Raw genomic sequence first — 144,179 nt, forward strand, 5'->3', positions numbered from 1 at the left:
CATAACATTGCACATTTGTTTACCTTATCTTTTTAGATATATTTAGTTAGAAATAAACATGGTCAATTTTACAAATATAGTATTTGTCCTTGATTTACCTTAGATGTGCAACAGAGAACGTGAACAGTGAGCACAAACTGGAGGGCAGCAGTTGTAAGGGCACATTTCATCTGTTAATCAGAGCCTTTCTCGGGTTACATCAAGGTCAGACACCAGTGCTGTTCCCACAGGGTGACGTTTGAGTCATGGGAAACCAAACACTCTGACACACACAACCTTTGCTGGAAAAATAAAACAAAAACAAGAAGAAATACACACATAATCCATCTATTAAATTAAGATATTTTTAAAAAATAAGATAAATCAAATTTAGGCTTTTATTTACATATAAACATTAATCGGTGAAACAAAAGCTCAGCTGTAGGCCTATGTTGATGTGTAAGAACAAACCTCATGGGTTCTTGGGAAAGCTCGAATGAACCTCATTGGTTCTTGGGAAAGCTCGAACAAACCTCATTGGTTCTTGCAGAAGCTCAAACGTGCTGCGTAACACGACAATTAACCTCATTTGGTTCTTGCACAGTCCATTGGACTAAACCTCATGTGGATTCATTTTAATTTTTAAAATCTCTTTATGACCTTTTTGAAGCGTTAACGTGGTAGCTTCATGGACTGTCAATGGAGGGACAGAAATCTCTCGTATACACTAACATAAAGTTGATTTGATGTTGGACGTTCCACATTCACAAATTTAGAGACCATCTCTGAAGTTAGATATAACACGTTTCAATAGCATTTAAAGAGAATGACTTACAGTCACAAAACCAGTTTAACCAACTGTAAGTGTTCATGGTATCAGCTATACAGTAATGCTCATTGCACACCTTTTAGATTTTTGATATTTAATAAAATAATTGTCAAATCATGTGTAAAAATGGATATTTATTTCATTTTCAAATGGGCTCAAACACAAAATAGTTTAAAGCACAATAGCATTTGAGGAGAATGACTTACCCTACTAATAAACTAAGTCTTATAAAACATAAGTCTTCATGTAGGTGTCTGGTGTCAAATGCACTTGCACACTTTTAAGTTTTTTATTAACGTAAATTCTTATTAAATGCTATTAAGCTTTCAAAAGGCCAAGCCTTTTGGTAGCCTATAGTGAAATAAATAAATAACAAAATTTACACATGATTTGACGGTTTATTTTAATAAATACCAAAAATCTAAAGTGTGTATCACACCTGAAACCTACAGGAACACTTTACATTTGGTTTTATGATGGTAAGTCATCCTCTACTATGCTATTTAAGTTAGAATCGTGCGTTTTCCCTCCGGTCTGGTGTGTAAACTAACTGCCATTTAATGTGCTTAATTTAACCCTTTATTTAATTATGTTATCAACTAGGGTGATAAGCGGGCACAACAACACGGGGCTGGCAAGTGGTAACACACATGGTTTGAAACTTTCCACACATGCCAGTATGACGAAACAGTAAGGCTATCAACACCAAGAATTGTGCCAAAATTAAACTTTGGAAGATATCACTGAACATTTATTTAATAGCAAAAGTAGGCTACATTTCTGACTTAAGTAAATTTTTCATCTCTGTTTTATGTTTATTTAAGATTAGACAAATCTGATATTATTTTAATCTTATATGTGTTAAGTTGAGATAATGCTGATGCTATTACTTTTATGAATCCCAGATAGCACAAGTCTATTTGATGTGATGTTTACATCTAGAAGACGTATTTTAAGAGTGTTTGCTCATCTGCGATAGGACATTTCCTGTCTGATGTCAAATAGACGTTTAGAAGATAGTGTGTAGTGGATAGTAGTGACTCCCGGACGAAGGCTTGTATGCCGTTGCCGCGTCGGAGTGTTTTTATAGTGATTATGACCAAGCCATAGAAATGCAGGCTTTTTAACTTTTCTAAAGAGAGTGCCTTGGATGTTCCTGTTGATTGCCAGACGTTTAGAAGATGTCTTTAAGATGTAATGATTTCGAATACATGTTAAACTGACATCTTCTAAACGTCTTTGACACCTGACAAGAAACGTCCTATAGACGTATTGCAGATGAGCAAACACTATAAAGATATGTCTTCCAGATGTAAACATCGCATCAAATAGACTTATGCTATCTGGGATTCTATTGAGAAACCATTAGAAAAAAGTGATTAAAAACCTATAAGTCAAAGACCTATATCAATGTCCAGAAATTATTAGTTATGAGTGTTTTGAGGAGTGTTTTTGTTGTCAAACTCAAAAATTATTTTTAAATTATTTAAAAAATGCCATTATTTTAAATGAAAAGTTAATAATTGTAATTCATTTGCAAAACATTTTAGTTTCTCGTGTATATATATATATATTTTTTTTTTTGGATCAGATCAGATAACATTTTAATTAATGTGGGAAAAAATAAATTCTCTCATCCCCACGTGAATTTACACAAACCGAGAAAGTCACAAAGTGTTGGCTGTCCGCCGCTCTCACCCTTCTCCAAATGTTGCTAAATTTGGATCTACTTATCTTATCTTTCTTAACAGTCATGGCATGGGGAGTAAAAAAATATAAAGGAGAGCTCTGTTATAAGACGAGCCATCTGTAGTCAGCCTCCCCTGTTACATTATGGAGGTTTCTTTCATTCTGTGTATCCTCACTGCCATGTCCTTGGGTCCAGCAGATGGACATGTGGTGGCTAATTTCTGGGATTCACCTGATTGCATCAAGTTCTTCTACGAGGAGAAAGTTCCAGACCTGGGAGCTTCCCAGCCGAATGTCGTCCGTTTATGTCAGCGCTTTCTAAACACATATCACTTTACCACACTTTACGACACATACTACCGCATCGCTGTCTATTCTGCATACATCTTTCAGCCAAGTGATGGCGGAGGCAGAGAGAAACGCTGGTTTGTAGAGCCACAGGTGAGTAACCTTCAGAAAGTGATGATTATTTTTTGTGTTTAGTTCCTGCATCATCCAGTTTGTTTCTAACGATAAGAAATTCAATATCAATAAGAAATTCAACTTATGAATACAAAAATACTTATATTCCTATTTTTAATTTTTACACTGTAAAAAAACATGATTAATAGTGACCATTTGTTTTTACATGGCAATTGTAAGCAATATTCAACTTTCTTTATGTTACAAGATTCAACTCATTTTTAAAAGTCAGTTATGTAATTTAAGTTGAAATGACTTAAACATCCATGTTGATTTTACTTAAAAATTTTAAGGCAGCGACTCTTTTTTACAGTGTACTTGTTACTTTGTTTTTTTTTATTTTATTTTTTTTATAAATGTCAGATGTTGTTGTTAGTTATTGTTTAAGTTCTGTTTTACTCTTTAAATGTAGTTGAAATGTAATAAAATGCTGTTTAATGGCAGGTTTCACTGACATTGACACTGTGCTATGTACACACTAATGGTAAAAAAAAATCAATAGCATGTGTTTATACAGAAACTGTAAAACTTTTAAATATTTTAAATATAATAAATGTAATTTAATAAAATAAAAAAAACAAAATAAAATATTAAAATATAATAAAATATTACCCTGGGGAATATTTACTGGAGCTTTTTAGTTTAAAATGAATTATCAATAATTTTCATACTTATTATATTATATTACTGTAATTTATTATATTATATTACTGTAATTTTGACATCTCATTATCCCATCAAAACGATGATGTTTTTACTAGTTGGTGAATCCGACATGGCCAAGTGAAATGGAAGATGGATATCAGCTGTCACAGCAGAACCCGGACATCTATCTGGGAGAGAATCAAGCTTTAAATGAAGACTACACAAACTCTGGATTTGACCGTGGTCACCTAAATCCCAACGGACATCATGCAGGTATAAACCCTATAGTGAAGATTTAGTCTGACCTTTTCAGGGACTGACGTCATACGTTAACATTTAATATTATTACATTTATTGCTAATTTTAAAAGTTACTCTTTAGTATACAAACTATAATATAGGCTACATTAAAAAATTATTTAATGGACGAACACATCCTAAAATCACCTCAAAAGTTGATGAATTTCTGAATTTGAAAAATCTTTCTTTTCTCTCTCTTTCATCATAACCGCTTCCTGTTAGTTCCAAGTCGTAATGCCACCTTCACCCTTACCAATGTGGTGCCTCAAAACCCAACGCTGAACCAGAACGCTTGGAACCAACACGAGCAGAAACTGACCAGTTTGTTTAATGCAAACTGTCATCAGGCGTATGTGCTGGTTGGTGCCATCCCTTCTTCTAACAACTGGATCATCAAAAACAACGTCAAACGGGTGAACATCCCAGAGTACATCTGGAATGCTTACTGCTGCGTCGATCAAAACGGCCGCCCCATCCTAAGCGGCGCTGCGACTGCCCTCAACACAGAGCAGAATGTTGTTGTGGAACGCAGCCTAGATGAGATGGTCAACTTCCTTCAGCAGTTCTCTGATGCACCAGTGAATGAGCTGTTCAGCGGCCAATGCAGAGCTTAGATTAACACCTTCAAATAAACTTTAGCAATAAGGTTTAATTCTGTATTTTCAAGTCACATCATCATTACACAACATTCAGTATCTTTCAAAATAATATGATGAATTCTCTTGGATAAGAGAGGAAAGTACGCCAAATACAAAATGCAAAGCCATACTGAGAGTTTTTTTATTTATTTATTGTAGTACATGTAGTTTTGGGTATTTATGTATATGTTGTGTTTTAAACATGCATATTCAGGTTAACCTTAGCCCACTTGCCCATTAGCCATTCAGAATATTTAAATTATATATATATACGTTTGTGCCTCATATTGATATAACGCATTGCCCATCTACTCACTTATTCGTTCAAATGAAAGACATGAATTCAATAATGTCAATGAAACTCCAGATACCCATATATCATTTTTTATACTTAATCTAACCCCTAATTTATATTAAAACTGAGACGTTCTTATGCATACTGGCTCATAGGATGGTCATTCCACTCAGAGAGATGAGAGATCTTCTCTTCTGTGCTGGGCTGGATGGGCCAGCCCCACGCTTTGAAGAAGGGGGACAAATTCATGTTGACCACCTTGGAGAAGGTCTCAGCATACAGATTCATCTTGCCTGCATTGTCATTTGGCACTCCACCCATAGTATGGTAGGCAGCAAAAACTTTCTTAAAAGCATCCCAGCCAAATTTTTCCTGAAGCTTGAAAAAAAAGAAAGAAAAAAAAGAAAGATGATGGAAGATTACACACACAAATGGGTGTATATATATATATATATATATATATACATAAACAATTAAAATTATATTTCTATATTTATTCATTCCGCATTTTATTGTTAAGTTTTTAAAAATGAACCTTAAAATAATTAATTATTACTTCTAGGGCTCACAAATAATTCATAATTGCTTTAATCTCTCTTTGAAAAATGTCAATACTGGCAATAATGATGTAACCAAAAATGTACATTATCAAACAATGTTATCACATCAAAAACTGTTATACACAGTCTGTTCTTACCTGCATGTAAGTCTCGAGTGCCGTCCACATGCTCCAGGTTTTTAAATCCTTTCCGCCACTGTGATACGCCTTGGCACGAGACTGGCGGTTTTCTGGAGTGATGGCTGGATGAGCATTGGCTCTATCAAATCGCAGAAGTTCCTCATGTACGTACAACGACCACAGGTTGCAGGTGCACTCGGTGGTGTGTGGAGGGAACTCCCAAACTCCACGCTGCTGGTTATGACCCAACTCATGAATGGCTCCCCAAAGACCACTTTTATAGGCTTCCTTTACGTTTATTAGTGGTGGGGCAGAGTTGGAGTGCATCATGATGGGATATCCAGCATGCATGAAACCTAAAGGGGTGAAAAGGGGAACATGTTATCGTCAGGACTGTGAGAATATAATTAGTAATAATCATTGGCATGATTCTGTTGTAACTTGTAATAGTGGTGTTTACTTTATCCCACTGACCGTGAGAGATCTGAACATCTGCAACAAACCGCTCCTTGCGGGGTAACTTGGCAGGCCTTGCTGCCAGGTCAGTTATGCATCTCATTATGGTATCCCAAAATGTAGCCACCTCATCGGGGCAGTCCAGATTCCTTACAAATCCTGATTCTAATGTGATGATGATGTTCTCAAACTCAAGTTCTGCCCAGGGGGCAGGTGCCGAACGGATCCCGCTCACCCAGTCAGCTACACTAGTCTCTCCTGATGGACAGAACAAGTTTCATCATGTACCTTTAAATGTTCGGGATAGAAACCTCACTAATTAATTCAGAATACTTACCAGATTTGAAGTATGGAGCCTGTACTGAGACCTGCACGACAATTTCCACCCCATCCACTTTGCTCTTGGGAGGTGCTATCAGGTAGATGAGGCCTCCCCACAAATTCCAGACCTGGACCATTTCTGTGTCCAAAGGGAATCGCTCATGGACCACAGGAGCCCGTTTCAGGATGTTTGCTCCACCGATGTTATCTGTCTGACAACCAAGCTGCACCTACATAGAGTAAATACTCATGTTAATAACATGCTCTCCAACCCATATTTGCAATACGGTTGTGTCTATAATAACAAGTAGCTATAACATACAGCACAATTCATGTATAGAGTAGATTTTATTGATTACCTGCCAATTTTTCCCAACGATCTCTGGAGGTACCAATATGTACGTCTTCATACCAGGAGAAAGATACAAGCCTGTGCTTATCCATTCCTCACAACCTGAAACACGAAATTTTGTAGTGCTTAAATAGTATAACTTATAAAAGGAATACAATAATTCATCCTGCATTTGGCAAGAAATATTTTGTACCCCCAGTGTTAGCACTGATCCGAACTCTTGCATCAGACACAGTGGGCAAGTTGGGTCTGTCCTTGATGATGTATGGAAGAAGGGCATCAGGATTAGGCGCCACTTTGTATATCTCGGATCCAATCTGGAGCATCAGGTGGTCTTTAGCACGTTCGACAGGACACTTACTGCACACCTGTGGAACACCTACCTCCTTCACTATGTCACAAAGAGTTGCTACTACTGAGGTGTAGGCAGCACTGTCATGAGCACGCATACGAAGGTAACTGGCACAGTCACTGCCCAACTGTTTCAAGCAACCCTGATCATGAGCAGTCAATTCTTGACCCAGGCTTACATGTTCAGCAAACCGCTGCAGCATGCTACGAAAGTGGTACCCCTCTTTACAACTACGCTCTGTATCTAAGGCCTTATATAACCCTCCACCCAAGGTATTGCCTAAGAGACACAATCCCATCTTGTTAAGAATATGATTTCCTGGGTATTCAGTCATCACATTCAAGCCACAGTGGGTCTGAGCCCAATACCAAGCATGACCCCCAATCAGAAGTCCTCCGCCTTCAGCAACAAATTCTTGGATCTCTGCACATCGGGCATCACTGTAGGAGGTGCAGACGTAGACGCTTAGATCTTCTCTGAAGTCAGTCAACTGGCAATCTAAACCTGATTTGCTCAGGACCACGTGGGCTGCTTTGAGGCTGGGTAGGATCCCAATAACACCATTCCGACCCTCATCAAGCCACTTGATAGCATTGATCATGAATGTGGACAGAGAGTCCCGGCACAGGTAGCCTTCATGGGATGCCAGAATTACTCGACCTTGTCCATAATAAGCACCAGCAATGAATGCTTTTTCAGCAGGAGTGACTGCAATGGGGAATGCTAATGGTCCGTGCACCATCACCTCAGATGCTAGAGCCCCTCCTTGGGTGTCAAACTCGGACACACCTTGTAGCAGGAACTCTAGATCATCTTTGAAGTCTTTGCCTATTCTGAAAAAAAAAACAAGATCGATAGTGAATGGTTTGTTAAAGAATGGGTAAAAAGCAAAAATGTGTGCTCAACTTACGAGACAGAAAGCCAACTAGAAGGAATGTTTCTTGGAACGGGAAAGTTGCCAACTTCTCCTGGGAGTTCAGAGAAATAAATTCCTGCAACACTGCACACCTTGTTTCCTGGAAAGTTCTTTAAAGTGTTTTCTTGTGGATGGTCGTGAGACCAACTCCAAGCTTGGCCAGCAATGATCAAACCACCTCCAGCTTTGAGGAAAGCAACCAGATCCTTTGCACAGGTCTCGACACTGTAAGCATCTGTGATGTATATAGCTAAATCATCACGGAAGTCTACGAGCTCTGTCTTGATAGGGCAGTAGTTCAAGTTTTCAGCTACTGAACGTAAACTCCGCTGAACTCCTATTATGCTGGCATCACTGGTACATGGCATAAGCCACATTAGAGCATTCTCTATGAGGCCAGGAAAGCGTGTTAGGTATTCCTCATGTCCCAACACCACTATACGTCCACGACCGTAATGAGATGCAGCCATCAGCACCTGACCTCTTGGATTCATGACAAGTGGAAAAGCTTGTTCACCTATAAGTACGAGATCACTGGGAACTGCTTTCCCTTGGAAATCAAGCTCCTGCAGCCCAGACATGAGAGTGTAGTAATCCTCTTCGCGTGCCATGGTGAATTAGTTCTGTTTTAGTTGGTCAATTCAAATCACAAACACTTTTAAACGGTCTGAACACTGGGTTTGTTCAACCAGAGCTTGTGTATGCAGAACAATGACACCAATTTTCAGTCCTACACAAAGACAGAAATTAGGGACAAAAATCAATTTCAACATATTTAAAAAACAAATAGAAAATGTAATTTTGTAAATGTTTAAAAAATAAATACATTTAAAAAATACATTACATTTAATATACAGTAGTATACACAAATCTGAAATAAACAGACAATTGAAACTTTTCTTCCCATCCGTTCCCAATTGGGACTACAGATGTAAAAATTGCAACTAATAAAAATATGCACACACTCACCTTCTATTCAGCTTTCTACATATCTATACAAACAAGCTCAAATGACTTTCCTTTTTAGCTTTGTGTAACTACTGTGGGAATGTGTTTGTGGCTATGACTACGGCTCACCCACAATGAGCACACCCTAGGAGCACGCCCATACATGCACCTTTTTAACTTTGTTTGTTCATCTAGAAACCGCCATCAACCACTACCTACAGCATTTAGTTTGTATCCTGAGTGAGTATTTGTCCAGAGCTCCCCAAATGACGTGCGAGAGAAAAAACAAGATATCATGGCCACAAATTAATAATTTGTTCCCAGAATTTATTCATTTGTTTCCTGTTGCCCATATTTACAGTCAAGAAAGTCGAAAGTCAAAGCCAGTATGCAGATTTTGACCAGTAATAATTGAAAATTTCACAGGAAATCACTGAGCGTATGATGGGCACAGACTCAGATTTTTAGCTTCAGACTATGAAATATTCTATGTTTTCTTCTATATGTCATGTGTGGGGTTCCATAGATGTAAGACAAAAACAATTGCCACTTTAAAATAAACTGCATTATGCAGAGTAAACAAACTATGTTTATCAAGCCATAATTATTAGCAGGATATCCTATCTCACGATAATACTTGTGTAAATATTTGTCATCGAACAGGCGTAAACAAACTGAATAGCATCATACTATTCTTTTGTCTGTGCACCTTGTACTGATTTTCAGGTACTAAACAAACAAAGTTTTAAATCCCACTTTCAATACAAATACTAGAAAAACAGACTAGCTACTTTTAATTGATGCAATGCAATACGTTGCCAGCTTAAAAATCAAAACGGACAAGTCTTATTTTTTTATGTATTTATAATAAATAAATACAGGACAGATGAAATGACTATCTATCTATCTATCTATCTATCTATCTATCTATCTATCTATCTATCTATCTATCTATCTATCTATCTATCTATCTATCTATCTATCTATCTATCTATCTATCTAGAAGAGAGTTTTTTTTAGAGTTTTTTTTTTGAGCTATACAATAAACCACGTGATAATGTAACTGTCGCCACACTGTTATAGTAGTAACTTTAACTACAGTAAGAGCATCTTGACTAACTGCGACTTCAAATGACATAGGAACCGAACTACGGGCGCCATTGTTCCACATCGGAAATATTTACGAACCGGACCGGACCCGTGAAGAGCGTCCAACAAATGAATTGCAAGTAATATTAAAGTTTTAGACAACAGGTAAGTGCTATTTGGATTATATTTAGTTTAATTTTGGTGGCCTGATTATAATATAAGTTTCAAAGAGAAACTTTGTAGGTTCACACAGACAGCACAGCTTGAGCCTACTAGCTTGAGAGCCTATTTGAATTCCTCTGCTGTCAAAGTCAGACTAAGATGTATATATATATTTTTGCACATGAAACTTTAAAACGAAGTCACGGCATGTAGCTAACGTTAGTTACTTTTCTGTTATCTGTTAAATATTCATAATTAGCTCACTAAATAAATACCAAATGTACAGAATATTTGTCATTTCGCATACAGTTGGACTATTTGAATATTAAATCATTGTTTTCTTACTGTAACTTCTCTCCTCCTGCAGTCCATCTGTTCTCGTCTGTGAATGGCTATGCAGTGCGCACTAGTGAGTGTGAATGGAGCTCGGGTGGAGCTGGCTGATGGTCGAGCTCTTATGTTAGGTCGAGGCCCTGAATCCAGAATTTCAGACAAGAAGTGCTCGAGGCATCAGGGTGGGTTTTCTCACCACACCCAGCCTAGTTATGCAAAAAGTTGTACGCGTCACTTTTGTGTCTGCTCATAACGTAGGCTACTGCTTCTATTTTTGACAGTCAAACTTGTTGCCAACTATGCCAAACAAGAAGTTCTGGTTACGCAGGTAAAAACAAAAACCACAAAAAACAGCATGTTACAATTTACTAAGATTTTATGAAACCAATTATTTTCTTAATAGTTAAATCTAAGAAAGCATAAGTGAGTAACTTACAATCCAATATGTGTTTTTACAGCTCGGGCCCAACCCATCTTCCCTGGACGGTCAGTCTTTGGGTCGTGGCATGTCTGGATGTCTGACATCTGGTTGCACACTGTACTTGGTTGATCAGTCCGATCCGTTCACTGTGGAATTTGTTGGAAATTCAAACGAAAAGCCGTCCTCTCCTCAGAATAGAAATGTGGCAGATGAAAGCAGAGATGGAAAGAAAATCTCAAATGATCCCAAAAGGAGCATCCTGGATTTCTTTTCTAAATCTTCAAAAAAGGTATCAAGATAATTCATGGTAGTGAAACTGTTTGAGGAAATATTAAAAAAAAGTTAAAAAAAAAAAAAATGGAAAGAAATGGACACTTCAACAAGGATGCACTATTTCTATTTCAAATTAATGTTCTTTTGAACTTTAGGATTTATATATATATATTCCATCTCTCTGTGTGTGTGTGTATATATGTTTTGTGTGTATATGTGTATATGTTTGGGGATTTTTTTGTAAGGTCATCCTCCCAAATTGCTCTTGTGAACACATTTCTGCACATTTCTTTGACATCAGTATTTTTGCTGCATTTTAATAAGTTAAATATATTTTGCTAATAATATATAAACGTTATCTAACAGTTTTACAGAATGAAATATAAATGTTGGCACATGGAAATTCTTTACCATAATTGAATGGCTATAATGCATTTCCTCATTCTGAATTTTATGTAGATGTCATTTAATTTCTGATTTCAATTAATCAATTGTAGTTATTTATTCATATAGTTTTTGAAGTGTTTATAATAATATTGTATTCATGATTTAGAAACACCGTTATATCGTTCTGTGTGTTTTTTAGGAGACAGGCAAGAAACATTGAGTTAGGAAAAAAATATTGAAGAATACATTAATAAGATAAAAGGTTACTTAATTCAAGTCTGCAGGAGTGTATAAATTCATAAAAGACACATAACAATTAGTGAGAAATTTACATTTTCCATTTCTGTAATACAGCCATTTTCAAACACTTTCAACCCATTTTTTCCTTTTTAAATTATTATTATTAAAGTTGATTTATGTCATAAAATCAAAGGAAATATCCCATAAAACCTTGGCTTTTGTTTCTCAGGCAACAAAACGACCTCACAGCCCAGAGAAGGATGACACTCGCATGAAACGAGTGCGTGACGATGAGGATGATGAAGATGAGCAGACCTCATCTGAGAAAAAGCTTAAGCAATTACAAGCATTTGCTGAGAGAGAGAGTGATAAAAACCTGGCACCACCAACTATCAAACCCAGCGCCCCGTCTTCCACTTGCTCTCAGAGTCACTGGCAACAAATCGGCAGCCTTATGCTGTTCACTGCAGCTGGGGTTCCAGAAAGCTCCAAAGTAAGACAGTTTATTCAGCACATAGTGTTTAATTGTTCAGCACATAATGTTTATTCAGCACATAATGTTTATTCACCACATAGTGTTTATTTGTTCAGCACATAATGTTTATTCAGCACATAGTGTTTATTTGTTCAGCACATAGTGTTTATTCAGCACATGGTGTTTGTTCAGCATAGAATATTTGAATTTGGATTGAATTTATTTATTTTAAAAGAGACACATTAATTAATTATCATGAGCAAGTCCATCGTGTAAATGTGCCGGACTTAGCCATACAGGCTATTTTTCATCCGTAGTCCCTGGCAGTCCTTAAAATATAAAACAAAAACAAACAAACAAATAACATATAAAAACACATTCCAACAAGCATAACCATAATCAAAGTATATTAATACAAATACAGAATGCCTTTAGATATAAGGAGACAAACGCAAGGTACTACTCCAAATTATGGAAACATAATTGATTATCCTTTAAGCATTGTATTATGGATGCAGAAAAAGAAGGGAAAGATGTAATATTTCTTAAATTTGTAGGTATATTATTCCAGGCATGTGTAGGTTTAACCATCAAAACCATTATGCTTCTAGAATGTTTCATGCTGTTTTTTGTGATTCAGGTCGCAGGTTTTGACATTGACGGCTGCATTATCACTACAAAGTCTGGGAAAGTATTTCCCACAAGTCCAGATGACTGGAGGTGAGTCTGGTTGAAGAACTTGCTATAACCTGCCGCTGTTTGTTGTCTCTCACTTGATGATGTTTTACTCTTGTTTAGGATTCTCTTCCCAGAGATTCAGCCCAGACTGGCCAGTCTGTTGAAGAAAGGATACAAGGTGCCTCCTACTCCATTATCACTCGTTGATGTTGTCAGTATAAGATAATGTTTCATAACACAAGTTAGAGCATCATTAAATGTCCATTTGGTTTTACTTTGCTCTGTTTAGGTGGTATTTTTCACCAATCAGATGGGAATATCTCGAGGAAAACTCAGACCGGAGGTGTTCAAGTCCAAAGCTGAGGATATTCTACAGACACTTCAGTTGCCCATCCAGGTTAAAGACACACTCACTACATGCACTACTGTTCAGAAGTCTGGGGTCTGTAAGATTATTACCATCACACATATCACCCTGTAGCCCAAGACTGGTTACCCACTGAAGCTAAGCAGGGCTGAGCCAGGTCAGTACCTGGTTGGGAGACCTGCTGTGTGATTGAGGCCAGTAGAGGGCGCTCACCCTGTGGTCTGTGTGGGTCCTAACACCCCGGTATAGTGATGGGGACACTATACTGATGAAGAGCGCCTTCGGGTGAGACGTTAAACCGAGCTCCTGACTCTCTGATCATTAAAAATCCCAGATTGTCCTTCGAAAAAGAGTAGGGGTTTATCTCCAGCATCCTGGCCAAATTAGCCCAGTGTCCTCTGTTCATCATCATGGCATCCCCATATATACTCATTGGCTTCATCACTCTGTCTCCTCTCCACCAGTAAGCTGGCGTGTGATGGGCGTTCTGATGCAATATGGCTGCCATCGCATCATCCAGGTGGTGCTGCACAATGGTGGTGGTTGAGGAGATTTCCTCCCTTCTATGTAAAGCGCTTTGAGTACCCAGAAAAGCGCTATATATATGTAACGAATTATTTTAATGTTTATGAAAAAAATCTTGTGCTTACCAGGGCTGCATTTATTTGAGCAAAAATACTGTCAAAACAGTAATATTGTGATCGATTCATACCATTTAAAAGAACCATTTTCAAAGCTAAATCTTCTGCATCATTACTCCAGTCTTCAGGGTCACTAGGTTTTACTTATTATTATTATTATCAAAAGTTGTGGATTTTTTTTTTGTGTGGAAACCGTGATAAAAAAAATAAATAAAAACACCATTTATTTGGAATAGAAATATTTTCTAACATTATTAATGTCTTAGCAATTATTGACCAATATGACCAATTATTATTATTACCTTACTGACCCCGAACCTTTGAATGGGAGCATAAGCAGTGTAGTAGATGTATTTCCCTTAACTTATTTACGAATGGGAACACGACACGTTGTCTTTTTTTTCAGGTGTTTGTTTCCACAGCCCCTGGTATTTACAGAAAGCCTGTTATCGGAATGTGGGAACATCTGTGTGAGAAGGTGAATCACTATTGTGGTTATTTCTCGTTGTCTATTACAGGAATTACATTTTAAAGTATCATTTGCTTTACATTACATACAAGCAGCAAGTTCAGTCCCAGTAGCCTATGTATGTTAAGACACTGTTGTGTTTTGCAGGCGAATGGTGGAGTGACAATAGATGTGTCACAGAGCTTCTATGTAGGAGGTGAGCTAAATCAAGTTCATTCAAGTCTAAGGCCCTGTTTACACCTGGTATTAAGTTTTGCGTTTTGGTCGATCGGATCACAAGTAGATGGCCCTAAATAAAGGTGTAAACGGGGTCTAAAACGTTCTGAGCTTGTCCACGCATTCGACCGGATTGCTTTCATTGTGTAAACAGTCATGTGGTCAAATGTGTTCAAACATATTCGTAAATGCTATGGGAAGCGCTAACCAGACAGGATTTACACGTAGTTGGCTGAAGACCCAAGTTTGGTTTGAAGACAACATACCAAGCCTAATGCTCACCATCACTGATTTCTTACATGCACTCAGTCACCGTGTTCGGTGTGATCTTCCGGCTGTCAGAAGAGAAACATAAGCTGCTGCTCTCTGTATGTTTTCCATTTTCAAACATCTCGCTACCTTTCGGCACGCCGATTACTCTGACACTTTAAATAAAGTGCAACCAAAAACATTGGTTTACATTTTTATTTTATGTATTTTATTTCCTGCACATAGTGCAAAATGACCCAATAACATTTCAGATTTACATGCTCACTTATGGTTTTCCCATATTTACAGATGCAGCAGGCCGTCCTGCTAACTGGGCCCCAGGGAAAAAGAAGAAAGACTTCTCCTGCAGTGACAGACTGGTAATGACGTTAACTGCGGTCTTCATTACTCTTAGGGAGATTGAATTTGTTACTGTTATTAAGAGTTACTGCATTTTATAATAAACTGTAAATCACGTGTAATAGATTTACTCTGGTTTGGCCACAAGAGGGCATGGTAGTGTTTTTCTTGCTCCATTTTAGCATAATAAAAAAGGGAAACTTTAGGCTTTTGACAAAACACTGTTTTTTCCCCCTTATCTCTTGTGCCCTCAGTTTGCCCTCAACATTGGTCTTCAGTTTCACACCCCAGAGGAATACTTCTTGGGCTGGAAACCCGCTCCGTTCAGCTTGCCAGAGTTTGACCCCGTAAACGATTGGTCTTTTTGAATGTTTTTGTTTCACTTACACGTTTTCCACTGTCTATTGTGTTATTTATGTACTGTGTTATTTACATGCATGGTTATTTATGTTTTGTACCTTAGTCGGGTACTTCACACTGCCATTTAAAAGTTTTGGGTCAGTAAGATTTTTTTTTTTTAAAGAAACTAGTACTTTAATTCAGGAAAGATTAAAAGATTAAATTGATCAAAATTGGCACTAAATACATGTATAATGTTACAAAAATTATACATTTTTAAAAAATGCTGCTCTTTTCATTAATCAAAGAAAAAACTGTTTTCATTATTAATCATACGAAATGTTTCTTGAGCTGCAAATCAGCATATTAGAATGATTTCTGAAGGATCATGTGACACTGAAGAGTAATGATGCTGAAAATTCACCTCTGCGTCACTGAAATAAATTTAATTTTAAAATATAGTTTACTAAATTACTCTAAATAAGCTTTAGTATTATTTTTGGTCAAATAAATGCAGCCTTGGTGAGCATAAGAGACTTCTTTCAAAAATATTTAGAAATGTTACTGGCCCAAACTTTTTGGACATTACTGTACTAAAAATCTGTAATAATGTTTTGTGTTCTTGTATCATTGTCCAGAGGAAATTAGACTCCAAAATGCGTCTTCACGATCCTCCTGATACATCCCTCACATCTACCAAACAGGAAGTCATTGTATCAGTGGGATTCCCTGGATGTGAGCCTTTTTTTCCAGTGTTTGTTTTTTCTTCTTACTCCTACTGAGTGAACAATAACTTATGATAAAACCTTGTTTTTTTTTTGCGGGGTTTTTTTGCAGCGGGCAAATCCACATTCTTCCAGACACACATCATTCCAAAGGGCTATGCATATGTGAACAGGGTGAGTTGTTACATTGCTAACACAACAAGAAGTAGATCTCCAAGAGCAGGAACGAGCAAATTTGGAGGATTTAAATGTGTATAACATCTTGTTTTGACTGCCTTTGAATGCTGTGACATCTGCACATGAACTCTAGGACATGCTTGGCTCCTGGCAGCAGTGTGTGTCAGCCTGTGAACGGGCTCTGAAGGAAGGCAATAGCGTAGCGGTGGATAACACTAACCCTGACCCCGAGTCGAGAAAAAGGTGCCTACCTCTGTTTCCAAAGCAGATGCTAATTTTTTTTTGTCTCTTCAACTGAAATGGCACCATTAATGATTGTCTCCACAGATATATAGATGTCAGCCAAAGCGCTGGAGTCCCCTGCAGGTGTTTCAATTTCTCAACCAGTCTGGAACAAGCAAAGCATAACAACAGGGTATCTGTCTTTACTGTAGTGTTTTACATTAATAATACTTATTTATTATTGCAGTATTTACCAGTATTATAAATTATTCACATGAGATCAACCAATTGCAAACCATAACCATCCAATCAATTCCCAATTGACAAAATCAAGTCCCGCCCTAAAATTTTTTTTTCTCATATCTCATTGGAGAAGCCCTTTCACTCAGATATATGCCACCACAGTGAAGAAGTTTCACAGTGACTTTAAATATAAAATTGTGTCTAAAAATGATACCATTTTACTAACTCTAAAAATGCATAAGAACTTAAGTCCAGAAATGCAAAGTTAGTCACTGATTGATGTCTTGTTTTTTTTTGCTGTAGTTTCGTGACATGATTCCTTCTGCCACAAAGCATGTTCATGTCAATGACATGGTGATTCACAGCTACAAGTGAGTGAACAGCAGCAAGCTGAGCTTATTCCATTGTACCAGATCATTTTGCCAGGAAATCAGACCTTTGAACAAGCTTCTTTATCTTTTATCTTTATTTGCTATCTCGTACAAGCCGATTGGTGTCTGACTTTTTCTTGTTCTCTGTAGGAAAAAATTTGTGGCACCCAGTTTATCTGAGGGCTTCTCTGAAATCCTGCAGATTCATTTTGTGCCTAGTTTCAGTGACAAAAGATCAGAGTTCCTCTTCAGGCAGTTCTCTGAGGGCTGAGTCTTACATTTGAGCCAAAAATGAAGAACAAAAAAAGGCTTAACAACCCAGCAGAAGGAAAAAATAACTGAAAATTCAGAACATGATTGAAAATACAGTGCTAATTTAAATATTGTGTTAAATTGTCTTCTCTCAATTTTACACTTGCCTTTCACTGTCTTTAATTTGTTGCTTTTTAAATGTTGTTTGGTAAATGTTTTCATAGCTGTTAAAATCAACCTGCTGTTATGAAGACACGACAAATAAAACTGTAAAAATAATTGAGAAAACAATTCAGTTTGATCAAAAACAATTAACTTGCTTCAATATTTTCCAGGCATGATTAGGCATGATTTATGTTTTTTGGGGTTTTTCTCGTCTGTTAAAGACTTTATTTATAGCTGAGATTTTTTTCAAAAGCAAATATCAGAAAGCAGATATTCAAAATATTGTATTTGTGTGCTATACATATCTGGAGTCCCAGCTTAAGGCTGGCCCACACTAAAAGACTTTTAAAATAGTGTGTGAAAAGCTGAGATGTGACGACAGGCAAAGCGTCTGTAGTTTTAAGACTGCTTTTTATAGAAAATGCAAGAGAAAAAAAGAAAAAGGTTTATATGTCGCTCGCCATCTGATCGGGGTTCCCCAACAACCCCAATAATATCCAACTGCATAACCAAAACATCTTTTTTTGTTTTGGGATTATTGGAAGGGGAGAATTGGGCCCAAAATCAGAATGATTATCTTGTGGGTGCCTAGTTTAATGCATCAAGATTCTTACTTTTTTGTGTGATTTACACATAAAGTGTTGCAGCTTAACCCTCTCACAACGTTTCGGAAACTTTGTTGAGTAATTATGTCTCAACTGCATCAGAAATGAGTAAGCATCAAGTTGAATGTGGCATAATAGTTCGAAAACGTACAGAAACTTATTCGTTTTAAGATTTTTTTTATATATATAATATACACGCTCACCTAAAGAATTATTAGGAACGCCATACTAATACTGTGTTTGACCCCCTTTCACTGCCTTAATTCCACGTGGCATTGATTCAACAAGTTGCTGAAAGCATTCTTTAGAAATGTTGGCCCATATTGATAGGATAGCATCTTGCAGTTGATGGAGATTTGTGGGATGCACATCCAGGGCACGAAACTCCCGTTCCACCACATCCCAAAGATGCTCTATTGGGTTGAGAACTGGTGACTGTGGGGGCCATTTTAGTACAGTGAACTCATTGTCATGTTCAAGAAACAATTTTAAAATGATTCGAGCTTCGTGACATGGTGCATTATCCTGTTGGAAGTAGCCATCAGAGGATGGGTACATGGTGGCCATAAAGGGATGGACATGGTCAGAAACAATGGCCGTGGCATTTAAACGATGCCCAATTGGCACTAAGGGGCCTAAAGAGTGCCAAGAAAACATCCTCCACACCATTACACCACCACCACCAGCCTGAACAGTGGTAACAAGGCTGAATGATGGATCCATGTTCTCATTCTGTTTACGCCAAATTCTGATTTTACCATCTGAATGTCTCAACAGAAATCGAGACTCATCAGACCAGGCAACATTTTTCCAGTCTTTAACTGTCCAATTTTAGTGAGCTCTTGCAAATTGTAGCATCTTTTTCCTATTTGTAGTGGAGAAAAGTGGTACCCGGTGGGGTCTTCTGCTATTGTAGCCCATCCGCCTCAAGGTTGTGCGTGTTGTGGCTTCACAAATGCTTTTCTGCATACCTCGGTTGTAACGAGTGGTTATTTCAGTCAAATTTGCTCTTCTATCAGCTTCAATCAGTCGGCCCATTCTCCTCTGACCTCAAGGCATTTTCACCCACAGGACTGCCACATACTGGATGTTTTTCCCTTTTCACTCTATTCTTTGTAAACCCAATGGCTGTGCGTGAAAATCCCAGTAAATGTAGATTGTGAAATACTCAGACCGGCCCATCTGGCGCCAACAACCAACCATATATATATATATATATATATACTCCCAGTTCAAATCTTTGTGTACACAGGTTTTATAAATGAGGCCCATGGTGCACACTGACTTCATCATGTTTCCTTTACATTACTTGTGCTATACTACCATGAGGTAATGACTTAATGGCTGAAAGATCTATTGTCATTTTCCAGTAGTTGCATTTTTAACTTAGACTATGATTTTCCTCAGGATCATTATATACCTTGTACAGCCCCCTTATATAACTATATGACTGGATAGTTGCATTATAATTACCATGTCTGGCAAAAAGCACAATAACAGTTGAATCATCACAATGAGATCTAATGACACAATAAAGTCCTCATAAAAAATGCCATGACTGAACCCAAATGGCCCTTATGTTTTTTCAAATGCACAATCAGCCTGTCCATAAAGCCATACAGGAAATTTCCTACAACCCCATAGAGCTATGATCCGCAAACACGACAGGGTTAAGATACAGTGAGGCATAGTGATGTTTATATCTACTGTATAAACAAGTGGAAGGTGGTGAAACACTTCATCATGATTAAAAAAAAGATACAAATTCTTAACTGATATCAGACATACAGTAAATCATAATATATATGTTATACACAAAATATTTCATCAAAGGGTACTTTCTTTCTAGGGTACACAACAATAGCTAAGCAAAAAAATGCTGCCAATAAAACATGCTGCTAACAAAACAGCTGCCAATATCTGAGTCTAAATTGTATTATATGCCTTTAGAACACAAACATTTTCAATATAAACAAATCTAAAAATTTACCAAACTGTATTTTGTATTTTTTGCCAAGCATGTGGTGAACAACTAAACTCATTAAAGTAATTGTAACAGAAGGATTTTCTTTGCTTCAGTTATTAATGTTGGTTGTAGTCTAAGAAACAGGACGTTATCTTTGTTTCAACGCATACAATGTGATCGCAACAATACCAATAATCACCACAGTTGCCAGACGACTGTTTTCAAAATGATTAAGCTCATCTCAGAGGATTGAAGGTTATAATAATGAAAGCATGTTTGTTTGCAGGTTAGGTTAATGTTTTTGCATACTTGCATGCTTTCTGAGACATCAAGGATGAGACAAACAACCCGATGCATTCCACAATTTTGAAAGATGGCGCTGGTGGAGAAGACGGTTTTGGTTTCAGAGAACTTTATCAACAGAATCACAGAATATATTTATGTTTCACTGCCCATGTGGTTACAGCAGCAACAAAGCATATGACCATAGTGACCACACACAAAGAAATGACAAGAACTGTCAAATTCATGCCTGGGTTTGATATTCCTTGGGGTTTTGGATCAGGGAGGATCTTTGAAGCTTGAGCAATGTTGGAGGTTTCAGATTTCACATTTTCTTTGTCCTCAGACTGAACAGCAAAAAAGAATGTGGTGCTATTTTGGATTGTGAAACTGAAATTGAATGAGTGCTGTTCAACTGATCCAGCCTCGTGCGGTGAAACGGCAGTTGTGTTGAATACATGACCATTGCTGAAGCTTTCTCGAAGCATTTGAAGGTCATTGCTCCACCTGATCTCGTAGGATTTAGCTTAAAGGAAAGAAATATGTCATGAAGACAATAAAATGAAAAGTATTTTAAATTCTGGTATAGTAATTGTGTGCTTTACCTGTCCCTTGGTCGAGGTCCTCACCAGGAGCCGTCCAGCTGAGAAGCACAGAGTCCTCCTGGATCTCAGCACTCAGATCTGTGATTTTGTTAGGTGGGAAGTTTGGTGGGGGTGAGCCTGATAAATCCACTGTAAAACTCTCTCCAGTGGCTGTTCTGGTAAAGCTTCCGACCTCAAGTGGTTCCTCAGAAACTGGAGGCTTTGGAGGGTTCAGCTCCACCACACCTGAAATTAGAGGAACAACATGAAAAATGTAGTTGAGGAAAGTCTGAACAGTTTGCTTTAGGAGTCTCAATCTCACGGTTTACCGTTTACCACATATCCAGGTACGTATGGGGCACCACCCCTTTTTTGGAAAGTAAATCTGGCTTGTTCGTCTTGATTCGTCACTCTCACTTTCAAGCTGCTTCTCCCATTTGTCATCTGTGTGAAATATCTGGAATAGACGCCATCATCTTTGAAAGCATCTGCTCCTGTAAAACCATAAAGTACTTTTGAATAAATAGTGTAAATCTGGGTTGATTGCACACTTGAAACAAAAATGATGGGTAATGTACCAGCTCCATTGTCCAGGAGTTGTATTTCTTGTGTAGACCCAGTTTCAGACTCCAGCGTAGCCCAGACTTCGGCCTTTATTATAGGCTTGTAATTCTGACTGACCTCAGCAAACACTATCATGGGTTTAGTGCCATCACTTAACTGCTGGTTCATTTGGGCTTTGACTATAATAGGGGGAACATCAGCACGCGCCGCTTGACTTGTTGCTGTTATAGTCAGAGACTGAAGTGTTGGACTTTGGATGCTGTACTTCCAGTCCCCAGTCTACCAAACACACAGTAGTATTATTAGATAAATAATGAATGAAAAAGTTTTAGGAAAGTTGATGAAATCATACCTCTGCAGTTCCTAGAACTTTTAAAGTGACTGTTTTTGCTGATTCATCATGACTCATCTGTACTTCATTGTAGGTTGAGCCACTTGGTGACTGTATGAAAATGTGAGGTAAGCCTTTTTCATAGATTATTGTAAAGCTGGTTTTGGTACCAATGGTCTGATCCACTGATATTGTCCCATTGAACCAGTCTGATGTTTTTTTTCCCACACTGTCTATCTAAAGCGGTGATACAAATGAAATATTAGTACATTTTTAATAATCTTAAAGTCATTTTCCATGGGCAATGAGCGGTCACTTGTCAAACCTGAACTGGGTCTTTTGTTTGATCTCCTGTTGGTATTGTAAGTGAAGAAAATCCATTCAGTAGCTGATTAGAGAGAATGTCATCACTGGCTGTGATAAATTTCCCCCCTATTTACAACATAGAATAAAATGTAAGAAATATGCACTGGATAAACAAGCATTCATAATATGAATAAAATTATTTAGGCCTACTATATTATGTGACAGTGACAGATCAAGTCAAGTCAAGTCATCTTCATTTATATAGCTCTTTCAACAATGTAGATTGTTCCAAAGTGGCTTTACAGTGATAATAGGTAAATAATAAATTAAAGTAACAGATTTGTTTGGCTTTATTGCAGCTCTAAAATAAAGTTATGTTCCAGTTAAAGTTAGTTTTGATTGATTCTCTTTCTTCGCAACGATCATCAGTTAATAATTTAGGGGCCGCTAACAAGACACCGTTTTAACAAAAAACTTTTAAAAAGGTGTTGTTCACTTTTAAAAATAAAAACTTTTGCTGATAATTTACTCACCCCCATGCCATCCAAGATGTCCACGTCTTTCTTTCTTCAGTCGAAAAGAAATTAAGGTTTTTGATGAAAACATTCCAGGATTTTTCTCCATATAATGGACCTCATTGGGAACCAAACGGTTCAAGGTCAAAGCAGCTTCAAGGGGCTTTAAACGACACCAGACGATGAATAAGGGTCTTATCTAGGACCCTTTGAGTCATGACTCGAAAAAAGATTTGTTCATTTTTATGAACGAGTTTAAACCGGAGAGTCACGAACGCTCATCACAGAACAGAGCAAGGCGAGCATTTGTGCTTATAAAACTTTTTTATTTATTTTTTAAATGAGCGATTGTTTCGCAAGATAAGACCCTTATTCATCGTCTGGTGATGTTTAAAGCCCTTTGAAGCTGCACTGAAACTCTCATTTGGACCTTGAACCGTTTGGCTCCCAATGAAGTCCATTATATGGAGAAAATCCTGGAATGTTTTCATCAAAAACCTTAATTTCTCTTCAACTGAAGAAAGAAAGACGTGGACATCTTGGATGACATGGGGGTGAGTAAATTATCAGCAAAAGTTTTTTTTTAAAAGTGAACTACTCCTTTCAGTTCTCTCTACGCAAACTTTAAAAAACGCGAACCTGTGAAAACGCTGATAGCGTGCACATGCACATTAAGAGTTCATTCTAGGTGAGCTTTTGAATATATGTGTGCAGGTATATAGTCCTTCCTTGAAAAAACTACTCTCAACAAACGACTTGTCTGGCTTTAAAATTTATAATACAGAATTTTATCGCTTCAGCGTAGCCATGCTTGTGGGTCGATATCAGAAATATGTAGGCTAAGTTTGCAAATTATCGAATGTGTTGATTGAATATCAGAACTTATTTTTTCCGGATTCTGACACAGAGTTAACGCAACACAATTGTCACACTTGCGCGACCTGCAGTTTGAAAACTGGTCAAAGTAGGCATTGTGAAATTTTTCATTGCAACTTTTTCTGGAACAATGCACTTCAATATGCAACAATGTTACTTACCAGTTTTGTCAGCCATTTTCCTCAGTGCTTTATCTGCTTTATCACCCAAAGCTATTGTGTGTATAATGGCACCACTTTCAATTGCGCCCGGAACACAACTATTAAGGTCGTCTGACGCTTCACCATCTGTCAGAAAAATGATTTCATCCCCTAACACATCCCCATTGTCTTTTTTGAGTACCTTTAAGTTTTAAAGACAAATACAGAACATTAGCGTAAAACAAACTGTAGGCTTTATATTTAACACATCATATGATTAATTTAATACCTGTAAGCCTAGCGTGAGGCCTTTACACATGTATGTCCCTCCATTTGCTGTGTTTGGCAACAGTTTGATGAGTTTTTCTCGTGTGGAGTCGTTGTCAATAGTAGTCAAGGGGCTCAGAGTTGAAGCATCAGAACTAAAGGACACAATTCCAACACTGGCTTGATCCTCAATGATGTTCCGCAGGAAATATGTGGCAGCCTGCTGTAGTCGAAGGATTCTGGAGCCCTAGAAAGTAAGATACTAGTTTTTATGCTTTCTCAGGTTTCAAAATGATTAAGCTCATCTTAGAGGATTGAAGGTTATAATAATGAAAGTATGTTTGTTTGCAGGTTAGGTTAATGTTTTTGCATACTTGCATGCTTCCTGAGACATCAAGGATGAGACAAACAACCCGATGCATTCGCTGCACAATTTTGAAAGATGGCGCTGGTGGAGAGGACGGCATTGGTTTCAGAGAACGAAGCGCGTCTTTATCCACAGAATCCTCAAATATAACAGTCCGTGTTGCTTTGTTGCCACATTTTTTATTTTGCAAGTTTGGGGCTTCATAATTGTGATCGTTTTCATGACAAAATGAGATCACCTGAAACCAAATATTTCGAAAAATTTCTTAAAGGGTTAGTTCACCCAAAAATGAAAATTAAGTCATTAATTACTCACCCCCATGCTGTTCCAACCCCGTAAGACCTTCGTTCATCTTCGGAACACAAATAAAGATATTTTTGATTGAATCTGAGAGCTGGATCAGTCCTACATAGACTGCCTAAGGGACTGGCTCTTGACGGCCCATAAAGTCATTAAAGAAAGGTTTAAATATTCCATGTGCCTACAGCGGCTCAATTATAAGTTTATCAAGCGACGAGACTACTTTTTGTGCGAAAAAAAAAACATAAATAACGACTTTATTCCACTATTCCATTACTTCCTTATGGGCGCATGCGCGAGAACTGAGACGAGGACGTTCTCATTCGTCTACTTCTTGTTACCGGCTGCTCACCGCTTAGGAGTTTTACCGCCACCTACCGTATAAAATGATGATCCATATATAAGGCGCTCCGGATTATAAGGAACACTGTCGTTTTTTGAGAAGATTAAAGGCTTTTAAGTGCACCTTATAGTGCGGAAAATACGCAAATTGAAAAGCGTATGTACAGCGCGCATCTTCCTCTGCTTGTAAACAGAAAGTTTTGCGCTTCCAGCCAGTGTTGTAATCGAGACCACCTCACTCGAGTCCGAGTCGACACCGAGACCAGAGAGAGTCGAGTCCGAGTCAAGACCGAGTCCATAGAGAGTCGAGTCCGAGTCGAGTCCGAGACCAGAGACGGTCGAGTCCGAGACCAGTGAGGGTTGATTACCTAATTTACTTTTTATTTACTTATTTACTTTTTTTTTTTTTTACTGAATTTACTTAGAGTTTAAAAAATATGATCAGTTTAGGGTAAAAAGGCCACATAGTAGGTGGTGTTAAAAGTAATTTTATTACAATTTGTCATGCGCAGTTGCGCACTAGAAAATCACCAATCACTGGGCGTGTCAATCAATTTAAAGAAATATTTTATTAACATACATTAATAATCATGAAAAATATTTTGAATTGAACTCGAATGAACTCGGGAATAATTCCGAGTCCTAAAAAAAAAAATGTTCGAGTACGAGTCAATTCCGAGTCCAAATGGACACGAGTCCATGACAAGACCAAGACCATTAAAATATGGTCTCGAGACCGAGTCCGAGACGAGTCCGAGTCTCGAGTACTACAACACTGCTTCCAGCTATATCAGCACATCATTTTATACGGTAGGGGGCGGTAAAACTCCTAAGCGGTGAGCAGCCGGTAACAAGAAGTAGACGAATGAGAACGTCCTCGTCTCAGTTCTCACGCATGCGCCCATAAGGAAGTAATGGAATAGTCGAATAAAGTCGTTATTTATGTTTTTTTCGCACAAAAAGTAGTCTCGTCGCTTGATAAACTTATAATTGAGCCGCTGTAGGCACATGGAATATTTAAACCTTTCTTTAATGACTTTATGGGCCGTCAAGAGCCAGTCCCTTAGGCAGTCTATGTAGGACTGATCTAGCTCTCAGATTCAATCAAAAATATCTTTATTTGTGTTCCGAAGATGAACGAAGGTCTTACGGGGTTGGTACAGCATGGAGGTGAGTAATTAATGACTTAATTTTCATTTTTGGGTGAACTAACCCTTTAATTCCATATGTTTGCATGCAATGCACTGCAAAAGACCAAAGATAAATATAGCATGTCAACATGTAAAATTTGTACTTACAGAATCCAGGCTTGGGAAGAACATTATGGAGCTGTCTGTTTTTTGATATTTGTTTGGAAAAAACTTGCACCCCTTAGTCGGTAGTAAAGTTTTTGGATCTGTGTGGCACGGTTCAAGTGATTCATCATAAAGCTGACCTTCAATGTTGTTGCTACACCTAAAGGTAAGCAAGAAAATCCATGGTTGAAAAAAACATACAAGGATATTTTAATAATAATACGCTTTCTTTTTGTTAAAGTTGTACGACCTTGTAGCTTCAATATGGCCATTTGACTGGTAGAATGGCTGTGTTTCACTGTATTCATCAAACACGCCCCATCTCAGATGAGCCCATTCATGCACAAAGACCCTTCCTGCAAACAAATATACAAACTTTCTTGTTAATACAACAAACAGATTACTGCATTAACTTGGATAAATATTGAAGGATAACAAATGACATTCACCTCTTGACCCATAAAGCTTAATGGCTGTGTCGTCTTTGAGAAAGTTTGGTGTGAAATGAATGTACTGACCCTCAACTCCACATTCACCATACTGATGAGTGTAGGGTTCATCACCGTATGCTGGTTTAGCAGTATCAATTATTATTTTTGCCTGCATTTCACATAGAAATAGCGTCAGCAGTATGTTAAATTGTTAATATTTGACACGTAAAATGGCATGATTCTCTGTACCTTTTCAAAGGACTCTGTTCTTGCTCTGGTAAAATCCTTACTTTTCCAGTGGGGTGGAACTAGTATCGTTGCTTCTTTGAAATAAACCTTTTTATCCAGTGCTCGATGAAGATGAAACGACCCTTCAGTGACCATGTCCTGTCAGAAGGACAAACGAGGAAAAACTCAAAATGCGTGCAGTTTTAATTAGAAATAATTATACGTTAATTTGTTCATTCAAATACTGTTAGTGAAACTTGATTATATATTTCTTTCTAAATGTTCTTTAAAAACGGCAAAAATTCACCTTGATTTGATCAATGAGCGTGTTATCCTGTGGCACTTTTGAACTGATCGCAATGATAATGTCAACATAACCATTTCCATCTAGTTGGATTCCAGTGGAGGTGGACGACAGCATCGTCCATAATAACACAAACACCGTTCTTGAGTCCATAGCTGTAGAGTTTAGATGAACAGAAACTGTAGAGTTTATATTATCAGATATAAGTGGGTGTGTGCTTCAATGTCATGCAGGGCTGGACTAATCTGCCAACCTCATGACTCATTTAAAAAACAAGATGTATATACTTCATAATATACTAAATTTGCTCTCAAGGCTGGTACATTTGTAAAGTGTTGCCTTACTCTTAATTAGTTTATTTGGTGCAATATGTAGTGCTTAACATGTGTTGGGTGTGTGCTTCTCTCAAACACCAGGAGAGAGCATGTTGCAGTGAACAGATGTAATTCTAGAACTACTTAAATATCATCTTGAAGAAATAATTCAAATCGTTTAATATTTGGAAGGATAAATATTGATTTATAACTTGATTACAAACCACTCAAAAGGAGATATATTAGCAGTGGATTCAAGAATCCACCCCTTCAATATGGGCTCAAAAGGTTGCATAGAAAACAGGAAGTAAGGTTTTCTGTTAAAAAGGAAACTAGTTAAATCAAATGTGTGCATGTGCTAAGTAAAAACTCAACTTGAAAACAATCATAAAATCAACTTTTTACCTCTATTATTATTATTATTATTATTATTATTATTATTATTATATTACATTGCCATTATTGTCAAAGATTTAAGTTGGAAAATGACGTGAAACCGAAAAAAGTTTGTAAGTTGTACTGCTTTAAAATACAAGCCCAACAGGTAATATGCTCTCGTATGTTAAATTTCAGCCATTGTACATTAAATCAACCCAATTGCCACTACACTTCCAAAAATGACAAAAAATACCATAGTGAAACAAACAAAAACAAAACATTGGGGATTATTAGCCCAAGTCACACCCCTGCTATTATGGACTTGTATACTAAAATATTAATATTTAATTATTATAAAGTTGTATACCATCCCTACCTGGGACACTACCCACCCCAGGCCACCTCTGACATAACCCACATATCCCATTTTTTTCTTCTTTTCCTCTTGTTTCCTTTTTCTCTTTTGATGTGTATGTGTATTAGGTGCATATCTCAGCTAAAATGTGATGCATTTCAAAACGTTATGCATCTAAAGTACAAACCCAATTCCATAAAAGTTGGGACACTGTACAAATTGTGAATAAAAACAGAATGCAATGATGTGGAAGTTTCAAATTTCAATATTATATATAGAATGCAACATAGATGACATATCAAATGTTTAAACTGAGAAAATGCATAATTTTAAGGGAAAAATAAGTTGATTTTAAATTTCATGGCATCAACACATCTCAAAAAAGTTGGGACAAGGCCATTTTTACCACTGTGTGGCATCCCCTCTTCTTTTAATAACAGTCTGCAAACGTCTGGGGACTGAGGAGACAAGTTGCTCAAGTTTAGGAATAGGAATGTTGTCCCATTCTTGTCTAATAAAGGCTTCTAGCTGCTCAACTGTCTTAGGTCTTCTTTGTTGCATCTTCCTCTTTATGATGCGCCAAATGTTTTCTATGGGTGAAAGATCTGGACTGCAGGCTGGCCATTTCAGTACCCGGATCCTTCTTCTACGCAGCCATGATGTTGTAATTGATGCAGTATGTGGTTTGGCATTGTCTTGTTGGAAAATACAAGGTCTTCCCTGAAAGAGACGATGTCTGGATGGGAGCATATGTTGTTCTAGAACTTGGATATACCTTTCAGCATTGATGGTGCCTTTCCAGATGTGTAAGCTGCCCATGCCACACGCACTCATACAACCCCATACCATCAGAGATGCAGGCTTCTGAACTGAGCGCTGATAACAACTTGGGTTGTCCTTGTCCACTTTAGTCCGGATGACATGGCGTCCCAGTTTTCCAAAAAGAACTTCACATTTTGATTCGTCTGACCACAGAACAGTTTTCCACTTTGCTAGAGTCCACTTTAAATGAGCCTTGGCCCAGAGAAAACGCCTGCGCTTCTGGTTCCCGTTTAGATATGGCTTCTTTTTTGACCTATAGAGCTTTAGCCGGCAACGGTGAATGGCACGGTGGATTGTGTTCACTGACAATGTTTTCTGGAAGTATTCTTGAGCCCATGTTGCGATTTCCATTACAGTAGCATTCCTGTGTGTGATGCAGTGCCGTCTAAGGGCCCGAAGATCACGGGCATTCAGTATGGGTTTTCCGGCCTTGACCCTTATGCACAGAGATTGTTCCAGATTCTCTGAATCTTTGGATGCTATTATGCACTGTTGATGATGATAACTTCAAACTCTTTGCAATTTTTCTCTGAGAAACTCCTTTCTGATATTGCTCCACTATTTTTTGCCTCAGCATTGGTGATCCTCTGCCCATCTTGACTTCTGAGAGACACTGCCACTCTGAGAGGCTCTTTTTATACCCAATCATGTTGCCAATTGACCTAATAAGTTGCAAATTGGTCCTCCAGCAGTTCCTTATATGTACATTTAACTTTTCTGGCCTCTTATTGCTACCTGTCCCAACTTTTTTGGAATTTGTAGCTCTCATGAAATCCAAAAGGAGCCAATATTTGGCATGGCAATTCAAAATGTCTCACTTTCAACATTTGATATGTCATCTATGTTGTATTCTAAATATAATATTGAAATTTGAAACTTCCACAACAAAGCATATGACCATAGTGACCACACACAAAGAAATGACAAGAACTTTCAAATTCATGCCTGGGTTGGATATTCCTTGGGGTTTTGGATCAAGGAGGATTTTTGAAGATTGAGCAATGTTGGAGGTTTCAGATTTCGCTTCTTCTTTGTCCTCAGACTGAACAGCAAAAAAGAGTGTGGTGCCATTTTGGATTGTGAAACTGAAATTGAATGAGTGCTGTTCAATTGATCCAGCCTCGTGCGGTGAAAGGGCAGTTGTGTTGAAAAAAATGACAAAATACCATAGTAAAACAAACAAAAACAAAACATTGGGGATTATTAGCCCAAGTCACACCCCTGCTATTATGGACTTGTATACTAAAATATTAATATTTAATTATTATAAAGTTGTATACCATCCCTACCTGGGACACTACCCACCCCAGGCCACCCCTGACATAACCCACATATCCCATTTTTTTCTTCTTTTCCTCTTGTTTCCTTTTTCTCTTTTGATGTGTATGTGTATTAGGTGCATATCTCAGCTAAAATGTGATGCATTCAAAACGTTATGCATCTAAAGTAGAACCAGCCCAAGGCAAGAAAACCTAGCCCCTCACCACACCCGATCCCCACCACCCCGGAAAGGGATTCACAGCCCACTGGGGATCCGACATTTACATTCACATTTAGGCTGCATAAAGTAACTCAGCCGGAACCAGCAACACTTCTCACAACACCCTGTACTCGTTACATCATAAGAAGAATGGCATCTACACTAATATTAGTTTCTCTGTTTATCCCGAGGTTTACTGTAGTCAGCCGGATCCAAGCCATATTCACATCAGATGGAGGACCTGTACATAGACACGACCACAACGAATGATGTATTTATATTGATGTCTTCAAGTTGTTTGATTTTAAAGTTCTGATTCTTGTTCTTTTCTTTTTTTGTAAACAGAATTTGAGATTATTTTTCCTCTCAGTATTGCATGGCGGTTTATGTGATGTGTCCTGGGCTAGAGTTTGAATTGGAAAGGGGTCTCTTGGAGTTTGGAGTGGGGTTACCTTTACTTTTTTTGTTGTTGTCTGGATTGTCTCTGTACATTGTGCAGTATGTCTGTTGTAGTGCGTGTCGGTGATCCAGGTTATATAAATGGTCGAAGAGACAGAGAGAAAATTATATCTGAAACTTGATCTTGTAGCTGTTTACAGTGTTGCAGTCTAGCAGCTGGGAGCCGCCATCTTGGATCACATACAGGGTCTCTTTTCAGAAGGAGGGGCTTCATAGAGACAGGAACTCAACTAAACTGGGGTGCGTTTCGCAACGAAAGCATCGTTAGCCAACTATGGTCGCAAGTTGGTCGCAATTTCCATTGAACTCTATTGGTAACGACGGAACTTGCGACCATAGTTGGCTAACGATACTTTCGGGAAACGCACCTCTGAACGGTACTGACAGACTGGGGAAATAGGTGCTACTACAATGTCAAATAATGTAAAAAAAAATAAATAAATAGTGTTTTTTGAGCATTCAAGTATGACAACCTAGTCTAGTGGAGACCAAAAAACAAGTTAACATTTAGAATTTGCATAATAGTTTGCCATTTAAAATTCAAAGAATGAATTAACTAAAATTGTGCTTTAAATAATCATGTTTAATGCCTTTTATTGTAAATAAATGCTTTTGTTCATTTGTATTTAAAGGTGCTCACATTTCAGAGGAAGATGAAGCTATATGTGCGAAAACTATAAATGAGAATTCAAAATGAGATAGCAATACATGTATGGAAAAATATTCAGATAATTAGAAAGTCTGTTTGATAGAGATGATTGTTTTAAGAACTATTCATGTTGGATGCACATGGTTATGTTCAATTTACACATAAGGATTGATTTTGATTGTTTGCATCAAATTGTTAATTCCAGATAATGCTTTAACCATGGTGTTTTCTGCGCCTCACTGCCCATGTGGTTAAAGCAGCAACAAAGCATATGACCATAGTGACCACACACAAAGAAATGACAAGAACTGTCAAATTCATGCCTGGGTTTGATATTCCTTGCGGTTTTGGATCAAGGAGGATTTTTGAAGATTGAGCAATATTGGAGGTTTCAGATTTCGCTTCTTCTTTGTCCGCAGACTGAACAGCAAAAAAGAGTGTGGTGCCATTTTGGATTGTGAAACTGAAATTGAATGAGTGCTGTTCAACTGATCCAGCCTCGTGCGGTGAAACGGCAGTTGTGTTGAATACATGACCATTGCTGAAGCTTTCTCGAAGCATTTGAAGGTCATAGCTCCACCTGATCTCATAGGATTTCGCTTAGAGGAAAGAAATATGTCATGAAGACAATAAAATGAAAAGTATTTTAAATTCTGGTATAGTAATTGTGTGCTTTACCTGTCCCTTGGTCGAGGTCCTCACCAGGAGCCGTCCAGCTGAGAAGCACAGAGTCCTCCTGGATCTCAGCACTCAGATCTGTGATTTTGTTAGGTGGGAAGTTTGGTGGGGGTGAGCCTGATAAATCCACTGTAAAACTCTCTCCAGTGGCTGTTCTGGTAAAGCTTCCGACCTCAAGTGGTTCCTCAGAAACTGGAGGCTTTGGAGGGTTCAGCTCCACCACACCTGAAATTAGAGGAAGGACCTGAATCTGCTTTCTGTCCTAAGTTTTTCTTCAAGCAGTAGCTAAATATGTTGACATTTATATTCTTAACTTCCGGTTTGTGCAAGAATTCATTGACTCTTTCTGCAGGTTACATAGATACAAGTATTTTTACAAACGAGTAATTGAATCATCATCTTAAATGATTTGTTACAAACAATCATTCACTCAGGAACTAAACTTTGAGTCAAGCTACATTCTAATAATCAGGGTCCCCATGCAGTGTTCACCTCTCTCTTTTCACTGAGCACAGGATACCTGTTGAAGACCACTTCACTTGATTAATGTAAGGTATGATGGCCACGTAATATGTCTAAGTATATGGTAATATAAATTACCATACGTCTGTGTAATATACTAATATATTATGTGTACATAATACATCCATATATGTATTTATTGAATTTAATGAATATAAATGTTCATATTTTTAATGCGAAAAATATCTGCTGTGATGTTTAATATGAAAATAATAGATATGTTTTATTTTATTTGATAGTAATCATGGAAGTTGCATTGTGATTTTTGTGTCTTGCACACTTAATACTCAGGAACAGCTGTGTACAAAACACACACTGGATTATTAATTATTACTCAACTTCTTTCCTCCCCAGTTTCACAGACAAAGCTTAAGCTAGTCCCAGACTAAAATGCATATTTAAGTTGTTTTAACTGAAAGCCACTTCCACTGATATTGGCATATGTTGAAATACGTAAGTGCCATTTCTTTGTCTCAAGATGCACTTTTTTTTCTAAGGCACATTTATAAAAGCTATTTAAAAGCCCTTATTAAACTAAAGCCTAATCCAGGCTTTATCTAAACACCGTCTGTGAAACCATGCCTTTTTTTTATATATATACAAACTTTAAAGTGTTGGAGAGATGCGCAATAACTGGTGGGGACATTTTGCTTTCCACTTCCTGTAAAGTATTGTATTGATGTAGCCTTTATAATCCCTATGTGCCATTTGTTGTGCCCTTCGAACTGATCGTGGAGCATCCCTTCGGAACAGAGTCTCACTTAAGATGGTAGATTAACCTGTGAAATCCACTTCGCAGGGCACTTTTGGTCGATTAGAATTCACTCGTTCAAAAAACGATTTTTTCAAAATCGAAACAAGTGACTTACACAATTCTGCTATAAAAGAACTGCTGTAAACCAATAATATCACACTCACGATTGTGCTGTTGGTCTGAATGTAGGCATACATTTTCTTTTTTAAGTTTGAATGTATTTTCAAAACGACCAAGTGTTTACCGTTTACCACGTATCCAGGTACGTATGGGGCACCACCCCTTTTTAGCAGACTAAATCTGGCTTGTCCATCTTGATTCTTCACTCTCACTTTCAAGCTGCTTCTCCCATCTGTCATCTGTGTGAAATATCTGGAATAGACGCCATCATCTTTGAAAGCATCTGCTCCTGTAAAAGATGGATAATTAGTTGTATAATGTGGATTATTTATAATTTACTTTATTTATTTATATTTTAAGTTGAGTGCACACTTGAAACAAAAATGATGGGTAATGTACCTGCTCCATTGTCCAGGAGTTGTAATGTTTGTGTAGACCCAGTTTCAGACTCCAGCGTAGCCCACACTTCAGCCTTTATTATAGGCTTGTAATTCTGACTGACCTCAGCAAACACTATCATGGGTTTAGTGCCGTCACTTAACTGCTGGTTCATGTGGGTTTTGACCATAATAGGGGGAACATCAGCACGCGCCGCTTGACTTGTTACTGTTATAGTCAGAGACTGAAGTGTTGGACTTTGGATGCTGTACTTCCAGTCCCCAATCTACCAAACACATGAATAGTAAAAGAAGAAAATTAAGGGTTTTCTGTGAGTGTATTAGTTCAATAATCTTAGCCTGAAGTTGCTGTTGAACATATTTTGATCATGTTTATCTCTTGGCCCAGATGTCTTTTATTGCATTATAATAGTCCATGTTTAGCCTTTATGTTTATGGTCTGAACTATAAACCTAAATAACTGGATCATAAAAGTTGTCATACCTCTGCAGTTCCTGGAAGTTTTAAGGAGACTGTTTTTAGAGATTCTTCATGACTCATTTCTGTCTCACTGTAGATTGAGCCACTTGGTGACTGAATGGAAATGATAGGAACACTTTTTTCATAGATTATTACAAAGCTGGTTTTGTTACCAACAGTTTGATCCACTGTTACTGACCCATTGAACCAGTCTGATGTTGTTTTTCCAACACTCTCTAGCTAAAAAAAAATGATGATTAAAAAAACAACATCATTAAAATCCTAAATGCTGATGACAGTCTCAAAGTAATAATTTTATCATGTGCATTGAGCGATCACCTGAACTGGTTCTTTTGTGTAATCTCCAGTTGATAATGTAAGGGAAGCAAACGCATCCATTAACTGGTTGGAGGTGACGTCATCACCGACATAGATAAATTTCCCCTCTATTTTCACCATGGAACATTTTTCATTACATACAAAACTGGCACTCATTTACTTTGATTTACTCAGATATAGATTACATAATTTTTTACTTACCAGTTTGATTTGCCATTTCCCACAGTGCAATATCTGCGTTTTTACTCAAAGCTATTGTGTGTATAATGGCGCCACTGTTTATTGCCGTCTTACTACAATCATTAATGTTGTCTGACGCCTCACCGTCCGTCAGAAATATGATTTCATCTCCTAATACATCCAAATTGTCTTTTGCAAGTACCTGATGGTTAGAAAATAGAGAGCATTTGCCTAGAATAAACTATATATACACTTCACATATTGCAAACATAAAATTAACAATTAATAATATGGCACCTCTAAGCCTAGCGTGAGGCCTTTACACACGTACGTGCCTCCACCTGCTGTTTTTGGCAACAGTTTGATGAGTTTCTCTCGTGTGGAGTCATTGTCAATAGTAGTCAAGGGGCTCAGAGTTGAAGCATCAGAACTAAAGGACACAATTCCAACACTGGCTTGATCCTCAATGATGTCACGCAGTAAAAATGTGGCAGCCTGCTGTAGTCGAAGGATTCTGGATTCCTAGAAAATGGAACTCATTTCATTGGTATAGTATTCAGTGTGTCAAGGATAAAATTAAGCATTTCAAATGAAGTTAATGTTTCCATACTGTGTTCATGCTTCCTGAGACATCAAGGACGAGACAAATAACCCGTTGCATTCGCTGCACAATTTTGAAAGATGGCGCTGGTGGAGAGGACGGCATTGGTTTCAGAGAACGAAGTGCGGCTTTATCCACAGAATCCTTAAATATAATAGTCCATGTCGGTTTGTCACATTTTTGATTTTGCAGGTTAGGGGCTTCATCATTGTGATCGTTTTCTTGGCAAAAAGTGATCACCTAAAAACAAAATAATAAAAAAAAAGCCATCAAACAATTAGCATGTCAGTATAAAATGTCTCGTTTTAGCCAGAGACTAAAAATAACAAAAACAAAAACTTGATTTTCAACGAGCCCTTAAGGGCCTTTGCAAAAATGAAAATACACAGACTTTTGTGTGGTCACGAATCTTTCACATGCACAAGGATTTTTTTTTTTTTTTGCTTGCTCACACGTTAGAATTTCCGAGTTAAATTCGTTACATAAGTGATTTGTGGATATAAGGTAAATTTGTGGACAAAAGGCCTTAAAATATGACACACTACCCCAACGAAAGACACGTTTTGAGCACTTTTTACAGTTTCAGCCGTTTGTTATAGACCCTTGAACTTGACAAATAGGTATTGCGCCATCAGCTCATTTCAGCCCATACAGCTAAGAAAGTCTGTATATTTTTATTTTTGCAAAGGTCCCTTTAGGGGCTCTGTAATAATTTTTTGTTTCATCAGGCCACTGAATTTCAACTTTATATCTCATTGTAATGTCTGATTAACTAAAAATTAATATTAGCCTCATGTAATTCAAACTTTATTTTTTTCAAAAGTAACTTGTCAAGCAGCTGTTGCCAATTGAAATGTAGATAATAATTGTGTTTTGTAACATCCTAATGACTTGGCAAACAGAAGTAAAAGGCCCCAGGACAGAACTCATGTACTGTAAGTTTAATTAGTTACTAAAATAATTTACTGGAATGTGTGGAAAATCTGTACTTACAGAATCAATGCTTGGTTGGTACATTATGGAGCTGTCTGTGTTTTGATGTGCGTTTGGAAAAAACTTGCACCCGTCGGCAGGCAAGGAAGTTTGTGGATCAATGCGACATGGTTGAAGAGATCCATCAGGAGTAATTACATAATACAGTCCTTCAATGCTTTTGGTACACCTAAAAATAAGCAAGAATCAATAGTTATTGTAATTTCCAAGGACATTTTTAAAAATTCCTTCTTTTAATTAACAGTTTATGACCTTGTAGCTTCAATACGGCCTTTAGAGTGGTAGAATGGCTGTGTTTCACTGTATTCATCAAAAACACCCCATCTCAGATGAGCCCATTCATGCACAAAGACCCTTCCTGCAAACAAACAAATAAACTGCTGGTAGAACAGACTATATTATAACACATATTATTATAATTACAACAGAAAACTACACAAAACCAACTCAAAGTCCAACTCAAACATAGACCAAACGTAACAAATATGACTTTTAGATGTCTTATTTAATTATAAATAGAAGGAGGATAAATAATGTTCACCTCTTGATCCGTAAGTCTGAACGACACTGTCATTTAGGAGGAAGCTTGGAGTGAAATGAATGTACTTTCCCTCTTCTCCACATTCACCATACTGATGAGTATATGGCTCCACTGAAGCAGCGTAATCGATTATTATTTTGGCCTGTGTTTGTCATAGAAATTCACATGTGAATGAAATTAATGGAAATTAATATTTTATAAGATATAATGGCATAATCCTCTTTACCTTTTCAAAGGACTCTGTTCTTGCTCTGGTAAATTCCTTACTATTCCAGTGAGATGGGACCAGTATCGTAGCTTCTTTAAAATAGACTTTTTTATCCAGTGCTCGATGAAGATGAAACGACCCTTCAGTGACCATGTCCTGTCAGAAGGAAAAGGTAAAATTAGAAAAAAAAACTCTGCTCAGTGTATTTATACAAAAGTAATTAATATTTAATTTATGCATTTACAAATGCTGTCACCAAATTGTGATTAAATATATTTCTAAGATTAAAGAAATTAGAACACAAAATCTTCTATAATATCTCTCACAAAATCCACCAAAGCAATGAATGCACAGAAAGTTTGTTAAATAGACAAAAATAAGCACATTCACCTTGATTTTATCAATGAGCGTGTTATCCTGTGGCACTTTTGAACTGATCGCAATGATAATGTCAACATAACCATTTCCATCTAGTTGGATTCCAGTGGAGGTGGACGACAGCAACGTCCATAATAACACAAACACCGTTCTTGAGTCCATAGCTGTAGAGTAGCCTATAGATGAACAGAAACTCCCGAACCTGTTTTTGAACAAGGTCAAATCAAAGATTAACTTGAAGGACCTGATCACAGATGGAATGTCATTTACTGGAATGGACTGAGTAATACCAACTGGGTCATATCAATAAAAAAAAACACATTATTACAGTGCCATAGGGCAGCATGTTATCAACTATCAGATATCAACAGCTATTTAACTTTACATGACTGTTATTCAACAGGACAACAAAAGGTTCAATAACAAATATTTTGTTAAATCCGCTTAGATTCACAAATGCTGTTCAGATTTACCATGTTACTGTCTTTTAGTGATGGGCGATACCACTTATTTTGTTTTCGATACGATACTGATACTTTCAAGGCCAGTATCGTCAATACCGATTTCAATAACGATACTTCTAAACTGAACTTTTAAATTTGAACATTTCTTAAATTATTGAATTAATAAGATTAAAATGGGTGATGATACCCATTAAACATTATATTTGAAAGGCATTTTAACATTCAATATGCCTTAATTGGAATTTATTAAATTATATTTTTCTTTACACATGGTTAAAACGTTTCCTTGTTGTGGTAACCATGGCAATCTACAAAATATTATAGGCCTAAATGAACTATGATCACTGTAATGTTCATTTCAATGAAGGACTGCCAGTGCCAGGCTGTTGCACCAATAAAATGTAACATTTTTTTAACTAAATATATGAAGAGTTCAGATGCAAAAGCCTCTAAATGCCATTTGAAATTTTCTTCTTTAATGATGATTTTTATCAAACTTGTATATTCAAGTTCAGTAATTTCACTTAAATAACAATTAATAGGTAATTATCATTGCCGTTTAAGTGAAATCACTGAACTTAAATATACAAGCTTGACAAAAATCATCATTAAAGAAGAAAATTTCAAATGGCATTTAGAGGCTTTTGCATCTGAACTCTTCATATATGTTTCTGTCTTTTTTTAAGCATTGTTTGAAGCACTGATCTAATGACAATCTATAGATCAGTGGTTAGAATGCATTGTTGGCAGTGTGTGTGAACGCTCTCTGCGATTGATTGGTTCTGACGTTGATTGGTTGATTGGTTCTGACACGATTGATTGGTTCTGACAGCATTTGCGTGTGTTCATTGAAGTGGTTCTACAACACAATTATTGAATATAGGTTAGGTTATTCTAATAATTTAATGCATTGTTTATTTAATGGTTATTTATCTAATTTAATGCATATTGTAAGCATTAGATTTCTTGTCAAATAAACAAAATCACTGGTAAAAAAAACCTGTAGTAGCCTATCAATATTTTTATTTGAGTAGCCTATAGATTCTTTCGATTCTCGACGTCAATATCGATTTACCGATACTTTGTATCGATCCGTCCATCACTAACTGTCTTTAATCATTTCTGTGCATGATAATCTAATGCCACATTCACAATAACATAATTTAAACATTTTAAATGAAAATAACATTTTTCTAAACCTAAAGTGTCTTCACGTTACTTTACAACTGTAGTGTGATGAGGAGTGTGACTGTGAACTCAGTGAAAACTTTACAGTGGATGGGAAACTGTTATTGTTCCAGCATCATATTGCCGTTATGACAATGAAATGCCATAATAGGCTAATCTATCAATAAAAGTGCACACTTTGTCATCTGCTGACGCTGCAGACTGAATACACTGCTATGCTGATACACTGACTAAAAGACAGGGAGGAGCCGCCGATTGGGACTCAGGCTATCAATTTTTTTTTTTTTTTTTTTTTTTAAGATTACGGAGCTAACAACATATTTTAAGGTGGGCTGAAGTACTCCTAAAAAGGTCCTGTAGGCTATGCTTGGTGCACAGCAAACGGTTATTCACAATTAATGTTATTCAATAAAAAACGGGAGCAAAGTATGAGAATGCGTTGAAATCTCACTGCAAAGTTTTCTAGAAACTTTCCAACAGGGAAGAATGTAATTGTTGATATCAAGAATTCATATCCTGGAAATGAATAAAAGCTAAAACGGCTTGCCATAGTTGATGCGCTTGATGGCCCAGAAAGCAGAATCGATCAGAGAACCACAACCAAATCTCAGGGTTTGTTGTGTTTTACGATGGACATAGCATCAGCTCACATTTCAATTATTAGCCTACCAAATGCTAGTGAAGAGATAATCTACAGAATGTCACTGTCATATTCGTTTGTTAGCAATAGTGTCCCTGTATCGTCACATTGATTTGTAGAATGATTTGTGAACCTGCAAATTTGAGAAGATGTTATTTTTTGTTTGTGGGAGAGAGATAAAAAAAAAAAGTCTGAAACTCTTAAAACATTTCTCTCTGTGACTTAAATACACATGTGTGGCTATGTATTTAGCCACACATGTGTATTTAACGCCCCCCCATGGTGGACACTCCCGTTGAGAAACACTTCATCTACTCCGATACACAAGGTGGTAGTAAGGAGGTCACGATGTAATGTTATCCAAACACAAGCGGGAGCAGCAGAAATAGCACAGCAAAGCAAAGCAAAAGGTACATTTTTCTATCAAAGTATTTGCCTTCCAACAGGGGGCGCTTGATGGCCCAGAAAGCAGAATCGATCAGTGAGCCACATCCAAATCTCAGGGTTTGTTCTGTCTCACGGTGGACAGTTGTACACCTAAATTAATAATCATTAAATTAAACAGATTCCTCTGTGACAGACAAAACAAAAATAGGCCATAATAATCTGTACACGAGTATTAACCAAACTCATTATCAAATATTCACAATTGACTGTCCTTGGTCCATCGTAATCAGCGATGAGAAAAGTAACATTTATCCCGTGACAACGCCAGCTTTATGACCAACACAAGTAACGTTCTGGGCAATAATTAACATTAGTAAAACAACAATTGTTGTTTTTAAATGACGTTAAATTGAAAATACACAATGAAGAGTCACAATAATTGTACACCTATCGTATCTGATAAATTAGAAGCATCATTCAGATCGCTAACCGGCCTCTGTCAGATTACATGGTTCAGGCTAATGGCCATTCTACCAGCTCGCTCTATTTCTATGAGAAACCAAGAGGGAAAAGGCAGAGTATGAAGTAAACAGATGTTCTGTGTCTGGATATCATTCAACATATTTCATAATCAACAACCATCTAAATGTTTTTACGCAGAATGTCATTTCGCCAATTTACTGCGTTTGGGTCGATGCGGAGGCGTTTTCGATGAATCTCTGCTGCATTACAGTATGTGCAGGAGGCCTACAACTTAACAGGTTTGTGTAGACTGGGAATGCTAATAATGCTGTTGAGGTTTACTGAATTTCAATTATTTTAATAATGACTTGACCTAATTAACGTACAATGATGACTTGCATTGGGGTCCACATATCAGAGACCACTAACGTTAGTCAAAATGAATAATTGTTTTTCCCCCTTTACAAATGTTATGATTGACATTCGTTTTTAATAGACAATAAATATTTAAACAAATGCAATAATTTCTTATGAAATAAAAATTGACAATTATTGTTTGTTTATGGAACACACGAGTTTATTATAATTGACATATTTTTGCATGCCATTATTTTATTATTATTATTATTATTATTATTATTTTATTCATGTTCACTCATCTATGAGGTGTGCACGGCATGAGGGCGGAACAATAATAATCCCTCCCCTCCAGCATCCCGTCACTCACATGAGATTGTAGCAATTTTCAAACGACAATCGAATACATTTCAATGGATAAAATTAAGATCAAAACATAAAAGATTTCTACATTTTTATCTCTCCTTTGAGAAGTAGTTTCACTAAGTTGTACATCACAATCAAAAAATGCGATTGTAATTTCTGTTTCATGGCAATTTTAGTATTTAGTACGCTCCCCTTTTTACGAATGGCTTTACACGGTTAGTGTCAAAAATGACTTACTGATGGGCCATTCTCACATTAAAATAGTAGCCTAAAATTATTAAAAAGGCAAGGTTTCTAGACACGTTTTTCATATTTATAAATTTTAATTTACGTTTTTTGGAACACCATACGCGAGATGGCGCTAGACAACACGCTAAAACACAATGATCAATGAAACATTTACATAAATGTTTGAAAAAAAATAGCAGTTCTGTGCATTATGTGTGAACTTCCACTTATACTAAGATATTTCTTATTTATTTTACATCGTAATGTTTCCTTGTTTTGTATTTCGAAAATTCTGAAGCTTAAAAAGTCATTTTTCACATATAAATTATATTTTGAGTCCTAGAATTCCATTGTGGTCTCAGACCTCACATTATGTAAAAGTACTGACATGAAATGAAAGTCAGCATGAAATGGAAGTTATGATAATGTTTTCTTCCCCTTTGTGAATGTTTCTTACCCCCCCCCCCCCCCCTCATTTTTTTTTATAAAAAAAAATAATGAAGTCAAAGGAATAAATCATTTTTAAAAACATACTACAATATTCCATAAATCACACAAAAATTTTCCATTTTGATTCCATGATGATGCTTTTTAAATGCATTTTAAATTTATTAATGAGAGTTCGATCATCTGAATGAGTTTTTAAATCTGCCCTCTTTCTGTAGTGGGTTGCATGTTTAGGGTCCTCAAACAGGAAGGACACCATGAACCTGAATGAGAAGAAGCCCAACAAGTGGTGGACAGAACCAGACACGTTTGCCATGCTGGCCCTCATAGAGCAGATGGGTCTGGTCCACGAGCTGGACAAGAAGCGTCAGCGCAACGAATCCCTCTTCCGACGCCTCCGCTTGAGTCTGGCAAAGCGGGGCATCCACTTCACCGTCACCCAGATCCGGAACCGCTGGAAGAGCCTTAAACATAAGTACCGTAAGATCAAACTGGCCAGCTACCGAAGTCCAGCCGCACGCCTCTCTGCCGTCGAGTCTTTCCGCTACTTCCATATGCTGGATCACATGTTGGTGCGCAGACCAAAGACGGGAAGCAGGGAGGACAACCTCACAGATGGTCATGACCTTCTCGGACGGTCACTCGCAGACCTGGATGACCACACAGACAGTACTGCCGCTCATTATATTTTTGGAGTTTATTTGTGCAAAGGAATAGTTCATCCAAAAATGAAAATTCTGTCCTTTAATCACCCTCGCGTCATTCCAGATCTTTGTGTTTTGTGGTACACTAATACCACACTTACACTAAAAGAGTTTCACAGAAGAAAGAAAGTCACCTGGGTTTTGGTGTATAAATGATGACAGAATATTCATTTTTGGGTAAACTATTATATTTTTATGTTATAAATTGTGACGACCCAGTCATATTTTCTTACTTTATACAGGTTTGTTCATAGTTTTTATGCATGGTGACATGTCACAACATCACAGCCTTAACATGCATCATTTGATGCCATAAAAAAGATATGAGAACTGTTTTATGCTTCCAATTCTAAGTTGATAGGCTTAATTATAGTAATTTTGTAATATGGTTAGTTACATTTTATTATTTGCACTTTATGTCCTGCCAGTTGAGAATTATGGTCTTATACGATATATTAAAGGGAGAGTTCTCCCAAAAAAGAGAAAATTCTGTTATCATTTATTCATCCTCATTTTATTCATCCTCATTACAAATCCACATGACTTTCTTTCTTATGTGGAACATAAAAGAAGATATTTTGAGTAATGTCTTTGTGTCTGTATAATTTCAATTAACATTGCAAACTGAAAATTGAAAACTCTTTGGTTGACGACAATCTTCAGAATATCTTCTTTTGTGTCTGCAGAGAAATGAAAGTCATACAGCTTGGGGACAACAAGAGTAAATGATACCAGAATTTTCATTTTTGGGTGAACTATTCCTTTAATTTAATCAGGTTCTTGGCATTTTTTGCCTTGTTTTCAGGGCAATAATTAGATCAGCATTTGTTTCTCAACCCTGTTTCTGGAAAAACACCAAGGGTACGTTTACATGTCAACGGTGTACTAAAATATATTTTTTTCCTTTGTGTTTTTTGCATATAGTCAACAAAGTTGTCAAATGGATCCACAAAAACAACTAAAAACACATTATTCACACCAGGCCAGTAGATGGCGGTGTCACTTTGTAAAGAAACACTATGCACCTATAGACTGAACACATAATACTCATGCGCATTAGAGCCCCACCGATAAAGGATTTTGAAGTCCGATACCGATACAAATATTTCTTGGTTTTAAAATCCGATATTCCGATATATCGGACGATTATTTTTATTTATTATTATTTCAGAAACGCGCAACAAATTGTAAAACATACATTTACAATATAACAGGCCAAGGAGAGATGATACGTCTCATTGCTATAACTGTCACACGCTATTAAAGAAATACTTCAGTCACATTGTCAAAAGTTAAAAGGACAGTCAGTCAACTACACTGTTACAACGTAACGTAACTATTACTAGCTAATTCCGCTTCACTCTCGGCTTATTTAACAGCAGCAAAACTGGACACGATAGTCACAAATTTTGTCATGCTTATTTGAGTTAAGAGAACTGATACGGATGTTCTTTTAATTGTTATTCAAGCAATGTATGTCTTGTGACCAACTCAAGGAGTGTGGCCCTCTGGTGGACAAACTATACAACTCCAACACTCATGACATGGTTCAAGCGTGTTTCCTCTGTTTTTTGTTTTATTTTTGAAATATTCATTTATCGGCCATTATAACTGCCGATACCGATAGTTTGTAAAATGCCTAATATCGTCCGATAATATCGGCATGCCGATATATCGGTCTGGCTCTAATGCGCATGACACAAATTAATGACACAAACACAAATTCACGTTTTTGTAGTTTACAAAAGTATCATTTTCAAACTTGCACTTTGAAAATTTTCGTTTACAGCCTCTCAAAAAGCTGTTGTCGTGTAAATAAACGGCCAAAACGCATAAAAACTAGTTTTTTTTCAAAAATATTTAGTTGAAAATGGTGCCATGTAAACACATTTTCTTACTCTTCCTAATTAAACACACCTGATTCAACTCCGCTCACTAGTCCAAGACCTGAAACATACGGGTCAGATAAGGGAGACATCCAAAATCTGCACTTTTGGGGAAATATTGACTTAGACTTCCCGTTTGCACACAGACTTTGATACAGGTTTGATACTCCAACCAAAAATTAAATTCTGCCATTATTTACTTACTCACTGTAATGTTGTTCCAAACCTTTTTTTTTTTTTTTTTGGGCGGAGTATCGCTTTAATGTCATCTCTATTAAGTCTCTCTAGAGTTGCTCCTTATAATTGAGTCCATTGTAATTTTGATCACTGTACGAGATGAGGATTGGTCCTGTTTATCTCCTCTTTCAGGTCCTTGGCCTGAAGGCGTAATCCCTGAAGGCATAATCCCGAACTGTGATCCTGAAAGCATGTCTAAACTTGAAGCTGATGTTGACGAGAGCCTGAATCCAGATGTCATGGCTGGTTCTGAGCCTCCGAGCTGGGCTGTAGGACCAGATGAAGTTATGACCCTGGGCTTGTCAGGAGAATACCTCTATGCAGTGAAGACCGAACCACCATCCCTGTGCACTCCCAACAGTACAGAAAGTACAAGAGACGCCGCCAACTGCGTCCACGACGATTTCCCAGGTGACGTATTGGTTCAATTCTGTTTGGTACAACAAACTAAGGGTGTGTTCACACGTGTAGTTTGATCAGTTTGGTCCGCAGCATAAGCCATGCAGAGCGCAGATGAAGTTTGACGGATGTAGCAACAGTAACTAAGGGGGGCGGGGCTTAGCCAAAGGTGAATTGTTTGGTGCGCACCAGTGTTTGGGTGGCAGCATTCACACTTATTCAAATGAACCACACCAACAGAGCAATCACACCTGGGTTGGTTTTAATCGAACCGAACATGCCAAGTGTGAACACACCCTTAATGACCTCATGAGTCACGGTTTTTCTTGTTTCATCTCAGCAGGAACTTCTGAGGAGACCAGCAGCCTCATCCTCCAGCAGCTCACCATCCTGAACCACCGGCTCGGAGAACAGCTGGCCGAGCAGAGAGCCTTCCACTGCAGCATGCTGGGAATGATGGACCGCCAGATCCAGGTCCTGGAGCAGCTCTCCAATTTCACCAGGAACCACCAACCCAAGCTCGAATCCCCAGAGACGGACTCCTTAGCTAGTCTGAACGTGCATGAAGCTCAAACGCAGACTCTTGAGCCATGTCCCATGTTCCTCATGCCCAAAATCGAACCAACAGCCTCTCCTTGGAAGGTCTCTCTCGTGGAAGTCCACAAAAGGTCACCTTCTCAATCGGGGTGCAAAGAAAGCACTTCTAGCCCACCTTCTTTAGAGATTTCATCCTCAACCAAGAATGCTGTTGTGCAGAATGGATTGTGTAAGCACGATTGAGCGATGTTCATTTATTGGGACGTTATGCATTCGGTAGGAACAATACCACCACAAGTCTCTTGTCCTGTAGATGTTTCAGGATGTTGCTTGTCTGATGCAACATCTGAAAAATCAACATGTGCATTTTCTTTTTCAGTTTCATAGGAAAGTATTATATTCAGTGCTCTGATGTTTTAATCAGTAACACTTCGGAGAAATAGAACAATAGACTCGTTGCTATTATTTATTTACTTTGGTTTGTTTGCGAACTAACACTCAATGTGAATCGTAAGTAACTTTTGAAATTGCAGTTTGGACCAAGGTAGCTTTATGTCTGTAATCATCTTGCATTATCCAAGAAAGAAAAAAAAAGGTCATTGGTAAGATGTGCAAAAGTATGAATTTCTTCTAATCATTTTTGGGACACACTTTAAGACTGATTTTAACAAAAGAGTGTATGTTATGTCTAATGTCAACTCATATGTGGTTTAGTATGAACTTATAAGTCTGTTAATTTCAAATAACTGCTTGCCTCTTATTATAAAGTAATATTTCACTGAAATGTGTCATGATATTTTTCACTTGCAAAATAAATCAGGTTTGGATTAGTTGTAATGGCACTGATTTCAGAAATCAGAACGTTCTCACTTTTCTCACTTTTCTCACCAAACATCAGTGTCCTGCTAAAAACATACTAAAGTGGAAGTAGTACATTTACACATTTAATTGTACTTAAGTAGAGCAACATTTTTTTTACATAGCTTTTAAAATTGACTTAAAAAAAATGACAGCAGATATTTTGTCATTAATTTTATTTTATTTATTTATCAGGGACAATGGACAGAACTAGCTGTCCCAGAATTAGCTTTTTAATTATTAGATTTTTTTTATAAAGATTTTATAAAGATTTTTTTTATTTGTAAAGCAACTTGATTATACATTTATATTTATAACTACGTTAGTTATATAATAATTGTTTTTATCATTTTGCTATTTATTTGATTTTATAATATATAATTGTAAAGTAACTTTTTAATCAGAATTTACACAATTTAACCCCCCCCCCCCCTCTCTCTCTCTCTCTCTCTCTCTCTCTCTCTCTCTCTCTCTCTCTCTCTCTCTCTCTCTCTCTCTCTCTCTCTCTCTCTCTCTAGAGACAGACATTACTGATCAAGGGTATGCTGTTCACTTCATTACGATGTTTTTGAAAGATGTCTCTTATGCTCACCAAGGCTGCATTTGTTTAATGAAAAATAGATTGAAACAGTAATATTGTGAGGTTTTATTACAATAAATTGTAATATGATGGATGTTAAATGAGTGAGCGCAGATATCCAATAATATCGGTCGCAGTTCTCCATAACAGCAGGTGGCAGTATTGGTTGTTAGTAGTATCAGCGACACTACACTGAAGAACTGAAGACGGAGTTTGTGTATCTGAGGGGGTTTTCATAAATGTATTTTTTATTTGATTACTGAAGATACGTGCAAGGAGTAAGTACTCTAAAACGTGTGTTTATGTTAATGCCATATCATATTTATCGTCAATAGGTGTAGTAGCACGTTAACAGCTCTATCGCTGAAGGTGCAGTAACATTAACTTAGCTGAGCTGTCTGAGCAGAGTCTTTATCTCAATCATACAGATTGTGAACATTTTATACATTCTTAGCTTAGGATTTTTAGCTTTACGTATAAAGCAGACTTTTAGCAGTAAGCTTGCAGTCAATGATATTGATGACATACATTCAATTAATCCACATAAACAAACAACAAGACAACTTCTGTAAAGGTCAAATATAACGTTATTTATAAGATTATACCGTTAAAAAAATGCATATAATAAACATATTTAAACTAGCATATTAGTTAAATATATTTTAAAGTCGTTTTTCTACTCACTATAGCACTGTCTTGTTACAGTAGATGTATTATTTGTGTATTTTGATCTATTTATTTAGTCATTTACTTTACTATTTATTTAGTTTTAAACATTTTTTTTATTCAGTTTTTCTTTTGGAGACCCCCTATTTCTCTGATTCAAAACACACACTTGACACATTATCCAGTGAGGTTGTCAAAAAACATTTCTATGATTTAAAAGAGTAGAGTAGAGCCACCTCCGTTTGCCTTTGGGCCTGAATGGGTTAAACCCAGAATTTTTTTTTTTCAGGAGTGTTTCCAGATGTTTAAGAAACTTTCCATGGATGTTCTCTTTCAGATATGGCAGATGACGCTCTGTTTGAATTCCTCCATATGGAGATTGTTTCTCACGTGTACAAGGAGCATGCGACCCGGGAGGACATTGATAGGGTACCATCTTACATTGCACATATCATATATTTTTATGATTTGTTATACCATTTTGTCTTTTGTATTTGTATCATGCTCTGATTTGCTCTGTTAAGGAGAGAGTGACGTGTGTATCTACACTAGAGGCAATGGGCTTCAGAGTTGGACAAGGACTGATTGAAAGGTATTCTGATGTACAGAGTTACTATGTTATACATGTTGTGTGTGGTAGCACTTTATTTTCTGCCCTGTCCCCCATGCATGTACACACATACATATTATAGTTCAATAACTAGCTGAACTAACCCCTAAACCTAACCAAAACCCATGTTTACCCAGTACTTTCTTAGGTAAGTACACTGCAAGTACACGTAAGTGTAAATACTGTAAAATAAAGGGCAACCCACATTGTTTTTATCATTTTTATCAACCCATATATCATTTTTTGGAATCCAGTGTTTATAAATATCATGATGGCATAATTTTGCATATGTTTTATGTTTGCATAAGGTTTACAAAAGACTGCCCCAGTTTCAAAGATGACCTGGACGTGATGAAGTTCCTCTGTAAAGAATTCTGGAGCACCGTCTTCAAAAAACAAATTGACAACTTGAGGACTAACCATCAGGTCTGAAGGTTTAATAATGTATTTAAAGTGCCCCTATTATGATATTACCTTTCATGTAGTGTGTACTATAGCTGTTCGTGAAGATAAACGGTCTGCAAAGTTGCAAAGAGCATGATAAATGGAGTCATTGTCTCTACAAAGAAAGAATTGATTCTGAACTGCCTGAAACGAGTCGTCAGTAATTCCAGTCTCACTTCCTCCACAAACCTATGTAGTTTTGTAGCAAATTTGCATAATGCCAGGCTATGGTCTTCATTGGCGTCCTGTAAACAATGCTACTGTACTTCTCTCCTCCCTCAAACACTCCCTTAACCTTTAACATAGCATAATAGGGGCATTTTAATTATTGTATTGCATTATTGTAATTTCTTTTCTCTGGTTTTGTTCTAGGGCACATATGTCTTACAGGATAATAAATTTTCACTACTTACTCAGTTTTCCAGTGGAAAGCAATACCTTGAGGAGGCCCCAAAAGTGAGAATGATATTTAGGCCTATTTATACTATATCATATTCATTTTTTTTTTGTCTGTATTTTAAAACCATAAGAGGCTAAATAGATCTATGTATGTCCTCTCTGCAGTACTTGGCCTTTTCCTGTGGGATGATTCGGGGCGCTCTCTCTAACCTGGGCTTGGAGGGTGTAGTGACTGCGGAGGTCTCTTTAATGCCATCATGTAAGTCTATGCCAACCTTATAATCAACCATACGTGTCTCTCACCCTTTTAAATCTTAGTAACTAAATATATGAATGCCCTAACAAACAGATAAATAATTATCCTACTTTTGGATATACTATTTGGATGGTTCTTTAAAGACAAGTGTATCCACTGGCACTGATAAAGTGTGATTTGACACTGTTATTGAGACTGGGACTTTGTAAATAATTTTTTTGTTGTTTTTAGGTAAATTCCAAGTTGTTATTCAGAAACTCTAGGATGGACTGATGAGCTATGAACACGAATGTTTCTTCATTTAAAACTGTCAATGTGAATTAGATGGACAGATTTTTCATGTTTGCAACATTATTTTTGATATAAAGCAGTTTCAAGTTATATTTCAGTGAGACAGTTCCCACGCATTTCTATACATACAGTCTTGACATGTTTGGAAATATTCTGAATACTTCAACACTTCTTATTGCAAACTAAATTACTAGAACAGATAATCATGGAAGCGTATTTTCATAAATGTGACATTTTGTAACTTCTGAATTATTGCACATTATACTGTATGTCAGATTCAGGTCACTTTACATATTTTGGCCATTTTACTTCGGTAAAGTAAACTTAGATGTAAAAATGCTAGATGCTTTTCTACTGTTTTATTGTAAATGTAAATTATTTCTCCATATTTGGGACGGTTTTCTCAAACAAGCGATCTAAATCTGTTTTAGTAATGACACATCTGATTATTTATTTGAAGAAAAACGGCTCTTTTTAAGTTTAGAAATATGTTTAATGTTTGGGAATGTTACAGTTAAATTGTATCTTACTAGTGAAGTAAAAAAAAACAAACAGATTTTTGATTTCACCAGAAGAGGGCAACCTTTGTCAGTCAGATGAATGTCATATAGCATGAAAGCTCAAACATATTTCATCATAAAAGTTTAATTTGAATGATCTTGCAAAAGCTTATTTGAAGTTTATCAATAAAAAAAAAATAAAAAAAAATCTTGCAAAAGCTTCTTGCACTTAAGTTAGTTTGAGGACTCTTTACAGCTGGTGTTCCAGTTAACCCAAGTTGTGTGTTTAAAAGTCGGTACAGTCTTTCTGTTTACCATCCTTGCACAATTCTAGATGAATTTATAAGCATTCAAATAAATGATGGATAAAAAAATTGCGTTTTGAATGAATGACGGATTTTAATAAATGTCCAAAATGAATGAATGCAATATAACAACAAACCTACATCCATTTTGTCTGACACCCTATAAAATGTCACATGTATTTTTTTTAGCACTACCCAAAAGTTTAAACATTTAGTTTTTGGTTTATTTGGTAAGAGATTGATGCTTCAATCCACCAATGTTGCATTTAAATAATAATAAAGAAAATGACTTGGAAATTGACTTTAAAAATACAATCGCAGAAACTAGAAAAAGTAAAACATATTAGAAAACTTTTTAAATTATCTTAGCACAGATTAAATAGATTTTTAAACTGTTGAAATATCCAACAGTTGTTTTGATACATATATTATATATGTATATGAAGATGACACGCATGTTGCAGAAGAATCAGCGAAGAAAAACATACCAGTCACAAGTTATGTTGCATAACTGTATGTCAATATCTCAGTAACACGAAACCGTTTTATGAATGCCAGACTGTTATTTTGCAGCTTGTTTGTGTTTTCGCCTCTTTTCCTGTCAGACCTAGTGTGTAAGGTCATGCGCTCTCGGATTATATGTCACGAAAGCTTCTGCTGTTATAAGAAACAAACAAAAAGTGCAGTGCTTAAATGGAAGATCCACATAAAGAAGTTTAGGAAGGCTTCCCCAGTGAGAGCCCATTCATGAGCACTCTTTTGTGGAGCGCTTTTCCTTTGCTGGCCGTGGAGGTAAATAAACGCCCTCAGCCTGAGCGCCAGCTGTCTCTCTTCTCCTGCCATGTCATGAAAGGGTTAGTGAAGATAGTCTGCAGGACAACTTCAAACACACCTTCTGTCCCAGAGCACATTCACACAAACACATCTTCACTCTACTACTTTACTTAGCATGGACTTGCTCTCTGCAGTATTGCTGCATTTTTTATATATATATATATATATATATATATATATATATATATGTGTGTGTGTGTGTGTATGTATAAATATGTATAGTATGGCCACAAATGAACAATTAGTTCCTAAGACTTACTACGTCAGCACGTTGTAAATTGCGCACGCAAAATAATTGTTCTCTCGTTTTACTAAATCATGACCATGTCATAATAATTTGTTCCCTTGTTGTGGGAATGAATTCCTAATTTGTGGCGATGATATATATTTCTTTGTCTGCATGTCTAGCGTGGGGCTTCATAATCTTGATCGTTAGATAAAAACTAAAAAAAAAAAGAAATTGTAAAATAATGTCTGTCATATTTCACCCAGGATTATTATTGAAATTAGATTGCTGAAGCACTAAAATTATTAACTGGAAATAAACAAAAACAAAATAACTACAACAAAATTAAAAATAAAGAAAATCTAAATAGCAATATTAGTCATTAATAAAAAGACAAATGCACTAAAATTAACATGAAAACTAAAAATATAAAAATAAAAGCTAATTCAAAATATTAATAAAACTAAAACAACACCGTTTTACCCCCAAAATTAAAGGATAAACAGGATAAAATAATTAAATTAGGCCTACATAAATATAAGTTAACCTATTTAGGTAATTATACTTTGCATAAATGAAGACCATTAAAATGGCTTGGCATTATTTTCATTATATTTGGATTTAATCTTATTCAAGTAAATGCACTTAAAATAATGCACAAAAATAAATACAACACATTTCTCCAAAATGCTTCGCTGTAATGCAGGCCAAAACATTTTTTTCTTAATGTGGAAAAACAGTGTGACTTTCAGTGAAGAGAGTACTTTTTAAATAAAGGGATTGTGTGTATATATATAAATATATATATATATATTAGGGGTGGAGCCGAATCCGAATACGGTATTCGGAAAGGTACAAATAATGTGTTTTTTACGAATACTTATTCCGAACAAATACTTAAAAAAATATTTGTATTCGGGAACAAGAAATACTATATATCAAAAAGCTGCGTTCCTCACGAGACCGCAGTGCGCGAGTTAAGTGAGTGACGTTCAGGAAGAGGTGACTGACACAGGCTGCTCCACACAGCAACAGAGAGGGCTCGGCTGAGCGAAAAAAACACTTAACTGCATCACTATTTTTGTTTAATAGACGTTTGTACCTTAACTATGTTCCGGTGGCAGTTTATAACTTTCGGGAAGCGGCAACCCGGTCTCATCCCAAATCGTCATCGTCAATATTCGCCTTTTTAGGTCCCCCTTAAACGTCGGTAGATGAGGTTATGGGATCCTAACTCTACCCCATACCTAAACTTAACCCTAAACCTAACCCGTCACCTAACTGACGTTAAAGGTATAGCGTCAGTTGTATGACGGCCCGGGATCGCCATCTACCGACGTTTAAGGGGGCCCTAAAAAGGCGGATATTGACGTATGGTCAAAATACGTCCCAAAACGTCAGTTATATGACGATTTGGGATGAGACTGTGTTAGAAGCGGAGTTTGATCGGGAGTATATATTATTGACGTCTGCAGACGGGTGCTCTCATGTTCGCTCTGTTTACGTAGCTCTGTTAGCTCGGTAACGGTAATTATTTGTTTCATGGCTTGATTCAATTCCAATGTAGAATGCGGTCTGTTATTATAACAGGCCGCTGATTATAAGTATAACACACCGTTGCTATGAAAAACAGAGCGTTGCTATGGATTCTAAACGTAGAGACAGAACGGACTATTTTTCTTTTTTTAGCGAGAGCGATACAATCGTTTTTTAAATCAATAAACTCCTTTTTATATCCATATTTTGAGTCAAATTATTGATTTATTTGGTAGGTAACCATGTAATAAGCGGGGTAATGTAGAGCGAGGCGTAGTTATAGCGAAAACCCTTCAGGCTTCGCGTCGGGGTCATAATCAACCTCCTCACTATAAATTATCCATATAACTTTTTCTGTCTGCACAGCGTCCTCCACCGTGGTGTTGGGGTTCATAATGTTCACAATTGTATTTTATTAGTTGTTGGTTTAACCATGGTTCATGAGGTAATGGCTGAATGTTATTTTCTTTTCAATGACTTTTCTTGTTGCATGTTCATTGCTGGATTTATTGAAAAAATCAACCAATATTGCATATCCATAATTATTATAATGGATATAATTAAAGAATCCATACAATATAAAGTATTTTTAAAGATTTTTATGCCTATTTTGAATTTTACTCGAATACAAATACAAATACTTTTCCTCCCTGAACAAATACAAATACAAATACAAATAGCGGCTGCTTTGCACACCCCTAATATATATATATATATATATATATATATATATATATATATATATATGTATGTACACACACACACACACACACACACAGTAGTCAACATTTGAAGTGGATCAAAAAGAAAGTGAATCAAAGTTGTCAAAGACAAGAACGTGTGTTGTTCAAAATTCGATTTGATGAAAGGTTTTGATCCACTTCAAATGTTGACTCTATATATGTATATATATAATTGTGGATATTCATTGGCTCATGGAAGGCAGATTAGGATTTTATGAACCCATCTGTCAGATGCATGTGATTCTGCTTTGAAATGCCTGCTGAAAAAGCTGCTCTGCATTTCTTTGGCTAACTTGCATTAATATCTCACAGAAGAGCATATAAATGATAAACTAGACTAGGACAATACAACCCACCCACTCCTCTCTGCCTCCTGTGTGTGTGTGTGTGCTCCTCAAGTGCTGCTGGGGGATTAATGGAACTATGGGAACTCGAGCCACTGAGACGAGCTGCAGCTGGTCTGTGAATGCAGCGAGAGGAACACAAAATCCCACCATAACACTCCACCGCTTTAAGTGTACGACTTACTTAACAAGCCTGCTCATTAAACCTTATTAAATGCACTGTGCTGGAATTGTGAAACATTGTAAGATCAGCGGTAGTGTCAGTCAGGAAACAGCGTGATCTTTAAGGTGTTTTTTTTCATTGAGGAAGTTAGTATATTATATTTTGTTAAGATGTATACAGGTGTACATGACCAAATATAATTTTAGATGGATTCTTGTTTTCTTTTTTTATATTTAAAGTAATGTAAAATGATGAAACTATGAAATGACACATGGAATTATGTACTGACCAAAATATTAGGCAAATCAGATCTTCAAAGTGAGATGATATTGGAGTTCCGATGTTGATAATACATATTCATATTGTACACTGTACGAACTTAGTTGCATGGTTTTTAAACAGTACTGGAATTCACATACTTGTTAGTGGCTAAAAAGAAACACAAAATACAAACAAATCATCAAATGTAATATTTAAGAATCTAAAAAAACACACATTTTAAACAAGTATATATATATATGTGTGTGTGTGTGTTGTGTATATTGAACACATTCAAAGTGTTTTAAAACAGTACTGAAAAACAAATGCTATTTATTTAATTTTTCAATTTATCTTGTTCAGTTTAAAAGCATTTCTGTAGCCATATTTTACTAGACAAACTGAACATCTTATTAAGTAAATTAATAATAATAAAAAAAATCTTGTCATATTATTCATTCAAGTGTCCAAAGTTTTAGGTAGTGTACATTTCACATTAGTGTACATAGTTTTGGAGTTTGCACGCTGGACATTTGTTTGCTAAAAATAAAATAAAACTTGTTGATTGTTCAGTTCATAAGCCGTATTTTACTAGAGCAGCTGAGAATCGTTTTATGATGTCATGAAGTCAGGCCATCAGAGATCTGTTTAACATCTTGATTGACAGGAAAAATGGGTAACAACCTTTACCCTTTTGTCTTCTACATAAATTGCCAAGATGTTCAGCAGGACAAATCCCAGACGTGGTCCAGGGGTTGAGGGGTGGTTGGGGGGAAAAAAAATGCTTTTAAAAGTGGCAAACAATAACTTTTAATTTGCCACTCTCATTTCAAAAGAGAACCAGTCTCTTTGTAAAAGAGAGAGAAAGTGGGGCACAATGCAGGGATATCTGTGGAGTTTTTCTTTTTACTATGCTGAAAGGATTACGTGTTTAAAAAGAAAGAGAAAAAACTAAAGACCTGTACCTAATCACTTCCCCTGGTAATTCCTCTGCTTGATTAAATGAGGGGGGGGAGTGTAGCGTAGCGGAATATCAAGAGGATTTGAGAGTTGCTCTGGGGCCGGGAAAGCCACGACCTGAAGTATGCATCACAGTTCATTATGAACATGGTTTGAGGTGATGAAGATCTAATGTTTACTGCATTGGTACAAGATTTAATGAGTATTCAGTTAATGCCGTAGGTTTACAGTCTGCTCGATGATGTACTGTTTAATACCTTGGTAACCATCATTTGGTAGTCAAAGCATTGAACATACATCTTTCAGACTTTGTTCAACGAAAAACAGAAGAACTTTGCAGTGAGTATATTAGGGCCTTGAATTACGTTCAGTCTTTTGTACGTCACGAGTGCGAGCACAAGCAAAAACTTACTGGCTGCAATTCACTTAACGGCCACCGGTGTCGCTAACAACAAGGTTTTCTGAATTCTACTTTTCAAGAACATTTAAAAGCAACTTTTCTGTAATATTTGCTAAATGATCAAATGTCTATGCCAGTTGTGAAAGTCATGCATTGTGCCACAAGCTTGACAAGGCAGTCTACTTTCCGAGACGAAGCTAGCGTTCCAAATCCGTTTGTCCCATCATTTTCTTGTCAGGAATTTGTCACCGCATCATTTGTCGACAGCATCATTGATTATAATGAGTTGTATTTGCTTTATGTTGCTTCGCACTGCACCCCTCGTGTCTAGTGTAGACCCGGTTAACGTTCACATAACCAATTTATATATATATATATATATATATATTTAAAAAACGGATTGTTTAGATTGTTCTGTGAACAATCAGAAATAAAGTTTTTGCAGCTTAAAGGAGTAGTTCACTTTAAAAAAAAACAACTTTTACTGATATTTTACTCACCCCCATGTCGTCATCCAAGATGTCCATGTCTTTCTTTCTTCAGTCGAAAAGAAATGAAGGTTTTTGATGAAAACATTCAAGGATTTTTCTCCATATAATGGACTTCAGTGGGAACCAAACGGTTCAAGGTCCAAAAGACTGTTTCAGTGCAAACTGCAAACTGTTCAAAGGGCTTTAAACGATTTCAGATGATGAATAAGGGTCTTATCAAGCGAAACAATCGCTCATTTAAAAAAATAACAAAGTTTAAGTTTTATAAGCTCAAATGCTCGCCTTGCTCTGTTCTGTGATGCGCGTTCGTGACCCTCCTATTCAAACTCGTTTATCAAAATGAACGAATATTTTCCCGAGTCAATTCATTCGTTTTGTTCTTTGAATGAACCAAATGACAAGATTTCGAAAATATTCGCTCATTTTGATGAACGAGTTCGAACAGGAGAGTCACGAACGCACAGAACAGAGCAAGGCGATTTAAGCTTATAAAACTTAAACTTTTTTTTTTTTTTAAATGAGCGATTGTTTCACTTGATAAGACCCTTATTCATCGTCTGGAATCGCTTAAAGCCCTTTGAACAGTTTGCACTAAAAACTGTCTTTTGGACCTTAAACAGTTTGGTTCCCACTGAAGTGCATTATATGGAGAAAAATCCTTGAATGTTTTCATCAAAAACCTTAATTTTTTTTCGACTGAAGAAAGAAAGACATGGACATCTTGAATGGCATGGGGGTGAGTAAATTATCAGCAAAAGTTTTTTTTTTTTTTTTTTTAAATTGGACCATTCCTTTAAATGGATTTCATTTTGCTTATGGACTATACTGTACAACTGCATCATATTCTCAGACTAATTACAAAGTTTAAAGTCTTTTCAGCGGTGCACAGTGCAGAAAAACGAAGCGCATGACCCTCAGACTATTACTCATGCTCATCCTTCACTGTTTACCTAAAGAAATGCTGTGTCAGTGCAAATCCCTTCATTGGCAGTCACTCAACCTTCTCAGCTGATTCACTCTGTGTCACACTGCTGGGGTCCAGTAGGATCCCTCCTTAAGATAAAAAAAAAAAATCTTCTTTGTCCATCTTCACCCCACCTCTTCTGCCCCGTCATCCCATTTGGCTTCTCCATGGTGATGGAACATTTGTGCAGTGATGGATGTCTGATAGACGGTCCTTTTGCCTCGCTGGCTCTTCCATGAACAGTCCGCATTGCACTGAACCTTTTGTCCAGGCTCTCGCTACGTTCCTCCGGTTCTAATTGAATCAACAGTGTTGCTGTTACTAAGAGCATAGAGGCAAGGGGGTCTTTTAGAGGGCAAAGGACAGGTCAGGACCTCTGATCCCATTGCAGAACCTGCTGGGCATGGCCAACTAGTGTCAAACCTTGGGCACTGGGATGAATTAGCACTGTGTTTGTAATGAGTCCCAGCTGGAGCACTGGAAAGAAGACTTCTTATTTAGTCTTTTATAGAAAACCTTTCTTACGCACATGAAAAATGCAGTTGTGAAGAACTTCACTTTAATGAGATGCTTTGAAGTGCAAAAGAAAGTCATTTGTGATAACAACATACAAGTTGATCCTAATTTTATGTAATACTCTTGCAAATATATGAACTAAAGAAATTTTGATTTCAGTTATGATTCCTTGTCATTTTGGTTCCTTAACAGTTATCTTTTAGAACTTTTAAGGAATTAATCGCATCAAACATAAACGTTTGTGTATACCGTAGCCAAACTTTATGTTTGATGCGATTAATCGATTTGACGGCACTATATGTATTTATTTTTGCGATTATCTTGTCATTTAGATCCCCTCCTAAGCATATTCTTTAAATGTTCTGAAAGAATAGCAACTGTTAAGGAATAGAAATGCTCAGATATCATAACTGAAACCAACATTTCTTTATGATTCCCATTTCTACATCCTCATTTGACTGTTCATATAGTGGTAACAGTAGTACATAAAAGTCTAAAAAGAATAAGACTCATTCATTCAATGGTAGTGCTTTAAGTTTTAATTCATTAAAGCAACCGACTCGGTATCAGACGCCATTGGTAGTGCTGTATGTTTTTAACTCACTAAAAGAACAGACTCTTAAGAGTCATTCCTTCAGGAATAAGACTACATTGGTCGTGTATGTTTTTGATACAACTTATCAGAGGCTTTCTTTCTGTAATCTACAGTCACGCATTCATTAAATTTTAGATAAACATATAATTGGAGATTTAAATTGCTAACATGATTAAATTAATCTAAATTAATTTGACAGTATGCTTGATTTACCAAAGCCATTCATGAGATGTAATGGAAAACTCATGGTTGTAGTCAGAGATGCCTGTGGGATAACATATGAGCCTAATTGTCAAGTATCAACCCTGAAGCTCATATGTCCTATACTTTTACAGGAGGGGCAAAGAAATTTCAGACCTTCGTCCAGAGTGTCGACGCCCTCCCTCAGTCGCCCCTCAGGAGTTGCAAATTAGACCGATATCTTGGTTATTAATCAAGTGCTTTCAAGAAGGAATAAACAACAGGCCTGCAGGACAGGCCTGGATAATGTAGGCCTGGTTTGGATTCAGGGGTCGTTTAAACGCCATCATGAAGAGGGGGGCAGGAGCAGTGGGGGTGGAGACGGGACAGTTGTTTTGCTTTGTGCGTTGTTCCAGAGCAATTTAATGTTGCAACACAAAAACTTTTAGGAAAAAGCAGCGCTTGAATATTGTTTATTTCATATTTCTTGAAACGTGAGGGGTAAAAGTTTTGCTCTCAGTTAGATTAATGAATGTGCATTATGAGCATAAACTTTTCTGTTAAGTATCAGTAGTGGCCAAAAATGACATCCGGCCTATAGGAAAATAAACATCTTCACCCTTTATTCAAATTATTAAAAATTAGTTAAAGAGTTTGTAGGATATTGGGCTTGGAGCCAATTGTTTTATTTGTGATAACGGCAAATTTTGCTGACATATTTTGTTGCCAGCGTATCACAAAGAAAATTATGAACATGCAAAAACAACAAAATATGATTCAATGATTATGTTGTCGTCAATGTTGTATGCTTTTTTTTCATAGTACAATAAAAACCTGTAGCTCTATTTTAACCGTTTTAATTTTGCTAAATAATTTTGTCAAATAAATACCAAAACCAAGTTTAGTGATTTGTTCTTCCCTCATATTTAAAATATTTAAAAAATAAATAAATAAATAATTAAAAAATATATATATATATATATATTTATTCCTCCTATATATATATATATTCCTCCTATTTTGATGGTTTAATCAAACTTGTACACTTTAAAAAAATATTTTAAAGTTTTGTTATCACAACATTTTTTCTTTTGTCAAATCAACTTAAATAATTTATTTAGTTCAGATAACTTATTATTTTGAGTTTCTGATGATTAAATCAATCTCCTTCATTGTATTAACTCACTTTTTCCAGTTCAATCAACTTACAATTTTTAAGGCAACCAGGTTGCTTAATTTTTTTAACTTAAACCAACAATATTTTTTACAGTGTACAGTCAAATACCCAGACCAAACCCATACAGGCATCACTTTTGGTCATTACTGTTCCAGCCTACAGTAAATAGGGGTTCACTATAATAGGGGTGAAGACAGACATGGTTTGTGACGAAAAGAACAATAAAACATCAACATTACTTTAGAATACACTGTAATCAAATACAACTAGATTGTAAGACTTCTGCTGTTGCTTATGCCTTTGAATCAAATACCTATGCAGCCAATTGTTGATATCTACAGTGTTTGATTTTAGTTGACATTATTATAAAAACTAATTTGGTGTCGAATTCACATGAAAATACTGAAGTAAAACCAAAAAGCAAAACTTTGTACAACTTCTATAGCAAGTTATTGCATGGTTAACCCCTCCCGTTCGTTCTACTCGCACCGTTGCTTGTGGGATTCGATCCGGCGATGTGATAAGAAAAATGTCTCGATGGATATCTCAAAATCAATGTGCAAACTTGTTATGCCGGGGAAGAAGTCTTGGGACCTGACAATAGATGTACATTACAAAGATCTACAGGATGGTCTTTGACAGGAAATGCCGTATGTAGCACAGTGAACAAGTTTTTCTTTTTTTATTGACGCATACACAACTTTGTCTCTGGGTCTCTTGAGGCTTGACCCATAGGAGGCTCAGTAGTTGGAGCCTGTCCTTTCTGAGCGAGAGAGATCTCTCCCTCAAGAGTGTAATGTTCTCTTTGTTCCCCGTGTGGAAAAACACAATGTAGGTGCTCAGGCATGCACTGGGAGGCAGATCTCCAGGGCTGCCCTGAATCTCATTAGTGGACTTTCCAAAGTTTATTATGATTGGACGGCCTTGTGAAAAGAAAGCAAGGGCCCTAAGAGTGCAGGGTAAGCCCGAGGGTGTGTATGTGTGTGTGTGGGGGGACAGAATTAGTCCCATTCCCATACAGGAAGCAGATGTTTTGCTGTGGCCAAGTAACTCTGGGAAATCCACTGAGACGGGTCTTAAATCTCGTGACTCTTCATTAACTCGATGCACCGTAAATGGGATTCTGTACGCAGGGCCAGTCTAGTTTCTCTTCCCCATTCCGAATAAATTCATACATAAGTGCACTTTTCCGTGCTTTTGATTAGCCTTTAAAAGGGCGCTCATAAAGGCGACCAGCAGGGGGAGGCTTTGATAACAAGTCTCCTCATTGCGTAGCGAGATTGGGCCCTCGGCAGGGAGCGAGCCCGAGCGCTGGGTACAATACACAGCCTAAGAGACTTCCTGTGGGGTGAGGGATGAAAAATAAGAAACTAACTTAAGAAATGAAGATGAAAAGCTGGCTTGTCTTAACTGCTTGCCAATGAGGAACTGCTTGTCAGTACCACATGGGCTTTAGGTCATGGATTAGCACCACAGATGCTTGATGGGATGAGAGTTAACATCAAATTTGGTTTATTTGGCAGGATGTTGATTACATATGGGGAGATGGAGATATATATTTATGGGGAGAAATATATATATATATATATATATATATATATATATATATATATATATTTAATGTTCTATGAAATTCAAATAATAAAAGCCTATATTAATATATTATGCATAAATACATTGTATATAATATAATATTCTGAAAATGTTCAATATATTAAAAATAGGCTATCACATAATATTGAATTTTCTAATCTTTTTTTTTTTTACATTTAGACATTTAGCCAAAGTTCTTACCCATAATAATATACAGTCACACACACACACACACATATATATATTTATGTATACGCAACAGTTTTTTTTCATTCCTTAAGAACAATTTTACTTTGGCAACCATGATTATTTAATGGCTATTATGTATGCAACACTGAACAGACAAATATAGATAAACTAACTGACAGTTAAGAGCGATCACTGCATGTGTATGTTTGGTAAAGGTTTGCCTTTCTTTCTCTTAGGTTCACTTGTTTTCTTTAGCGTAACTGAACACCTTTTCCCTCCAGGACTGTTTTTCAGTAAACCAGCTGCTGTCTCCACAAATGCTCTCACTGTGATTATCATGTATTCTGTAGCCCTTCAACATATGGAAAGTATGGATGTATTCGATGATCACACATATGTTTATCGTTTCTGCAACATTTTAACTGAGCATATTAACACACACACACACACACAGTTTATCTTGTAAATTGCCTTGAGTGCAGATTGTTTTGGCTTGTCTGCATCACCTGTTCCTGGTTTTGTGTCAGGATGATTGAAGGGTTCCAGACTAAAAGGACAAGCTCATATGTTTCACTCCCTCATGCGGAAATGTGTTCTTTTATGTGCCTCTAGTGGGACCAAATGGAAGTGTAAATTCAATCATTGTTTCCAAACAGGATTCCCGAAGACCTTTTTTGCGTAACATGACTTTTTGCACGTCACTGACATAACAAATCTCATAACAAACATATGACAAATGTGCATATGCGTATAGCATAGGCATGTTGAAATAATAATAACACATCAAAATATTTCTCAAAGTATGCACAAAAAAAAAACCCCAGTCCAGTCCAATTTAACAGAAAAATTTAACCGAAACCAGAAAATCTGTTACCATACTCGCCCCATGTTGTTATAAATCTGTATGATTGTTTTCTTTTTTGGAACTCAAAAGGAGATATTTTAAAGAATGTCCAAGTTGCTCTTTCAAAGAGTAAAGTTATAACATCAAGCTCAAAAAAGTCACCACTAAAATGACCCTTACAATCTATTGTAATGTTCTAAGTCTTTTGAAATCATATGATAGATTTATGCGAGTAACAGATGGAAATTTAAGTCATTATGAACGAAAAATACAGGGTTTTTATCGTTACATAAAAATGAAGAATAAAAAATGCTTAATAAAATAAACAATAACAGAAATAAAAGAAAATATTAAAAAAACTTAAGTTGAAGGTCTAAAATAGTATAATTATATAGTTTTTATTTAGTTTTAGTATTTTAGATGTAAACAATATCTAACAAAAACACACACAATTACTTAAACTTTAATTAAGATTAAAATGAAAACAAAATATACAAATAAAATTAAAATATTACAAATATTAAATCAATGATACTAAATTAACACTTGAATAACACAATTGTGAGTTTATCATAGAATTTTTATTTTTAACTGAACTATTTCTAACTATTATTATGTCTTTTTCAAGAAAGTCCATCATGCCCAGACCACTTAAGCCTCATTGATTGTCAGGAAGAAAAATAGCAAAAAGGGTACAACAGTTTGTCACTGGGGCAGAATTCTCAACGGGTCAACATTTGACTTTCCTAGAGGGTGCATATATATACCGTATTGTAGTCATTTGACAGGGACACATCTCAGATGGATGTCTGTCTGCTTTGACTCCGAAACCCCCATGCTGAGCTCACACTGAGGGGTAATGCAGAGGGGTGTGTGCTTCAGCACCTGCAAATGAAATTAAAACAGATTAATAGTGCACAGGACAAACAAACACAAGCCCTCCACAGGCAGCATGCTAATGTGGAGCCTGTATGGCGGATAATGGGACATTTTACACTGAAATGACAGATTTCAGATCTCCTGCTGCACGGTCCTTAAAGGGATAGTTCACCAAAATGAAAATAAGCTCATGATTTACTCACCTTCAAGTCATCCTAGGTGTATATGACACTTTTTTTCAGACGAATACAATCTGAGTTATATATATATATAAAAATGTCCTGGCTCTGCCAAGTTATAATGGCAGTGAATAGCCGTTTTGTTGTGCATTTGTTGTGCAAAAGTGCATTTCTCCTTCATAAAAGTGCTCCACACGGCTAATCAAGGCCTTCTGAAGTGAGGCGATGTGTTCGTGTAAGAAAAATATTCATTCACTGCCAGCTTGGAAGAGCCAGGACATTTTTTAAATATAACTCTGATTGTATTCGTCTGAAAGAAGAATGTTATACACCTAGGATGACCTGAGAGTCAATCATGGGCTATTTTTTTTGGTGAACTGTCTCTTTAAAGTGAATTTAAAATTGCATGAGAATGCAATTTTGGGGCAGTGGAGTTTAAACTTATAAAGTCTATAGAAATCATTAGAAGTCATAAAGGACATGGATCATATGTTCAGGCCTTTCATTTTGATCTACACATGAGTGTATAAGACCATTGAACGCTCTTTTGTCACTCACGCCCATGTGCGTTTCCCATGCGTTCTCACCGCATTTGCATGAGAACAGCCCTGAGAGGCGGGTGTGAAATATTCTTTTCATGCTCTGCTAAAGGATGGAGATCCCTGTCAAGGCAAAGCTTGCTGTGGCTTTTGGTTTGTTTCGAGACCGCTGGATTCCATGAGCCGAGGTTTTATGTCATGTAATGGTTTCCCATTTGCAAGGTTGGGCCTCTGCAGCTGCATAGCCCATTACAAGTTGATTGACATCATTCTTGGGACGTTTACAGGTCATTTGCAATGGCATGTGGTGCATGGTAATGGATTGAGGTCATATGAAAGCACACTTGTTGAGTTTTTGGACTGAGATTTTTAAATGAAAGGTCATTTTTTAAGTTGCATTGTTTTCTGTACTGTGTTCATTATGAGTTATGCATGTGTCTACAAGAAATACAATAAAATAAACATAAAACACACAGTTCTACTCCTTGTATTCATGTTGGATTCAAATGATTTTTAATTTATAACATTTTCAAGAAAGAAAAGTTTTAGATTTATGTCATGTGGTGTAACCGTGAAGTAAATAGGGGGAAACTTTAGTACCACTTTGAATACAAGTACATTTTTATTTACTATTACTATAACATAAGGATAAGTATCAGATTGCAATCTGAACATTACAGCCATAAGAGCCTGCAGGGGTCTATGAAAATTTCCTGTTTTATGTTTTATTTTCCTGTGTGTCAGTCAATGATATTTATGGTGGACAAATGTTTTTTGAATGTTAATCTTTAACTATACATTCCTCTTATAACGTCAGTAAAAAAAATATTTTCATGATTTGTTATCACAACTTTCTTTTGTCAAATCAACTTAGATGTGGTTCAGATAGCGTCATATTTTGAATTCCTTTTGATTAAACCAATCTTCTTCATTGTATTAACTCAAATTTTTAATTTCAATTTACTCAAAATGTTAAGGCAGCCAGGTAACTTGCATTTTTAAGTTAAACCAATATTTTTTTTTATGCGTCCAATCAAAGTTAAGCTTGTTTCCGCCACTGAATAAAAAATAATAAATAATTGTGACTTTTTATCTCACAATTGCGAGACATGAAGTCAGAATTGTGAGATATAAAGTCGCAATTGCTAGATATAAAGTCAGAATTGCGTGATATAAAGTCGCAATTGCGTGTTATAAAGTCAGAATTGCGTGATATAAAATTGCAATTCTGAGAAAAAAAGTCACAATTCTGGCTTTTTTTCTCACAATTGCGAGTTTACATCTCACAATTCTGACTGTATAACACATAATTGCGAGTTTATATGTCGAAATTCTGACTTTATAACACGCAATTCTATCTTTATATCAATTGGGACTTTATATTTCACAATTCTGACTTTATATCTTGCAATTCTGACTTCATATCTCGCAATTCTGACTTTATAACAAACAATTCTGAATTTATATCTCGCAATTCTGACTTTATAACACGCAATTCTAACTTAATATCTCACAATTCTGACTTTATATCTCGCAATTCTGACTTTATATCTCGCAATTCTGACTTTATATCTCGCAATTCTGACTTTATATCTTGCAATTCTGACTTTATATCACACAATTCTGACTTCATATCTCGCAATTCTGACTTTGTAACATGCAATTTTGACTTTATATCTTGCAATTCTGACTTTGTAACACGCAATTCTAACTTAATATCTCGCAATTCTGACTTTATATCTCGCAATTCTCACTTTATGTCTTGCAATTCTGACTTTATAACACGCAATTCAAATTTTTTATCTCGCAGTTCTGACTTTATAACACGCAATTCTGACTTTATATCTCGCAATTCTGAGCAATAAAGTCAGAATTGTGAGATAAAAAGTCGCAATTACCTTTTTTATTTTTCATTCTGTGGCGGAAACAAGCTTCCATAGGTCTTTACTAATGTTCTCATAATGTTTCGAACATTCAGAAACATTTAGAAATAACTTTTTTCAATGGGAAAGTTAGCAAAACATGTAGTTGTTCATGCGCATTCCTGCACACGGCTGTGTGGTTTGTTGAATAATTTTCTCTCTGGTCAACTTCGGGATGACTGTCACAAAAGGTGGGGGTGTCTTTTTGGGGTGATGTTCCTTTTTGCCCCCTGACACTGTTGTGATTAAGGATTAGACCGGAGAGGGTCTTCAGCCATCTCTCCCCTTTCCCTAAACAATCACCCCCTCCCTGCCCCACCTCCCCCTTTTACCACTCCTCCATTCCCCTGGGGGTGGGGGAGGTTTGTAGCCCAAGAACTTTTTTTTTTACTCATTATGTTCTAAAGTCTTTTGCTCAATCAGTGGAAACACCCCACACCCACACCCACACCCTGCCCTCACTCCCCTGCCTGCCAACAACATTGCATCAAACACCGAAGTCCCTTAATGCTTCTTCCAAGTACCCCAAACAAACTGACCAGATGTCTGTTTATCACACTCTAATGACCCCAAGACAACAGGTTAAGTGTTCCAGGCCGCACGGTATTTCGTTTTCAATCATTTGTGCCATGCTAATGAGTTGCACGTACTTCTGAAGTTTGACTTACACAAGTCTATTCTCTATGAATTCCTCCATAACTGACCCATTACATCCCTGTCTGTCTAAAGCACTTGTTTTTCTCTCCCCTCATTAGGACGGTAATGGGGTTCCCGGTTCCTTGACCTCCTCATTAAAGCATGCTTCTAATTATAAGCTGTAGTCTTGCAGGAACGTTAACAATAGGTATTAGACAGACTGACTGTTTTGTTCAGTTGTGAGGTTAAGTTACAGCTGCATGGATGGAGTCAGCTAGTTCACAAGAGCCCTTGTGTCTCAACAAGCCCTTCATACGATGACATATTGGTTTGTTGGAACCTCCTCCCTGCCCATTTTGGTCTTTTCTGCTTTTCATTAACAAAGGGGGGAATCTTATTAGTGTGGCTTTATGTTGAGAGAGTAAAGTTACAGTCGCTAACAAGCCACCTCAGAATCTAGAGTATTGTTCCGAAATCATTTGGGGCTCAAGAAATATTTCTTATTATTATCAACGTTGAAAACAGTTGTGCTGCTCAATATTTTTTGTGGAAACCATGATATAAAACAACCATTTTTTTCTTAGTATGAAAAACATTTCTCTAACCTAAAGAATCATCGATGCCAAAAAAAGTTGCATTTTTAATGCTCTGCTTTTAAATAGATCTGATGGTCATTTTGCACTATAACCAATCAATGAAGACCCCCCCAAAACAGAACTGCATTTGCATGTCCTAAAAAATACTATACTATGAAGCTATTTGGATTCAAAGTAATTGCAAACCAAGAACTGCAGAGAATCTACTTCTTGTTAAAAACGTCTATCTCACCGAGACAGTCACGTCTCCTCTCACAGTGGGATCAGCTGATCAGAATGTCTGTGGTCACCAGGAAGAGGGATATAAAATGACTTTAATGTCAACCTCTTCACCAGTGGGTGACACTTTCAACACCTTCCCCAGGTTGTATCAAAGCACCTCAGAGGGTCGTCGTCTCCCGTTCTGACAGCAAGAGGCTGGCGTGATCGAACCTTCAGATGTTTTAACGCAGTCAAATGAGTCACAATAGCCTCAAACATTGTTTTCTTAAACTAACTGGGTATAGCTAGTAAACTAGAGTATGACTCAATGCATAAATAAAGTGAATAGTAGCCTGAACAGTAGGCTATATATGTCTTTTATATCTGTGTAAATCTGTACCTCTAAATGTTTGTGTAAATCTACTTAGGGTTTAGAGTATTTTTCCCCACACATGTCTACAATTATGTGGTTTTATTTCAATAATAGTGTATACTTTTTTCTTGATCTACCCTGAAAGAATGGAAGTGAAATGTGACAACATGCCCCATGGGTGGGGTACATTGTAATATGTGAGGGGCACAGCTTAAAATGTTATCTGATCTTAAAAAAAAAAATAGACAAGTCAAACGAAAATATGTTCTTAATAAAATACAATTAATAACTTTTCCATGTAAAATAATGGCATTTTTTAATAATTAAAAATAAACTAATTTTTGAGTTTGACAACAAACACATGGACAACTATACCGCATAGTTCAAAACAAAATAGCCTAATAATTTATCATTTCTGGACATTGACTCTCAGTCTTTACATGTTTCTTATGTTTTCTCAATAGAATTCATAAAAGTATAGAATATAATAGCATATTGAAAAAATATGCTAGTTAGCGAAGCATTAAAGAACTTTAACAGATTGGAGATAATATCAGATTGGTCTAATTTTAAATAAACACAAAAAATATAGATGAAAATTTAACTTAAGTAAGAAATGTAGGCTACTTTAGCTATGGTTTTGCTAAATGTTCAGTGATATCTTACAAAGATTTCTGAATTTTGGCGCATTTTTTTTATCGATTAGTGTTGAAATGACAACTAGTAAACAAACCAAGTTTCGTCATGCTAGCATTAAGTATGTTACAACTACCCCCGCGCCCTGAAAGCTGAATTTCACATGTGTCACATGACACGAACCTTCTGTAATCAATCTAATATTCAGCTTTACCCTCACAGAAAAAAAAGTACAATTTAAAATACAGGCCTATAAAATAGAAAACACTGATGCTATTTTAAATCAAAATATTCCACAACTGTTTTGTATGTTTTGATCAAATAAATGCATATGTGAGGTCTTTCAACAACATTAAAACATTTAATTATTCCACAAATTAAAAATAGCCTAATGGTATATTTAATATTAATATATCAGTGTGGGTTTTTACACAAGTAGTTTTTGTAACAATTTGCCAAAATAACTGGTTTACTTTTTAGCCTACTATCAACAGCAGCTAGTATGACGCCATTATTTAGAAACGGATGATAAAGTGCACTATTCCAACTTATAAACTACAGAAACAAGAGTTATATGTTTGTTTCTAAAACACAAACAACTCATCCGCGGGCTTGGTAGAGTTCAGTGTGTAGTGGGCGGAGCAAAGAAAACGCGGAGGTGTGGTCGCCGTACAACAGCCTTAAAAACACGTGCTGGGTCGAGCGCGTGAAGTTCATGAAAACTACGAGGGAGTTGCGTGGGATCACGGAGGAATCATCAAATAAAGTCTTGGTCAGGACTATGCCATCCTACGCGCTCAATCAGTTTATTGACCTGGATGACGTCCTGTGCAAGGTACATCTAGCGTTTATGAATGGATAAAGACAGTGTGGTTGTTGTGGGAAACCACGTAGCTAATATATGCTTGAATCACGTTTATAGTGCGGGTTGTTTTCCATGCATCTGAATGCATTCTGCAGGAAACGTATACAGCTTAATGTAAAGGTTTTCAGAAAGGTCGAAGATAACTGATCGAAGCAATTTAATGACATCAAGTTGCTAGCAGTTGCTCTGCCAGGGAGGAAACGTGGGCCACGAGTCAGCGCCGTTTTATTCCAATAAGACATTATAGTCATGTTGTGCTGGGTTTGCATGTATGAATTTAGAGGATAACGAGATGAAAGTGTCAAATGCTTGTCGAATTGTTGAGAGTTAGTGCAAAAATATTTAAACTGCGTTTGATTTTCAAACGTAAACAACTTGATTGACCGTAGCTGGAGGAAAAAAAAACTTGCCGCTAAAAAGTTTTTTTCTTGTTTCGCGTTTATAATCTGAATCTTAATTTAAATGCATGCGTGTATAGTACCCAAACTATGTTTTCAGACTTGAAATCGCAGTTTTCTTATTGTTGCATTAATTGAAACCTTGCGAATTGTAGTGTACGATCCGCATGTGAATCGTTTTGAGTCGACTCATTTGAACCTGTTGATAAAATCTAATATTAGTCGTTGAATTGATGCGCATGAAATTGATGATAAAAACAAACAAACAAACATTTAATGCGTGCGTATGTATTTTGGAGTGTTCGAAACCACTCGATGATGCTACGATTCTTTTTTGGATCGGTTCTTTTGAAAGAACAAAACCGAATCCGACCCCCCATTATTCTACTCATTGCATGTGCTGTAAACAAAAATATCTGCGGTTTTAAGGTAAACTAAGTTACCGTACTGTCGTCTGCTTAAAGATGTATAACCCTTTTGTTCTTTTCCTTGCAGCACCTTTTAAATCTTGATCTTCGAGAGCCGATGAAGACCTCCGCACAGGCAGCTGCTGTGGGATATAGGAAGCCTGACAGTCCCTGCACACTTTCCTCCACTGGTTCAGGACTTTCTATTGACAGCATTGAGAGTGGAAGCATGAACACAAATTACTGGGGCACCCAGAAAGTATCATCTCAGTCAAAATGGGGTAAGATGCCCTTCTGGGCGGAGCGCTCCGTTAGCATGGTGGAGGGGAACACTGGAAGTCTTGGTTGGTCTTCTGCCGAACCCAGCCATTTAAAGCAATCTTCAGTCACGTCAGGTGCCGTTTCCCTCTCCAACTCTACGTCTTCGATCACAGCCACCTCGTCACGCTACAAGACCGAGTTGTGCCGCACGTTCGCCGAAAGGGGTTTGTGTAAATACGGCAGCAAGTGTCAGTTCGCGCACGGCCCCGACGAACTGCGAGACCTCAACCGTCACCCGAAATATAAGACGGAGCCCTGCCGCACTTTCCACTCAATTGGTTTCTGCCCCTACGGTATCCGCTGCCATTTCGTTCACAACGCCGAAGACGATTTCGCACAATCCCGAGCCCAGACCTCCAACCCGACTGTCCAACGGCCTCCCCTACTCAGGCAGAGCTTCAGCTTCGCCGGGTTTCCCACAGCTCCCCAACCTCTCGAAGCTCCTTCCTCGTTCCTGCGCGCGCCTTCCGCTTCGACTCCGTCAAGCGCCATGTCTGACCTTCTCTCGTTGGCCTTCCCCGATATAGACCCCAACACCCTTCTGGACCAGGCTCGAGAGTTGCACCCTCAGTTTCTTCCCTCTCCCGACTCCGGGTACTCGCACTCGGGACTGACGCCCACGTTGTCGCCCACCCAGCTCGCTTCCTCCCAGCCCGAAGGCTGCTTACGGCAGAGTCCTACCGGTGGAGCTTCCCTATGCCTCCGGAGTCTATCCCACACCTCTCTCTCAGACCACGAGGGGGGCAGCTGCAGCTCCTCCAGCAGCATGAGCGGGTCCGAATCCTCATTCGGGCCGGAAGCCAACGGGCGCAGGCTTCCCATCTTCAGCCAGCTTTCAGTTCCGGATGACGCCGTCTACAACGAACACAGCAACTCGAGCGCAAGCTTCTTCCTGTAGACTGTCACTCCTCACGGGGACTGAACTGTATACTGTGGTATACCTGATGTATTATATGGCTGATACTTGACATTTTTAGTTAAGCTCTGAGTGAAACATACTGTTTGAAGGTACTGAATGTTGAAGTGATTCGTTCAAGTGGGGTTTCATGTGCTTTTAAGTGGTGCGATTCACCATGTTTTATTTTTGATGACCGAATGGACAACCTGCAAAGTTCTGGCATCGGGATGTTTAGGAACATATGAAGCTGTTAACTTTTAAGATGCATTTAGCAATCAGCTATTTACAAAAATGTTGTACCGAAATAGCCAAAGAGAGGTTATGACCAGGTCTTGAAGGTCATTTTCAATATTTGAGAGATTCATTGTAGTCTTTCTAACTAGAGGCCAAACTAATTTTTTTTTTTTTGTTACTCCACAGTTTGTGTACTATCATAAACCAACTGTTTCCGAAGTTAGAATTGATTTATTAATTGATGTTAGTCTGCAATATCGTTTTGAGTTCTTCCGGCTCCTTTTTTTTTTTTTTTTTTTTTTTTTCCTGGATTGGCATTTGGTTCGTTCCCAGACCTACTTGCCTTATGTTTCCGAGGATCCATCCTCAGGAAGTGCGCAGTTGGAGCTTTACTTGGAATGAGTTGCCTGTGTCATAGTTTTTGGTTTTATAACTGTTGATATTGTGAGTTTAGGCAAACCAATTTATTACAGTATGAGCCTTTAGTGGCCTATTTTCTTTTTAATTTTTTTTATAGCTGGTTCTGATTGGTCCATGTTTTGCATCTGATTGTCTGTAATGCACCTGCTGGCTTGTGTTACATGATGGAGAGTTTCAAGTAACTTAATTTCCTTTTTTATATTTATTTTATTGTATTTATAGAAAACATGTTTTTGATGACGTTTGTATTAAGTTTAATATATTGATTTCTTCTCCCTGCTGCCCCTATTATTTTGTACTGAAAATAAACCCTGTTGATGAATATTGACTCTTGAGGCGTTTCTTTTCACCAACTTCAATGGATGGTTCACACAAAATAAGTGTTTGTAAACCAAGACTGTTTGTGTAATTCCAAACTTGTATGATTTTATTCTCTAGGTCATGAAATGTTGAACTTTAGTTTCATGAATAGACCAGGATGTGTTTTTAAACTGATTTGTGACTTTTCACTCAAATGACTGGCTGCAAAGATTAAACTTTAAAGGGATGCTCCACTTTTTTTTTTTTGGAAATAGGCTCATTTTACAACTCCCCCAGAGTTAAACAGTTGAGTTTTACCGTTTTTGAATCCATTCAGCCGATTTTCTGATGTTTAGAAGAATGTCAGTAACCAGACAGTTTCTGGTCTCATTGACTTCCATAGTAGGAAAAAAATATACTATGGAAATCAATGAGAGCTGAAACTGTCTGGTTATTCTTCTAAATATCAGAAAATAGGCTGGATTTGAAAACGGTAAAACTCAACTGTTTAAATCTGGGGGAGTGGTAAAATGAGCCTATTTCCAAGTATCCCTTTTAAAAGGTTAGTACTTTAAAAAATGAGAATTGTTGTCATGTTTATCTAAACCTGTATGAGTGAGTTCCTTCTGATGAACAGAAGCTGTTTAGTAAATTGTGTAACCAAACAGTTATGGCAGACAATGGCTACTGTCAACTGCCCAGTTTCCTACATTCTGCAAAATATATTTTGTTTTCAGTAGAAGAAAGAAATTCATACAGATTTGGATCAACATGAGGGTGAGTAAATGACTTTTTTTTATTTTATTTTTTTAGGTGAACTAACCCCTTTAGTTAAGCTCCAAAATGACTCCCTTAAATCATATAAAACCTAAAGAGAAAGTAATGACCTCTAGGTTTTGTTTTCTAACATTTAGCATGTAAGGATTTTCAGTACAGTCAACATTTGAAGTGGATCATCAAAGTTGTCCTAAGACAAGAATGTATATTGTTCAAAATTCATGAATAACTTTGATAAAATGTCCTAAGACAAGAATGTATATTGTTCAAAATTCATGAATAACTTCAAATGTTGACCACTGGTTTATCCGTGGATGTGAGTTATGACTTGATTTGCTAAATTGCGCTTTGACTGCAGGCTAGTATCTCCTTATCAGTGCTGTGAGTTTGTCCATTCTTCATTTATTGTGGCTTGTGGTTGGGGGAGGTGTGAGCAGATCACATCTAGTATGGAAATGAGAAGCCCTTTGTTTTATCTGGTTTACCCCCAATTTGCCTATCCCTCCATGAGTTAAGTAGCTAGTCGGTGTCGACGAATATAGAGTTATTTGCCGCAAAACAGTGTTTATCATGTTGTTTTCGCCCAGAATAACCTGTGGCTCTACTTTGAAGTTACTTGTTTACTTTTTCCTTCATTTCTCCCATTTTGCTTCAGCGTGAAGGAAGGTCCTAATGGTGTTATGAAGAGTTGAAACCGAATCCCACGAAAGCTTTTGACAGTTAAGTAACAAGAAACTGATTCTGTTCACTATTCACTTGTCAGGGAGGACAATGGTTCGGGGAGGCGCCCTTTGAGAGAGGCGAACCAGGGAAAGGGTTAAAACTGTCTTACTGTTCTCTATTGTGTGTGGGGAAGATTCTCCCACATCGCCTAGTGAGTTTTTACAAAGCCAGGCACATTCTCACACAGGGCCCGGATCATATGGAATCCTGAGCAGATGGCCACATTCACTGGGACTGTGGGTCAAACATATGCTCTCCAGGCTCTTGTGTAGAAAGGAATCCGTGAGCGGAAAAGAGTGCGCTGGGAGCTGGGGGTGGGGAACTCAACCTGGCTACTGTAAGACAATGAGGCAGGGAAAGAAACACTTGCAAGTTTTTGGAATGAAACATTGTTATGCAAAAGAATACGTTTACATGATATATGTGACTTTACATAGTTTTAAGTAAAAAGCCTTATTGCTATCTAAATAACTTTTTTAAATTAGATGTTTTTATTCAAATATGATCATCATTTTTGGCCTTTAAAGATACAGTTCACCCAAAAATTTTAATTCTGTCATCATTTACTCACCCTCATGTCTTTCCAAACCTGCATGAGTTTCTTTCTTCTGTTGAACTCAAAAGAAGACATTTTAAAAAAATGTTGGAAACGAGACAGTTGATGGCACCCTTTGACTTCCATAGTTTTTTTTCCCTCCTACTATGGAAGTCAATGGGTGCCGTCAACTGTCTGGTTACCAACTTTCTTTAAAATGTCTTCTTTCGTGTTCAACAGAAGACTGAAATAAATACAGGTTTGAAACAACTTGAGGGTGAGGAAATGATGACAGATTACATTTTTTGGGTAAACTAGGGGAAGACACAAAACCACTAAACTCTAAAACCACACTGGGATACATTAAACAAGATTCAGCAACATTAAAAGAGAGAACCATAAGGTTGGGGTCAAGTTTTCACATGTTTTATAGTTTATCTGGCAAAATAGTTAGATTTTTTTTATTTTTATTTCCCCATGTTTGCAGTTTTATATATATACTGTATATATATATAATCATTTAATTAAACTGCAAAAATCTTTTTCTCAGTGAATGGTTTTATGTTATTACTATAGGCTAAATCATCGTTTCTGCTCCACTAAAGAAAGAAAGTGAAATATAATGCATGGTTGAACCTTTGGAAACTTTCAATACTTCCACTTTTCAGATATATCCAAGCAAATAACCACCAGAGGTCAGTAGAGTCATATAAAATCACCTATTTATACAAACATTGTTCATTCTCTATTGTTAAAATGCTCAATGCTCATATATCGTAGTTTGTAACAAAGTGTTCTATACTGTAGTGTAGTGTATTATATTTAATCTTTTATGGCTGAAACAGTACTTTCTGTTTAATCACGATTTTGCTAAGTAAGCTATGTTTCTGGATCAGCATATTCCGTTGATCCTGGAACAACATTCCTGTCAGAAAATCCCTAAAATATTATCAATAAATGTGGATAACACTGACACACCAAACCCTGATTTTAAGCCTAAACTTGACATGAACTGTAAACTTGTCCCCTAATTCGGATTGGTTGATTGGAATGTTGTTCCAGGATCTACAAAGATGTTGATCCAGGAACATGTTGTACTTGATGAAATCTGGATCACCTTCTTCATGACAGGAAGCCGTCAGTCAGCTGAAGCAGCAAACATATTGAAATAGAAAAGTTCATATTAAAAGAAAAGATATTGTAGATTTAAATATTAGTTGGACTATAATGATTTATGTTTTGGGATTCCCTATCATCAGGTGCATGAGGCCTTTAAGATGGACGGGATGTGTCTTTAGATCTATAAAGAGAGCGGAGCTGATATCCCTTGAATATATTTTTTACTAGATGTTTTATAATGTTCATAAGTTCCCCCAGGAAGGTCTGAACTGCAACAGTATACAAATTTAGACAGAGTGCCGGACCTTACGACAGCAAAAGAGAGAAAAAAAACCTTCTCAAGTTTTCATTAATGTCACAATTGGTCAGTTTCGCTTCCCTTTGCTGCTTGCTTCATTTCCTACTTTAAGCAGATCCAGAACATCATAAAAGGGGAAGTGAACCCCCCCACCCAACACACACACACACACACACACACACACACACACACACACACACACACACACACACACACACACACACACACACACGCTGAGGAGTATCTGTATTATTTGTCTGTTGGTAGGGAGGGTGTGTGTGGGGGTGATCACATTATGAAATAACTGTTTTTCTCCAAAACACACTGGTCATAATTATTGGCTCCCTGTTATTAAATACTTTTTGCCATCTCCTTTTGCCAAGACAACAGTTTTGATTTTTTTTTATAATGCCAGATGAGTTTGGAGAACAGATCAGAGGTCATTCCTCCATACAGAATCCCTCCAGATCCTTCAGATTCACAAGTTCATGGTGGTGTTTCTTCTCTCCAGTTCACTCCACTCATCTTATAGGGTTCAGGTCAGAAGAGATGGAAATTGTGTGATTTCCAATTCACATAACAAAACAACTCTTTCCCATAAAAAAAGTTAGGATATTCCGTAATGTATTATTAGGGTGTTGTTTTAAATAACAAGGGGGACATACATTTTTCACTTTCTGATATTTTTGGACACTCACCAATTATTTCAGCTGCCATCGCTTAAAAGCCAGGGGAAAAAAACAAAAATTTTTTCATTATGCTACTTTAAAAGACAACGATTTAAGAACATGTTCGAGGACTTACAAAATAGAGGTGAGGGAAAAGAAGATAAAAAAACCCTACATAGCTGATTGAGTAACTCTGACTGAACATGATGTTTTCAAGGTCCCCTGGAGGTCAGTAAGTTTGAACATCCTCTCTCCCTCCAAACAAAGATTCCTTTACTCACAGATATCTGTCTAATAACACTGACAAAAATGCACAGCATTCAAATATTTGAAAGAAAATGCAGGGAGAAATGAACACAAAATAGGACGTGAAACTCTTAAAAAATAATTTTCAGGAAATGGTCATTCGATGGAAGTGCTTAGCCTTCAGAAAAGGCTGGTCAACATAATATCATATGATCTGTTGGATTTACTATTCAACCCTGTAAGCAAAGTTTCAAAGTGGTGTGATTTTGTTGTTTTCCAACACACTCTCAGTAGCCTAAGTACCAGTGTAGTTCGACAGTGGTATTATAAATCACAATAATCTTAACATTTACCATGTTTTACCACAGTAACTTTAGTTTTACTGTGATAGGTGTAGTAAAAGGACAGTAAGACCACAAAACTTACCTTGCTTTTTCAAAAACTACCACAGTATTGGTAGCTTATTGGTAGATTACTGTTCATAATATTAATGCATTTAATCTAGGGGTGTAACCAACCATATTCGAACCGAACCGAAAAACGGCGATACAAAACTCACGATTCGAATCGCGATACTCTCATTGCGTACCGAACACGCCCCGCCCCGCCCCCTGCTACCCCGCCCCCGCCCAGCCAAGCTCAGTAGGCCTACAGTACACAACGAATTCAGTTTTCTAGCCTAACCACCATAAACACCAAATAACAAGCTCCATGTTTTGTTACTTTCGAAAATAAGCAAGGTGGAATCTTTCAAATTCTGTCTATTGTTGAAATTCAAACAATAAATGGCGTTTTGGCGCTCACTGATGTGGCGTGACAGATCGCTAGGCCTACTAACGTTACTGCTCCTCATTTCAAGCGGCAGCGCGATTCGCGAGTAAACGCGATCATCTCTTCCTCAGTTACAGAATGGACACCTGAAGGTATGTTGAAAGATACAGTATGCTTACTGAAAGTCATCATAACTCGTGTAATCTCCCAATCAGCGTTTCAGCAGCGGAAAGGCGTCAATAAAACAGCATGTCACTAGCATTATATTTACCTCACAGACAAGTGATTCAGTGTCCACAACTTTGTTTCCTATAAATAAACTCTTGCACTAAATAAATGCACTATGTTAGCCTCTATTATATATTATATTTGACTTAACCTGTTAATGATATCTTGATTATTTAATGTATGTTTAAAATATCTTAAATGAAACTGTGTAAATTATATTTCATTAAACAAATTAGATTAAAAACACAAGTTAATGCAAAAACTGCCTTATGTTCAGTTTACATGTTTTCATACAATGTGTTGTGTGTTGATTATTATTATTATATAAAAAATAAATAGCATCTGAATTTAGGTTAAAAGTCTAGGCTACAACCTTTAATGTTATAGTAATGTGTGGCTCCCTATATAGCTAGTTTACAGCATTAGCAGATTTTTTTTATCCTTGTGAAACATTTAATTGTAATTGAATTAATTTAAAGACAAAGACATTTTTTTTCATTAAACCACTGTTTAAAAAAACAACAAAACAAAAAAAGCAATTTTAGCTTTCTAAACCGAACCGAAACGTCACGTCAAAACCATGGGAAAACCGAACCGTCAGTTTTCGATCTTCGATCTGATTCAACAGTGGTATAAATGTAAGCATTATGTGAATGGCTAAAGAGATGTGTCTTTAATCTAGTTTTAAAGTGGGACTGCGTATCTTACCCTCAAACAATATCAGAAAGCTATTCCAGCGTTTAGGAGCTAAATATGAGAATGCCCTCCCTCCTTTAGTGGACCTAGATATCCTAGGAATGAGCAGAAGCCTTGAATTTAGTGATCTTAAAGAATGCGATGGATTGGAGGGCGATAGAAGGTCCATTAAAAACAAAGGAGCTAAACCAGTTTGGGCTTTATAGGTCAGTAATACTTTGTAATTGATACCGAACTTAATAGGAAACCAGTGTAAAGATGATAAAATTTGTGTTTATATGATCATATTTGGGAACCTCAACAAAACATGTGGATCTTGATACCTTCTCCTCTTGAGAAATGAAGTGTGGTTGTGTAATCTTTGCGGTTTTCTGTTTTGTGTGAGGTGCAGTGAAGGGAGAGGAAGTCAGGCCACAGATGGAGGAGAGCTGATGTTTTCAGAGCCTCTCTGGGCTGAATGGCACTCTTTGTGATCCTGTCACAGCTCCACATCCCACATGTGTTTCAGAAGCAACCCCCCCTGCTGACAAAAGTGCTTAAGGAGAGAGAGAGAGAGCGGCAGCCAGAGGACAGGTCTGTGTGTTTTTAAAGCAGCCCAGGCTTCCAATCACATTTCACTGCATGTGTGGATTTGTCCTAGTGCCCTAGGCTTCACAAATTTGAAAATTGCAAAATTTTGTTCCCGATCCACTGTGTGAAAACATGTTTTCCAAAACGTATGCTAGCCGCTTAAACAGAAAACTCCCACACAGAAAATGATGGTTGAAATTATGTAAGTTTAATAGTCAGACAAAGGAGTTTTCATATATCGTAACTGTTGGTTTTCTATTGATATTTCATATTCTTGATATATTATATATATATATATCTCTCTATATATAATCAATTTGACAGCACTAACATGAAGATACATTTAATTATTTAAATTATTTAAATGTATATTTAAATTATTCAAATTATTTGAATAAAATGTAATTACATCAACACATTAAGTAAAATAAAATATATATTTATGCTTATTCAGGCTTTACCTTTTTGACATGAAATTATTATTTATCTCACTCAGCATTTGTGCAAGCCTTCTTCAAACATGATACCTAATCAGGTTCCTGTGAGTCAAAAAAAGTAAACCCTGAAAAAAGAACTGACCTGGTTCTTCTGAGAAATTGTGCAAGCGAGTGGTGCAAGCACTAGCATGCTGCCTAGCAATGAGCGTTGTGTTTTGACTAGTGGGCTGTCTGTGTAAACAAAGCGAGAGTAAACAGAGTAAAGGAAGTGTAGTGTGACCTCACACCTGATGTGAACGCAGACGTAGGATATACTGACATCAACCGAAGACACATTGTGGCAAGGGAAAGCACTCTTGGATGCCAATGCAGAGCACGTTACCACAATACTGATCTTACTATGAGATCTCATGAGAGCTTTCTCATGAGAACTTTTGTATCTAAAGGGCGTAACCTATTTTAACAGATAATGCCAGTCTTGTCTAGGCCAGTCTTTACGATATGAGTTTGCCAATAACCTGTGCTGATTCAGCAAAGGATTTGAAATTCCCTGCTATGTATTATCTCAGGATTGTATATGCACTCCCTTTGGAAGGCAAACTTACTTTGCTCAATAGAGCCTGTGCAATTTTATGACAAAAACATGTCTGAAAGTTTCCTTTGAGACCCTCTTTGTTCTCTAAAGATTGTTTTTTTTTTCACTGTTTCCTCAGACGTTTCCTCTCCCATCACCAAATACTGCTGTAAACTGCTAGAATGGAATAGTTTTGTTCTTCTGAGGTGGAAAAAGGTAAGCGGAGTCACGCTGCTGCTGCAGAAGTGGTTACAGTCGCTCCACCACTGAGTGGAACCGTGTCAGGTGGTTTAAATCAGAGGTGCTTTTGTTTGAAAAGTGGTGAAGGCTTGACTGGATGAATGCTTTAGAAGTGTTTTCTCCAGTGGACTAAACTTTTTTTCTTTTTCTGTGTAACATGTTCTTAATTTAGAGTCAGTTCTTCAAACAGCTTGTTTGCTCTCATCTTTCCATTTTAGTTTTATTACTATTAGTGGTGATTTCTAAGGCAAGCATCATTATTCATTTTGGGCTCGGGTTTTCAAAATGTTACCTTTTTTTTTTGACCTGCAATAGTATTCATGACTGGGCTCGTCTTGGGCAAGTTAGTAAACTATCTATCTACTACTCAGGGGTGTGTTTCCTGAAGTCAACTATGGTCGCAAGATCCGTCGGAACTTGCATAGCAATGCACTAACAAGCATTCCGAACATCCTAGCAACCGCATTGCAACACACTAACAACCACTACGACTATCTTAGCAACTGCATTGCAATGAATTAACAACCATTCTAAACATCCTAGAAACCGCATAGGAACACACTAACAACCACTATGGCTATCTTTGCAACTGCCTAGCACGGCCCTAACAACCATTCCGAACATCCTAGCAACCACGTAGAAAAGCAATAACAACCACTACGACTATTTTAACAACTGCATAGCAATGCACTAATATCCACTGTAACTATCTTAGCAACTGCATAGCAATGCACTAACAACCATTCCGGACATCCTAGCAACCGCATAGTAACACGCTTACAACCAATACAACTATCTTAGAAACTGCATAGCAATGCACTGACAACCGCCCTGAATATCTTAGCTACCGCCTAACAATGTACAAACAGCCACTCAGACCGCCTTACCAGCCACATAGGAATGCACTTACAACCATTCTGAGCATCTTAGCAACCACATAGCAACACACTAACAACCACTACAACTGTCTTAGCAACTAGACAGCAGTACACTGACAACCGACCTGAATATTTTAGCAACCACATAGAAATATACAAAAACAGCCACTCAGATCGCCGCATAGTAATGCACTAGCAACCATTCTGAGCATCCTTGAAACTGCATAGCAACACACTAACAACCACTAAAACTATCTTCGCAACTGCAAAGCAATACACTGACAACTGCCCTGAATATCTTAGCAAACGCATAACTAAGTACAAACAGCCACTCAGATCACCTTAGCAACTGCATATCAATCCACTTGCAACCATTCTGAGCATCCTAGCAACTATATAGCAACACACTAACAACCACTACAACTATCTTAGCAACTGCACAGCTATACTCGGTCAACCGCCCTGAATATTTTAGCTACCGCAGAGCAACATATAAAAACAGCCACTCAGATCACCTTAGCAACCGTATAGCAATGCACTAGCAACCATTCTGAGCATCCTAGCAACTATATAGCAACACACTAACAACCACTACAACTATCTTAGCAACTGCACAGCAATACTCTGTCAACCACCTTGAATATTTTAGCTACCGCAGAGCAACATATAAAAACAGCCACTCAGATCACCTTAGCAACAGCATAGCAATGCACTGGCAACCATTCTGAGCATCCTTGCAACTATATAGCAACACACTAACAACCACTACAACTAACTATCATAGCAACTGCACAGCAATACACTGTCAACCGCCCTGAATATTTTAGCTACTGCAGAGCAACATATAAGAACAGCCACTCAGATCGCCTTAGCAACCGCATAGCAATGCACTAACACTGAGCATCCTAGAAACTGCATAGCAACACACTATCAACCACTACAACTGTCTTCGCAACTGCATAGCAATACACTGACAACCACCCTGAATAGGCCTACCTTAGCAACCACATAACAACGTACAACAACTTAAGCAAAACATTACCCCCTTGAAACAATCTGTTCTACAGTTAATAATCTCATCATTCATTTTCTATCATCTGATGATGGCGCAGGTTATTTCCACAACAGGTCATTTTCAGAGCAGCGGGAAGGAATTTGCCCTTGCCTGCAAAAACCACCTCTGTGTGCGAGGAGGAGTGCGTCTGCGGAAAGTGGCCCTTTCAAACTCTGCTCACATTCATGCACTTCCCTCTCAAAATTCACACACCTGTTCAAATACCCAGCCTCAGTGGCCATAAAGAGGAATTGTTCACCACCATACACTTGCAATGTCATGTGCAGTATTTCAGAATACCCCAGAGGGAACTTATTTTAGACTCAACATAAACACGATTGTAATTACTTGTTTAAAGTCTGACCATCTGTCCATATGCCGAGGCTGGTTTCATGTCTCATGCTGAAAGGCTGTTTCACATGCCTCAAAAAAAAAAAAAAAAAAAAAATCATGTCTCAGCAAAACAATCTGGATGGAGCATATGGGTTTTTGACCGGCAATTAAATATATTCATGTATATTTTGGGGCAATGCCGATTTTAACAAACAACTATTGGCTGATACCGATAATGTGACCCTGGTGCAACACAAGTCGCACGGGTACATTTGTGGCATAGCCAACAATACATTGTATGGGTCAAAATCATCATGTTCCATGAAGATATTTTGCAAATTTCCGTACATATATTAAAGATTTATTTTTGTGCGTGAATGCAGCACAATTGCGAACATAAATGGACAACTTTAAAGGCGATTTTCTCAATGTTTTGATTTTTTTTGCAACCTCAGATTCCAGATTTTCAAATAGTTGTATCTCAGCCAATTATGGTCCTATCCTAACAACCATACATCAATGGAAGGCTTATTTATGAATTTCAAAAAATGGACCCATGTGACTTGTTTTGTGGTCTGGTTTTGTGTGAACTTTTGTCATTTAAATAGATATTATATTGATAACGTTTTGAATAACCAAAGTAATATATATATATATATATATATATATATATATATATATAATTGCATTAAGTTATACTAGCTAGTAAAATGCTATACATCATCAAATAATTTCTAATGAACATGGATTGGATCCATCTAACATTCAGCAGCTTTTTAGGTTGGTTTAACAGTAGTTTTTAATTTCAAGTCATTTAGTCAACAATAGTGAGCATTTTTTTTTGATTAACATTAAAATGCAGACAGCACGGCAGCAGGAATAATCGGCTGCTGTCACTTTAAGAGCTGCACGAATCCAATAAGCGTTTTTACTAGGGCTGTCAAACGATTAATCACATCCAAAATAAAAGTTTGTGTTTACATAATATATGTGGGTGCACTGTGTATAATTATTTTGTGTATGTATATATACACATGCATGTATATTTAAGAAAAAAATATTATTTATATATAAAATATTTACATTTATATATAATATAAATTATACACAATATACACATGAAAATATTTCTTAAATATATAAAAACATGTTTGTGTATTTATATATATATATAAAATAATTATACACAGTACACACACACATACTGTATATTATGTAAACACAAACTTTTATTTTGGATGCGATTAACTGTTTGACAGCCCTAGTTTTTATTTAATATATATATATATATATATATATATATATATATATATATATATATATAAATACAGGTGTAAAGGCAATTATGGCATGACTTCATTAACTGGTTGACTCATAAACGCCCGAAGAATCATAGATGAGTGTTGTAAAATATATTGCAGTCATAACCTTCCTGCCAGTTATTTGTGAAGCTTTTAGTTGATTCATCACTAAGTAATCATTACTGAGACATATAGTCATGTTTTACAGTGTAACAAACTGCTCAGAGACACAAAGGATAAGGTTTCAAATGCAGTTTGATTGAAAGGCTAATCCACAATTAGAGTTGCAAACAGGCAAAGGTCATAAACACCGGGTAACCAGTCCTTACAATAAAAGGTTCATGCAGGCAAAAACAGAGGAAACCAATAAAACTGAACTCGAATGCTCAGAATTGCAGCGTTACACTAGACAAGACTTCACAATGAATGCCTTTATATTAATTTCTTGCTCACTGATTAAATCCTAAAATGGGAATAAAACCGATGTAGCAGCAGATGTAAAACTCAAGCATTATCTTTCACAAGGGAACCTGAAACAGGAAGAAACCGAACTTCTGCACATTTGAGACAGAGAACAATATGTGTTCTTTTATATTTAGACCTACTCGCTGCTGTTTTGTCCTTTTACACAAAGAACATGACGTCCACATCCACAAGTGTGTCAAACACTGAGGCCAATCAGGAGAACTTATGCAAAGAAGGTCATGTTTTAATGGATTTTCTCGGTTATCTTTCTCAGTTGGATTTTCTTCTCTTTTTTCATTTACGCGCGTGACATTTTCTTTGCTACAAATGTTCCTGTTGTTTCTGGTGTAGTCACAAAACAAGCAGTATTTGTTTGCAAAGTTCAATTTGTCAGTTTGTTCACCCAAGATGTTTCACTTAATTATCTGTAAAGATTATTGTGCCCCACCGAAACGTATTTCAAAACTCAAGACAATGAACTGCATTTATAGTAGACAACAGAACATGAAAAACAACCTGCAAATGATGCTACTGAAAGGTTATGATAGTGCATGAAGTCATTTCCTCACATTTGAGCAAAGTAACCACAGATGAAGTTTAGCATAACTGGTGTAAAGACAATAATTAAATGGTATGACTACAATACATTAACTGATTGACTCATAAATGCCTGAATAATCGAGTGTTGTAAATTACACTGCAGTCAAAACCTTCCTACCTATTTTTCTAGTTATTAAGCTAATTACCAGTTCATTCATCACTAATTAATCATTACTGAGACATAGTCATGCATTATACTAGACAACAAAACATCTAAACCGGATGAATGATGTTGCTGTTCACCAGTCAAAAGCGCATGTTAGTGAGGTCATTTCCTAAGGTTTTCATCTGAACAGAGTAAATAACCACAGATGAAGGTAAATATATTACGTTTGACGATCAGAATGTGTCCAAATGCGTCACCGTCTTGACATTTTGAATAGTTCTAGGTTTATATTGGAAAGGTAACAAACTTCTCTTTGTGAAATACTTTGCTTTAAAAATGCAATTTTTGGCAAAACAAATACTATTTTACATATCAAACTTTGTTGGTGTATTGTTGGTGACATCTGTGGCTAATAGCAAATCAACATTTGAGTTAAAGGGAAGCATCACATTAGGGTCCCGCACCCCACCACCACATTTGGCAGAAATTATGATTACTATAATAATTTGATGTAAGAGAACACACAGTATAACAAGTTAGATGGTTATAAAGAGATTACATGTGTTCAATATTGTCAATATTGAACAATATATTGTTAAATACAATGTTTTTATATAAATTAATAATTATTATTATTAGTGGTGTTTACTAATAATCATTCAGTTTTATTGTTGTTGTTTATGCATTTCATTATAATTACTATATTAAGTATATTATATTTTATGTATATTATTACACAGATTACAACAAGGTTGATTGTTTTATGAAGATATTGCCTTTTTGTTCAGTATGTTGTACTGAACAAAACTACTGTCTGATACTGCAGTGATTTTATAATACTTATTATTATTATTTGTATTGTTGTTGTTGATACTACTACTACTACTAATAATTTATTAGTTTTATTGTTGTTTATGCATTTCATTATTATTATTAGTATTGGATATATTTTTACACAGATAACAAGATTGATTGTTTTAAGGGATCACCTTTATGTTCAATATTTTGTTATCCTACAATGTTTATATTCCAATTATTATTGCTATTCTATTTTTAATGCATTTCTTTATTATTATTATTATATTTTATCTCTGCACATAATCAAACTGATTATTGAGAGATTGCCTTTACTTATTATTTTGGTATACAAAAGTGTTTTATACATAGATAATATACATAAATAACACGAACATGAATACAAAATAGGTTGTTGTACATAGATAATATAAATAACACGAAATAATACACAATTATTATCACCATTACTATTGATAATAATAAGATATAGCCTACAAATATACAGATACTAAACTTATTTATGTTGTTTTAATCTAGACCAGCACTATAAATTATAAGTTAATTAAACTTCTGTGGTTCAAATATATTGTTGCAAAAAATATAAAAATAAAATAATATTCCATTAACTGACAAACAAGCAGATTTACATATATTACATCACGTTCAATTAAGTCAAAGTTGTATGTTTTTTTAAGTAAAACAATTGTATCAATGCTTTTGTATCTTATCAGTTTAAGTAACTATTATGACATGCTGTAGGCTCAAATACATTTTTGCAACCAAAAAAAAAAAGAAAAAAAAAGGAAGCAGAAGTGCATACGGCCTTGATTTCAGCCTGAAAGCAGTGTGAAGGAAAAGAGGGAAATAGTTCCAGACTGACGTCAAACCGAGTGGTGGAAGTGCCTTCCTTTTATAGACATGCTCTCTCTTTGGTACATTCCTTACTCCAGCAGAGCCCGTCCCAGCAGTCAGAGAGGAGAGGTCCTGCTTGGTTGTGACGCAAAAGCACAGACAGTGAAGGGAGAAAAGAGGGAAAAACCCACTCTTAACACTAACTTTTACTTTTACCTTCTGCCCATGTGTATTATTACGTAAAGTCTCAGATATTGAAGATAAATATCAGATAAATATTAGATATTGAAGTATGTAAGAAGAGTAATAATTCTTGAGTGTGGTAAAATATAAACGGGATACTCTAAATGCCATATAATTTCCCATTTGATACAAGAGCTAAATTCAGTTTTCCTAAAATAGGTGTGTTTTACAGGAAGTTTTCATAGGATTGTAACGTTCGAAAGGGAAAAACTCCCTCCAGTCAGCAGCGAGAATACTTTACCACAGATGCAAGACATTTGGCAGCGACCGACTGTGATTTAAGCAATCTCTCACTCGGCCCTCATATTTTCGTCCACATGTGTTCCTTCCACACTCATTGCTTGGGATCTGACCTCGTATTGTTCTTGGCAGGAAATCCTTGACAGGCTTAGACAGCAACTAGCACAGGCAGAATAAAAGCCAGATGCGTTTCCATGACGCTGCGCACGTCTGCACTGAGCCGAGTTGCGCAATTCCCTTTATGCTACTTGAACGAGAAATGTAATTTCCACAATCTTAACCTTGCCCCTGCTGAGACTTTACAGCACACCTTGAACATCTGAAACCACGTGGATAACTTGAAACCCCTCATTGGACTTCCTGCAAACAGAATATCATCTACATCTATAACCTGATTGTTCATTTTAAAAGAATAATCCCGGGTTCAAGACACGTTTATTTGACTGTACTTGTGGCATAATGTTTATTGCCACAAAAATAATTCGACTTGTCCCTTATTTTCTTTAGCAACAGCCTGGGTTACAATGGAATTGAATCCAAAATGTTAAAATACTCATTGTTTCAACAGTATAGCCATAAGGCACAAAAATAAAATAAATCGATTAATCGCAATTAATACCGATTAATCACAATGAATAGCGAGTACTCTCAATTAATAGTGATTCAAATTGATTAATTGCAATTAATAGCGATTACGCACAATTAATAGAGATTCAAATCGATTCATCGCAATTAATAACGATTCCAAACGATTAATCGCAATATAGCAAACGAGTAATCTCACGATTAATCGCAATCATCGCAATTAATCACGATTGATCACATCTAACATAAAAGCTCGTAAATATGTGTCACACACACAGGCCTATATGCACATTTTGACGTTTTATAACGATTAATCGTTTTGACAGTACTAATGTAAATATAATTTTAGTGTGAAAAAACTTCATGTGCACATCATTTGCAAATGGTTTTAAGTCAAGCGATTCTAGTTTCACAATAAACTTCAAAACTTGATGTTGCATACAAATTTACAACTTCATTGCATGAGAATTTAACACTGTAAATCGTAAAACTTTACAGCTCCAATAATACGCAAGTTTTAACAGATGTTAAAGAGCTTGAAAAATTATGAGCTTTACACTTCTGAAAAATTGGCTCCATTTACTTCCTTTGTATAAGTGCCTCATGATTATTGATTTATTTTAAGAAAATGAGGGAAGATGTCTTTTTTTTTTCTCCCTGTGGTAATCAATATTGTGCCACAAATGAGCTTCATTTTTTTATGTTGATCCCAGACCGGATTATTCCTTTTAAGGCCACTGTTGTTCTCAATCACTTTAATTTAGTCATTTTCATGGCAAGCTTATAAAATGTAACGGATGGAACATTAACAGTTCTTTGACTTTTCTATTCATTATTTATTCATTGAACACAAACGTATTGCAACAGGCAGGTTAAACATTAGACATGTACGATCCAGACGGTTACTAACACAGCTCATTGTAGTGTGTCTTGAAACAGGTGAAAGGTTAGATTACTTTATAAAACACTGACTGCGGTCTGTTAAACATTGACAGAACGGGGTGGATGGGTAACTTGCCAGAAACAAATTCAATCATGGGTTTTGTTTTGAACAATGACTTACGCATTGATGGTCCAATAGTCCAAAACGGTAAAGTTATGTTATAGCTAATGCATTATGAATTTTACATCATGTCAATCACCTTTTAGACCAGAAGTAGGACTAGTCTGACTTTAGGTTTGTTGACTTTGCAACCCTATGGTAACGTTTTGTTGCTCTCTACACTTCCTTCTTTTGTTGTTTCAGCTTGTGAGACTTCCTCATTGCTTTTCTGTCTATTGCTGTTTAATTCATTTTCAATTGAATCGTTTTTAATACTCAGTATAAATCGTATTTGGTTTCTTTTCATCTAAATGCTACCAAATATTCAGGATTCAGAGTGCCCAGATGTAATAATCTCCAAATCAACCATTAAAAACTGGTTGGTTAACCATTTAATGTCACTTTTGTGTGTACGTAGCAGTGAGGTTTACTGTATTTTGTCTGTGGAGAAGCATAATAGGTTTTTCAGTGTGTACTTGGAAACTTGCACGCATGACAATAAATGACTGACATTAATCTGAATTTTGAGGGGTACGTGTCCCACTCAATGTCCTAAATTGGTTTGATCTTCAAAAAGATGGATATGAACTCTATCATAATTAAAAGTGTGTTGATAACACCAGAAATATAGAAATTGTCATCAGCGTTTGTGACAAAGGGCGTTTGAGAAGCTATTTAATGTGTGGCCTTTTGTAACTATCCACTTCCTCATCGAAACCGTTGTCTCAATTTGGAGAACTGTGTGTTTTCTGTATGTTCTTTAAAAGTAACAAGTCTATAGGAGCTGAAAAAGCAAGTGCAGTTGTTTTGCTAGACACTATATTCATTTTCGAGTAGAGTTCTGAATGTTTGTGTGTAGTCACAGATGACTAAAAGCGATTACAAAGCAAACTTGTTGATCAAATGTGACTTTTTATGAAACTCCCTTTTAAAATGAGCAGGGTGTACATTCTGATCTGGGTAAATAAGCTTCTTTTCTACCCAGGGAGAGCTGTCAAAGTACAGAAGCATTAGTAAACAGTGATGTAATCACAAGCTACTCACTGTTATTGCAATTTGCAGGCCTGGCTTTACTGCGCTGTACAACAGCTGCCACTGTTTGCTGTGTCAAGCGCACCAATGGTGTCCTAAAGCACATTGAAAAGAAGAGGGAAGGAGAAGACAGGCCATTTGTGTGTTCGTCTGGTTATTTGCTTTTACTGGACTGACACTGTTGTTATGGTTACACATCCTGTGTGTTCTGGCTGAGAAGACGAGAGTAGCGTAATAGACTATAAAGTTCATTTAACTCTTAAACATGACAATGGCTTCTACACCACCAATGTTAACCGTAACTTACCCAAAGAAAATGAGACTGGGTGGAAAGGGTACTGGGTATTTTTATTTATTTTTTTATCAATTAGATCACATTTTCCCGTGGCATTTGGCTGGGCCCACACTTCCTCATTTAGGGACAAAGTGTGACATGTGATAACTTAAAAGTGCCATCTTCCCACACATGACACCGTTGTGTTTATTTTGAGTTATTGTGGTCTTTATGTATATATTTAACCTCATCAGGAGATAGATAAGTCGAGAAGTGTGAGGAGGAGAACATCACATAGTGTTTTTAGCTCAGAACTACATTAAGGGTGGATCACAGAGGTGGTGTATTTCACTATAGTTCGGTACATATGAAAGGTCCACTCACACATAGATTTCATATGTCCTGTAACAATATAAATACTATACAGAGAATAAAATAGCCACTTACTGTATAATATCCTCTAGTTTCACAGATGAGGCTTAAGACTAGTCCTACACTAACTGAAAGCAACTTGGACTAATATCTTAAAATATGTCATTTGTCTCAAGATGCAGTAATATTTTTTTTTTCCAATGCACAATTATAAAAGCTACTTAGATGTCCTAATTGAACTGAGGCCTAATCCTGTCTTAATCTAAGCCCTGTCTGTGAACCCGGGCCTATGTCTTGAAATTAAATACTTTTTACAGGGACATTTTTTTTTGTCGTTGTTTGCTTTATATATAAACTTGGCTAAACTTAATGTGTTCACTAAGATAAAATGCTCATTTCAGTATAAATTTTGATAATGTGACAGACATCTCAAAAAATGACATATGTGTCATAGATTGCTGTTATGGGGCTGGCCTCAGACAGGGCTTAGATTAAGCCAGGATTAGGTCTTAGTTCAATTAGGACATTTAAGTAGCTTTTATAAACGTGCCTTAGAAAAATTATATATTATTGGTGTGCATCTTAGGACAAAACAAGGCAGTGACATATTTTAAGATATGTCAGTGAAAGTTTCTTTCAGTTAAAAGTTTAAACATGCATTTTAGTCTGGGACTAGGCCTAAGCCGTGTCTGTAAAACCAACGGATGGTGATTTAAAGGGTTAGTTCACCCCAAAAGAAAAATTCTGTCAACATATACTCAGCCTCATGTCATTCAATAGGATTCAATTTACTCAACCTCATGTCAAAGTCAATGGGGACCAAATATATATATTTGGACCCCATTGACTTTCATTGTATGAACACATCCAGTTGATACATTGATGTTTTGTAAGGGTGGATGGGTAAGTGTTATACTTTGTAAACCTGGTCTGAAAGAATATGCATTGTCAAAATCACTATGCAAATTATTTTTTTGATATAGTCATTCAATTCTGGTTTCACAATAAAATGATGTTTGCATAATTGGATGTATTGTATATTTTGCACTGGTTTATGAACATGTAAGTGAGGCTGTGGTCAGTATATCAAAAAATATTGTGAACATTTCAAAAGTAAAGGTTCCTTATTATTCATTCAACGTCAGAAGGAGGCAATGGGTATGCTTATATAATGCATGACGTCATTAGTCTGTGATAAGATCTTACTTGCACTACATTAAACTGGCCAACTCACAGATCTAGAAGCTGACAGCCTCATTTGCAACAGGACATATTTGAATCTGTAAAGACAGCTATTGAGACATTGTTTTGTTATATAGTTGTCTGATTCAGGTCAGATCTGTGTTATTGTGTGAAATAACTCTGTGTATGCCAAATATGATCTTAATCCTGTTCCTATTTACTAAACAGCGTTTTTCTTAGCAAAATGATGAACAGATTTTGAAATGTAAGCAGTGACGAGGAACACTTTGCTGGTATACTCTTGTGATTGTGGTATGGTGCAACTGACATGGAGTTCCAACACAATACAATACATTTGTCTTTCCCAATTTGCATTTTATTACATTATTTTGGTCAATTGTAATCGTTTCCATCATTTTGTGTCAACGCTTCTTAAAATTTCTCAAAAGCCGTGACACGTGTTGATAAATAAGTAAAAAATACATTGCTATAACTTCAATAAATACTTAATAAATATATTAGTTAGGTCTATACAATTACAAAAAAAACATTGCGAATGAAGCAAACTACTCTACAGAAATACTGTACTGTTACAGTCCCTGATAATAGACAAGTTTCCTTGAGGAAGGACCCAACCAGGGTTGTCAAACATTAACTTGACAGCTCTTGTCCAATATAAATATATTGGGTTTTTTTTCTTTTTTTTTTTTTTAAAGTTGGTTTCTTAGTTTTCTTGTACAAAACAGGTACCTAACATCATAATGCTTTGGTTAAAATGCTACATGGAAACATTCTCCCAGAATAGATTTGTAAAGTGCATTCTTTGTGAGTGAATGAATGGTCATTTTTCTCAAGTTTGTCACATTGTTGGTTGATATAGAGGGTGCAAATTATTTGGGGGGATCTGACCACTCTCAAAAACATCCGAAATTCTTTTAAAAAGCCAATCCCCCTAATTCACACACTGGATAGCTATATGTACACATAAATGTTTGACACAAGCTCTGCTTATGCCACTAGCATAGGTTATTATGATATTTTAAGGCACTTGTCTGCAATGCTCACTGCCAAACAATGTTGAAAAGCAGGAAAAGCAAAAGCAAATGGAAGACAATATCACAGACAATAATAATACACCATTATAAAAATCAATGCCTAGGCTACTTAGGCTTTGGAGGGCAGCTTGGTATCAAAATAATCTCCTTTAGCAAGTATATAATAATAATAATAATAACAACAAAAATAAATTAACAGTATTAAGACTCGTTGCACATTATTTTTTGACTGATTGACTGATTGAGAAGGAATCGCGGTGAAGTCCTTTTAGTCAGACACAGACATCCGCGCGAAAACGGTGAGACGCTTCCCCGTGGAGGCGTCGAAGGTGGGAGACTCGGAGCCGCTCGAGCTGCCGGTGCTGCTGTAACTTTCGCGGTCTGACAGTGAGTCTTCTGAGGAAAAGCGGCACAGGTTGGCTTTGATTCGCTCTTCCTTCATGTATAGCCCGTTGCTGGAGCTCTGGAAGTTATTTCCGTGTCCGCAGACACATCGTGACCGAGGCTCTGGCATGAAGGGCGCGTTGTTGTGGATATCTCCGCTACTGTGACGGCTGAAGGGGAACATGTCGCGGGAGGAGTCGCTGAAGACAGGGGACGAGATCTCGGCGGGAGGAGGCGAGACAGAGGGCGCGCGGGTGAAGCTCAGGGGCTCGTATAAAGTCGGGGGAGAGTTGCTGCGAGTGAAGCCGGCGAAGCTGACGCTTTGACGCAGTTGTCGCGGGTTCTCAAGCTCGAACACAGCGTTTTTATCGTGGATGAAGTGACAGCGGCTTCCGTAGGGACAGTATCCAAACTGGTAGAAAGTACGGCAGGCTTGAGTCTTGTATTTGGGGTGGCGGAAAAGCCCTCGCAGCTCGCTCTCGCCGTGGGCGAACTGACACTTGGTGCCGTATTTGCAGCTGCCGTGCTCATGAAAGCTTCGGCACAGCTCGGTCTTGTACCGGTTCGAAGGTAGGGTTGCCAGGGGAGGAAACCCGGGCGGTGGGGGCACATCGTTGGGCTTCATTCTGTTCAAGGTGTCGGTTAGACTCATGGATCGGTCTGCTTTTAACTGGGGTTTACAGGGAGCTCTGTCGTTCCAGGCGTCCGCGGGCCAGATGCCATCGGTGAGCCGCTCGGAACTGATGCTCTTCGAGGAGAAAGGGCGGGATAGCGGTGTAAACGGGTCATCTAAACCCAGGTTGATGAGATTCTGTAAAATAATAACAATGTGAATTTAGGAGGGTGAAACACGCTGGACAATTATGCAACGGTCCCCTAAAACAAACAAAACAAACGTAAACTCAGTTTAACTCACCCGTATGAGACTTTCGCCAAGTGTATCGGACATAGTCAAGTGTTGCTGTTGTTGTTGTAAAGGAATGATGTGCTGTCAGGAGCTGCGAACGAGTGCTGGTTGCGTTGTGCTGCTCAGGCGAGGTTTTTATATTCGCAAAAAAAAAAAAAAAAAAAAAAAAAAAAAAACAGTAGGCGGAGCTATATCATTCCCGTATGCCGCTCCCACAGATTGTTGAAGTCGCCTCGTAAAGCACAGCTTGAGTATTTTTAGCCAGTGGCAAAACATGTTTCAGTTTCACCGACAGGCAAAACAAGAGAGTAGTGTGATTAATTTACAGTAACCTGTCGCGATAACTGCCCCCGACAGACATTTTCCCATGGCCTACCGGTTTGGTTGAGAACGATACTGTCTAGGCTAATGCTTTTGTTTTCCAGCATGTTTTTTTTTGTCACTTTGAGACGAAATCAAATTCATATAAATTGGAAATAATCAAGATCACTTGCCTAGCCTAAATAATAGTCTATCTATCTATCTATCTATCTATCTATCTATCTATCTATCTATCTATCTATCTATCTATCTATCTATCTATCTATCTATCTATCTATCTATCTATCTATCTATCTATCTATCTATCTATCTATCTATCTAGCTATCTATCTATCTAGCTATCCATCCATCCATCCATCCATCCATCCATCCATCCATCCATCCATCCATCCATCCATCCATCCATCCATCCATCCATCCATCCATCCATCCATCCATCCATCCATCCATCCATCCATCCATCCATCCATCCATCCATCTCTGTCTGTCTGTCTGTCTGTCTGTCTTAGTAGTTGCTTAATAAGTTGGAAAATCATTTCACAAAATAAGCTCTATTTAAAAGATCACCATGTCTGTGTTTATTTTGCAATAAAGCCCAGTATGAGTTTTATGCCTTACAGAGTTTCAAGATGTTATGAATGTAATTTTATATGGCTTAGTCTGTTTATTCAACAATAAAAGTGTCTATGACAGCAGTGTGTGACAGTCGGTCCTGGTTTCATTTTTGTGGTATCAGCCTGACTCATGAAGGCTCCACTCCTGTCCTGCCACTTGTGGCCATTATGGGAACTGAAAATATAAAAGCTCTACTGAAGATTAAATTTAGGCATTGGCTAAATTTGATTTACATGTGAAGGTGTGACTAGACATATCCCGGTTTACTGTAGTGGAATGTTTTTTTTTTTTTAATTTTATTTATTTTTTAAAATTCTATTTCTATATGTGCACTAACTTTAAAGTCTTGCCAAATAACAATAATAAAAACAAGATAATGAGCATTTTCAGGAAAAAAAAATTGATCTTTTGTGGAACAAGAACCTGCCATTCAGCACATAAGCGAAATGTAAAACCATTGTTTGGAAAATTTGTACTGTAATAAACAACGGTTCAATTTTAGCTATATAGATTCATAGATTTAATTTAATTTAAACAAAACTATTATATAAATACATATTTTATTTATACATAATAAAAATGTATATATCATATATAATTGTGTGTGTGTATATATATATATATATATATACAACTAGCCCGCATTCTCCCTAACATAACTTATATGTAAAAAAATTCTGTGAAACAAACCAGTTCTTTTTACAGGACTGAATGGATATAATGTCATATAGCACAATGTGAATCACTTCACTTTATTTGTTGATTCCTCGGCAAATGTTGCCCTCACTCATGTTCAGTGATTTTCTTTTGTTGCATGCTGGGCAACTGCATCTGTAGTTGCTTCATTGACTAAAACAGGCAAGCCATCTCATGTTCACTTAAAAATAGCTGCCTCTCTCCATGACTTTGTCCAGTTTGGCTGGGCATGGATGTTAAAAATGGTGCATGAGACATGGAAATTCTCACGTGTGTCATCAGACACGGTTCTTTCGAGATCTTGGCACTCTGTTTTCCTCATTGGCAGCGTTCCCACAAGTACGGAAACTCTCCCTCATCAAGCATCAGTTTGCTTTGCTTGCTCATGCTCACATGCTCGCCACGGCTTGTATTTAAACAAGCATATAGACTATTGCACAGATGGCTTGAGCTTTTCTTTCTTGTGAGCAATGGTATGTCACCTTTACCAGCATGAGGGGATTTCCTAAATGGAGCTATTACACATTTTTTTATTCCTCCTAAATTAACACTACATCCATTTCGGATCAACATTATCATATATTATTATATATACACAACTAGTGTTTGTGTCTTTTTGTAGTGATCTAATATAGAATTAATCAGGCTTCATTTAATATACACTCAATTAGTTTGGCTTGTAATTTGAGAAATGTGTGTTCTATTGGCTCCTTAAAGCAAAATGAGACATACTGGTTTGTTAAAACATGCCATCACATTAGTGGTCTTAAACCGTAACATTAGTAATACGTATTTTTTGGTGCTTCTGTCTAGATTCATTTGCATTTCTACATTGGCTTCTTTAGTTTTCTTTCTTCATTTATGTTATGACTCAGCAGTGACAGGACATCTAGCCAAAGCTCATTTAGACAGCTTCTGTTGGGGAAAGTACGAAACTTTCTTGTCCTGCAATCAAAATTAGTCAAATTTGGGTCAACTGAGCAAATTTATAGCTTTATTGCCTCTATATATTGAAAGATTATTCCTTGTCTGGTATCTTTAGTTTTAGTTTTATGAGTTGAGTTGATCTCTTATTCCACTTTTACTCTATATGGGAAAATGCTGACTGTGTTATTCAAGGAGGGAGTTTATATTTAGAATACACGGCATATTAATCATGTCCCGTAACTTATACACCTGGTGCATTTCCTTTTATGATTAACCCTTGTGTAACACCACTAGGACAACACTTTGCTATAAAGCACATACGAAAAATACATTAATGCACACAGGTGTTTATTGTGTCCTTGTAACACGTTACATATAGTTTCTATATTGACTATATAAATTATGCATAATTACTTGCTAACTCTAAACCAACCGTATCCTAACCCTATACATGTAGTTAATTGGTAACACTTTACAATAAGGTGCTTTAGTTAATATTAGTTAACTACATTAGTTAACATTAATTTGAACGTTTAATATGGTATTCAGATCAAAGGTTGTATTTACAAAATGGGGTATTTCTCATTGTTAGCTCATGTTAGTAAATGATTTTAACGTGTTAACATTTAATATTGCTATGTAGAAGGACACCTTAAAATAAAATGTAACCCACAAATGTTATATTTGCATTATTTTATTAATTACACGGCTCATGGGATACTTGGTTCAGATTGGTCACGTGATAAAAGTATAATATAAAATAATACAATACAATATGATAATGAAGTTCATTTGCGAAAATTACTTTACCAACATTATCCGTTTTTTTTTTGTCTGCCATGTGAAATATGTGACAGCTATGTCCCATAGCGAAATGTAAAGCTTATCGGCAGTTTACAAAATGCTATCATAAGTAGAAAGTGACTTATGAGCAAGTAAAAGGCTAACTTAGCTACTGTAAAGTTCATGTGTTTGCACTTCTCTCCTCTGCTCTGTTTTCACTTAAGGTCTTTAGATTTTACACATCCCTCTGAAACACATTTCCACAGTGTGAAATATTCACTGAAGAACAAACTCAGCCTTATCCACCAAATACCACCCTTCTCTCTGTGCAATAACTCTGTTTATGCAGTCCATGTGTTTACACACACACACAAACACCCTCCCAGAGCAATCATAGTCGGCTCGTACAGTTGCACTACTATGAGTCTTCTGATTGAAATCTCTCACCACTTGCAAACGTCTTTTATATCCTCAACATTAACAAATAAGTCCACCAGCTGCCATTTGAGTAACTTTATTGCAGTCCAAACCAAAACAAGTGAACCTACGATTTCCTGCTGTACTGAATATGTTTTGCAGTGCCCTGTGTGGCACTGGCATGCACTCACGTTCCCGCAATAATTGGTTCTGAAGAATTTCTGATGAAAATAATCATGCAGAAACCTATTCAGATTAACTCTAAGCCGATGACATTTACCACTTGGAAAACGATGTAATGAACTGAAATGCATTGCTCACTCTGGTGAATAAGAAGTGTTTAATGTGCAGTTTTAGTGTACTTCAAATCTTAATCACATATTTTTCAATATCTTTACCTGCAGAGAATGTAAATGAAATAAAACTTAAGTGTACTTAAAGATAATAGGCTACTAAATTCATGAATACTACACTCTTATACACTTTAAATAAGTGCACTTTTAATCATGCCTAATTAAAAGTCTGGTAACACTTTATTTGATATGATGAAGACTATAGAATAACTGTGAATGATGCATATATACAAGTAACTAAACCAAACCCGACCTCAATAGTAAACACATGTAGTTAATTAATATTAATATTAATTACGTATTGAAACATGTACAATGAAATATAAAATAACTACGTCTCCTTTAACCAAATGTTTGACTTTTAAAGTACATTTTAAATCATTGTTTTAATTATGCTTTAAATAAGTGCACTTATTTTGACGTATTAACTAACATACTAAAGCATATGCAAAGTACTTAGAATTATATTGTAATATGTACTTATAATTATAAGTACTTATGATTATATTTTTAATTGTAGTGTTGCTCGATATTACATTTAATGTGCTAAATTGCAACTTGATGTAATTTCATTTAAATACATGACTGTTTTAATTGAAATTACATTGAAATATATTTTAGTTTACCACAAAGGTTTGTCAGTGCATTTGTGCACTCTATAGACCTATTTCAAACAAACCATATTTCAAAGACAATGTGATGACCAAATACACGCGAAGATGTACATTAATCACTTAAGTGGGTCAAAAACACTCTAAAGTTCAGCTAATTGATGCATTTTGCTAATAAAAGTGTTACAATTTAAAATATATTTTAATTTTAATTTGATTGCAATTAACATTCAATTTAGTGTCCAAAATATTACATCTAGTTTTCCCTTAAGTATATCATTATAGTAAAATTCATAATTGATACTCTCTTTTTAAAATGTATTCTTTTACAAAGTCAGCTTGAGCTTTGACATGCAAGTTCAGTTGCACGGGTGGATTTTTGTAATTCTGTTGGCCTTACCTCACATGTAACCCTTAGTTAAGACAATACAACTTTTTTTGTTGTTATGAATCACTACAAAATTCCCATTAGCTCTTTATAAAATAGTTGTGGCCATATTGCATCTCTCCTGTGGGAATATTTGGGCCCAGAGCTCACAGACGTGCGCGGTATGGTCCTCAAGACTGGGTGCAGAATCTCTCATTCTAGAGCGAGGTCCTGCATTTAACCAGCAGTAGTGCTCCATCTGTCAGCCCTCTCTTTTACTCCTTTGCTCTCCAAGTTGGAAGTCGTATTACCACAAACATTTTATCGATGTTTATTGAATAAAGCCCACACAGAACAGTTCTGAATGGAAGAAGAGGTTGTTCGTAATGCTCACGCTTAGGTGCTTTATTTCTCGTTGCATAATCTTTTTGAGGCATTAGTGTGCAAATACCCAACCTGATCTCACAGGAATTCCTACGAATTTTATGAGGTGGCTAATTCGTAACAATTCCTACCACCTCACTTATGTAATTCTTATGAATTCGTACGAATGACCTACCCCCTGACCCCGCCCCTAAACCCAACCATCATGTGGGTTTAGACAAATCGTATGAATTCATACGAGTGAGGTCATGAATTAGTCACTTTTTAATTGGTTGTGAGAGCTTTGTAAACATGTATCCCTCAGAGTGACTTGTGCAGCAATCCCCGTTGAGAAGGAGACGATATTAGAAAATAATTCTCATAAATAATAAATATAGTGAAATAATAATAATACCAATACATTTTTATAAGAATATTAAATCAATAAGAGAATAATAAAGAATCAAATCAATTGAATAAAAAGTAATAAAAATGTATACAAAATTAATAAAGCAACTTATAATAATTGACACGAAATTAATACAATGACAATGGCTTAAAACGGGGTACAAGACTGACGGTTAAGGGTTAGATCAAAAATGATCCACTTTATATTTCATCTGCAACAACATTGTGAACTTTTATAAAGATACATTTGGTCATCAACTTTTAAATGCATCATTGTTGACAGTTGCATGTGAAAGACCCACATGCTACACTTGTATCCGATAGGTTGGAAATGAAATTAAACTGAATTTGGAGGAATTTAAAGGTGACAAGATGACTGATGGGGCAGTTTAAGTGGTGCCAATTACATACTTTTAGGGCATATGTATAAGAAGGCGCATTGGGACGCAGCAATATTTATATGTGGGATCCAACTCACAATACAAAGAAAGCCACTGGCCTCAGTGGACTTCCTGTTTTGAACAAGAAGAAAAGGGTGTAAGAAACGGATGTATACTAAAGTCTAGCCTATTCTGCAATCACAGAATTTTTCTCAATCTAGGTCTAGGAATTTAGAGCACAAGAAAAACCCAAAAGTTGAGAAACTTGCAGAGAGATTCCAGTGATAATGTCAAAATAAACCCATAAATCTCCTTCTATCCCTCAGGGGTCACGATTATTGATGGTAAGATTAGATGTTAAGATTAGAAAAAAAGAGAATAAGGAAATCACTCTGTAAGTAACAGCAATCTAACGTTTCATATTTGAAGAGGTGGTAAAACCAAAAGAATTAAAGTGTCCTGAAAAAAAAAAAAAAAAGACATATGAGAGATGGATTGGGATAAGGGAGGAAAACAGTAGGCGTGAGAGTCTTGCGTGCGTCACTCATGACCTCTTGCTCTCAGGGATGTGCGAGTGTTATCTCTGCCATCCAGCCTGTCAACATTCCCCACACTCTGATAACACTGCGACCCTCCCAGCCAACTCCTTTAAAGGAAAAGTATGCACCTAATGAAGGAAACTTACCTAAACTATTATGTGCCCAGATGTTACACATGCTTGAACATGATTCCATGCAGTTTTCAAGCAGGCGCAGGTGAAAGCCACAGTTTGAAAGTACAAACAAATTATAATTTTCCACTGATAATAATTGGCCTCAATAGTGTACTTAAAGCAAGTGCATACTTGTCTGTACTCAAATCCTGACTCTCATGCAGTTCTTTGGTTTGTTAGAAAGCGTAGAGCCAAATGATTTATTTTATCAAGCACTAAGTGAGAGAATTGGGACACAATGGCTGCTGTTTTCTTTTCGAAGTATTGTCCTATGCCAGGAAATGTCTTGTGCTTTGGTTGTTGGTTAAACAGCGTATCCAACCCCATTTTCTTTGTTTGTGTTTCATGTTGCGCAATCTTAGCTGTAAAGGCAATTTTACATAAGCTTGCAAGTGACAATTTGATGTGCTGAATATCTTACACAAGACCTAAAGGCTTATTTCCCGAAAGTTTTGTCATCTTCCTCTTTCACAAAGAGGACGTAGACAAATCCTGTCTCCGGTTTTCTCTAATTTGATCTGTACTTAGCAACCATTATATGCAAAAAACAAAAACAAAACACAAACACAATGAACATTTAAACATAAAAATGCGAATAGCCAGTTCAGGTCATTTGGTTTGAGTTGATATTTGGCAGGAAATAAATAAACAAATAAATCAAATTTTGACTTTATATCTCACAGCAACTTCTCAACGTGGCTTTATATGTCTCTATATGCGACTATTGCTTTAATCCTTGTGTGTCTTTATCTCAAAATTCAATTGCTACTTTATAGCTTGCAATTCCAGCTTTATTTATTAGTAACTGTGACTTTATATTTCACAGTGTGACTGGATTGTCATAACTGTGACTGTCATTCTTGTAAATGTGACTATATTTCACAATTGCTACTTTGTTTTTGATTGATTGACTTTAATTGTCATTGTACAGTTGTGCCATACAACGAAATTTGCTTGTGCAACCTCTAAAACAACACTCACTTTCACAAACACACTCATAAAATAAAAATAAAAACAATTGTGAATTCATTTATTAAATTGTAACTATATCTCAGTTGCAACTTTATTTCCCGTATGTAATTGTAACTATATCTTACAATGTGACATAATTTCAATGTTACATAATATCTCACAGTGTTCTCGTAATAATGACTTAACATCTCACAGTGTGACTATTTCTCGTTTTTGCAACTTTGCAACTTTATTTCTCGTATTTTGACCTTATATCTCAAAATGTAACTAAATGTGACTCAAAAAACAATATTACTTAATATCTTAACAGGGTTGAAACCTAATTTCTCTTAATTGTGACTCATATCTCCAAGTTGGGTAATTGTGGCTTTATATCACAATGAGTTTATGTCTCACTTGTTTAATGAAATGAAATGTAACGTGATATAAAATGTACGGTTATTTACTCTGAAACGAGAAATAGATATCCGTCCAAAACTTATATAACCTAAGTCAAAACATTCAGTTCATTCAACTAATGTTGTCAAAATCACTGACACACAAAGACTAGATGAGCTCTACCTAGAAACTTGTAGTGCTTCATACCCGTTTCAGTGATACTTTGCTCTGTGTGCTCAGCCACATGTGATAGCTTATCGTATTCACAGCGTAATCATGCATGTGACTGTTTGCCTGTGACGGCGGAGTGCAAATACATCTCTCTGAGAGAAAGCACACCGGCCTACCCCTGTGCAAACGCTAAGCTAAGTGTCAGATTTAGCGTTGGAGTTGCGTGCTGTGCTAAGCCCAAGAGTGCTGCTGTGCAGTCCAACGGATCACACTTCAAACGGCCCTTGTGGTTTGAGTTTTCACCAGAACATCCCCGGCTCCATGAATGGGACCCTTTCTCAAGGCCGGACTTGACTCGTCGGCTAGAGCAGGACGCAGGTGGTGTGTGAACTGTGTTCTTATACCTGAGGAAATCCTCCATAAACCTGCCTTCAACTGACTCTGCTTTAAAAGCCACCAGTATTACCGCACCATCTCAATGACAGAGTTTCGTGAGAGCTGTAGGCTCTAGGGTCAACTCATAAGTGTGGGTTTCGTTATTGCTGGACTCTCTGTAACTTGTTAGGCCTGAAATGAATCACCCCTGACTGGATAAGTGTGTCTGTGGATATGTTTAATTGGCTCCATATGGAAATGCTCTTTTTTCATCTGTGATTTATGTACATCTGAGTCATTCCCTATGAACAAATCTAAGGAATTGCTTTCAATTTCAAAGGGTCCTTTGAGTGTCAAGGGTTGATCGGAATTTGTTTAAAACAATACATTGGTTTTCACCCCGCTTTAAAAAACAAAAAAAACAAAAAAACAGATGGCCTAAAAAATGGCTGATCTCAGCTTGTTTAATTGGTCTCCCAAGCTGGTCTTAGCTGGTTTAATCTGGCCTCCCAGTTAGACCTAAGTAAACCACTAAACCAACAGGCCTGTTTAAAGATATTTTTGGTACAATCAAAGACTTTCAGATTCTTTATTTCAGATCTTATCTTTATTTTATATATTGTACACGACCTTATGATATATTATTTATATTGTTTTATTTATTTTAGACGGAGATTCTACTGACTGTTGTTTCTCAATACAGAACTAATGTTTTTCATATGACTGAGGGTGATTCATGTTTTCTGATGGAGGATTTTTGGTAACATATGTTGGGTGAAATCACCTTTACGATCAGAGGGCTTGCATGACAGTTTTGACAGTACGATGAATCATGCCTTGAAATGAACAAGAGCTTTGAACATATAGAAACAAAATGATTTAGTTAATATTTCATTTAAAATTAAAATATATATATATATATTTTTTTTTTCGTTTTCATTTCTAGCTTTTACTTGGTCCACACCATTCCAGTTTAGCACTTTGGGTGTGCCTTTTATTGCGTAAGAGTGTTTCTAATTCAAATGTACCTGTGTGTATAACATACAACAGGTGCAACCAGTTTCATTGCCAAGCAAGGAAGTCAGCACTTCAGGAAACGTCCTACTTTCATTTAGTTTCCATTATCAATGTGTTATGGAGTGTCACATGTGTGACTCAAAGACACTCTGTTGGATATTCTGTTGAAATTTTCCACTTTGACCAAATGTCTTGAATTAAGACACTAATGAATAAAATGTTGGCAACATGTGGTCTAACCTTAGTGCTTTAAATCCCTCTTTCCATGAGCTCAGCACCTTTATTTATCATCTCATAATGACGCGGGAGTTTGTTAAGTTTGGTCATTGGCCACAGGAGGGATAAAGTGGAAAAGCTTTTATAGGTTACTGAAATAGGAATCCTGAACACGTTTACATTAAGAACATGCAGAAAACTCGAAGTTGACAAATGTCCTGTTTTTTTAATTTTATTTCATTTTGGCAGTTATCACTGTTGATGTATGAGTTTTGGCAGGGTGAGATGGTTGGTCACATGTTTGAGTTCCAATTGTTTCCAATCATGTTTGTTCCCTTTCATGAATATACATATATATATATATATATACACACACACACACACACATATATACACACACACACATATATATATATACACACACACACACACACACACACACATATATATATATATATATATATATATATATATATATATATGATGTTTTTAGGGTGACCACCTGCTAATAAGCCCAAGGGGGGACAAGGGGGACAATACACTGCTTGCAGACTCACTGATAGTGGTTTACCCATTTCTAGCACATACAACCTTACATGGCATATTAATAATGCCCTATTACCTAAACATGTGTAATTGCTGATGTATGCCCATGAATAGCATTAAATTTAAATAAAATATTCATAATAGTTAATTCATAATAGTACATAGTTATTTTTTTCCATATGTTGCAAGCTTCTTCTTCTTTTATTATTATTATTATTATTATTATTCCTACAGCCCATATACAACCACAGACAACAATTATTTTATTAACAGGCAAAGTTGCGGTTGATAACAAAACCGGGCAAACCGGTGCGACACTGGTGTCTTGTGTTGCCAGATTGGGTGTTTTTTCGCTACATATTAAGGGCTGTTTACATTGAGTTTTACCTGGGATCTGGCACCCTATTGTACGAAGTTAAACTGAGAGAGCGTGCGTTCACAGACACCAGAATGAACGATTTCACAGTAATGTTCATCAGGCAGCAGTAATACAGTACGTTCAGTTCATGTTCACCCAAAATATGAACAAGTTCATGATCAACTATCGTTCATTGAATGCATTCAGGCACAACACATCTTTTTTTTTTTAGCAAGCATTGATTATGCATGACACGATTTCAATTTGCGGGATGCATGAATTGGGCTTCAAACGCTGTGTGCACAAGCGCTACGCGGGACGGGTGGTCACCCTAGATGTTTTATTATCAAAGTTTGGGAGGAGCACGTTCAGTTAATTAACACGAGTGGAGTGCACTCAGCAATCAATGATAAGAAGTGTATATATAGATTCAGCAATCTCACCTTACTCCATCGATAGTTTAGCAGCATCCCTTCACCGCCCCTTCTCTACCCTTCCAGTTCTAAACACTTACATGGGGGGGAGTACTCTGGGTTCGGGCCAAACTCCGAGCTCGGAGCCCTCTCCCCAGACAGCACGCCAAATATGCATTAAATCTTATCCACTCTAATTATATACAGTATAAGTGTGAACTTGTGAAATATATATTAGTAAAGCCGCCCCACTCTGTTTCATTTCATTAATGGGAATATATATATATGCATATGAATGTAGTTGTTTGGACATCAAATATGAGATTTATATACACATAGCGCCTAGTTTATTTTCCCTAAAACAATTTTAATGAAAAATTGAGTTGATGACAAACAAATTGACTCAATAGTCCACATACACAATCAAACTTACCAATGCCACCACCATCGCCATTTACTGAAGATTTAAGTTAAAGGGATACTCCACTTTTTTGGAAATAGGCTCATTTTACAACTCCCCCAGAGTTAAACAGTTGATTTTTACCATTTTCGAATCCATTCAGCCGATTTTCTGATATTTAAAAGAATATACTATGGAAGTCAATGAGACCAGAAACTGTCTGTTTACTGATATTCTTCTAAATATCAGAAAATCGGCTGAATGGATTTGAAAACGGTTAAACCCAACTGTTTAACTCTGGGGGAGTTGTAAAATGAGCCTATTTCCAAAAAAAGTGGAGTATCCCTTTAAATTGTGCAATTTCTGCACCAATAGTGTCAACAAATCACTAATAATATGTGTTTAGGAATCTTTAATGGGTGTACAAAAAATGCATTGAAGCCACAATTCTTGAGATAAACACAATTCTGCTTAATTTGATATCATCAGCATTCATCATGAATAAATCAAGAATATTCAGTGCATCTTACTACAAAAAAAGTACACATTTGTGTTGGGCGATAAAAATAAATGACATGTCACCAGCAGCCTATAGGCCTGTGGTGATGTTTTGATAGTGGCTGGCTGGCAGGTGGGGTCAGTCGACTGTGCCCTCTGGCTAGGGCTGATCGTGTTGACTCATGTGGAGATGAGTCAGAGTCCTGGTTAGCACAGTGCATACTGACTCACTCAGCAGCTAAAGGAATGAATTTAACGCAGACCGCAGCTGCTCAATCCACATCAGCACATGGCTTCGGGAGAATCCCCCTCCACATAACCCAATCAACTAAAGGACATTCCAAACGACTGCCTAATCCAACCTGTTTAATCTTACTGTTATGCTTTTTTCATTGCCATGCCTTCTTTAATTAGCCCTGATGTTTGGATGGTGAGCAAGCCACTGGAAATCTAATCTTTGTTCTTCAAGTTAAAGAAGAACTGTGTACTTTCTGCACTTTCACTTCCCGACAAGTGGTTTTTAATACTAGTGCAGCAACATTAAGAGAAAATTATGCAAATGTGGTGTGTAACCAATGCTATCTGTGCATTTTATTATTCTCGTGCTGCCCATAATGAGCACGATGGGAAATGTAGTCTTCTTCAATAGCAGAAAATGTTACAAAAAATGCATTCAGACACTGTACAGTCAATGTTCGTAATTACAACATCAATGATGTTACTAACAATTCCAATTAGCTTCATATCAAGTTCAGATGAAGTGTTTATTAAGTTCAATTCAAGACATTGCTAGTCATGTGATCCAAGAAGGACCACCCACCTAATGTTGAATAAATCAACAATATAGGCCACACAATGAAGTTCTTATCTCATGTGAATCATCATTCTTGTCTAAAGTATTAATCATTTCTTTAGTTGTGAGTGGTATATGGATTTTTATAGTAGGATGTGTCCAAATACATTTAGGGGATATTGTAGGTGTTTTAGGACTTACATGCCAAATGGTTTTTGTTAAAGGGTTAGTTCACCCAAAAATGAAAATTAAGTCATTAATTACTCACCCCCATGCTGTTCCAACCCCGTAAGACCTTCGTTCATCTTCGGAACACAAATAAAGATATTTTTGATTGAATCTGAGAGCTAGATCAGTCCTAGATAGACTGCCTAAGGGACTGCCTCTTGACGGCCCATAAAGTCATTAAAGAAAAGGTTTAAATATTCCATGTGCCTACAGCGGCTCAATTATAAGTTTATCAAGCGACGAGACTACTTTTTGTGCGAAAAAAACATAAATAACGACTTTATTCCACTATTCCATTACTTCCTTATGGGTGCATGCGCGAGAACTGAGACGAGGACGTTCTCATTCGTCTACTTCTTGTTACCGGCTGCTCACCGCTTAGGAGTTTTACCGCCCCCTACCATATAAGATGATGTGCTGATATAGCTGGAAGCGCAAAACTTTCTGTTTACAAGCAGAGGAAGATGCGCGCTGTACATACGCTTTTCAATTTCTGTATTTTCCGCACTATAAGGTGCACTTAAAAGCCTTTAATCTTCTCAAAAAACGACAGTGTTCCTTATAATCCGGAGCACCTTATATATCGATCATCATCTTATACGGTAGGTGGCGGTAAAACTCCTAAGCGGTGAGCAACCGGTAACAAGAAGTAGACGAATGAGAACGTCCTCGTCTCAGTTCTCGCGCATGCGCCCATAAGGAAGTAATGGAATAGTCGAATAAAGTCGTTATTTCTGTTTTTTTCCGCACAAAAAGTAGTCTCGTCGCTTGATAAACTTATAATTGAGCCGCTGTAGGCACATGGAATATTTAAACCTTTTCTATAGTGACTTTATGGGCCGTCAAGAGCCAGTCCCTTAGGCAGTCTATGTAGGACTGATCCAGCTCTCAGATTCAATCAAAAATATCTTCATTTGTGTTCCGAAGATGAACGAAGGTCTTACGGGGTTGGTACAGCATGGGGGTGAGTAATTAATGACTTAATTTTCATTTTTGGGTGAACTAACCCTTTAAAGACTATTTTGAGAGCTACACTTCATGTGCACTTGCGGTCTTGTGGACTTACAATGGCCACTGCGTGCTCATGTTTGTTAAGTCAACAAGACCGTAGGGTGTCCCATTTGTCATTTAAGGATTCAGAATGGCGCTTGTGAGCGATGCACACTTTTGCCGTAAGCCTGTAAGCTCCATAATAGACCTCTGCCAGACAGCCAAAGCGCCAATACGTCACGAAAGTGTGGACTCGGAGGAAGATCGCAAAGGCTCAGGGGAAGGGAACAGGGCCTTCATAGACTTTTGCTAGTTAACTTAGAAGGAGGGACACAATCCCCCTCAAAATTGTGAGTTTTTTTCTTGATTTCTGTTGATTATCTTTTATTATTCCAAGTTTGCTTTTTATCTTATATCTTCTTTGCAGATTAGGCTAAATCATTTGAAAAGTGAGTGTATAGGAGATAGCTGAGTCTCTCAGACCACAATGAGCAAGTCATTGTGAAAGTCCAGTTGTGGTGTCTGGAATTCAGCGGAGCTTGTGTTTCTCATTTCTTTCACAGTCTATCATCTGGAATCTCTTTTCATTTGTCAGTGAAATATAGCTGGGCGGTGTTGGTCACAGCCTGTTAGTGTGCATGAGGATGAGATGGAGGAGGATATGGACAAATGGATTACATTTACAATGCCAGTCACTGCCCAAAGCATTTTACACACTGCTTAGCATGAGTAATGGGCATTTTGGGGAAACTATGTAAATCTCCAGTCATCTGCCTCTGGGGTGGACTGATAGTGCTATAGAAAGATTAGATATGCGGTGGATTTGCTATTCTTTTTAAACCATTTTGTTGGTGACGGACCGGTGCAATAGAGTGTTTTCAACAGCTTTTCCCAAACAATAATGGATCTTCTGAATAGCTGACGCTGAATTCCGCTATATTTTTTTATTTTTTATTTCACCAGTTGGAACGTCTTAGATTAATGATTGGTTTCATGCATTATTTGTTGTTAGTTTAGCTGGTTTTTACAGCTGCATTTTTACTCTGCTCACCATCTTCGGTCTGAATTCAGAGGCCTGCTTTGTAGTGGATAAAAAAAAAAAATCTAATGGTATAAAATGTGTGAGCAGTGGCACACCAGCTGATTTTCCATGTGTAAGCACATGATTGCGCAACAGGATGTAGGATTTCAGTGCATGGGAACATATTGTTCCAGAGGTCCACACAGTCTCCCAATAATTTCCAAAGAAGTCAAACCTGCATTCTGTGCATTTCCATGGAAAATGTTTGTGTTAGGACCAAATCAAATTTGGTAGTTAGAGCAAACTGCAGATTTAAGAAGAAATTCCAAGGAAGTAAAAAGCTAGGAAGTAAAAAGCTAGTTAAAGGAAGGGAGGTGGAGAATTTACCAGTAAGAACATAAACACATCCGGAGCTGTAGATTCCAGATCATGTTGCAGTTTGGTGTCTTTAGATGATATCTGAGTTTGAAAACCACTCTGGCCAGTTTCGTTATGCACGTATTTGTGGTAAAGCACTGTTGTTGAACCATATCACAGGCTAGTTTGCCTCAGACTGTTTGGCCAAGTTTGCGCAAAAGTCATGTTTCATAAGCAAACATCTCACTCAGAGTCTAAAAAAACTTCACTTCTACAATGTTGTAAACAACCCAATAGTGAATCACTACTATTGTGCAATGTTTGACTATATGGGTACATTACCTTGAGAAACATGATCTGACTCATTCTCCATAAACAGGTTCTCCTCCATGTCAAGATAGCAACATAACACAGGTTCAGTAAACACATCATAGGATTAAAGAAATGCAATAGCATATTTTACACGTACCAAAATAATATATTTCATATTTTAGTCTTTGACAAGCTGTAGGTTTTCTGGGTTTTTATTTTTGGCTTTTTATCTCCGAATTTTGATATAAAGTAGCAATTGCAAGAAATAAACTCTGCATGTTTATATCTCGCCATTCTGACTATAACACGCAATTGGGAGATGTAAAGTAAGAATTGCATGTTATAAAGTCAGAATTGTTGTATAAAATCAGTGTTTTTTTTCCTTACAATTGGACTTTATAACTCGGAATTGGTAGTTTACATCTCACAATTCTGAGAAAAGATGTCAGAATTTCGAAATTGTAAACTTGCAATTGTGAGATAAAAAGTCGCTGTTATCTTTTAAAATGTTGTATTTTGCAGGGGAAACAAGCTTTCATAAGAAAAGGCTCAAAAACTGCGAACATGACGTAGGCTGAATAGTAAAACTGATTTATAAATGTTGGTTTCTAAATATCTCTTGAATTTTGATGGTTTCTTGTTCCTAACAGCCAATAATTCACCGCATTAAACATTGTGGTCGACACAAACCATATTTGTGTTCACTGCAAGTTTTACCTTGCATAGTTTTGGTTTTTGAGGAGGAGGGCTTGTCACGTCACGTATAATCCTCGCCATGTTGGCGTCTGTCCAATTGGGCTTTAGTTTCTCCCAAGTGGCAGATGAAATTTGCCAAACATACTTTGTTTTGGTTTGACGCCAGAAACAAAAATTAAGGGAAGAGTCTCATTTAAAAACAACAACAACAACAAAAAAAAAAAACCTGAAAGGCTATTTATTTAGTCTTCATGGTTACACTTTATTCTGACATTCTGCTAACTATAAGATACTTTGCAACTACATGTCAACTAACTCTCACGTAAAATATTAGTTGTCAAATAACTCTCACGTATAAAGTATTAGTAGACTATTTGATGAGGGTTCGGGTTAGTAGAATAAGTTGACTTGTACTTGCAAAGTTGTAGTCAGTAGAATGTCTGTTAGCTATATCAAAATAAAAGTGGTGACAGATATTAAGCAACACAATTAAGTAGTTGACATGCAATTTCAAAGTTACTTATAGTTAATAGAATGTAAAGTGGACCATTGAAATAAAGTGTTACCGCCAACAATGTGTCCGAGATTTTGTTTCGGAAAATGCTTTGTTTTCTGTTTTGGTTTGGTTTTGTCTTTATTATGTTTTTATATGATCACACCCGATTGTTCAGCATCGTCATGGAGACGGTACTGATTCTGACTATCCGGTTTCTCAGCATTCCTCCAGTTTAGTGCTCTATACTCTTCTGTCACGCTGCACAAAAAAGAAAAACAAACCACACAAGTGTATTACCTTCTTCTTTTAGCATTCAGAGGAATGTTTTCAAACATTTTTGCAGTCTCAGTATCGTCTGAGACGGCAAAAAGTGAATGAAAACAAGATAACTGTGTGACACAAGAGAGCATCATAATTTAATTCAAAGTTCAAAGTCCCAGACTATATATATTAAAACATAAAACGAGCACAGCGAGGACAGTAAACAGGTAGATATTTCGAAATGTTCTCTGTGCATTGGCCGTGAGTTGTAAAGTCTAAATCAGTCAGCATGCCCTGAACATGCCAAACCACAATGACACACAGTCACATGAGGCGAACGAGGAAGCACAGGCCGCAGTTAGTCACACTCCATCCGTGCCTTTATAGTGCCTCTATATCTTCTCATCTACGGCACGCACTTGCATTTAAGATGTTTTTTGCAATGTACTTGATCATTTTTCTTGTTCATTTATTAGCATCTTCATTAAACCCATCGACGATTGTGCACTTTAGCCTGCGGTCAATCAAATATTTGAGGAAATGTTTCTCAGAAATGTGACTGCGCACATGACAACTGGGATCTTCAGCCAATGTTGGACTTTTTCGTTTTTTTGCTTTATAAGGCTGCGGTGGTCAAAGGTTCTACAAATATTTGCAAAGTCATCTACTTTTTGAGGCAATATCAATGTCACGTCCTTAGTTATGAATAATACAAATACTTAGTTCATTGTATGTCAGGAGGTTACAATTATAGTTTGTACACCTCAAAAAGAATACATTTCTTTTTTTTTTTTATTGTACCCCAAATTGAAATTCGGTCATTTTTCAAACAATTCATATTTTTGAAGTATAGAAATCATACATATTTGGGCGTACATCTTTCAAGCTTCAGATAGATGGATTGATAGATACACAACACAACATAACATAATATAACAACATAACATATGATTAGCATATGATTTGTACACTAGAAGCAGCGTTTCGGTTTGTTTCTCACACAAAGTTACTTCAGAAGACTTGGAATATAGCTAAAAAGTTGTATGGACTACTGTTATGAAGGTTTTATGACTTTTGAAAATAACAATGGCTTTGTTATCCGCACAATTTACCAATAAACAATTCCGAGGGGAGGATGACTGAAGGAGGGTTAAATGTCACGACACAACTCACAAACGGTCTGTTATATAACCGTGCCCTAGTTTTAAAGCACTGTTGCTCATTGTTGTGCATTATTTGTATATTTTCCATAGCAACACTTTTCACTTAAATACTGGGATGTATGTTTGCATTTCCTCCATGTACAAAGCCTCTTAGCACATTCATGTGCCTCGATTACTCAATACATTGAAATAACGTGTAATATATACTTTAATTATGCTCTTCGCCACTGCTGTCGTTTGACCCATTTTTTTTTATTTTTATCTACAGATTAATCTGTCTTTTCAAGTAGCTTACACTGGTAAATGGGAGTGTTATTGTATTGCAGTTAAAGTTCACTGTCGTGTCTGATTCACTAGATTATTGAACTGCAGTTATGATGTCAGAGCGTATGTTGAGCACATGTGTATGGTGAATCTGGCAATGGCCGGCTGTCAGTTTTAAAACAGGAAGTGAGAGCAGTTATCATTTTAGGCCTCACAAAACATTTCTAAAAGCAACTTTCTCCTGAATCAGCGTCAAAACAGCTGACGTTGATGTGGCTCTACCACTTTGAATTTGTGTCAGCAGTAAAACTATCTTTAAAATATAAGGATATGGGGAACTGTATTACTCAACTATGACTAATATATAATGACAATATCTAACAAGCAACTGCTTAAAAGATCTTAAATTCAGGCACACATCCTCCTCCATGCAAAAAATCTGAATACCCACATTAGACTAAAAGGGAGAGTTTGATATAAAACCAAACTAGTGATATTTTTGACGCTTTTATAGGAATTTTACTGTAAAAATACATGTATCGATGTGCAATTTTAGTATATGAAGTGTAGACTAAAAGCAGGCATATGATTTATTAAGACACTTTTAAAGAAAGGGTTCTATATAGAACCTTAAAAGGTTACATCAAGTGCTTCATATAAATCACTTTATGGATTCAGTTTTAATTAATTAATTTTGTTTTAATTATTTTTTTATTTAAATCAATTTTATGACCTAACTCGTAAACACTTTATCACTAGAAAATTTGAAATAATTAGTTAGCATTTTAGACATTTCTCCTTTATAATAAAAGACTTTTTGCCATACAAGGTTCTTTAAACCAGAGTCAATAACCCTTGGGCTCTATATAACACCTCACTCAACCTTTTTTTTTCTAGGAGTGTAGCAAAATAAGCATTTTAATTCACTGATGACCTTTTTACTTTAAAAATATCAAAAATACTGCCATGCTATTCTTAGAATAGCTTAATAAAAACAGGAAGCGTATTTGCTTAGAGCTTGTTACCTCATAGAAAAAAAAAAGTTCCCCGCTGTACAGATCTAATTTTAATTTTGCACTCACAATAATATGTAGAAAGCAGAGAGGAAAGACAGTCAAAGATCAACCGAAAGAACATCATAATATATGATCTTCTGAAGGTGGACTTTATACTAAGTCATGAAGTTGACTCACTTTATCGTATCAAGGTCTCACTGTTTGAAGGCATGTCTCGGATTATTAAAGATCCCAAAGATTGTGGTGTTTAAAGGGACAGTACATCCAAAATTAAAATTCAAGTTATGCAGATGTGTAAAGAGAACCTGAAAACCATACTTTAGAAAAAAAAAAATACAGATATCTTACAGCAAAAATGACTCCATTACAAGTCACAAATTCCAATTTGACTTTGTAAAAGTCTTTAGAGTATCTGATTTTACTAGTAAGTATTTTGCTTGTGCTGAATGTGGGCTCAAAGATGCACTTGTCCCAGTTTTTTGGCTCTAGTCGATGCCATCAGGGTTTATTGGGCCGTTTCAGCATGTTGAATCGGCTTCGGGTCGTCGTGAGAGAGAGTACTCTGATTGGCTGTTCAGCTTGGCGAATAAGTCAGTGCACGAGAAAGCAAAAGTGATGAAAGCAAGCAAAATAAGTCAAGACGGTACAGACGGAAGGCTGTTTTAATTTTATATCATCTTACATGAGCATTCAATGCACAAATATTTTCCTAATAACATGATCCAAGTGGAATAAATAAAGTGATCAGCGTGATTAATATTCAAAGCGCTTTTTTGAATGTTGAAAATAGACTATTGATACCTGCTGATAGACAGATATTTACTTACGCGGAGGCGCAAAATGCACGACGAAGGCTACCCTGATTTAAAAGCGACGCTAAATGCACCCATCGTTTCCTTGTGAAAGAAAGGATACATAAATGGATCCCGACCTATCCTACCCCATAAGTCATTGCGCTGGTGACGACAGCATTATTATTAATGCTGAAAAAATATGTACTTTTCGTGATCTAGAAAATATACAGCATATTATTTACCGTTTGAGTAAATGACTTAAGCAATCTAAAATAGTTTTAGCTAAATAACAGGTCTGCATCTGTTTACCACATTACGTCAACAAAAGCACTTGAACGCACCACACTGGTAAACACCAGTTCACAAGTGGAAAATATCATATTTTCCATAGCACTTGAACGCACCAGTGAATGTTTGAAACGAGGGTGAGTAAATGATGTCAACGCGTCCATTTCAATGCCCTGGTTATTGTATTTCTACTAGGCCCACTCAGTTTACTGGTTCTATTTGAAGTCTTGCTTTAATGTCAGTGTTTGGCCTTTCTGAATAGGTTTGTTTTCAGTGGTATCTTTCCATCTCCTGCCCATATTGTTTCGTCATGCCATCAGAATGTTCTTGTGAATCAAATGTTGCACCGTCTTAATAAAAAAAAACATGTCATAAATACACCTGCGCAATCGAAGCATGTCTGGTCATAGTGTTTGTCCCTATGGAAACGGGTGTCAAATTCATAGCTGTGTTATGCTGAGCTCTTGACCCACCCACGTCACGGTCTCTCCACTCGCAGTGGTGTGAAGATCACACCGCACACAAAGCGCTGACCACAGCATCCTGCGCCCATTGTTGTGTGCTGGCTGCAAAGTGTGTGAGCCGCGCGGAGGAGGGACTGCAGCGTCTCAAGATCTCAAAATAGCTCACAGTGGGTTCACTGCTTTTCCCTTGACCAAACGTTCAATGACCTTCCAGATGACATCAGGTTTATCAGACGGAAGTTACTGAATATTTCAGAGGCCTGTCTAAAAAAAGCAGGCCTTAAAGTCCATATGAAATCCGATTTGAAGTTTTTTTGGCTTTTATTATGAATATTAAGCCCATTCTCCTCCCAAGGCGTCATATACTGACGCTTTTGCCAATGCGTATACATCCAACGAACATGGCACCCTTTAGCGTCTATATCAGATGCTTATATATATGGGCCAGAAGGCGCCTCCTAGTGGTCTAATCCTACCCCTACCCCAGACCTAAACCTACCCATAACCAAAGCGTGTTATATAGACGCTAAAAGGTTCCATGTGCGTTGGATGTATACCCATTGGCAAAAGCGTCAGTTTATGACACCTTGGGATGAGAATGCGTTGGAATATTTTAGCTTTACTGTTATCTGCAGTTTGCTTCAAAACAATGTAAAAATTTTCATTATAGAAGATATAAGCATTCAAAATGTACAGCCTCGCACTTCCATCAATATGGACCAATGATTTTTTTGATGACATCACTCTGCACCTCAGCTTCTCATCAGATTTTCTGTCCAATCAAATACTCGTGTCCCACCCCTTACATTATTGGTCACCCCCCCCCCCCCCCGACAAAACTGGTCACTTTTTTACACATTTACTATTTTCCATGGTGACTGGCACATACTGCACTATATAGGGGATAGGGAACGATTCAGATTCAGAATATGCTTTCCATCGGGCCGAATTCTGGTTTCACGTTAGTGTCACGCGACGCAGTGCCAGAGACACGATAGCACAGAGCGGATCATATGCCTGTGTCGGACCACAAAACATTTCGGACACATTTCAATTCTGCACAGAATGCTATATTTTTAAGCGATATGGAGGAGATCAGGAGGGAAAAGGGTAAGAGATTAGGATGAAACTGCGGCTTTACAGAGCTTTACGGCTCTGGCCGGGCTTTCTCTGGTATAAACGAAATACTATTGACAAGTTAAAAAAGGGGAGGAGCTGTTCTATATGCCCCGCCCTGTCTTACTGGGATCAGCAGTTCATGTCAGTAGTACATTTAAAAATTTTTTTTTAGTACGCTTCTCATTTCACAGTGTTTGTGCTATCAAAACCTAAACAGAACACTCTACCAACCACTTAACGTGCTAAAAAAACACTCAAACACTGCATACTTCATACACTGCAAACACACTATTATCAACATTGACATTGTTTATATGTCTATGGGAAAGAGATATGGTTGTGTGTTAAATGAACGTTATACAATGACAAACATTCTATGGTCATGTACTGGAATTTAAACTGTGAATTTACCCAACCTACAGTATTAGGTTACATTTTTCATGAGAACTGAAATATACAGATACAGAACTGAAATAACTTTGGCTAAAATGAACTCTTTTTTTGTTACTTCAAACTCTCACTAGTATTTCTGATGATCCTGTGAATCATATGATAATTCTCTCTTTTTTTCTGCAAGTCGTGATAATTGTCATAACAGTATCATTTCCATCACATGTAAAATTATGTTTTTTGTTTCATAACATTGTGTGAATGAAATGACAGTGGTGGAAATTACCTCCAGACACCACTTAAAATGGCAAACGCCTTATACTGGCTAAGGTTCATTTCATAGCTAATAATTATCTTGAATACACACAATGATTATACGTGAATGTTTTAGTAGCCTCAACTATATCTAAATCATTCTGGCCAGTAAGGAAGTATGTGTATTTGCAATCAACCATTGTCCCTCTGTTCAGCAAATATTTTGTCCACCTTAAAAAAGGGGAATGTGAGACTTTCTCGGGAAAGAACTGTGCACATGGGCTGCACATGAACTATTGCGACAGCTTCCTTTCTCTTGTCCAAGAACACTGTCTGATCATTTTGTTCTGTCATTTACTGGTTTAAAGGTATGTATATTTAGTAAACATTCCCTCATTAAAAATGTGCTTTAGGAAACAAAATATCAATGTCAACAAAGACTCCAGTTATGTCAGTAGCATGATAAGTAAAAGCTATATTATTTTACCAAATATTACTGACTTTATCTTAGTTCGCAAACTGGTGCGGCAAGGCTAAGGCAGGAGCGGACTTTACCATTAGGCAAAGGTCGCCAATCACCTTGGGCCCCGAGCTACCTAGGGGCCCCAAAATGCCCCATAAACTTATGCTTAAGTTTTTTTTACATTCTGCAAATTATATATTTCCAAAAAACTCATTAAATCATTAGTGTCGCAGACAAGAGGGCCCCCCCCCCACCTCATTACATTGGACTATTCCATTATCTCACTTACTGCGCATCTGCGAAAGTAACAACGCTGTAATGTGCCAAAAAAACTGACAGCGAAAAATAAGTGATTGACATACAAAGTGTACAGAGTAGTAGACAGAGTAAAAATGAAGTGAAGCTACTCAAGCAATGCTGAAAAAAACAGGAAGCGAGAGGAAAGCAAAACAAAATTGCAGAAGAAAACAAACTTTTTGTGATGCCCGCTGAAAATGACAACAACGCTAACGATACAACCACCATCACGACCGTTAGCACCATTAGACCGTTAGAGGAGCTACCCGTTGCTGCCGACAGTGCCAGGTACGTTAGCTTTACCTGCCTATCAGCTATTGGGATCTAAAGTGTGTTGGTGGCGAGAATTTTCAAGTGAAAAAATACATCGATCCAACCATCACACGCATGCACTTTAATGGTCCAATGCCAGAACTTTAGCCAAGCCTCTCAGAGGTTCTGGGTTAAAATCCGTACTCGTAAAACCGATTATGTTTATCGGTGGTTGTATACGCAACGAATAGAGAGTCTCATTGTCTTCAGTCAACAAGCCTTTTGGTCACTTGATTTCAAAAACAACACATTTCAGCGTGCTAGATCGCCTCGTAATTAACAAACGAACAAAATGAATGCTGTACTAGTTGAGTATCGACCCTGGCAAAAAGTCGTGGGGACATGTCCCACCCTTCCCACCCACAAATTACGCCTATGTAAAGATCGGATAGGGGGCCCCATACTATCTTCACCTTGGGCCCCCAATTCGCTAAATCCGCCACTGGGCTAAAGGACAGTGTAGCTACAGTCAGCAGATCTTTTGCAAAAGAAACCTCTTCGTACAAGTGTCCCCACTGTGTATAATTATCCCACTTATTATCCAGCTACTTGCCACGTAAGTAAAGAATTGAATCTTAATTTGACATATTTTATTACCTCAAAAGGACTCGCAGTACCCGCTTGAGCGTTTTGTTACAGTTGCAGGGTTTGTTGTCAGAGACTGTTGCGCGATGCTGCCTCCACGTCACTAGGTGTCAGTATAAGACGTGTGCCATTTTGGCTGTGCAAAAACATTACTGAGTGCAACTCCAAAGTGCTGCACAGATATTAAATTGTCTTTTCTACTACAAGACAGTGGATAATCAAATCATTTTACCCAGTTGAGCAGGTGGAAGTCATTTTGAAGTGTAGAGCAATGCGTTGAAGGAAGTTATTCTGGGCCCATTTCTCTTCCTCCCCCCATGTTTGGTGAGAGTGGCTTTACCTCAGACCTCAGCAATGTCTATCTACAATTGGGTTGTTTAAACAGGCACATTCATAAGCCTGCCAGCACAAGACACACATTTCAAACAAATACGTCAATGACAGCATGTTTGAACTGCCGTTCCATTTGCAATTTCTTCCAAGCCAGTGGCCTTCTTCTTCTTTTACATTGCCATTGACACTGAGATTAGTGTCACCTTGAAACATACACAAATGGTTTATTAAAATACAGATTTTGATAAACAGATCTTGTCAGAGCTTGAGTGTTTTTGCAAGAAATGAATGTGAAACGAGTGTATTCACTGAAGTGGGAGTTTTATTTGTTTAAAATATAACGCTTTCATTTAGAGAAAAGATCTTTTGTGCCAGTTTTCCTTGTTTTCCTTCACTGGCTGGGGATTGTGTGGTTGGAAACTGCAGCTTTGGTCTACGGCCCAGATTCCCACACGTGCAGGAATCCCACTATTCCGCTAGCCACGTAAATACGGATGGCATAAGGATGATGGTGTGGGATAGATTCAGATTGTGGACAGGAAATCAGGGGATTGGGTTTCTGAAATCTTTCTTGGCTTTTGGAAAAATGGTCTCAAGGGCGCAATCTGTCTGTGTTGGAAAATCCAGTCTTGAAAAGATATTGGATATACAAAGTCTAAATACATAAATACTTCAGCATTCATGGAGCGTATGTTGAAATAGGACGTAGAGTGGCCCCAAAAACGCTTTTGGGCATCACAGAATCACTGTATTAAATGCTGAATATATAAAAATGAAAACAAAACTTGTTTTCTTCTTTTTGAGATCTTTCCTTTTCATTTCTCAGAATCTATTTAGTGGGGGTGATGTGCAGCAAAGGGGTGCTTCCACCATGGAAAAAAAGGTAATAATGTGACTTTCCCCCCCTCAATTGTAAGTTTATATCGCACAATTTTAACTTTTTTCCCCTCATAATTCTGAGTTTACATCTTGCCATTTCTTTTGTTTCTACCAAACTAAAAAAGGTAATTGCAACTTCACATTTCAGTGTATACTGTATCCTGCACAATTGTGTGAAAAAAGTCAATTGTGTGATAAATAAATAAAAAAGGAAAATCATATTTTCTTTTATTTCATGGTGAAAACAAGCATCCATAAATATCTTTATTTAGCAATGGTAAAATTATTTGTCAATATCACATCACTGTGAAAATGATTAAAACGTTGTATTTTTCTGCCTGGCCAGTAGTTGGCGATGTCACTTTGTAAAGAAACACTACGAATGTGCATGGCGTCACCGTTTTCAGAGGTTTGTGTTTTTGTAATTTACTTGGAGATAATAACGGTATCGTTTTCAAAAAATGGAACTTTGAAAGTTTACGTTTTCGTAACTTGCCGTTGTCGTGTAATTTTATTTATTTATTATTTTTTTTAAATGCCCCCTCACTAAGGGAGCGGTCTGAAAGAATTTGAATCAGCCTGTTTTGCAAATCTGTTTGGACAATTCACTGAAAAGAAAGAACGCTGGTTCAGTCAACAGAAATATGAGACGCACATAATAACTGCTGAAATACTCGCTGGGAAAACGTTTTTCAGGTCAATCAGAGCGGTTTGTCAAAACTACATGAAAAGCCCATTTTGAATATTATTTTCATAAAATTCTTTTTATATTATTTCAATAACACTAAAAAGGTAAGTACAATAAAAAGTTCTTTAGTAGAGGTTTTAGCTATTTTAGTTGAGTCATCACATTGTATGTGCTCTATTAATGTTGAACAGAAAGTGTCTCAGTTTTGAACATTATACACATTTAAGATCTTTTTAAAAAATAAAAAATAAAAAAATAAAATAAAATAGATACCAGTTGTTTTTTTATATTTTTGTTATTTAATGCAATTACATTATATATTTATAAGTGTGTATATAAATTATATACATTATATATCACTAAGTGTCCGAATACTTTTTGCAGTCAAATAGAATACCGGACCTTAACACTCTAAAAAATTAGACACTTGAGAAAAGTTGCATAAACGTTGATGTCATTGTCGAGGTCTTTGTACATGTGGTTAGATGCATTCACATTGAGTGTATTTGAGAATGTCACCACAGCTCAGCTCAGAGTGCAATGATGTTGAGGAGCAAAAAGACCTCAAATGTCAAGAGAGTTGTTAAAAAGCATGGTTGAGTCATTTCAGTATTCAGCACCGTGCAGACAGATAGAGGGGGGCATTGTGTGTCTGCCCCCATGGAAGGGACTTTGAGCTCAGCGGAAGTCGGCAACTCTTCTGAATCACGCTGTCCCCCATTCAACTGAACCCAAAGTGTGTTAGATCTTAGATACGTTTAGATGGAAAGAGTAGCGTACAGTATAGGCCAAATTGCCATTTGAACCAAAGCAAAATTCGTAAACGTCATCAATGTTATTTTAAATTTCCTACATTCAGTTTACGTATTAGTACTGACATGTTGTTACACATTCATTTGGCACTGGGAAATGTAAAGTAGTTAAAGTGATATTTTATTTGCTTGAAACTTCTCGTCTGGTATTCAGAAAAAATATGTGATTCCATTTAATTAGAGGACTATTTAACTTAAATTGTAAAAAGGATTGTTTCATTGCATTCATCCCGACTGTTGTCCGCTTTCTTCTTATCCTAAAGGAAGAATTCTGACATTGGATAGTCACCCTGATGTCATCCCACAGTCACATGAGAACCGGATCAGTTCGATTTGTGAACTGAAACAACCATTTCACTGAGAAGATTCAAATCAAAAGATATACTCATACTCGTATTTTATTTTTTCATAAATTCTCTATCGGATGGAGAGAGGAATAATGATTTCAACTTGTTCCCCACACAGCCACCATATGCCTCAACAGTCATGCAAAGTAACACACAAGTCATATGCTCCACTTTTATGAAAGTTGTGACGCATTTTGTCATTTTGAAGCCTCTTTTACTGCCCCTGAACCACCCATCCCACCATTTGCCATTATATATTTAAAAAAATAACGTCTTAGTCTAAAACTAAACTAATGCTGACACTATATATCATTTGAAACTATATAGATCATTTGAAAGCTTTTCAACATAAATGACAAAGTAACAGTAATTTATTAATTTGCAACAAGAATATTATCAGAGTCATAAGGTGTTTTCAGACATTAATTTTGAAATGGCAAGGTTCTTTCTCATAACTAAAAACAGTTTAGATGGAAAGGATCTCAAGCTGACTAGCATGAGGCGTTACTGTAGATTTAACTACCCACGGTAATTGAAAATATATTCCAGCACCGCGCTAACAACCATAATGAAATGAGCTTTCACAGTATAATCCTTTACAATTAACTCTGCTAGAGAACCAGTTTGAATATGATAAATATGAATATAAATATAAACCTGATAAATATGACAATTTATCTGTTCAATAAAATACCTTACTTTTTGTAAATTTTGTAGTGGCTAGCAATACCAAGCTAGCTTTGAAAGCATGAAATCCCAGCCTCGCTTAAAGCCCGAAACACACCAAGCCGACGGTCGGCCTTCTGGCAGATTTTGTGCGTTGGCCAACTAAGTTTCCTCGGTGTGATACGCACAGTTCCGTGCCGTTGGCTCAAAATAGTCCTCGTTGGCTTTGTTTCGCACGATTCGACATGTTGAATCGGCGTCGGGCCGTTGGGGAAAGAGAGAACTCTGATTGGCTGTTCAGCTTAGTGAAAGAGTCAGTGCACGAGAATAAACGCAAAACAGCGAGCAAAGAAGTCAAAACGGTAAAGATAGAAGGCTGTTCTTACTGTATGTTACGTCTTCTTTCCTGAGTGTTTCTTGGCGAATATTTCAATATTAACATGAGTAGAATAAAGAAAGCATTCAGCAGGATTGATATTCAAAACGGTGAGCACGCGCTGCTTTGTTTACGTTATGTGTATCTGCAACCGGCAGTGTCGGTTTTCCTTTTTGAATGACAAATATAGACGAATCCGGCGAGCGTTCTGTGTAGGCTGCCATCTTGTGGCGACGCCATTACTGAGCTGTTACACAGGCATATAGACATATGCACCGGTATGTAAACAAACCTCGGTGATAACGCGAACTCACCCTCGATGACAGCTACAGCCAGGCAGAATGACTTGTTGGTTTGATCTGTGACTGCAGTGGCCTCCAGTCACAGATGAAGGTACAAACGATCTTACAGATTAACGTTATTTATGAAAATAGCTTGGCAAGCTAGCTAGGCTAACGTTTGCTAACGAGGAAACTAAAAAAAGATCTGTCCATTTGGCAACAGTAAATAAATAAATGAATGAAATCAAATAAACAAATTCATGTTTTTCATTTGTGTCCATTATTTATCTCATTTTCACATTGCAACAGGCAAGGGTAAGGTAACGTTACAGCTAGAAAGTATACATAATATCGACCAATTAGTGTTTTTAAACCATGGAAAGAGGTCAATATAACAGCAGGAAAACAATTATGTCACATAACGTTACATTTAGCTCAGGAAAGCCATTTAATGACCATAGCATGTTAATTGAATAGAAAAAATAGCAAGAGAGGAGATTTTGCTGATCACTACAGTATATCGCATATTTATTATATATTTTTTAGTTATGTCATTAAATAATTGTTATTATACGCGAATGTCCGCGTCTTGTACTCGCCCAGGAAATCTGTAAACCGTACGGCACCAGACAGGGGCAGTCGACCCGGGGTATTCACAGTGTTTTCTCTTCAAAATTGAAATTTTACTGCCACCATTGAAACAATTTATAACGGAAACTGTTTACCCACTCGATATTATACAAGGGCTAACGTTGTAACGTTAGTGACAGTCGTAAATCGCGGGCTGTTTATTCCAGTGGACGCAAATTGCAACTAAAACAATAGGAGGCAATGGCAACAGCTCAGTAATGGCGCCCCGCTTACTTCCGGTAGTTTCGCCGGATTCGTCTATAGACTAATATATCTGCAGAAATAGACAGTTGGCTCATTAAACTCAGGCGCAGAACGCACATTCTAGCTCTCGGTGTGTTCAAGTGCAGCTTTTTACCTCGACGAGAGGGGACGAGAGGCGACAACACAGTTGGCTTTCACCAGCGCTAGTTCGTTTGGCGTTGGCTTGGTGTGTTCCGGGCTTAAAGAGCATATTGCAGGTAAAATTTTTTTTGAAATTTATAGATAACCTTGTATGAAAATACCATATGAAAAGTTAATGCAGGATTTAAAATGTTTTAAAACAACATAAGGGCACTAATTTAGAAGATAAAGTGAGCGTTTCTTGGACTGCTAGTAAAAACGGCTTTTTTTTCACCATCGCGTCATTTGACGTCATATCAGGGAGCCGCAGCCTCGGCTCAGTGCAGAGTAGGCTGGTGTTCAGTGAGAGCACTCGTCAGTCAGTGTGCTTTCGTTAGTTTTTGGATTTGAATTTATCATCGTCATGGTAAATTATTGTGTTTGTGGAGATTGCAAAAACTCCAGCCTGTCAGGACTTCAAGATCGAGTCCACAAGTTTCCATTACAATAAAAGTGACGGTGCTATATAGCCTATCTTTCGTTCCTGGTGCGGTTTGAGCAGGTGAAGAGACGGGATTTCTCTTCTGCATCGGCTCGGAAAACGCGGTCGTGTGTAGCGTTCACTTCAGATCAAATGATTAGCATCCCGGCGATATGATGGAGTTCAGCATCATGGTATGCCGAAGCAAGAATATTGATCGTCGTATACTACCAATGGCATCAAATAGTGGTATATAACTTAGTCATGTCATGCCCTAAATAGAACTTATAATTGAAAAACAAAATTGGTTATTTAAATACTCAAATCTTTAATGTTCTGTTTATGTTATAACCTTGGTGAAAAATATGTATTAAAAATTTACCTGAGTATAACCTATGCTTTTAGTATAGAAATATACTCAAGTAAAGTTTTTATACATTTAATAGTATATAAATCTACCCTAAACATACTAATGTCTGCTGGCCTGTTATAGGATCATAATAATCTGTACAATATTGTGAGCACAGTGTAGCAGTTAGCGAACGTGTATACTATAAGCACGTCTCTCACCTAAAAGGCACCTGTCCTGTTCTCCACTGGTTCTCCTCACATCACAGCTCAATTTTTCTCTGACCATTCTGTCTGACATTATCATGGCCTGTCCCTGATCTCTTTAGCATAGCAGGCTCATAACTTTATGGCTTGATCCGTCATACGAGTATTTCCTCAGCGTCCGAAATGTAATGCGATCCATTGTTTTCCTGTTGTGTGAATCGACGGCTCTCCCGCTCATTGCGTCACGCCCGCCACGCCCATTTTCAGACGCGGAAGTAAAATTCTCTCACAAAAACGACTGCAGAAGCTTCTGTAGCATGTTTATACATATTTTTTAAAGAAAATCTAGTTCCTACATTGTTTTTCTATGCATTGACTCGTTGGGTCCTCTAACCTGCAATATGCCCTTTAAGAGCGTCTCCAAAACCAGGCCTCCTGCAAAACACATGCACCTGCACAGCAGAGTTAGCAAAGCATCATGAGACGAGAGACGGTATTAAACTACCTCATGTCACAAAACACATAACATTTCAATAATAATGAACATCACCTGACTGCTGCAGATTCATTTCAGGGTTGATAGTGTTGTCATTGAAGTGCATAAGTTCAAGTCACTAACCACTCTAAGTCTAAAGTCAGGCTTCCATCTCCTCCTAATTACAGTAGTTATGGTGTGAACGCAGCATACGCTTGCTTTTTTTGGTCAGGAGGAACTGTAAAAGGTGTCTGGTGTTGCGGTGCTCGGTGACTGACGTCTGTCTATCCGAATGCACTGAACTGAATGCAATGATTGGACGAACATTTTATGGTCCAACACCTTTCACATATATATACACACATTTAGACCACTTAACTTAGTGATTGCTATCAGGATGTGAAGAGACTTTCAACTAGCATACTAGCAAAAAAAAAAATATATATATATTTCGGGAACAAATCGCCTACCCTGCCTTTAAGACCATCATTTTTTGATTAGATTGTGTACTTTGACTTTTCATAGTAGAGACCTTTTGAGAAAGTTACACTCTGTCCACCACATGAAGATTTTTTTATTACGCCTATCTGTTGACCTTAATGTCATGTACAGTATGATTTACAAGTGACCTACATCATTTCTTCCAGCGGCTGTGTGCAGGGCTTCATTGTTCCATGTGGGGGCTTGTTTTTAAATCTAAAAATAACCACAGGGTGAGTGGTTTCCTTCTCGCCGTCTTTAAGATGGAGTGGTGATGGAAAATGAAAGAAAACATTAAAGAAAGAGAAAAATCCCCCAAATTTTGCAGACACACGTCACATTTGACATCATATCTGCTTAAAAAATATGATATTTCTCGTATTATTATTTATCGAGCTTCTTCTACATTTTTACATTAAATAATCCCTGAAAACATCTCAATATTGCAATGTTTTCAGTATTACTCAAAGGTAGTGTTTTTAGACTGACTGAATCATCGCCGCTGTATGGGTATATTTCTCATAGTGAGAGATGTCAGAGTGAAAGTACAGTTAAATTAGCATAGTGCTCAATGAATATTGAGCTAAACTGACACTCTCAAGCACTTTTAATGCAAGACCACAAACTTAATGAGTGAATTAATGTGATTACGTCATAAAACAATTTTTTTCCATTTTAATGATTCTTTTTTATTCATTATTTATAAAGCAACTACTTTATAGCTGAAAGTGCTGAAAAAATTCCGTAAAAATTCAAACGACGGCATTTTTTAAAGTAAATTACAAAATAAAATGTTAACACTTTCAACAAGGTGCTAGTTAACATTTTTTAACATTAACTTACATTAGCATTTCTGTATTTATTAATCTTTGTTAACGTTAGTTCATTAATAAAAATACACAGTTTATTGTTAGTTCATGTTAGCTCAGGTCTGTTAAATAATATTTACTGATACAAACACAAAAAGTACTGCTTGTGAATGTCTTTTGCCCAATTTTAACCAATGTTAACAAATGAAACCTTATTGTAAAATTACCAGAAAAATATATAATGATCTTCTTTTCTTTCCATCAGTCTTTTTTCCACATTTCTATTCTTCTTCTCACAGCCAAATTACAATGTAAAGCTATTAAAAAGTTTTGCAGATTTGTAGAAACTAATGAATTCCATGTGATTTTACAGCATGATGTTTAACTCTTCAGTCTTGTCCCCAGGTTTAGGCTTGTATTTTTGCCTGAGGTTCGTTTCGAACTGTCAAACATGGCAAGATGTATTGGCTGTTTGCGTACATATCCGTGGTTAAAGAACCAACTGAAAACATACTTGTTATATGAGCGCAGCGGTTTTATTATGCTTATCGACAGTGCCAAGAAATGTTATTTAATCACATGTCAGTGTTTCTTTGTGATGGTATAACAGATTTAGCACTAGGCCCAAAGAGAAAGACTAAACAGTCCATGTACTGTGTACATCTCTAAAGATCACACTGGTTCGGCTGAAGACTAACTGCGCATTCCAGTGAAAATAGTCAAACCAGAACCAGCCCGCTTCATTCCTGCATTACATTTCATTGCTTTTTCGCTGTGCATATGACAGGCCTCCCAAGAGTGAAAACCATCCAAAGGTTGTTTGGATATTTCATTTAAGGCATGGACTTTGCAGGAAAGCAGGCTGTAAAATCCCTTTCCAGTTGCATTGTTCAAACTCAAACATATTTTTAAATTCCCCTAAGTGGACGAGGTACCTAACAAAAATAAATCAGTACAGCGCATGAGTGAACGCTTTATTTTAGTGCTCTTTTAACTTCCATCTTTAGCGAGGTGTGCGGTGTTGACGTTGGATCAGGTTTTGTAATTACAGGTGCTGCAGGTCGTACGCTGTATTTGACTGTCAAGTGGTAAAAGCGTCAAATTTTTCACCCCCCAAGGTTTACCGAGGCCGTCCAGAGCTCAGGGCGTTGTTGCCGGAGACTTCCTTAACACGCACATTCCAGACAGTGGCCCTCTTCGCTTTCTTACAGCCGTTTCACATTGTTTTCTCAAAAAATAATCAGGCCGACGTTTATACAACTTATGTCAAGAAGGTCTACATATATCATTCAAAATTTTGGGATCAGTAGACTGAAAGTGTGTGTTTTATTTTTTATTTTTTTTTTAAACGAGATAAATCAGCAAAGACGCATTAAAATTGATCAAACGTGAAAAATAAAGTCAGTTTAGTGTAATTTAAAGGGATAGTTCACTTTGAAATTAATTTTTATATGTTTTAGCTTACCTCAAGGGCATCCAAGATGTACTGTAGGTGTCTATGTTTCCACAGTATTTTCAATTTAGATTTTTTTTGGTCAAACCGTTCTTGTCTGAAACCGTTCTCTGTCCATAAACCTCCATTATATGACTGATAGACGACAACGGAAAAATGTCAAAATTGAAAATACTGTGGAAACAAAGAGACCTACATCTTGGATGCCCTTGAGGTAAGCTAAAACATATCAAAAATTAATTTCAAAGTGAACTATCACTTTAAGTTGAAATGACTTAAACATCCAAGTTGACTGTACTTAAAAAAATTTTTTTTTACAGAAAATCAGCATTTTAGAATGATTTCTGAATGATCATGTGACACTGAGTGTGTAATGATGCTGAAAATTTGGATTTGCCGTCACAGAAATATATTACACTCTAAAATACATTAAAATATATGTTATTTTGAATTTTAATAATATTTCGCGATTTTGTAACACTTTACAATAACGTTCCATTTTTTTTAACATTCATTAATTAACATGAACTAACAATGAAAAATACCTTTAAAGCATTTACTAATCTTAGTTAAAAGTAATATTACATTATTGAAATCAAAAGTTAAATCTGTTAATAAAAGCGTCTGCTAAATGTCAATTCTGTTTAACGAACCAGAGCTGACATGAACTAACAATGAACAGTTGTAGATCTTATATGTTTAACAAAGATTAATACATACTGTATTATGCGTTAACTAATGGATTCTTATTGTAAAGTGTTATCCACAATTTTATGGTACTTTTACTGTATTTTTTATCACATAAAATCAGCCTTGGTGAGCATGAGACTTTTTTTCAAAAACATATTTGGACCAGCAAAAAACATTACGTCAGAGCATGGATTTTTTTTTTTTTAATGAAAAATTGACGCAAATTGTTTTCATATGTTGACATTTACAATGAAAGAAGGTGGAAGGATTCACATTCATTAGCGCAGAGGCGTAAAAACCGTTACAGGAAGTTAAAAACGACGCTCTAAACCATCAAAGAGCGGCTTTAACAGGAACAACAGTAATCAATGGATTTTTTGTTGTTGTTGTTTCTTAGTTCTTATTACTGAATGTCTCAAATCAGAATGCACATATTTAGTGTTTAGAGGCCAGAAAAAAACCCTCACATTCAATCATGCACACTACAGTCTCCATTCAGCCTTATGGGGACACAGGTGTGTGGATGGCGGCGAGGAGGAAACCACAAGTGCTGCAGACGTAGAAGTTACACACATGAAATAAATTCGTTTAAATGCTACTTTAGTGGCAAAAGTTGAACAAAAAGTCTGTTTTAGAGTTTGAGGAGGTCTAACACCTGTTATTGTGGCTGTTTTTTGGGGCCTTGGGAATCAAGAATACACCCTGGCAGTTGTAGTACGTCACTGATGGCACATTTTGCGGTTGAATGTCACCTCGTGCTGTTTTTGTAATTTCAAGAGATGTGAAAATTGAAGGTACATACAGTACTTGCAGGAAATGACTCAATTTCTAGTATTTGCATATACTTTTCCCCTCGCAATACTGTTTATTATAGAGTTTGGTTAAAGGGGTCCCACACAGACTCTGATGTTTAATTACATCAGAATTAGTGAGATTTTTGTTGTGCGTATATATGTATTTTTTGGGGTAACACTTTACAAAAAGGTCTCATTTGTTCACATTTGTTAACGCATTAACTAACATTAACAAACAATGAACAATTATTCCAATAGCATTTATTAAAGGATTAGTTCACTTTTGAAAAAACTTTTGCTGATAATTTACTCACCCCCATGTCATCCAAGATGTCCATGTCTTTCTTTCCTCAGTCGAAAAGAAATTAAGGTTTTTGATGAAAACATTCCAGGATTTTTCTCCTTATAATGGACTTCAATGGGAACCAGGTCCAACCGAGGTCCAAACGACAGTTATAACAGTTACAGATGCAGCTTCAAATGTCTTTAAACGACACCAGACGATGAATAAGGGTCTTATCATGCGAAACGATCGGTTATTTCAATGCTTATTCCAAAAATGTAACTTTTCTAAGGACAAATGCTAGCCTTTCTCCATTCTGTGAGGCGCGTTTGCAACGTCACGTAATACGTAATTACGTTCAAAAGGTCACGGGCGACGTAGCCAGAAGTACAGAGTCAGAGTGTTTACAAGTTGAACGCATAGGTTGAACGTGGAAACTAACTCAAACGCCGTTTACAAAAAAGGAATTAAAAGGTAAAACAACGATGTCGGACGATTTTGATTCTGTACTTCCGGCTACGTCGCCCGTGACCTTTTGAACGTAATTACGTATTACGTGACGTTACAAACGCGCCTCACAGAATGGAGAAAGGCTAGCATTTGTCCTTAGAAAAGTTACATTTTTGGAATAAGCTTTGAAATAACCGATCGTTTCGCATGATAAGACCCTTATTCATCGTTTGGTGTCGTTTAAAGACATTTGAAGCTGCATCTGAAACTGTTATTAACTGTCGTTTCGACCTCGGTTGGACCATTATAGTCCATTATAAGGAGAAAAATCCTGGAATGTTTTCATCAAAAACCTTAATTTCTTTTCGACTGAGGAAAGAAAGACATGGACATCTTGGATGACATGGGGGTGAGTAATTTATCAGCAAAAGTTTTTTCAAAAGTGAACTAATCCTTTAACCTCTGATAATTTTAGTTATTAAAAATATTCAGCCCGGTGACCCACGGTCTCATCCCAAGGCCTCATATAGGTGACGTTTTTGAAATTGCGTCTACATCCGACACACATGGCACCCTTTAGCGTCAATTTGAAACGCAGATATATATAGGCCAGAAGGCGCCTCCTAGTGGACTAACCCTAACACTACCCCAGACCTAAACCTACACATAACCAAAGCGTGTTATATTGACGCGAAAGGGTGCCATGTGCGCAATTTCAAAAGCGTCACCCATATGACACCCTGAGATGAGAATTCGTTGAAATATTTATGTTCCTAAGAGCACAGTGGCCTCCATAATCCTAAAACGAAAGACGTCTGGGACGACCAGAACCCTTCCTAGAACTGGCCGTCCGACCAAACTGAGCTATCGGGGAAGAAGAGCCTTGGTGAGAGAGGTAAAGAACCCAAAGATCACTGTGGCTGAGCTCCATAGATGCAGTCGGGAGATGGGAGAAAGTTGTAGCAAGTCAACCATCACTGCAGCCATCCACCCGTTGGGGCTTTATGGGAGAGTGGCCCGACGGAGGCCTCTCCTCATTGCAAGACGCATGAAAGCCTGCTTGAAGGTTGCTAAAAAAACAACCGAAGGACTCCCAGATGGTAATAAATAAGATCCCCTGGCCTGATGAGACCAAGATGGAACTTTTTGGCCTTAATTCTAAGCGGTATGTGTGGAGAAAACCAGGCACTGCTCATCACCTGTCCAATACAGTCTCAAGAGTGAAGCATGGTGGTGGCAGCATCATGCTGTGGGGGTGTTTTTCAGCTGCTGGGACAGGACGACTGGTTGCAATCTTAAAAAAAAGTTTAAGGAAAAGACGTGCAGTTATAGAAAAGCATCAGCTTTACCTGTGATCTGATAGCTGCACAACAGTGTTGTTTGTTAGTAAAACCCCACATGGTTTACTATCACCTATAGCTTCCAGTACTGACATTACTGTAAGGAACGAGGAAAAACAGATGACAGATGACAGCAAACGTATGTAAATTCAATGAAACTTTTTGACTTCTACACTCATATTCTGATAGCACAGCTGAAATCCTGTCACACATCAAAAGCGTTGTGATACGCGTTCCTGGTTTTTAACCACACATGTAGGGAATATCTGCATATTTGCCAGGTTTGAGTCATACATGCATCTTTTAACTCTTTGAGCACTTCCTGGCAGTTGGGTTAGGGGTAAGCCCTGTTAGAACCAGAGGGTGAATCAGAAAACTAGTCACATTGTTTTCATGAGGTTGACCTGATAAATGTACAGAGTGACTTTACTCAACCTAAAGAGCACAAATGAGGAAATGTGCATTTCTGTAAGATGCAAATCCGCTTTCTTATTAATGATTGCGAGAATTGATCTGTAGTTTGTCAGGGATGATTCATTTGTTCTGATAAATATCTGTGTAAAACCTTCATGACTGAAACCATGAGTAGTGTACATTAAAGCAGCAGAGGTCAAATTCACAGGGCTAAAAAAATAAGGAAGTAGAACTGCAGCTACAGGGCCATCTAGTGGGGTCCAAACTGTCCACAAGTAAAAATTAGCCTTTTTTCCCCTGGTTGTTTCATTTTTCTTATTATATAGAATTACTTAAAAATAACACTACTGTTCAAATGTTTGAGGTCAGATGTTATAAATTAATACTTTTATACAAGGATGCATTAAATCGATTCAGGGTGACACTAAAGACATTGTTACAATGCATACAATTCATTCAAATGCATGAGGATATTAAGAAGCAGCACTGTTTGCAACATTGGTAATAATACTAAATGTTTCATGAGTGGCAAATCAGCATATTAGAATGATTTCTGAAGGAGACTGGAGCAATGATGCTGAAAATTCTGATTTGATCACAGGAATAAATTTACGTTTGAAAATATATTCAAATAGAAAACTATGGAAGCTTGTTTTCGACACTGAATAAAAAAATAAATTAATAAAAATAATTGCGACTTTTTTTCTCACAATTGCAAGATATGAAGTCAGAATTGCGAGAAATAAAGTCACAATTGCATGTTATAACGTCAGAATTTCGAGATATAAAGCCAGAATTCTGAGAAAAAAAAGAAAGAAGTGCGACTTTTTATCTCACAATTCTGACTTTTTTTCTCACAATTGCAAATTTACATCTCACAAGATATTATAACACATAATTGCGAGTTTATATGTCTAAATTCTGAAATATATATATATATATATATATAAAAAATCCATCTTTTCTCAGAATTGTGAGATATAAACTCGCAATTGCGAGTTATCAGGCCAATTCTAAGGGGAAAAAAAGACTTTTTCCCCCCTTAGAATAGTTTATATCTCACAATTCTGACTTTATATCATGCATTTCTGACTTTATAACACGCAATTGCGACTTTATATCTAGCAATTCTTACTTTATATCTCGCAGTTCTGACTTTATATCTCGCAATTGCAACTTTATATCACAAAATTCTGACTTTACATCTCGCAATTCTGATAAAAAAAGTCAGAATTGTAAGATGTAAACTTGCATTTGTGAGGAAAAAAGTCTGAATTGTGAGATAAAAAGTCGCAATTACCTTTTTTATTTTTCATTCTGTGGTGGAAACAAGCTTCCATAGAAAATTATTTTCCATTGTAAAGATGTTCAACGATATGGCAATATTTTGCAGCCTTGTGAAGATGAGGCTTTTTCCAAAACAAAAAAATCTTCCAGATCCTAAACTTTGTTTTGAAACGAAAAAAATGAACATACATTTTTTTGTACAAGAAATAGAGCAGAATCTGATATCTTTCTTCATTTTACACCAACATTTTTATTTTTTAAAATGCTATTTTTATTTCCAAGTAAAACGACAAAATCACAGATTTTTAATGTGTACATATAAGATTAGCATAGTGACTGATTTCATTGGAACGCTAAATTGTGTTTCAGCATTTACGTTAATCCTTACATAATACTAAATTATAATAATGTTACTTTCTATAATATTCAACGCCTTTAGATAATTATCATGTAAGGAGTTTTCAGACATCTCAGCAACATTTCCAGGCAGTAATACGCAATAGGGTGACAACTAAACATATATTCCTCTGACAAAGCGGGCATCTGTGGCTCCCTCTAAGCAAAATGCTGGGAAACTCAGATGTGTCTGTTACTCAACTCTAGATGTACCAGTAGAAGACTTTGGGTTTCTTTACAACCTGTGCATTTCTCATATCCCACCCACAACAAAAGCTAGGCCTGCGAGAACACCGAAATGTGGGATTGTCGGACTTCCCTATCTAGCTTTACCATCTCAGCAATTCCGCATTTGTTTCTTGTCACACACAAACATGCACACACACACATATATATATATATTTAATAAATTATTTCGTACTTTAAAAAAAATGGATAATTGTTTATCTCAGTGTTTGGACCGATACACTTTTCAGCACATTGTTGAGCACTTTTTGTACTGGTAACGAAATCTTTCCTTTGGCTTTCCCATGTGTAAATCTACGCTATTCAGAGCTTCTGCTTACTCATCAGACATCATCAGTGACGCAAGCCATTGCAGCATTTATGATGTCAGAACAGAAGTTAGCATTTCATCTCAGCACTGCAGAGGAGTGTATACATATACGTGTCGCAAGATCTGTCATTTACCATACATTCGAACCCACATTTACCAGACATCCATGCCCACAGTGGTTTACATGGCCTCTGAAAGACATGCTTCTCTGTGTGACCATGAATTCAAACCATGTTTTAACATTTTGACGTATGTATGAAATTGTTACTAGGCCTATTGTAAGTCACAGATAAGTTTAACATTTATAAGGTGTAATTGTGTGAACTGTGAAGTGTGGGAATATGTGATTCATTCTGTGCGCTTTAGTTCTCGTCAGGGCATTAGTCGTCAGGGCGAGAAGTCAAACCATAAGTCACTTCTGGTGAATGCTTCCAATGTAAACAGCAATTGGAAAATATCAGCTGAGAAATAAGATTAGATGATATTCTGTCTCTGAGACTTGTGGTTTCAATGTTGTGAACCTGCGTTTGTGTATATGTGAGCGTGCTCACTTACAGATATATACGGCCACCCGTGGTGTGAAACTGTGCCGAGAAGATCTTCCAGGAAATGAGAAGATGCATCACGTTTCGCTGTGACTCATCTGTCCACTAGTTTTCAGTATTGAGACTATACAGAATGAGATCTAAAAAACGTTTTTTCAAATGTTTAATGAGGCTGAGGTCACCCAAATGCCGTTTGTTAAATTTCGTCCATTTACTGAATAAACAGTACTCGGATAAAAGGCTTTTATGAATTAGCATTTAGGCTATAGCTATTCAATTTACCCGACAACTTCACAATTGCAGCCAATCAAGGTCTTTTAGGCCATTCAAATCCTAATCTGCTCTGGGAAGAAGTGAATAAGGCAGTGTCAACAGAGAGAGGTAGGCCTACTGTATTTGGTCTTCATAAATGGCATATATGGTATATAATTTGGTATATAGTATAGTTTTTTGACTTCAGAGTGACTTTTGTTGCCTTCTAAAGGGAGAATGCGATACCAGGAGAAAACATTAGAGGGTGCTGACGCTCTTTCACTTCTTCCACTAGTAAAAAAACTGCTCTTGGGAATTCCGTTGCAGATGTATGGCACACACTTGACTTGATACACTTGATACCTATTGTAGGAGCACATGAAATCCACGGAATCATAACACCTCTGTTATTCTTAAAATCCCATCCATTCCCCATTGAGTGTTTGTTTATTAGTTGTATTTTTGCAAATTTGGCTGTTGGCACAAAATAGGGAATCAGGTTAAGACAAAAACACATTTTGGAAGGACTGATGGTGTGTTAACACATTTTTAAAAAATTTTGAACAAAAAAGTTATTATTGTAAAGTGTTACCCACTTAAAACTAAAATGAAAATACACAAAATGATAATATACATAGTACTAAAATCCCTTTCATTTACTAAAGTGACTTTATTTTTTTTCTGTAGAATGCAAGAGATGTTAGGCAAATGCACTAAAACGAAGTTGAACTATTAAAGATCGACCTATAATGGCTTTAAAATATAATCATTAGCATTTATTTATGAGATATAAGTCTTGTTCAGAGCCACAATACAGAAAGACAGCTCTCAAATGTTAATCTAACCAGGAGATGAACTGCTTGACCACTTGTGGATTTACAGGGATGGATGATTCAGCTGTAAGGAACATTCTGAGCATATTGGATTTGAGTGTAGTCCAACTTGAAAGTTGCCCAGACTGCTCATCCTGCTGAGTGCCTGTATTTTACCTTTTGTTCTATCAGTCTACTCTGTTTTGTGTGGGGTCTGGGCATACATTCAGACAGCGTAATGCATCTCTTGTGAGCTCAGCAGCACCCTCTCTATTTTAATGAAAAGGTGATTAAGAATAGATTGTATCGCTTCTATTTCTTGCTTTAGAGATAACAGCCAAGTAATGTTTTGCATGAGAATTCAATAGTATATATTTTATTTTAAGGAAAGAAAGAGGTGTCTGATAGTTTTCCTCAGTGGAAAACCATTTGATATATCATGTATATAATAATATAATATAATATTATAATATAATATTATATATATATATATATATATATATATATATATATATATATATATAATTTATATATATATATATATATATATATATATAAAAATAAATTATATATATATATATATATATATATAAATAAATTATATATATATATATATATATATATATATATATATATATAATTTATTTATATATATATATATATATATATATAATTTATTTTTATATAAATATATATATATATATAATGTTTAAAATAATTAAAGCGATACAAAAAAATAGAGAATGAGCCAAAAGCCTATTGAGTTAATGAGTGTTTAGTGTGGAAAGTATTTAATGTTCAAGAGCAGGTGTTCAAATCAAGGATAAAAATGTATTTAGCAATCAAACCAAACTAATTTTAAGCCATCAAATAAACTTTGCCTGAGCTTTAATTTAGCAAGGCATGTGTTTTACACAACAAGCAGCACGTGCCACTGGCGCCTCAGAACGCTAAAGCTCTGAGAATCATGCCATTCATTTTTATAATACTTAAATATATTAGCATGCTATTGCAACACAATGAATCTACAGTATAATGGCAATTCATAAATATTTTGCCACAGTGGTGTCTTCCTGTGAATCTCATTCACACGGTCTGCTTATGCCCCACTGATGGTAGGGTTTAGGGGTGGACCTTTATGCTTTTTTTTTACTTTGAAAAAATCTCAAGTTTTTGTAAAAATCACATAATGAATTGGCCATCAACACAGCAATACATGAAACAGTTACAAATTGCCATGACATTATTTCTTAGTCATGCGTTTGCATAAGATTTGCTTATGGCCCACTGACGGTTGAGTTCATGCTTAAATTTGCTTTTCTAAAAAAAATGCATTCCAGCTCTTAATACACTTCCCTTTTCTCATGAGATCAGGTTGTGTATTGATTTTATAACCCATTTTGTGAATCCGAATTGCCGACAGCTCTGCAAATGGATGTATCCAGATCCTCTGGAGAACCTCTGGGCATCTTAAAGGTCCCCTGACATGAAATTTTCACTTTCTGAGGTTTTTTAACATTAATATTAGTTCCCCTAGCCTGTATTTGGTCCCCTCGTGTCTAGAAATTTCAGTTGGTGTAAACCGAGTTTTTGTTATCTTTCTCTGCCTGTGAGAAAATGAGATCTCAGACGGGCTGATCTTAAATCTCCCCCTATCTAACGTCATATAGGGTAAAGGTTACCTCCCCCCTCTCTGCTTTGCCCGCCTAGAGAATTTGACCCGCCAATGAGAAAACGAACTAGGAAGTACTAATGCACGAGCAATTTTTGTTTAAAAGGCTGGTTCTGTGAGGTACTTACAAAACGTTACCCTAAAGTTCTGCAGGAACTCTAAAAACTGGCTCAGGAAAGGCTTTGAGGCATCAGAAAAACAGATTGAAGTTCACAATGCAATAGCCCATTTGAGCCACCAGAGGTTCTCCAGAGGGTTCAAGCCAAGGGGGTAATCCATCGACCGGAAGTTGAAGCCCCGCGGGAGCTGCCATCTTGTAGCAGAACTTCACTTGCGTTAGCATTTCCAATGACTCCCATTCATTTTGGCGTCACTTTGACACTGAATAACTTTACATCTGAGGCATTTGAAGACCCCATGAAGACCCCAGAAACACGACAATGCAACGCATCTCAGCCCAAGGCGTCACCTTTGACCATGCTTCAATATTGGAGTTTTAGGCGCCCACTTACATGACGTGATCCTACGGCGTCATCTAACTGACGCTAAAGGAAAGCGTCAGTTAGAGGACGCGGTTAGGTTTAGGTCTGGGGTGGGGGTAGGGTACACGCGATCCTAGGGCGTCATCTAACTCAGACATTGACTCATTAACTCAGATATTGAAGCATGGTCAAATGCTCAGTTAAGTGATGCCTTGGGGGTGAGAATGGGCTGGACAATGTATAAAAAGCTCCATTGTAGCTTATGTTATGGCCCCGTAGAAGCAATTTTTTGTAAAAGTAGGCTAATGATTGCGTCCCACCCACACTACTCTCCGTCGCACAGTAGAGAGATTACCGTATGGACAGGAGGAGAAGCTCGCGGGCAATTTGGGAAACGTGGAGGCAAAATGACAAAATAATTAATCAGAATACCTAGCAAAATTGTCTCCTTCTCCTAGCTCATGGACAGCTCCTACTCACACTCTCCACCTCTGCATGTTTCGGAAGGGAATGATTCAGATTTCTCATGCCACAGCCACTAGAAGACAGACGGGTTGCTCTCGTCACATCTACGTCGTCAAACTCTGTTTGAGTCTGCGCGTCAGGGACGGAAGTGCTAAAAAAATCGCCAAAAACGGGCTTCACTTGAATGGAGTTCCAATGAGATCACTCTGTCCACTTCTTATACTGTCTATGGTTCAAGCAAAGTGGCCATATTAGGAATCCAAAATGCTTCAAGTATCCTTTATTTTAAGAATGAATTTTGGTGCTGAAGAAATGTTGAGGGTGTAACAAAGTTTCAGGCTCAGGGAAGATGGAGGTAACCGGCAAACTTTGAACGTAAAGCTTTAATCCCCAAATAAACAACAACTACTTAAATGTCCCAGGCCTAATCCTTTCTCTTCTTTCACTGTCATCACTCTCTCTTTTACCCTTCCAGAGCTCCATGTGTGTGGGGCAGGTGTCACTCTTCATACGCTCCACCGGTCTCATTCCGTTCCCACGACTCTCGGCCCCACCCTGCTTCACACCACTGAGGATCATTTATTTCAACATCAATCTTACAGTGCAGTGCAAATTAGCCAGTCAGGTACTTTGGGGAAAAGGGGTACATGTTAAAAGTAATAAATTTCAGTAAACATCTATTTTTTATACACTGAAAGTTTTCTTCTTCTTCTTCTTCCCAACATGACTGATGATGGTAAAACCTTTCAGAGTTGTCCCTCCAATAGCTTCAGACCTCTTGCTCTAATAGCACTCTTGCCTGTGGTTGGAATCCATGCTTTCAAAGATGCATTTAAAACTTTATGAGGAGGTTTGAGTGTGAGCTCAAAGGTTGACCAGCATTTTACCACAGACTCCTCTGTCTGTCTTTCTCTCTCACTTCTTCTATCTCTTCTATCTCACTGAAAACTCTCATATAACCAGCATGCAAGACATCTTCTCTTAAAGGAACAGGCACCCAGACACCCTCATGTCATTCAAAACACATATCGTCATTTTGTTCCCTTAAAACTCATCTTTGATAATCAAAATGAAATATTTAAACATCAATCACAGCAGCTTTGTCTCTACCTAATTCACTCGCTCAACTGTAGAAAACACTACACAATGGCAAGTGGAAATATTGTTTTAATCCAGCCATTTATGTTTGAACCAGAAACTGATTCAGAAGAAGATGAGGAAGTCGTTTTATGTATCGTTCTCTACAATGTCAGAAACATAACGGTAATTGACTTTTCTCATTTACTATCTATCCTGTTCGCCATCTTAGAGTCAGACAGCTGCCTTCTAAAAATCAACATCCTTAGAAACGCTTTGAACATCATAGTAAGCCATGGAGAAAAGCCCCACTCGGTTGCGTGTTTTTTTGACCGTAGGAAACAAGGCCTGTTTTTTTTTGGTACACTGCAGTTTTAAGGAGAAAATACTCAGCAATTTTTGACTGATGAATTTGCAATATCTCAGCGAGCCTGTGCTTGCATATTCAGAGCTCCATAACTAAAGGTTGCAATAACACTTCCTGGTATTAAAAGTAAATAACAGCAGAAGGAAATCTTAATAGGATGACCTGCTTTGTACACTTTTTTTTTTCCTCTATCACAGGAAATACTATTTTCTCAGTCCACCTTGTGGCAATGATTTGATTAGGCCAACTTCGAATGTCTGTGGGATACCAAGCAAACACACACATATGTCAAGCCTGCACATAAATAAACCTTCCACTGGACAAATCCCATTTACTCCAGCTTGAACAGGTGAAGTCTCTCAAAATCTCCTCTTGATAAAATTACCTTTTCCCTGCTCTCAATATCCAGTGTGAGGAGTCCAACGTGTGCCGTCTTAAGATAATATTTAGTTTTCAGTACTCCACAGATGTCCTAGCTCTCCAGACAGACACGATGTCTGATGAAATCTTGGACCTCTCAATTCTTAATACGTGAGACCATGAAATAAAGTGGTTGAAGTACTGTACTGATGGTCTAGCTTAATAGAGAACTATAATGTGTATCTTTACTCATTTATTTACTCAGGATGTCTCTGTAGAAACAGAAGTCACATTTTTTTTTTTTCAAAAACATCTGTAAAAATGATCACAGCCTTTATGTGCTCACGGTAAAAAACAAGCAAGTATGAAGTAAAGGTTCATACTGCCATCTGTTGGCCATACAGTATTATTGCAAAATGATTAACTGTTTAGTTCAAATTAGCTGTATATTAAAAAATCTGAAAAAAGGCAAATTAAGAGTTTGAAATATTGTTGTTTTTAAAAAAATATATTTTTTCAAATGTTAAACATTACGTTTGATATACACTTAAAGGGATATTCCACCGTTTTTTCATATTAAACTGTTATTCCCAACTAAGACGATTTGATACATACCTCTCTCGTCTCAGTGCGTGCACTCAATCGCAAGACACTTTGATAGCACTTAACTAGCCCCGTTCATTCAATATGGGCCAAGCAGAGAAGCGACCAAACACCTCCACGTTTTCCATATTTAAACATAGTTACGCGAGTAGAGTAACTCAACCTAGGACGGTTACACAAAATAAAACGTTGCGCTTTTCTAAGCGTGTGCAGTGGATAACTATACCACAGCAAGTATCTATGGACTCCTGCAGTAATATCATCACTTCGGAGTGTGAGGGGGGAGAGAACTTTTCACGAGTGAAGATATTACTACGCCGAGCAATCTTGAGTTTGGTTTGACTGATGGCGCGCACACTTGTGTACAACACACTTCTCCATTTCTTAAAAGAAGTTAAGAAATGTTCAACTTTTTTATAATAAGTTTAATAGGTTATACAAGATTCATCTATTTTTTTAAGTCAGTTTAATGTACCTGAAGTTGAAATTACTAAACCAACCAAGTTAACCGCACTAAAAGAAATAATATATACAATGGCAAAACTGCCAACACTTGTACAAAATTCAAAATGTGACGATGTGTTAATGGAACTAATCATTATAAAACTAATATCACTAAACGTATTCACTGAACCTGAAATCTTTGCAAACTTCATCTCTCAGAGGCTCTTAAAGTTATTCTTAAAGAATGGTGCAATATCCCACTTTACACAAAATGTATCTATATCAGACGAACAAGATGCAAGCAGTTCTGAAGGCAGACGATGCCTCTACACTCATTACACATTATTAATTTATTGTCAGGTCCTTTTATTTTTCTCACTCTATGCAATTTTCCACACAAGCAGTACAGCAATCAAATCAAACCCCCATGTTATATGTCTCTATTGGTGCAGTTCAGACTTTTCTACAAATAATCATTCCTTTATCATCCTTAATGAGCAAAAACTCAATTGGCATAGCATGTGTCCTGGAGTGGCACGCATGAAAGCATGTATATGTGCGCACGCCTAGTGGGTGACTTCTGGCAATGGCTTGTTCCATCTGCGAAGGGCTAGTATGTAGGGAGGAGGCTCACTGCTGAGGCTCTTCTCTGGCAAATCTGTTTCTGGGTCCCCCCCCCCTTGAACAGATGGACTTCCTAGGAAATTTAGATGCCTTTAACCACCATCCATCTCTATAACAACCATGTGAACCAATCAAAAGTGCTAATTTACACCCACCATAACACTTGAAAAGCCAAGCAACCATTTCAGAATCAAATTTGTCCTATTATTATGTGGATCTGCGAGGCGAGTAAGAGGAATGTCAGAGTGTTCCCGCAGTGTGTAAAGCAAATAACTATTTGGAAAAAGGGCCTTAGTGCGTCAGTCGGAGACAAATAACACTTGAAGGAAGAAGGAAGAAATAACATAGGATAGGCTACTAAAGACATATTGCTCACAAATCACTGGACAGAAGCCAGCTCAATTAAGACGGCTGTGAAAAGCCTCGGTTTTGTTGCTCATAATGGGGTATAAGGATATTAGGGATCCTAATGGAACAATTCACCTAATGATTTTTGGTATTAATTCATATGTAAGCTGTGTGTGAGGAGCAGACTGAAGTTCACATGGTCATATCTGTCATCAATTTAACATTTTTCAAATATGTGGAATGGAGAATGAGATTTGTTTTAGTTTGATTCTCGCACAAAGCTATTTAGATCATTTGGAATAAAATGTATAGACTACTTTTCTCATTTGTGTCACTTTATGAAAAGACTAATTATGAACATTTAAATGGGATGGTCAAAAATGGACAATAACAAATAGGGTGCAATATCAGAAAGGCTGAATATTAATGTTAATATTAAAATGAATATTAGTGTGCGGTTGTTATCATTGCCTATTGCAAAAAATAATAAAAATAAAATGATAATGATAATCATTAGAATTGTCAACAATTTTTTGGTCAGATTTTTGGTCAGAAACAAATACTTTTCTTCAGCTTGGATGCATTACATTGATCAAAAGTGACAGTAAAGACAAAATGCAAAAGATTTCTATTTCAAATAAATGCTGAAAAATCATGCATCCTCGTTTCCAAAAATATTAAGCTGTCTTCAACATTGATAATAGTAATACATATTTCAGTTTCACAAAATGTTAAGCTGTGTTGAACACTGATGATAGTAATAAATATTTCTTAAGGAGAAAATCGGCATATTAAAATAATTCCTGAAGG

The 144,179-nt window shown here is 36.8% G+C and overlaps 9 protein-coding genes across 14 annotated transcripts; 5 read left to right on the forward strand and 4 right to left on the reverse strand.

The window, feature by feature from the left end:
- The first annotated feature begins 2,606 nt into the window (after positions 1-2,606).
- Positions 2,607-4,562, forward strand: LOC120478777 (endonuclease domain-containing 1 protein). The gene is made up of 3 exons (XM_039670895.2): positions 2,607-2,938; positions 3,721-3,877; positions 4,126-4,562. The coding sequence occupies exons 1-3, from the start codon at positions 2,642-2,644 to the stop codon at positions 4,515-4,517; spliced, it is 846 nt and encodes a 281-aa protein (XP_039526829.2). The 5' UTR covers positions 2,607-2,641; the 3' UTR covers positions 4,518-4,562.
- LOC120478775 (TRPM8 channel-associated factor homolog) lies at positions 4,533-10,967 on the reverse strand. Of its 3 annotated transcripts, none has more exons than XM_089121382.1 (8): positions 10,881-10,967; positions 7,907-8,642; positions 6,838-7,829; positions 6,652-6,746; positions 6,309-6,522; positions 5,990-6,229; positions 5,534-5,871; positions 4,533-5,214 (listed from the first exon to the last, which is right to left on the reverse strand). In XM_089121382.1, the coding sequence occupies exons 2-8, from the start codon at positions 8,521-8,523 to the stop codon at positions 4,972-4,974; spliced, it is 2,739 nt and encodes a 912-aa protein (XP_088977508.1). In that variant the 5' UTR covers positions 8,524-8,642; positions 10,881-10,967; the 3' UTR covers positions 4,533-4,971. The 3 variants fall into 3 exon arrangements, with proteins under 3 accessions (XP_088977508.1, XP_039526827.2, XP_088977510.1); XM_039670893.2 differs by lacking the exon at positions 10,881-10,967 and adding an exon at positions 10,457-10,596; XM_089121384.1 differs by lacking the exon at positions 10,881-10,967 and adding an exon at positions 8,882-8,977.
- On the forward strand, positions 10,487-17,828 carry pnkp (polynucleotide kinase 3'-phosphatase). Its single transcript, XM_039670894.2, has 17 exons — positions 10,487-10,626; positions 10,726-10,772; positions 10,903-11,154; positions 11,995-12,258; positions 12,881-12,960; positions 13,039-13,096; positions 13,208-13,315; positions 14,333-14,404; positions 14,543-14,591; positions 15,170-15,240; positions 15,475-15,567; positions 16,198-16,294; positions 16,397-16,458; positions 16,595-16,704; positions 16,789-16,876; positions 17,230-17,297; positions 17,448-17,828. The coding sequence occupies exons 1-17, from the start codon at positions 10,500-10,502 to the stop codon at positions 17,566-17,568; spliced, it is 1,767 nt and encodes a 588-aa protein (XP_039526828.2). The 5' UTR covers positions 10,487-10,499; the 3' UTR covers positions 17,569-17,828.
- Positions 17,829-19,995: 2,167 nt separating this feature from the next.
- On the reverse strand, positions 19,996-27,591 carry clca5.2 (chloride channel accessory 5, tandem duplicate 2). The gene is made up of 14 exons (XM_039671058.2): positions 27,421-27,591; positions 27,135-27,272; positions 26,904-27,054; positions 26,705-26,810; positions 26,458-26,614; positions 24,525-24,755; positions 24,173-24,397; positions 23,905-24,085; positions 22,372-22,478; positions 22,068-22,283; positions 21,730-21,994; positions 21,481-21,645; positions 21,173-21,397; positions 19,996-21,093 (listed from the first exon to the last, which is right to left on the reverse strand). The coding sequence occupies exons 1-14, from the start codon at positions 27,568-27,570 to the stop codon at positions 20,711-20,713; spliced, it is 2,700 nt and encodes an 899-aa protein (XP_039526992.2). The 5' UTR covers positions 27,571-27,591; the 3' UTR covers positions 19,996-20,710.
- Positions 27,592-31,802: 4,211 nt separating this feature from the next.
- Positions 31,803-38,270, reverse strand: LOC120478826 (calcium-activated chloride channel regulator 4). The gene is made up of 14 exons (XM_039670978.2): positions 38,058-38,270; positions 37,686-37,823; positions 37,460-37,601; positions 37,171-37,276; positions 36,919-37,087; positions 35,935-36,165; positions 35,622-35,846; positions 35,346-35,526; positions 35,145-35,251; positions 34,830-35,045; positions 34,348-34,612; positions 34,073-34,237; positions 32,553-32,777; positions 31,803-32,473 (listed from the first exon to the last, which is right to left on the reverse strand). The coding sequence occupies exons 1-14, from the start codon at positions 38,205-38,207 to the stop codon at positions 32,088-32,090; spliced, it is 2,706 nt and encodes a 901-aa protein (XP_039526912.2). The 5' UTR covers positions 38,208-38,270; the 3' UTR covers positions 31,803-32,087.
- A 2,910-nt stretch (positions 38,271-41,180) lies between these two features.
- On the forward strand, positions 41,181-47,177 carry LOC120478827 (uncharacterized). 2 transcript variants are annotated; one of them, XM_089121386.1, is made up of 5 exons: positions 41,181-41,309; positions 41,385-41,485; positions 42,803-43,253; positions 45,544-45,822; positions 46,151-47,177. In XM_089121386.1, the coding sequence occupies exons 3-5, from the start codon at positions 42,842-42,844 to the stop codon at positions 46,588-46,590; spliced, it is 1,131 nt and encodes a 376-aa protein (XP_088977512.1). In that variant the 5' UTR covers positions 41,181-41,309; positions 41,385-41,485; positions 42,803-42,841; the 3' UTR covers positions 46,591-47,177. The 2 variants fall into 2 exon arrangements, with proteins under 2 accessions (XP_088977512.1, XP_039526914.2); XM_039670980.2 differs by having other exon boundaries at positions 41,252-41,485; positions 46,154-47,177.
- A 736-nt stretch (positions 47,178-47,913) lies between these two features.
- trappc6bl (trafficking protein particle complex subunit 6B, like) lies at positions 47,914-60,034 on the forward strand. Of its 3 annotated transcripts, none has more exons than XM_089121388.1 (7): positions 47,914-48,063; positions 48,789-48,880; positions 48,976-49,043; positions 49,370-49,487; positions 49,878-49,961; positions 50,070-50,163; positions 59,622-60,034. In XM_089121388.1, coding segments are annotated over exons 2-7 (456 nt in total). In that variant the 5' UTR covers positions 47,914-48,063; positions 48,789-48,790; the 3' UTR covers positions 59,624-60,034. The 3 variants fall into 3 exon arrangements, with proteins under 3 accessions (XP_088977514.1, XP_088977513.1, XP_039527174.1); XM_089121387.1 differs by lacking the exon at positions 59,622-60,034 and adding an exon at positions 54,995-55,772; XM_039671240.2 differs by lacking the exon at positions 59,622-60,034 and adding an exon at positions 50,392-51,310.
- A 9,850-nt stretch (positions 60,035-69,884) lies between these two features.
- LOC120478977 (mRNA decay activator protein ZFP36L1) lies at positions 69,885-72,257 on the forward strand. The gene is made up of 2 exons (XM_039671210.2): positions 69,885-70,065; positions 70,989-72,257. Exons 1-2 carry the CDS (start codon positions 69,946-69,948, stop codon positions 72,117-72,119), a joined length of 1,251 nt encoding a protein of 416 aa, XP_039527144.2. The 5' UTR covers positions 69,885-69,945; the 3' UTR covers positions 72,120-72,257.
- Positions 72,258-93,118: 20,861 nt separating this feature from the next.
- Positions 93,119-94,800, reverse strand: LOC120478814 (mRNA decay activator protein ZFP36L1). Its single transcript, XM_039670956.2, has 2 exons — positions 94,668-94,800; positions 93,119-94,562 (listed from the first exon to the last, which is right to left on the reverse strand). Exons 1-2 carry the CDS (start codon positions 94,698-94,700, stop codon positions 93,636-93,638), a joined length of 960 nt encoding a protein of 319 aa, XP_039526890.2. The 5' UTR covers positions 94,701-94,800; the 3' UTR covers positions 93,119-93,635.
- Between the last annotated feature and the right edge of the window lie 49,379 nt (positions 94,801-144,179).

This window comes from Pimephales promelas, chromosome 16, assembly GCF_988280905.1.
Source record: "Pimephales promelas chromosome 16, fPimPro1.hap1.1, whole genome shotgun sequence".
NCBI classification, from domain to species: Eukaryota; Metazoa; Chordata; class Actinopteri; order Cypriniformes; family Leuciscidae; genus Pimephales; species Pimephales promelas.

Coding starts and splice junctions, on each gene's coding strand:
- pnkp (XM_039670894.2), top strand. CDS start 10,500: ATGGCTATGCAGTGCGCACTAGTGAGTGTGAATGGAGCTCGGGTGGAG. Junction 16,459..16,594: donor GCTATGCATATGTGAACAGG/GTGAGTTGTTAC, acceptor CATGAACTCTAG/GACATGCTTGGCTCCTGGCA. Junction 17,298..17,447: donor ATGGTGATTCACAGCTACAA/GTGAGTGAACAG, acceptor TGTTCTCTGTAG/GAAAAAATTTGTGGCACCCA.
- LOC120478775 (XM_089121382.1), bottom strand. CDS start 8,523: ATGGCACGCGAAGAGGATTACTACACTCTCATGTCTGGGCTGCAGGAG. Junction 6,230..6,308: donor GGCTCCATACTTCAAATCTG/GTAAGTATTCTG, acceptor TCTGTCCATCAG/GAGAGACTAGTGTAGCTGAC. Junction 5,215..5,533: donor CACTCGAGACTTACATGCAG/GTAAGAACAGAC, acceptor TTTTTTTTCAAG/CTTCAGGAAAAATTTGGCTG.
- LOC120478827 (XM_089121386.1), top strand. CDS start 42,842: ATGAACCTGAATGAGAAGAAGCCCAACAAGTGGTGGACAGAACCAGAC. Junction 43,254..45,543: donor CCTGGATGACCACACAGACA/GTACTGCCGCTC, acceptor CTCCTCTTTCAG/GTCCTTGGCCTGAAGGCGTA. Junction 45,823..46,150: donor CGTCCACGACGATTTCCCAG/GTGACGTATTGG, acceptor GTTTCATCTCAG/CAGGAACTTCTGAGGAGACC.
- clca5.2 (XM_039671058.2), bottom strand. CDS start 27,570: ATGGACTCAAGAACGGTGTTTGTGTTATTATGGACGATGCTGTCGTCC. Junction 22,479..23,904: donor GAAAATGGCTGACAAAACTG/GTAAGTAACATT, acceptor TGTTGTAAATAG/GGGGGAAATTTATCACAGCC. Junction 21,398..21,480: donor ACCTGGATATGTGGTAAACG/GTAAACCGTGAG, acceptor CTCTAATTTCAG/GTGTGGTGGAGCTGAACCCT.
- LOC120478777 (XM_039670895.2), top strand. CDS start 2,642: ATGGAGGTTTCTTTCATTCTGTGTATCCTCACTGCCATGTCCTTGGGT. Junction 2,939..3,720: donor GCTGGTTTGTAGAGCCACAG/GTGAGTAACCTT, acceptor TGTTTTTACTAG/TTGGTGAATCCGACATGGCC. Junction 3,878..4,125: donor TCCCAACGGACATCATGCAG/GTATAAACCCTA, acceptor GCTTCCTGTTAG/TTCCAAGTCGTAATGCCACC.
- LOC120478826 (XM_039670978.2), bottom strand. CDS start 38,207: ATGGACTCAAGAACGGTGTTTGTGTTATTATGGACGTTGCTGTCGTCC. Junction 35,847..35,934: donor TCTCAGGAAGCATGAACACA/GTATGGAAACAT, acceptor TCCATTTTCTAG/GAATCCAGAATCCTTCGACT. Junction 35,252..35,345: donor GGAAATGGCAAATCAAACTG/GTAAGTAAAAAA, acceptor TGGTGAAAATAG/AGGGGAAATTTATCTATGTC.
- LOC120478814 (XM_039670956.2), bottom strand. CDS start 94,700: ATGTCCGATACACTTGGCGAAAGTCTCATACGG. Junction 94,563..94,667: donor TTGGCGAAAGTCTCATACGG/GTGAGTTAAACT, acceptor ATTATTTTACAG/AATCTCATCAACCTGGGTTT.
- trappc6bl (XM_039671240.2), top strand. CDS start 48,791: ATGGCAGATGACGCTCTGTTTGAATTCCTCCATATGGAGATTGTTTCT. Junction 49,488..49,877: donor ACTTGAGGACTAACCATCAG/GTCTGAAGGTTT, acceptor GTTTTGTTCTAG/GGCACATATGTCTTACAGGA. Junction 49,962..50,069: donor ACCTTGAGGAGGCCCCAAAA/GTGAGAATGATA, acceptor TCCTCTCTGCAG/TACTTGGCCTTTTCCTGTGG.
- LOC120478977 (XM_039671210.2), top strand. CDS start 69,946: ATGAAAACTACGAGGGAGTTGCGTGGGATCACGGAGGAATCATCAAAT. Junction 70,066..70,988: donor TGGATGACGTCCTGTGCAAG/GTACATCTAGCG, acceptor TTTTCCTTGCAG/CACCTTTTAAATCTTGATCT.